Raw genomic sequence first — 144,179 nt, 5'->3', positions numbered from 1 at the left:
TCAATCTAATTATGTGACTTCAGACAAGTTATTTATCTCTTTGGGCCTCAGTTTCACACCTGGAAATTGGAGGTATGTTTTCTCAGAGATGAATACAACAGATAATAAATGTCAAGTTCTTAGTACAATATCTGAACAAGAGGTCAGTAAGTAGTTGCCATTGATATTGCAGCAGTTTCCTTCTTGATGCTGGTACAAAACACCTGGGTGGAAACAGCTTATGGGAGGAAAGGGTTCATTTTACCTTACAGATCTGAGGGGAAGTTTCATCTTGGCAGGCAAGCATCGCAGAGCAGGCAGCCAGGGCATCACATCTTGTCATATCTCAGCAGGAAAGAAGTACAATGGCAAAGGGGAAAGTCTATAAAATCCCATGTTCTGTCCTTAGAGACATATCATTTCCAGCAAGGCTTCATCTCCCAAAGGCTCCACCAACTGGGGACTAAATAGAAGGCTTAATCACAAATACTTGAGGCTATAAGGGGCATCTGACATTCAAACCAGAACATATTTTATCTTAACCATTTAGATTTAATATTTTTAATCTCTTACGTACCAAAGTAAAACTAATATCAAGATATTTTACAGATGTCTTATCTCTGTATTACTCTGTTATAATAATAAACACATTATATCAATTTATCCAGTAAATGTGTTTTTACATATGTAAAGCTCTAGGCATGATACAAGATTTCAAGAATAAGTCATAATTTTAAATGAACTTTTATTAAAGTGGCAGAGGCAAAAACTAAATATAGATATTATACATGGTCCCAAAACTCCATGTCACTGTGTCTGACTTTCTAATATGGTTAACTGTGTGTCCAAGGAGCCATTATGGAACAGATATGTTACTGCACTTTTTTAATAGTGAAAAAATACATATAACTATACAATAATGAGTGGTTTAACCAAACATAAATACAATATTTTAGTTGTATCAAATGGTCTATATATACTAACAAAAAATTGTTATATGTTCTAAAATACTATGGGGAGAAATGTAGAAAAATTTTTAGAATTATAGGTTTAATATGAAACTCTTAATGTTAAAATATATAAAATGTAATAGTTTATATATGTATTTATACATATTATATATGCATTCATAATACATATTCACACACATACACAAACTGATGGTAAAGCATCTATCTCAGGAGATCTCTACTATAGAACTGATTTAGATTGGGTAGTCATCAAAGAATACTATTTTCCTTTTACACAAGGATAATCTATTCATGTTATTTTTTTATTTTTTATTTTTAGGTAGAGCTGCACTGTAGTCCAGGCTGACCTGAGTTCACTACATAGTCTCTGGCTGGCCTTGAACTCACCATAATCCTCCTACCTCTGCTACCTGAGTTCTGGGATTAAAGTTGCACACCACCACACCCAACTATTCATGTTTAATTTATAACAGTGAAACTAATTTTGTAAGACAACTGTGGTGGTTTGATTCAGGTGTCCCCCATAAACTTAGGTGTTATGAATGCTAGGTTCCCAGCTGATGGATATTGGGGAATTAATGCCTCCTGGAGGGAGTATATTGTTGGGGGCGGGCTTATGGGCTTTATAGCCAGTTTCCCCATGCCAGTGTTTGGCACACCCTCCTGTTGCTGTGGTCCACCTTCTATTGGCCAGGGGGTGATGTCCACCCTCTGCTCATGCCATCATTTTCCCCTGCCATCGTGGAGCTTCCCTTCGAGCCTGTAAGCCAAAAATAAATCTCTTTTTCCCAGAAGCTGCTCTTGGTTGGGTGATTTCTAACAGCAATGCGAACTGGACTGCAACAACAACTAAAATGGGCTATCTTTAAAATGGCATTACTCACTATATTGCTCACTTTTCTCATGTCTGTGACAAAGTTCTGACAAAAGCAATTTAAAGAAGAAGGGTTTGTTTGGGCTGAAAGCTCCCTTTCTCATTCTTTTCTTCTTTCTTTCTTTTTTTTCTATCCTTTTCATTCAATCCAAGACCCCAACCCAAGAGATGGTATCATGTACATTCAGATCAGTGTTCCTTGCTGTTAAAACTTTCTGGAAACACTCCCATTGACACACTCAGAAGCTTGTTTCCATGCTGATTCTAAATCCCACCAATCTGACAATCAAGTTTAACCATCACAATTGACTAACCTTGTCAAACTGACATCCAAACACTTAACATTTCATATCAGCCCTTAAAGTCTCATTGATCTCAATGTAAAATGAATTTCATTCATCTCTAAATATCCTTCTAGTCTTGAACTGTCCCAACAGTGTTCAAAAGTCCAAAGTCTGTACTGAGACTAAAAAACTCTTAACTGTACGTCTCAACCCCTTCAGCTCCTTGTCCTACACCTAGGAACTGATATGAAGTCATCTGGGCTCCCAAGGTCTTGGGTAGCCATCCCCCTCAGCTTTACCACCTGCAGCACACATAGCCTCTCTCAGAGTGGCTCTATACTATGCTGTAGCTTCTTTGGCACACATCCCATGATCATGGCATCTCCAACATCCAAAGGTCTCCAATGCAGCTTAAGCTTCACCTTCATAGCTTCATGCAATGGACCCCCCATGACCATGCAGGAACTGTGACCCTGCCACACATTTCCCGGCCTTGATGGCCTTCAAAACCCTTCGTACAAGCCTCCCCTCAACCCTGCATCTTCCAAGCCTATGAAACCAGAGCCATATGAATGGTGTCGCCAAGTTCTGCTACCATCTCCAGATGTAACATAAACCTCTTGGACCACAGTTGCATCAGCCTTTGGAGAAAACCCTTCATCCAGACAGTTGTTTTCAAGAAGGGAACCCCTTCAGAGGCATTCTCACTTTAGTCTCTCTCCTTTCAAATCAATGTGCATTGTCACCAGACGGACTCTCCAGTGGGTGGGGCCTGCCTCTGGAGCACCTTCCCTGCTGTTCCAGAGCACTAGATTTTTCCTTAATGGTGCCAATCTCTAGATTTCTCTTGAATGGTGCTAATCTCTTTAACAATTAATACTGCTTAATTAGCACCTGCCTTGTGTACAAATTTAAACTTGCTCTTTCCAAGTACAACCTTGTCCTCCAATCTTACCAAATTTTGGGGTCCTAAATTACTCCCACATTACTCAGCTGCACCGAGAGTGTGAGGTCCCTGAACATGCATTAGCACTCTAGGGGACAGGGGTACAGTAGAGGTCAACTTTCAAAGTCTTTCTGAAAGGAGGACAGGCTGGAACTTGCTTAGGTTTGCTTCTGAGCTTCAGAATAAGGGTTTCCAAATCAGGTATTTCAGGACTATAAAGTTTAGTTGGAGAATGAAACCTAATAAAAATGTCACATATATGAGTGTCTAATTTTTAGCGATTAAAGACAGCAGATAAACGAAATAGTGTCTTTTTGATTCCAAAGACTGCACAGTTTTACAGGCATTAGGTTCACCAGTGGCAATTCCCCAGAGTGGCTTGGTTCAGTGAAGTACCTTCACACGCACTGTGAATGACAAGGGTGCTATCAGACAGCGGCTTCCCATAGATTACAAGTACTCAGAGCTAGGAAGAACAGTGATGTACTCACTATAGTGCTTTAGGTTGTGTGTTTGAAAGCCCTCACATCTCAGATCTATGGCTAAGGTACATGCTTAGGTGCATGGGTACATTATGCCCATTGTAAAGGGGCTCACTGAGAGAAGACTCACACCTTTCCTTGTGGTGGGTGGAAAGAAGTAGTGGCATGGTTGGTGTGCTGCCTGGAGCAGGTGCACGGAGCTGTTACTGTGTACACAACACCCCTCTTTTGTAGACTCTGCACTTTCCCTTCCTTGCAATTTGATTCTGTAATGACTACCAGCAAAGAACCCCCACTTCTTATGATTGCTTAATAAAAAATGAATTTGAACACTTTGTGGTTGTTGGCTGAGCTTGTTCCTAAAACTTGCTAATTCAGAATTAAAAAACAAAACTCTGATGTTTATACCAAAGGTTATACTCTGCAGGTGTTTATGACACATAGAGGGAGGACTGGAGTAGATACTGTTTGCAATGTTAACAGGGCACAGTACACAGTGAGACAGTATGGGATTTAACTGAAAACGTCAATCATGGGCCACATGAGTTGTCAGGTATTTGTCAGGTATTACAATATATGTTCAGTTGTTTTTCTAATTTAATCCTCTCACTCTGTTGTCTGATTGTGAACTGCTAATAGTGTTAACTTGATGTAAATAAATGATGCCCTTGAAAGGTAAAAATAAATAAATAAATAAGTAAATATGTTCTTTCCTCACCCGACTGCACATTATTTTTTAATTTCTTTTTTTCAAGGTAGGGTCTCACTCTATCCCAGGCTGACATGGAATGCACTATGTACTCTCACAGTGGCCTCAGACTCACAGCGATCCTCCTACCTGTGCCTCCCAAGTGTTGGGATTAAAGGTGTATACCACCACTCCCATCCCCAACTGCACATTTTTATATCTTTCTCTTCTACTTGCTCTCTTTTGCTATAGACCTGGATAATATTAGTAGGTAGCAACCTTGACACAGTTTAAATTCTATTCTGTCTTGAGATCCCTCTACCAAACCAAATGATCCATTATGTTTGAATTCAGTTCTCAGGACATAGGCAGAATGCAGTCAAATTCTTTGCAAGAGTGTAACATGTTGGGCTGGAGAGATGGCTTAGTGGTTAAACGCTTGCCTGTGAAGCCTAAGGACCCTGGTTCGAGGCTCAATTCCTCAGGACCCACGTTAGCCAGATGCACAAGCGGGCACACGTGTCAAGAGTTCGTTTGCAGTGGCTGGAAGCCCCGGCATGCCCATTCTCTCTCTCTCTCTCTGCCTCTTTCTCTCTCTGTGTCTGATGCTCTCAAATAAATAAATAAAATAAACAAAACTTTTTTTTAAAAAAAAGAGTATAACATGCATGGCCTCTATCCTAGTTCCCAATAGAGTCTTTGTTCCCCTCTAAAACCTCACTAGTCAAGCCTCCATGATCTGCATTTCTCTCAGCATTCTAGTCTTCCAAACTCCTCACAGCATTCTAGGATTCATCTAGCCCACATCTCCAAACTCTACTACCTTCCTCCTGCAACCCATGCCTTCCTTATTCTAGTAACCCTTTCTGGAAACACCCTCATGAGCATACCCAGAAGATCATGTCCAGGGTGATTGTGGATTCCATCAAGTTGGCAATCAAGATTAACTATCACTAAGGCCCATTTGTTGAAGACACCTCATGCTTTGACTGCAGGACACTGAAAATCAAGCTGGGACTGAGCTGCAAGCCTCCTCCATCCTAGCTGTCATAGTGCTGGGAAGTGCTATGCAAGTGGCGCCGGAAGCAGTTATCAATAGTCTTGCCCAGCAGTGCACCTTGCCAGCTACACAACCTGCCTGCCATGCTCTTTCTGTCTTATTTATCACTGTTTTTATCATTTAGCTCTAGGAGAAAATACCTGAGTGAACTGGCATAACCTCATTCCAGAAATCTACCTACTGCCAGAAGTAATATTAGTTAGATAAGAGAAGTAATGGTCCTGAATAGCTACCATAAGGAGAGATTCAGCAAAGCGCATAGCTTCCATGTCACCCCCGCCACCACACACACACACCTCACAACTATCAGGTTGTATGTAAATTTAGTCATATCATGAATCCTGATTTGTTTAATACAGTCACCACTATACCTGCTTTAATTGTCTATTATTTTAGACCCTCTTTCACTTTCTGAAACACCCCCAGCATGGATGCTTATTGTATGCACACACACCGCCCCACACACACACTCAAAACTGCTTTGAAATACAAAACTTGCCCATTCCTAGATTTCAGGGCTTTAGTTTTCTTTGGTTCTTCCTAGTTTATTCCGCCGTTAAAGACAAAAAACTGCTTTCATCTTTCCCAAACTGAAAATCATGATATTGAAGGGGCTCAGAGGAGTGTGGAGATATGAGGGGATGGAGGACTTGGGGCTTCATAGGTAGAAGATGATGGTGATGAGAAGAGGAAAAGAGAAAAAATGGAGAGAAGGAGAGAAGGAAGGAAGGAAGGAGGGGGGATAAAAGCCTCTTTGTCCCATCTAGTGACAGTGGGGAAAAATACCCACAGGTTCATCCCCTTGATATTCATCCCCCTCCCCCCAATCTCCCCAGCTTCAGGAAATAAATCACAGAGCTCCAATCCAAATCCAGCTGTAAGGGTTAGAGCTGTTTCCCTCCAGGCTAGAAGGGATTTAACCTCTTTAAGGCTAAATCAAGGCTCTGAATACTTTTCCCTGGGTGACAGCTGAGGCCAGGCTTAAACTATGGTGCTCTCCTCTAAATGTGCTGGGGGAGATGTTACTCTGAGGATTAAGAACACTAGTGGAGCTTGGACTGGTGGAGCATGCGTGTCTTCCAAGCTACCTTGGAGACTGAAGCAGGAGAATTGTAGATTCAAGGCCAGCCTTAAGCATAAAGTCCCTTTTGCAGTTTCTTAGTTTTATTGATAAAACAATCTAAAAACACTAGGAAGAAAGTTTCAGGATAATTTTATTTGAATTTGGGGGGGGGGAGAACAATAGGCATGTGAACTGAAAATCTTGGCAACTTCCGGGAGAGAGATGGATAAGAGGAAGAGAGAAAGTCATGCTTTCTGAGTCACATGTCTGGGAAGCTCAGCACAGAAAGTTTGCAAGCAGCTGCATGGAAGGGGAGGGAGACTATGTCTATAGTGACAGTGTGAGAATGCCCAGAGAGTCAGGGCAAGCAGGCTTAGGGTTTGAGCCAGTATCTGAAAAACGAAAGATAAAGAGAGGGTAAAGGAAAAGATATATCTTTTGAGTTAAAACTCAGGAAAGTGGGAAACTTAGCAGTAATGACCTGTAAGCAAATTTATCCTGGGAGGAGCTTCTGAGGGACTAAAGGTACTCACTAAGGAATTTGTTATTCCTCACGTTTTTAATGATGCATTCAGGTGTATCCTATCCAGGTGATTGACAAGTCTATTTTGGATTAACTCCCACGGGAGGAGACAAGAGTTTGGCTTGATAATCTTAGCACCTTTAGGGCAGTTTAGAATGCCATGTTTACACCCAGGGCCAGAGTAGAACTCAGATCCTATTTGTATCACATTCTTCTGACTAAAAAGGCATTTGGAAAAAATCGAGTAAGAAGAATTAAAGAAAACTAAATAACAAATGTCTAAAACATTAAAGGAAAAGCTTTTGCTTTTAATGGTTCTCAACAAAGCCCTGCTAGGCCCAGCTCTCTTCCCCTTAGATTATATTTTAAATCCAGGGAGGGGGGTCATTCTTCCTTGACTATGTAGAGTATATCAATTTTAAGATGAACAATTATGATAGCTTCCGTTTCTTAAAATTAATGTGTTTCCAGACAAACAGAAGGTGGTGTTCCAAACTGAAAGAGGAATCAATCTTCAACGACTTCCAAGCCTGCTAATTATCTACCTAGCATCCTGGGCAACTTAGTGAGGCCATGTCTAAAAATAAACCGAAAAGAGTGCTGGGGATATAGCTGTGAAGTCAATGCTCCCTCTGCCCCCTGTTACAAATTTGCAGTGTGGGGAATTTGGCTTCCCTTAAACTTGAGAATGAATGCAAGTTTCCCTAAGACCTTAGGATGCTATGCATCTCAGCCCCTCGCTGCTTACCATCTCTTCTCTGATTCCTCAGCTGTTCCAGAAAGGTGCCTTTCTAAACTCCACATTTACCCTAAAGTTTACTTTTCCAATCTGTGTTCTCCCCTCCCTTCCCCCCTCTCTCCCTGCTTCAGGCTCCAAGGGGATCACAATATTCCTCTCGGCCCCCCTCCCCACTGTGCCCTCCTCCCCTCCTTCCTTCCCCTTCTTCTAGTGCACATGTTCCTCAATTTGATTTACTTCTGTACATTGTGTGGCTTTGCAACGGCTGGGCCTCAGAGAGCCTCAAAGGGAGCACTCCATCTGTCAGCCTTTCAGCATCCCCTCTCTGGCCTGCAGCCATCCCCCCTCCTTTCACTCTTCCCTGCGGGTCGTCTCTAAGCAAGTTGTGGAAGATTTAGGTAGGTGTCCCCTTCCCCACTTTGTAACATCTCTGTCCTGCTCTCCCCCATGTCCTCTCACCCAGGTTTCTGCTCTCTCTGCAGAAAAAGCCATAGAAATCTGTGAACCCAAAGCCCAGGGGCACTACTTTTCCTCTTCTCCCCTTATGGGGTACTTGAAGCGCTACAATCAAGATGTACTGATGTAACAGTTCACTAGATCAAATCAGTAAACTCAGCATTAGCTATACTGCCAGTAGAATGCAATAGTGCAGAAAATCCCAAGCAGCAGATAATCCTAAATTATCTCCTACTTAACAAATACCTATTCTCTAAAATGCAGTGAGGTTCTAGGGACACAAATATTGATAAAGCAGGGAGCATGCTAAAGACTGAAAGCTCTCATAATTGGATGGTGGCTATACACACATGTGGATAACTTTAATCCAGGAGAATGGGGACAGGGAGAAAGCAGGTTCTAGGCCTGAGTAGATGTTTCATGGGTCAGAGAGTGGTTCCAGTAGTGGAATTTAGGCTGTACTTTGAGACAGTCACAGTCTTGGATTTTATCACATGAACTCTGTGCCAAATGTGCACTGGGCATGCATGTACAATTCTATTCATTGAATCTCCACAGTAACTTGTTCCATATACCATGTAAATGTGAATGAACATTCCTGGGAAAATCTTCACCAGCATTCAAAGCACTCTAGGCTGCCTGACTGATTGCATCCTAGGCAGACTGACCAATTATAAGTTTTAAAATTATGAAGACTTGGAATATAGCAGGCCAAAAGCCCAATTATCTTTAGCTATCTTAGGCCCCTCAACACTCATATAGTGCCCATTTCTGTGTGCAACCTAACATTTTTATGACTTTGGCAAATACTTTTGACAGGTTGAAAAAATAGACCTTCTGTAGCCAACAAAAAAAAAAAGCTAAAAATGTCATCTGAGGTCTATAGCAGAGATTTTGCCACTTTGCTAGAACCCACCCACATGATGATGCCACTAATGTATTTTAAAAAATGCCTTCATTGATAACCATTTTTGTTCTTACTATGTAAAATCTTCATGGAACATAGTAGTATATGGGGCAGCATGACTGTGTTCCATGGCCATGATCACTAATGTTTTGCTGTAGAACAGACTATCTCTTATTCCTTCTAAAGTGAGAGTTGATTTTCCTTTTCTTTTTCTTTTTCTTTTTCATCCAAACAAGTGAGTTCATCCAGTGAAACTTAGCCACTTTTGTCCCTAGTATTAGCAGCATAGAAAAATGGAATAAAGGAGCTGGAGGGATAGCTTAGCAGTTAAGACATTTGCCTGCAAAATCAAAGGTCTTCGGTTAGATTCCCCAGGACCCACATAAGCCAGATGCACAAAGTGGCACATGCATCAGGAGTTTCTTTGCAGTAGCCGGAGGCCCTGGCACAGCCATTCTCTCTGTCTCTCTGTCTCTCTCTTACTCTCTCAAATAAATAAATAAATAAAACTTTAAAATTTTGATTTTGTATCCTGCTACATTGCTGAAGGAGTTAATCACCTTTAAGAGTTATGAGATGGAGGCCCTCAGTTCTCTCATGTACAGAATCATGTCGTCTGCGTATAGCCTAACTTAACTTCTTCCTTTCCAAGTTGTATCGCTTTTGTTTCTTTCTCCCGACTTATTACTTGAGCTAGGACTTCCAGTACTATATAGAAGAGCAGAGGTCAGAGTGGACACCCCTGTCTTGTTCCTGATATCAAAGAGAATTCCTTCAGTCTCTTCATTAAGTATTATTTGGGCTTTAGGAGCTTTATATATAGCCTTTATTATGTTGAGATATAAACTGACCAAGCCAATTCTCTCCAGTGTTTTTTGTCATGAAGTGATGTTGTAGTTTGTAAAGGCCTTTGCTGCATCTATCAAAATGATCATGTGGTTTTCTGTTTAATCTTATTTATGTGATGTAGTACATTGACAGATTTCCACATGCTGAACCACCCCTGAATTCCTGGGATGAAGCCTACTTGGTCAACGTGGATAATGCTTTTGATGTGTTGTTGGATTCAGTTTGTGTGGATTTTGTTCAGGATCTTTGCATCTAAGTTCATCAGGGATATAGGCCTGTAGTTTTCTTTTCTTGTGGCATCTCTGCCTGGTTTTGGTATTAGGGTGATACTAGCTTCATAGAAGGAGTTGGGGAGCTTTCTCTGTTCTCTCATTGTATGGCATAGTTTGAGAAAGATTGGTTTCAATTCTTTCATGAAGGTTTGATAGAATTCAGCTGAGAAGCCATCTCGTCCTGGACTCTTCTTTTGGGAGAGGTTTTTGATTACCTTTTCAATCTTGATGTGTGATTGGTTTGTTTAAGAGATTAATCTGCTCTGAGTTTAGCTTTGGTAGATGGTATGTATCCAGGAATTCATCCATTTCCTCCATATTATACAGTTTTATGGAGTAGAGATTTTTGAAATGAGTTCTGATGATTCTCCCAATTTTACTGTTGTGATCTCTCCTTTTTCATTTCTAATTTTGTTAATTTGGAGTGGCTCTTTTCTTTGTTTTGTTTTGTTTTTTGGGTTTTTTGTTTGATCAAATTGGCCAGGGGTTTGTCAATCTTGTTTATTTTTTCAAAGAACTAGCTTTATGTTTCATCAATTTTCTTGTTTTCTTAGTTTCCAATTCATTAATTTTTACTGTGATCTTAATTATTTCTTTCTGTCTGGAGCTTTTGGGTTGGATTCTTCTTGCTTTGCCAGTGCCTTTAGGAGGATAGTTAAGTTATTGATTCAGGATCTCTCTGTCTTTGTTATGAAGGCATTTAGTGCTATGAATTTTCTACTGAGGAACACCTTCATTGGGTCCCATAAGTTTTGGTACAATATGTTCTCATTGTCATTCATTTCCAGAAATTTCACAATTTCATTTTTTATTTCATCCATTGTCCATTTATTGTTTTAAAACTGTGCTGTTCAGTTTCCAGGAGCCGATGGGATTCTTGGTGCATCTTTTGTTGTTAATTTCTAGGAATATAACATCAGTAACCTTTCTATAGCCAAATGATAAATATGCAGAGAAAGAAATAAGTGATGTTGTCCCATTTTCAATAGCAACAAAAAATAAAATACCTTGGAATAACATTAACCAAGGAAGTGAAAGATCTATACAATGAAAACAAAATCACTCAAAAAAGAAATCAGGAGGACTTGAGAAAATGGAAAGACCTCCCATACTCCTGGATAAGCAGAATTAACATTGTGTAAATGGCAATCCCACCACAGGCAATATACAGATTTAATGCAATACCAATCAAAATCCCAATATTGTTCTTCACAGAGATTAAAAAATTATCTCAAAATTCATATGGAAAGGCAGAAGGCTCAGATATCCAAACATATCCTCAGCAAAAGAAACACCTCTGGAGGCATCACCATACCTGATCTAAAGCTATATTACAAAGCCATAGCAATAAAAGCAGCATGGTACTGGCATAAAAACGGGAGTATAGGCCAATGGAACAGAATCAAGGACACAGACTTTGGGTCAAGTAACTACAGCTTTTTGATATTTGCCAAGGGCCCTAATAATATAGGCTGTAAAAAAAGACAGCATCTTCAACAAATGGTGCTGGACAAACTGTATAACCATATGCAGGAAAGTGAAACTTGATCCACACATCTTGCCATGCACAACAATCAAGTCCAAATGGATCAAAGACCTCAATATAAAACCAGAAACTCGGTTAATACTGGAAGAACAAATAAGAGGAACTTTCCATGATATAGGAATGGGAAAAGACTTTCTGAACAAAACCCCAGTAGCACAGGATCTTAAATAATCACTCAACCAATGGGATCACATGAAGCTGAAAAGTTTCTTTGCAGACAAACATACAATAAGCAGAAGCAATAGATTACCCACAAAATGGGAGAAAATATTTGCTGAATATCTAATTGACAGAGGCCTAATTTCTAGAATCTACAAAGAACTCAAAAATCTAAACAATAAAAAGTGAAACAACCCACTCACAAATGGGGCAAAGAACTGGACAGGCAGTTCTCAGAGGAAGAAATACAAATGACCAAAACACACTTAAGAAAATGTTCACCATACCTAATCCTCAGGGAAATTCAAATTAAAACAACTATGAGATTCCACCTTACCCCAGTAAGGATAGAAAACATTAAAAAATCAGATTATCTTTCTGTGATTGGGTGAGTTCACTGAGAATGATCTGTTCCAGGTTCACCCAAACACAGAAAGATAATCGCTATACAGTCTCATTCATCTATGGCTCCTAACCTGAATCTACCCAAGACCCAGAGGCTCCAAAACCTCATCACTGAAGCAAACCTAAAATGAACCCAACGTGGCTCAGGGAAATTTGCAGAAGAGGGGCAGGAAAAAATGTCAGAGCCACACATTGGGTAATGATACACAGAGACATTGCCTCCTACCCATAACTGATGGCTAACCCCACAATGCACGACCCATATTCCCCAATGAGGAAGGTGCCTGAGGAGGGGGGAGGACAGGGAGGAGGCTGACAATGGCACTAATTTGACTGTATACACTGAGTACAAGACTAATAAAAAATGGAATAAAAGATAACATACACAAAATTTTCACTACAAACTACAAACAATAAACAGCAAGAACTGAAAATTCTCTGGACCTATATAGCTTACCTAGCTTCCATGACTCAGAAAGCCCCCACGACAGGAAGAAAATATGTTGTAAATAATTTTGTTTCAGGAATTCACACACAAAAAAGAAAAGTGGTGTTTAAATGAGTAGCAAATAGTTGTTCACAATCTAAGACTCATCAAAAGTCTCTCCTCATCACTCTTATTGGCTCTGTCTTCCATTCCTAAACTATTACAATGTTATCCTCACTGAGTTGCATTCACTCCTCACAGCAAAAGATCATGCTAAAGCCAATCCTGCAAGTCTTATAAGTATTTTGACTCCCTCCCCCCACTCTCAAATAAATATTAAGGTAAGAAATTCAGCTTTATCTTATCAAAAGTTATTTTAGTAGAATTTGAGAGTGATTCCATCTAGGAAATGTTCAAAGAAAAAAGACAAGAAAGGACTAGAGAGGTGATTTAGCCACTAAGGCACTTGCCTGCAAAGCCTAAGGACTCAGGTTTGATTCCCCAGTACTCACATAAACCAGATGCACAAGGGGGCACAAGTGTCTGTAGTTTGTTTGCAGCAGCTGGAAGTCCTGATGCACACATTCTCTGTCTCTCTTTTCTTATCTCTCTATCTCTCTATCTTGTCTCAAATAAATAAATAAGTAAATAAATAATATATTTTTTTAAAGACAAGGAAAACACAACAGATGCTTTTGTTTTGTTTTGAAGAAGACTCTTGAATAGCCCAGGCTGACTTCAAACTTGCTGTGTAGATGAGATGTTATTGAATATCCTGCCTCAGCCTCCTCAGTGCTAGAGATTACAGGAATATGCCAAGGTACCCAGCATGTATTTTTATTGATTATCACTGAAGCAGTAAGCTATGTGTGGCATTTAAACTGGCATTATTATTACTTTTATGCTTTTTGAAATGGGTGCTAGAAATTGTTTTGTAGCTGAGGGTGATCTTGAACTTCTGTTCCTCCTCTGGTCACTTCCTGGCATAATAGGTATGAACCACCACACAGTTTATGTAGTGCTGGGAATCAAACTCAGGACCTCATGCATGCTAGCTGAATACTCTGCCAACTGCAAAACATCCTCATCCCCTAAACTGCCTTTTATTTTTATAATAAAAAGTATCTTTAACCAATTTGTTTTTTTAAATATTTATTTAAAATTGTATTAGTTGACATCCATAGTTTTAGATATCATTATGGCATTTTCAAACACAATTTGAGTTGATTCTGTTCCCATCCTGGTATTCTCCCCCTCTTTTATCTTTATTTATCATATGTGTCCTTTAGCCTCTCCCCATCTCCTCTTTGCCATCCCTTTTTATGCCATCTCGGCCAATATTCTTGCTTTCTAGGCTTTACCAACATTTGGCTCCTTTAAACACATACATATAATTACACACTAGAATCTGCAGTTGGGGGCTTTCTGGGTTTGAATTGCCTCACTCTATATAGTTCTTTCTAGATCAACCCATTTTCTTGCAAATTTAATTTCTTTTTTTCTGCTAAGTAAATTTGTTCAACCACATCTTTATTATCCATATATTAACCTGTTGATGAGGTGAAAACCAATTTAAGTTAGTAGTCAATATATAAATCCAATACATCTCTACAGATTTCTTTGTGTAACATTTATTTATTTACTTGCAAACACAGAGAGAAACATGGAGAGAGAGACAGTGAGAGAGGACAGACTTCTTAAAATACCTTCCACATCACTAGAACACAGAGAACATTAAAATTACTTCAAAAGCAACTCAGTATAGCAGTTCAAGCCCCAGACTCTGAAATCACAATTATGTCTTCTTCTATAATTTACAAATAGATCTCTATGCTAACTCTACCAAGATAACCTACCATATCTCTAAATTGCTGTGCTTTAAAGCCACTTTTAGATACACGAATACCATGTGTCTATAGCCCCGTCAGGCCCTAGGTTCCAGACCCACACATCCCACTGTCATCTTGCATCACCAAGGACTGTCCAAGTGCCTCAGACTTAGCATGCCTGTCACCTCACCATGCTTTTATTGTTGATGATGGTGATGGGGTTTGTTGTTGTTTTTTGTTTTTGTTTTTTTATTCTTGAAACGGTCACTATTTAGCCTTGCATAGCATGGAACGCACTATGGAGAGTAGGTTTGCCTCAGATTTGTAGCCGTCCTCCCACCTCTGCCTTCTGAGTGCTGGGATTACTGGTATGCACCACCACACTTGGCTTAAGCTTTGCATGTTTAAGCAGTTGTACTCTTCCTCCAAAATCTGCCCTCCTTTGAGCTTCCTCAATTCAGTTATGGCTGCAAATCCTTCACATGGCTCAGAGCAAGAACTCGAGGTCATTCCTGAACACTCTTTCTCTCACTCTTTCAACCCATCACATAGTTTGGTTTGTACTGCCTTCAGATACGTGGAACCACAGTGTTCTGGCTACTACTGTCATCTAAACCATTTTTATCTTTCGCCTAAAATGTTGTTGGTCTCCTGACTGCACTCCTTGCTAATGTTCTGGATATTTTCTGTTGTTCTTAATACATAAATGAGCATGATGATAGAAGTGTAGATGATGATAGATAGATAGATAGATAGATAGATAGATAGATAGATAGATAGATGAATAGATAAATAATCAATAGTTAGGTAGATAAATGATACATAGGTGGACAGATAGATGGATGGATAGATAGATAGATAGATAGATAGATAGATAGATAGATAGATAGATAGATAGAATGTATGGTCCCATAGACTGAGGTATTTTATTAAAATTGACTTAGCAGGTTCAGCCCCTAGCAGACAGACTCCTGCTACAGGGGGAGTCACTGGGGCTGGGGGTCTGAATTCCAGCCCAAAGGTATGCAGAGAGGTTTGAGCTCTGGCGGGTCCCTGTTTGGTGCTTTTTGGTGTTTGCTAGTTGTTTGGTTGTTTCCCTCTGCTTAGATCTGTGAAAGGGAGCCAGATTCTTCTGCCATTGATGGAAGTTCCCATGGATCTATATGCTTGAAAATAAACCCCCTCCTCCAATAAACTGCCTAGTATGGTTGTTCATCCCATATTGTGGTGCTATCTACAACAAATAGGTAAATGATAGGTATAGACAGATGATAGATAGATATTATAGATAAGTGATAAATAGATAGCTGATAGATAATAGAGATTGTATATATATATATATGTATATCATATATATATATATACATACATATATATACATACATATATATACATGATATACATATATATATATAGAGAGAGAGAGAGACAGATCTCTTTCACTGAAAACTTTCTAATGACTTCATATTTTACCCTTGTAAAAAGTAAGAGTCTTACCATGATATGTAAGACTATGCATTCTACCTCCCCATCTCTCTGATCTTATCTTAGACTCACCATAGCTTGCAACTCTACTTCAAGGTCACTAGCTCCTTTGCTACCCTTCAAAAACCCTGATCATGTCTCAGGACACTGGCACTAGCTGTTTTCCCAGCCAAACCTCTGCTCTTAAACTAGATTCTCACGTGTTCTACAATTTGCAAGATACTCATCACATTCACTTTCATTTCTGTCTAAATCATATCTCATTAAATTATTCTGTATCCCTAAGCAATTTTCACTATTCATTAAAATCCAACTTATTTTATCTGTGCATGCATGTGCACATGTGTGTGTGTGTGTCATATGTACAACTGGGTGTAGATACATGTGCTCATGTGCACACATGCAGAGACCAGATCACTTATCGGCTTCATTTCCCTGAGACAGAATCTCCCACCGAGCCTGGAGCAGCCCTTCTTTTCAGTCACACTTGCTGACCAGGGATCCCCAGATATTCTCCTGGCTTTGCTGCCCTCAGGGTTAGGGTAACAGGCATATATGGCCCTACGTGATTTTTTTCTGTGGGTGCTGGTGAACAGATTCAGGTCTTCACGCTTACACAGCAAGTGGTCGTACATACTGAGTCATCACCTCAGCCTCCAATTTATGATTTTAGTCCATGACATCACTTCAACAACTTTTCCTTCCAGGTTGAATCTGCCTTCTGTCCTAGAAAATGAAGCAATGTGTAGTCACTGCTTAAAATTTTCAGTAAGCACTCATAGTGGCTAAGCTCTGCTCAAGCACTGAGGAGCTATGGTAAACTGTCATCATAAGTCCCTTTCCAATTACATGATAATATTTAGATAGAAACTAGAAAATTAAATTTCCCAAGTATTTTTAAGCATCATAAAAATACTAATGCATAAAGTGGAAATTTTCTGTCTTGGCTTCAGCCTGTCCTAGATAAGAAAATATGATTTCTCTTCTAGTGAGCAGGTCTTATTGGGATGCACATCTTTTCCCTTATGGTTGCAAGTATCTTCATGACTCTTCATATGTCATTTCTTTCATAGTAACATATTCCCCTCTGCTGCCCCTTTAGTTAATGAATTTTTTATTATTTCTGGAATTGAAACTTAATCATTTCTACATCTAACAACTTTCCTGATACACCTAGAGTTAGTTACCTGCTATGAATTAAACTATCTTTCCATTAAAAAAAAAATGTTGAAGTCCTAACCGTTGGTACCTTAGATAGGATCTAATTGAAAAATAGGGTTAGTGCAGATATAATTGTAAAGATCAAATCATATTGTAGGGCTGGAGGGATGGATTAATGGTTAAGGTGCTTGCCTGCAAAGCCTAAGGGCTCATGTTTGGTCTCTCCTCAGATGGCACATGCCCACTAGCAGGCACAAGTGTCTAGAATTCAACTTCAGTGGCTGAGGCCCTGGCATGCCAATTCTCTCCCTCTCTCTCTCTCTCTCTCTTATAAAAAAAAATAATATTGTAGTAGAAACACCAATTTTATTTTTAAAAGATGCTGCATATATAATTGTTATGATGTAATTATATCAAATTTGGATGTCATTATAAGAGGACAATCATATGAAGACAGGCATACAAGTGTGAAGTTCCCAGGGGAAATAAAAGGCCACATCCTTATTAAAGATTCTACAGTGTCAGCTAAATGGTGAAAACCTCCATCATTATAGAAAGTTGAAAGATTACAGAATGAAACCAAATTATCTTGGACTACCTTTAACCCTCCCCCCACCTCCTTTTCTTTCTTTCTTTCTTTTTTTTTTTTTTTCTTTCTTTAGGCAGGGCCTAAAGTATCCAAACTAGGCTAAAACTCATGAAGCCAAGGGTGATCTCGACCTTCTGATATTTCTACCTCTAGTACCCAAATTCTGGGATTAAAAGTGTCCACTGCCATGACAAGTTTATGCAGTATTGTGGATCGAACCCAGGATTTTTTTGTGTGCTAGGCAAGTATTCTACCAACTGAGTGAGCTACAACCCCAAGCCCTCTTTACCCTCCATTAATAACCATTCTTTACCCACCTCTGTGTTTGATCTCACATCCTTGTGACTACCAGGCAAATCCCCTTGGAGTGTATTGACAGACTATTAGATTCATCAGACATCTTTTTTTTTTTTTTTAATTTTTTTGTTTGTTTTTATTTATTTATTTGAGAGAGACAGGCAGAGAGAGAGAGACAGAGAGAGAGAGAATGGGCATGCCAGGGCCTCCAGCCACTGCAAATGAACTCCAGACGCATGCGCCCCCTTGTGCATCTGGCTAACGTGGGACCTGGGGAACCGAGCCTCGAACCGGGGTCCTTAGGCTTCACAGGCAAGCGCTTAACCGCTAAGCCATCTCTCCAGCCCCAGACATCTTTTAAAATGTATCACAGAGATTTCTCTGCTTTGTTACAACTTTCCTATTGGGAAAGATATCAATACAAGCCTGCACACACCAAATTTCATCTTTTGATCTTTTTTGCTTCCACTGGGGTTTTACATGTGTGTGTGTGTGTGTGTGTGTGTGTGTGTGTGTGTGTACATATTACAAACCTTTTACTTAATTTTATTAGAAGTACATTCTTATTAAATATTATTGTGTCATGTGTATTCATGAGAAGATTTTTCACATAATTTTTTACAAGTCAGATGAGTCAAAAACAACTTGGGGGCTGGAGAGATGGCTTAGCGGTTAAGTGCTTGCCTGTGAAGCCTAAGGACCCCGGTTCGAGGCTCAGTTCCCCAGATCCCACGTTAGCCAGATGCACAAGGGGGCACACGCGTCTGGAGTTCGTTTGCAGAGGCTGGAAGCCCTGGTGCGCCCATTCTCTCTCTCTCCCTCTATCTGTCTTTCTCTCTGTGTCTGTCGCTCTCAAATAAATAAATAAAAAAAAATTAAAAACAACTTGGACAAAACTCAATCTGACTCTAAATTACTCAAAATAATTAGCAAAATCTGGGATCGCTTCATTTTATATTTTTTAACTTCTTGCATGCTAAAAACTATTTTGGGTATGACTAATTTAACACATGTATGTATGTGATTACATATAAACATTTTAAGGATGATTTTTTTGAACTTATAACTATGACTCAAGAGTATAGGAGCTCATGGCCTGTCTTACTGTTCTCCCTCTCCCCTAAACACTACTACCTTTTCTAATACCAATTTGGCTATAATTAAAAGTTATTAAAATTTCCAAAGTCAGCCAGGAGTGGTGGTGCAGACCTTTAGTTCCAGCACTTGGGAGACTGAGGTTGGAGGAACTCACTGTGAGTTCCAGGGCAGCCTAAGACTATAGACTGAGTTCCAGGGCAGCTTGTGCTAGAGTCAGACCCTGCCATGAAAAAGACAAGTTTTCCCCTGGTCAAAATACCCTGATATACAACAGATAGATGATTCTCTGTTTACAACAAGGATTTCATTTTCTTCTTTTTTTGTTTTTTTAGTTTTAAATATTTATTTTTGTTTTAGTTAGCATACAGAAATATAGGTATTCAGTCTGGAATTTTCAAATATAATTTGCATTTTTATTCTAATAATGGAATTATTAACTTTGAAGTTACCATTTTACACACACACACATACACACACTATTAATATGGTAGTAAATAATCAAAAGATTCTACAATACAGGCTGAGCAGCTTTGGAGTGGGTAGTGGGCTGAGTGAGTGTGGAATCAGAGGAAAAGACATCAGAAGAATCAAGCTGACCTAAGAATAACATGTCTGAAACACCTGCAGGCCTGCGTGGAGATTAAGTATCTATTATTGTGTGTGCATGTGTGTATGGGAGGCATATGTGAGCGCATATGAATGGAGACCAATCAGTACTGGCTGTCTTTCCTTCTTGCCTTCCACCGTGTCTTTTCTTATTAAGTAGAAAAAGCGTATGGACACATTATATGTTGGTGCCGTCATGTCCCTCCTCCTTGCCTCTGCTCCACTGAAGGCCCTCCTTAGTGGGATTGCTGGCCTTTACCATGTGGTTGTAGGTTAGGAGTTGTGAGAGCAGCAGACCGTCAGTGTGGAGAGGGCTATGTCTCAGTGTATTCCTTCCCAGCCTGGGGCTGGTACATTCTTTCCACCCCCACTTCCGCAAACTTCCCTGAGCCTTTTTTTTTTTTTTTTTTTTTTTTTGGTTTTTTGGAGGTAGAATCTCCTCACTCTAGCCCAGCCTGACCTGGAATTCACTATGAAGTCTCAGGGTGACCTTGAACTCACAGCAATCCTCCTACCTCTGCCTACTGAGTGCTAGGATCAAATGCGTGTACCACCACACCCAGATAAGGATTTTTTAAAGTATTCTTCTGTTCTTAGTAACATTTGCAGAAATAAAATGGCTTAAACAACAAGGATTTTATGTTTTATACTTTTAACTAAATTGGGCCATTCAAAACCTGGTGATTAGGTTTTATCCAACTAAGTTTACATGATTTTTCACTGGGTTTAAAACCTTCACTTACTAAATAGCCAGCACATTTGTAGTGAGAAAAATTCAGTTGAAAGGCATGATTCTTACTTTGGATACTCTTGCTAATTTACATAGTAATTTTGAACCTATTTTAGTGGACAGATATCTAAATTCATTTGTAAATTTGGGCCTATTGTACAGAATTTTCATTGTGCTTATGATCTTAAATCCTCTGGATTGGTGATTAAATTAACACATGATATTAATTATAAAAATTGGCTGCTGGGTGCGGTGGCACACACCTTTAATCCCAGCACTGAGGAAGCAGAGGTAGGAGGATCACTGTGAGTTTAAGGCTACCCTGAGACTACATAGTGTCAGCCTGAGCTAGAATAAGACCCTATCTCAAAAAATTTTTTAAAAAATGGCAAACAGGGCTGGAGATATGGTTCAGCAGTTACTTAAGGTGCTTGCTGGCAAAGCCTAACAACCCAGGTTAAATTCTCCAGTATCCATAAAACCATATGCACAAAGTGTACAATCTGGAATTGGTCTGCAGTGGCTAGAAGCTCTGGCAGATCTATTCTCTCTCTCTCGCTCTCTCTCTCTCTCTCTCTCACTCTGTGTGTGTGCATGTGTGTGTCTATCTTTCTTTCTGTTATGCAAATAACCATTTAAAAACTACAAATGATGATGATATTTGATCTCCTCATTAATCATGTTTTTGTTATGTTTGCTTGCTTGCCAGCCAGACCTCCTACCTTATTTGAACCAAAAATTTATATTTAGGGCTGGAGAGATGGTTTAGTGGTTAAGCACTTGCCCGTGAAGCCTAAGGACCCCGGTTCGAGGCTCGATTCCCCAGGACCCACGTTAGCCAGATGCACAAGGAGGCACACGCATCTGGAATTCGTCTGCAGTGGCTAGAGGCCCTGGCGCGCCCATTCTCTCTCTCTCTCTCTCTGCCTCTTTTTCTGTCTGTCGCTCTCAAATAAATAAATAAAAATAAACCAAAAAATTTTTTAAAAATTTATATTTAAAAAGACTCAAGTGTTTCACTACCATCATTATCACTCAATATGATTTGCATTTAAAATTCTGATTCTTAGCCAGACACGGTGGCACACGCCTTTAATCCCAGCACTTGGGAGGCAGAGGTAGGAAGATCACTGTTGAGTTCAAAGCCACCCTGAGACTCCATAGTGAATTCCAGGTCAGCCTGAACTAGAGTGAGACCCTACCTCGAAAAGAAAAAAAAAAATTCTGGGACTTGGGGCTGGAGAGATGGCTTGACACTTAAGGAATTTGCCTGCAAAACCAAAGAAACTTGGTTCAATTCACTAGGTTCCACATAAGCCAGATGCACAAGATGGCACATGCATCTGGAGTTCATTTGCAGTGGCTGGAAGCCCTGGAGCATCTGTCTTCTCCCTCTTTCTCAAATAAATACATAAAATTTTTAAAAATTCAGTTCTTAAATTGGAATGACTTATTTAAAATTTTCCAAAAGAAACTGCATTTGGGGGATACCTCCATTTTAAATACAAACACTTAGAGTCAAAAGCAAGCTTCTTCCTACTAGAAAAGAAAGTGAAGCCTATTAACTGGGTATAATCAAGTGGATTGCTGTTTTGTACCTAATAATAAAAAGATGCTACGCTACAACAAAATAAGTCTCTGCACAGACCTATGATGCAGTTCTAATTATCTTAAAATAATACTCCACTGACTCATGCTAAACACACCTCAAGATATTAGTTGGCTCTTCTTATCCAAATTATCAAAAAGCATCAGCCTCCAATGATAGCAATAACCAGGGTGGTTTATACTATCAGTCCACATTCCTTAATTAAAAGAATATTTGAAGTGCCCTATAATCATACATTTAGCTGGGATTTTAAAAAATCAAACAACATTTATATTTTGTTAAGAAGTAAATGCACAATATTTCCAAATGACTCCTATTAGAGTCCCTTTCCCCTTCCTGGTTATGAATATTTTTTTAAAAAAAGAGATATGGTAATACACATAAAACCTATTGAATTTCTCCTAAGTCTGACCTTTTGTTTATATCTATGTCAATAATATTCTGTACATAGGAAAAAAACAACTTTGTTAGAAATAAATTTAAAGTGCTAGCTTATTGTTACCTGGTTTCTTCTACAATGTAATGTTCCATTACTTGCCCAACTAAAATCTGATGTGATACTAAGATAATAGGATAAATCAAATTATTATACATAGTATCTAAATTATAATGTAGGTATTAAAGACCAATCTTCCCTAAAATTAGATGAAGCCACTCATCAGGAGATTATATAGTTATGAAATCAAACTGCCTAAAGGAAAAACTAAAGTTAAAGATTAAATTACTTCAAATACCCCCAAAATCAAATAAAGTATTTCAAAAAAGTATGATTAACTATTGACACAGGCAAAACCCTTTTAATAGTTCTACTTAAAATAGTTCTACTTAAAGAATATGATTTGGGGGCTGGAGAGATGACTTAGTGGTTAAGGCATTTGCCTGCAAAGCCAAAGGACCCCTGTTCCATTCCCCAGGACCCATGTAAGCCAGATATATAAAGTGTTGCATGCATCTAGAGTTTGTTTGCAGTAGCTGGAGGCCCTGGCATCATGCCATTCTCATTCTCTCTCTCTCTTTCTTTCCTTCAAGTATATATATATATTGGTTTTTTGAGGTAGGGTCTCACTCTAGCCCAGGCTGACATGGAATTCACTATGGAGTCTCAGGGTGGCCTTGAACTCAAGGCAATCCTCCTACCTCTGCCTTCTGAGTGCTGGGATTAAAGGCGTGCACCACTACACCTGGCAATAAAAATATTTTTAAAATACTATGATTTTTGTTTGATGACCAAAAAAGATGCTCCTCTTCCAACCTCTGCTATTCTTGCCATGATGGACTATACCCAAGAACCGTAGGCCTGAATAAGCCCTTCCCCCATCAAGTTGCTTCTGGGTATGTATTTGTCACCGCAACAACGGAAGTGACTGATGCAGTTTATGTCTGTAATAATGTCTGCTCTGATTCCATCCCAAATCTCTTGTGCCCACAGTGTATACTGTGCAGAAATTGGGAAGAGGCAAGCAAGGAGTTCTCGATAGGGGAAGTACAGCCATAGCCAACTGCTAGCCTAATATTTGCTTTAGCCTACAGTGCATCAATTAGACTCCAGCTCCTAGCGTTTTGATAGGCTCATACGAGGAAACCAATGGAGCATCCCTGCTCCGTGGTCATAATTATATCAACTTTCTAATTGCCTATGAATATGGACTGAGGTCCTTAAGTGAAAAGACTTTTCTGTTCATCTTCATTGGGTTATCCTAAAATAGTGAAAGTGGTACTTGAGACAATGCTGAGAAATGTACTAAATGAGTGAGAGAGGCCACAGAGAAGTTCATGGACCAGGCGAGATAACACCAGCAATCCAGAGAGCTTGGTTTGGTTTTTAGGAACTCTACTGCCAGAATTTTCTCTTCACTGCTTTAAAAATCTTTAGTTTTCCCTTAAACGCACTTCCAAAGGAAACAGTCATGCTACAATAGGACAATTGTTGTTTATTATTATTAATTATTATTACTATTATTACAGACAAATTTGAAAAAGGAAGTTGGTAGGAAAGGAAAGGGCCCTATGTGGCACAATTGAGAACTTTAAAGAACAGATCTGCTCTCCTTTGTCTTAAAAAAAACATGAATTTGGGGCCCAGAGAGCTCCAGAAATAATGCTTTCTTTTACTTCTCAAAGCAAATCTCTGGTGACTCGTCTTCTCCTCCATGCTTGCAGGTCAGAAAGCTGTTATGCCCTTCTTGCCTCTATCTTTGCTCTCCTGGCCCAAGATCCATGCCCTCCGTTGATTGGCCTTTTGAATGGTTTTCAAGATTTATTGAAGGGTCGCCTCTTCCATAATGCCTGTTCTGATTCCTTGTCGAAGTCACGTCCTCACAGACTGCCTGATTCAAGCGTATCTGCACATATTTAAACCCATCATGGATATAACTTCCATTTCTTTCTTTGCTTTTTTCTTTTCCTTTTGTTTCTTCTCCTTACCTTTCTTACTTCTTTTCTTTTCTCTTTCTTTTTGTCTTTCTTTTAGATAAGGTCTCATGTAGCCCAGTCAGGACAAGGTACGTAATGAAGGATTATCTTGAATTTTTAATCCTCCTGTTTCTGTCTCCTAAGTGCAAAGATTACATTCATGTGCCAACATGCCTGACATAGTTGACTTCCTTGAAAACAGAAATTATGACTTTACATTCTCTGTCTCTCATCATACTAAGTGTCATGGTGTAAGTACACAATATTTTCAGTCACGCAAACAATGCTTCCTTTATTTAAAATTATTTTTTATATTTTATTTATTTATTTGCAAGGGTATGTAAAGGAAACAAAGATGGAGAGAATGGACATTCTAGGACCTCCTACCACTGCAAACAAATTTCAGATCCATGTACCACTTTGTGCATCTGACTTTACATGGATACTTGGGAATTGAACCCTGGGCCCACAGGCTTTACAAGCAAACACCTTTAACCACTGAGCCATCTCTCCAGCCCAAGATTAATTTTAAAAACAAAGACAACTTGGTCTGTAGAAAAACTGGAACTTATGTTCCACCTATGAATAAGAGAAAGTATGACCTCAGTCTCTGAAACATGGCTCTGTAAGGGCAGTATCACTGACACATGAAACAGAAGTAAAAGATTTAGCCAAGTTTACTTGGCAGCAAGCACTTCTAAGTCACTTGGGAAGTTGAGGTAGGGAGACTGAAAGTTTAAGCCTACTTGGACTTGGAGTGATGAGCCTGAGCAACTCAGTAAGACCATGTCTCAAAATAAAAACCAAAAATTAAATTAAAAATAGCTTAAATATAATTCAGTGGTAGAACACCTGCCCACCAAGTTCAGCCCCTAGTACTCAAAAAACAAAAAAGTAAATAATTCAGCAAAAGTTTCTGCAAGAAAAGTGGTATGGAAGAGCATGGAAGATTTGGAGGGACTACGAGGACACGGGCCGTTGGGAAGAAGGCGGGATTGCAAAGGACACTGTAGAAGCTCCTCTTTGAGGAAGAGACCCCTGCCATTCTCTCCTCAGCCCTGCTAAACTGACCACTGGCCGGACAATGGATGGGACTGAGGCAATCCTTTGAGTAAAACTTTTCTCTCATTCTGTCCTGATCTAATTCAAGGGGCCCAGATTAGTGGGGGGGGGGGGGGGGAGGTCCAAACCACACAGGCAAAAAGCATCAAACACCCTCAGCAAATATTGGCCATGCTCATTTGCTCTTTATTGGCCCAGTACCCCAAAGGTAGGCGAAGACAATTCTAACCCAGAAAATATAATTAGTCGGCCTGCTGGTTTGAGCTCTAATCTAATCTGGGCAGCTGTGCCAGGAGCTTGTATTAGCATGACACTGGGAGGTGGAGAATATGATTACCAAGCAATAGAGAAGGGGAGGAGCAGCGGGACGGGACCAGTGTGAGCCTGTGCTGGGACGGGAGTGGGGGAAGTGGGTGGGGCTCCCTTGGGAGAAGGGGAAAGGAAAGGGGCTTTTGGCCACGGATCAACAGTAACTTTAATTTGGCTTTTGAGAATGTGTGTGTGTGTGTGTACGTGTTAGTGTTTGTGTGCCTGGTTTGGGAAGGGGCAGATTTGCATCTAAGGGCTGTTCATTCTACAAGATACAGGCAAGTTTGAGAGTTGATAGATGACCCTTATGAGTCACTGTAGAGTTGGACAGATTAGAGTTGAACTGGGAGAAAATATTCTCATATTCCCTCAGCGAATCAGTCTTGACAGAGAAAGCAGAATTTTAAGGATTTGTACTTTACACATCCATTGTTTCCTTTCTTATTAAGACAGAAGACCTGGAATTAAAGAACACTCCTTACATGATTTTATTAGTTCAGAGAAGTTGCCAGCTATTAGTTGCCTTTCATAGTACTTAATTGGTGCTGCAGTCTGGTTAAGCTGCTTATGTTGACCATCCTAAGTAGTTTTGACAAAGTTAAATAATTTATCAAGGACTATAATCCTCACTCAACAATGGATGAAACTGAGTCTCAGAAACAGTAAAGAAATACCCACAATCATTCAGATAGTAGGTGTTGAAGGTAGGATTCAAATCCAGGTCTACCAGATTCTAAACACTGTAGGTATTGTTTTGCCAAGGAAACTGGGCCTCAGAGTGACAAAAAAAAAAAAAAAAAAAAAAAAAAAGTATTCTCTCTAATAGGAGCTACTACAAAGTAATTCTGCCTCTTCATAGAAGACATAGGAGGGCAACTGAGAGGGTATTATTTGCCAGGGGAGAACTGGTTATTCAGAAAGAAACAAATGGAAACCAGTTTCCTTCACCCTATAGCCAGTTCTTCACTGTGAATGACAAGGTGATAACAGATGAATCCTTTGCTTTCTTCCTGTAGAGTAGCATTGCACACACTTGTTTCATTCTTGCATCCCTTTGAAATGGACAGAATTCTTGTCCTAGCTTATATGAGATGACAGGGTCTTCAAGGCTCTGCACTTTACCCAAACTCAAACAGCTGGTAAATCCCAGAGTCAGGATTCAAGCCCAGGCTTCAAAGCCTGCTCTGTTATCAGTACCTTCCTGGGAAGCACATTGCTTCTTGCTGTATAATGGCATCCAAATGGACCTACAAGGTTTATCTATCCAATGAAAGAACAAAACACCTTAAAGTTCCATAGAATTATTTGTTTAGGTCAAGCCTGAGTCAGCCTTACTGAGATATCTGCCTGTGGGTTTGAAGAGTTGGAAGACATAGAAATTACTTGGGATCACCTTCTTTACCCTGAAAGTTAGCTTTCTCTGCAAGGACCTGAGAAGTCATTCTCCACCCTCCCCTCCCCTGTCTCTTGGCTTGTAGGAGGGGAAGCCCAGTTTCTTCTTTTCCTCCATACTTTGAGATTCCTTCAGTTACACCTCTCCCTCACCCCCCACCTCTCTCTCTCTCTCTCTCTCTCTCTCTCTCTCTCTCTCTCTCTCTCTCTCTCCCCCTCTCTCTTGACAGCCTTGGGGAGTGAAAGAAGAGAGCAGCTTCCCCAATCTGAGGCAGGAAGGGTGGATGCTGCCCTCTCAGGGCACTGAGAGAGGAAACTAGGAGCCAGCTATGGTCCTGCTTGCTCAGCTGCAAGGCATCTGCCTTACCCCTGGGAGTGGGTCTCCTCTAGAGTCCTTGCCAACCTCCAGGGCTCTGGCAAGAGGACGCAAATGGGGCACAGATGTGTCCTGTCTCCTGAAGCCCATGAACACCACTGGGTGACTTCACAGCTCATGTGCAGGAAGCCAGAAGTGGCATTTATGGGATTTGTTTGTTTTTTGATTTTTAATTTCATTTTATTTTTTGTCATTCAGGCTGTGCCCTCTCCCTCCAGATCCTCCAGAAGAGAGCAGGACCAATCATCAATGGCAGGTGGCAGCTACAGCAAAGCAACCCCAAGACCAGCCTCATGCTCAGGAGAGAAAGCTATACCTCCTCCTCATGGCTTCCAGAACTCCACCCAGTCAGAGAAACTTCTCTAGTAGTGAACTACAGAAACGAGCCCTGGAAGTATAGTCTTCACGAGTGGCATCTTGCTTGTACAGGCCTCACTCCCAAAGTACCCCACTACCCCCACAGCTGCCATTTCCATCTCAATCCCCAAACCCTCCCTCTTCACCTCAACAGAGGACATATACTAAAATGGCAACTTTTAAAGGCTTGTTTTCCCACTAACCTTGTGGACACCTATGTTCATCTACAAAGGAGATAAATGCCGTCTGCTCTATGTGTCGTGTGGGTTGTGGTGAGACTGCGTGGGAAGTATACACTGCAAAGCTGCTTATGTCAGTTATGAGACGATTGTGATTAGAAATTCCCGCTCCTTTATGGCAGTAGACTTGTTGCCCATTTCAGTCAGAGCTCTGGGATGAAGTCCTGGATGTCCACTGAGGCTGCAGACCTTTGTTTGTTTGTTTTTTTAATCTGTATAGTGGGAATCATAATGCTTGCCTTGAAGGGTTGCTGTGCGATTTAAATGAGAGGATGTGCAGGGAAACATCTTGAAGAGAGGTTAGGGTTGGAGGTCAGAGCTTCCTAGATTTTTTTTTCCTCTCTTTCAGATTCAGCTGATCAACAAATCTAGTCCAGAGCTAAAGGCCTCTGTGCTCCGACTACACCGGCTGTGCCTTCAGGAAGAATCTGCCAAGAGAGCAAATACAAGATATCTGATCAGAGACTGGGCTGCATAAGCCCGGAAACAGAGCTTCTGTTCTCCTTCTGCCCTGCCAAGTTTGTTCTGTTAGATGCAAGGTTCAAAGATTTCCTGAACCCCAGGATCAGATCTACATGCAAGGGGAAGGTAGACAACATATAGAAGCTAGACAGCAAAATATCACTTTCTGGGGCTGGACAGATGGCTTAGCAGTTAAGCGCTTGCCTGTGAAGCCTAAGGACCCCAGTTCGAGCTCAGTTCCCCAGGTCCCACGTTAGCCAGATGCACAAGGGGGTGCACGCGTCTGGAGTTCGTTTGCAGAGGCTGGAAGCCCTGGCGCGCCCATTCTCTCTCTCTCCCTCTATCTGTCTTTCTCTCTGTGTCTGTCGCCCTCAAATAAATAAATAAATAAAAATAGTTTAAAAAAATCACTTTCTTTCTCTTCCCAGAGTGTTGGTTTGAAATGTGAATCTGATTTGATGCTTCTCAGCTCAATTTTCTGATGACTTTCCTTTCTTAGAAACATAAAATATCAGTCTGGAGGGATAGCTTTGCCTGAAAAGCCAAAAGACCCTGGTTCAATCTCCTAGGACCCACATAAGCCAGACACACAAGGTGGGGCATGCGTCTGGAGTTCATTTGCAGTGGCTAGAGGCCCGGGTGTGCCCATTCTCTCTTTCTCTCTCTAATAAATAAATAAATAAATAAAAATAAAATATTTTATATATATATATACATATATATATATATATATCCAAATTAGTAGATGCAAGTTGAAAACTTGATATAGTTTACATAGTTTTAAAATATTTTCAAGTACTTGATAGTTTCAAAAGGAAACTATAACTTAAAAGAAAGAAGAGAGAAGAATAGAAGAGAGAGAGAAAGGAGAACGTTCCTAGAATAGGAACCACGTTTCCACATTATTCTCAAGATAGGGCAGGGCACTGAGAGGGCAGAGCATCATACAGCAATCACCTGCCCAAGAAAACACACTAAGGGATGCTACAGAGATGCACAATACACTTTTTAAAAATAGAGGAATAATTCTTGATTTAAAAGACAAAAAAGAAACGAAAGCTCTATGTGGTACATGATCCTGTACATACTTGGGAAAGTAACCAAAGTTTAATTGCTTGTGAAGTAGATACCAATATTGTATCAATCTCCAGGCTATTCATAACTATGCTGCAGTTATATAAATCAGCCTACTTGTCTTTAGATGATAAAGGGACCTGGTATCTATCTACATTATCTTCTCAACAGGTTCAGGACAAAGCAAAGTATTGGTAACAATGAACTGTAGTGTGGATATAAATTTTTCTTTATTTTCTTTATTTGTTTATGAGAGAGAGAGTGTGTGTGCGTGTGTGGGTGGGGGACATGTCAGGGCCTCTAGCCACCGCAAACAAACTCAACACATGCACCATCATGTGCATCTGGCTTATGTGGGATCTGAGTAATTGAACCTGGGTCCTTAGGCTTCACAGGCAAGCATCTTAACCGCTAAGCCATCTTTCCAGCCCTTAGAAATTCTTCTTACTCATAACTTTTCCATAAGTTTGATTGTTTTTTTAATTTTGAAAATTAAAACCAAATTCAAATCCTAAAATATGGCTTTCATGTATTTCTTGTATCTAACCTCAACTTATGCTATGGTAGATTTGACTCCCCCGCCCCCAGCCCCACTGCACAACTTAAGCAGCGCCCCACTTGAATTTTTCCCAATCTTGGAATTCATGCTCACTTGGATTCTCTGCCAAGGCCCTTAACGCTCCTTCACCCTTGTTGGAAAGTGGAGGCAGAAAGATCAGGAGTTCAAGTCATGCTCCTTCACCTTTGAAGTCCTGTTCAACATTGAACATCCTGAGTTAAATATGCACAATTAAAAAAAATCTCAACTGTCCATTTAGCCTCAATCTGTCCTCTCTTGTGACTCAAAGTAGGTAAGCATGCTTGTCGCACGTTTCGCAGGGATTCTCTTTGGTTAGGTCAAGCTGGCAGCCGCCTGGTTTCAGATCGCCCTGCCTGGAAACCTGCGCGCTGGGAGAATGGGTGTCGGCTGCCACCTGGTGGTCTCCGCGAGTACAATAGTTTAGTGGTTCCCGTGTGAGCGCAGCGCTTTTGAGGATGGGAAGTCAGACAAATTTCATTTAATTACTCTGTTAATCATAGCACCCATTCCAGAGATTATTTCAACGATTCGAGTGAATAAATTTTAATTCTTTCCCAGAATATTCATCAGTAAATAACAGGTTTCATTATTAGAAGGGACGCATGTTGGGAAGAATGATGACTGCTTATTTTCATCATTGTACAATTAAGGAATCTAGATCCCGAAGAAAGCTGTCTTTTTCCTTACTCGCCTATCCTCCAATGTGAGTCACAGGAAACATGAGGGGGCATGGTGATCGAAAGCGGTAAGTAGTTTAAATCTCATGCACATCCACCTTCTCATGAGCCCTGTCTTCAAATGCCCGCAGGCGCATCAGGGAGGAGGCAGTTTGTGTCAGAACAGGTGCCTGAAAAGGGACAGTCATTTGCTTCTTGCCATTGGATTGTGGTTGCCATTCAGTCTCACTTTCTCCAGTTTGCAGATCACTTCCTTCCACATTCTTTCTGTTTCTCTCTGAGGCACTCTCTCTTCTTTCCTCTCCTCCTCCTCTTCCCCTTCTTTCTCCAAGCCCGACAAAGAACACTGTCCCTGGGCTGAGACTCCCGCACAGACGCCCTGCCCCACCCCACATGCACTACCGCACCTGATTTAAAGAATCCATATTAAATGTTCTTAAATCAGCAAGGTCACTAAGTCACTGGCATTTGTTCCATCATTTCCCATGGTTGCTGTGATCTGAACATTCATATATGAAAATTGTTTTGCTTGGGGGGGGTGTATTCTTTTTTGTTTTTGAAATAGGGACTCATTAGCTCAGGCTGGGCTGGATCTTACTATGTAATCAAAGATGGCCTTAAACTCTGATCTTTCTGCCTCTGCTTTCCAAGTGCTGAGATTATAAGCATGCACCACCACACCTGACTGTTGTTGAAATTTTAACCCCCAAGGTGATGGTATTAAGAGATGAGGCCTTTAACAAATGACTAGGTCATGAGCCTAGTCACTCTAGAAGCAGACGTAGGAGAATCACAGTGAGTTCGAGGCAAGTCTGAGACGACATAGTTAGTGAATTCCAGGTCAGCCTGAGCTAGAGTGAGACCCTGCCTCAAAAAAAAAAAAAAGAAAAAGAAAAGAAATGACTAGGTCATGATAACAGAGCACTTGTGAATGGAATTAGTAACCTTGTTAAAAGAGAATCCAGGGAGCAAGCTCTCCCCTGCTACCATGTGAGGACAGAGAACAGACAGCTCTGCATGAGTCAGGAAGCAGCTCCTCACCACACACAAAACTATCCCACAATTTGACTTTGGATTCCTAAGCCTTCAAATTGGAGAAATAAACTTTATAGCCAACTAGTTTATTTTGTTTTTGTTATAGTAGCCCATATAGACTAAGAAATTTTCAAACCACAGTACATGTTCTATGACCCCAAATTTTTGACTACTTCCAGTTTTCCAAAGCATGTTTACTTTATACCATGTACACGATATATAAAGGAGCCCCAGCCAGAAGCCTTCTTTTCTTCTAGGTAAGCACATCAGTTTAAGAACTATTCCCCAAGTCCATGGTCTCTCCTAGATAACTTTCTTCCTAACCCCCAAGTGTCCCTAACTCCCGACCTATTAAATTCCAAGCCTGATTCTTCTCCACTGGATTGGCAGCCCAGCGGGGCCTCAATTCAGTGCATGTTCCATACACTGAGCCCTCCCTATCCAAGTCCACGGAGGCCCTGCACTCAGTCAGAAAAGAGATGGAGCATGGCTCAAGAGGAAAGCAGCCCTGAACTCACAACCATGTGAGGTGAGGAAAGACACAAGTGTCACAGAGAAAACAGAGCTGACGTGGGCGTATCAGGGGACAACTTCCAAAACTAAGATGTGCCCAAAAGAAGAAAACACAAAAACAAATATCCAGTCACTTAGGAACACAGTGGTTCCTTTTCCTAGAAGACTTATAATTCTTATGAGCTTATGAAGAACTACAAGAAGTTATGCCTTTAAAGAAATGTTTGTCTTTTTTAATACTGCATTTCTCCAAAATTATTTGGGGAGTATAATGCCTAAGTGACTGTTTTTCTTTACACACACACACACACGCACGCACGCACGCACGCACGCACACTGACACTTGGGAGTTACGCAGTAAGAGTGTCAGTGGAATCATCCCAGGTTCTGAGAGAATACCCTGCTCTGGGCAGTTGGCCGTGATCTTCAGTCCTGCTGGACTTACAGATGGCATGATTCAACTGGACAGAAGAAAGAATGTTCCTGCATTGAGAAAAGGGGTTTGAGAGAAGGCATGCTAGAAGAGCAAGGGACTCCCGTTTCTTTGCATCTTAGAACACGCAGAACACAGAAGCAGGGAGAACAACCTACCTCGGCAGACTCTTCGGCCTGGTAAAAGTTCAGCAAACCCTAACTGAGTTTTACTTTAACTATAACTTTCTTCCCTTCTTTGGAGCATTCCCTGCCCCCCTCCATTAAGCAAAAAGTATTCTTGCACTGGAGAGAAGGCCCTTTCCTGAAAGGCCTAAAGACCCAGCTTTGATTTCCGAGTACCCACATAAGCCAGATGCACAAGGTGGCACATACATCTGGAGTTCGCTTGCAGTGGCTAGAAGCCCTGGAGCAACACCTATTCTCTTTCTTTATCTGCTTGTCTGTCTGTCTGTCTCTCTCTCTCTCTCCCTCTCTCTCTCTCTGTTTCTCTCTCAAATAGATAAAATGTTTTAAAAGTATTGTTATTTTTTCTTGGTTTACTTTTTGAGCCAGAGGATGGCTCCCACTGTAGCCTAGATTAGCCTGGAACTCACTATGTAGTTCAGGATGGCCTTGAATTCTCAGCAGTCCTCCTGTTTCAGCCTCCCAAGTGCTAGAAGGGTATATAAGCAAGAGCCCACGCTTATTTGTCTCCCCATCTTTGGTACAAGGAGGAAAGAAGTTCACTAAAAGTCTCAATCAAGGCCTTGAGAGATAGCTTAGTGTATAAGGTACTTGCCTGTGAAGCCTAAGGACCTGTGTTCAAGTCTCCAGATCCCACTTAAGCCAGACACAAGGTGGCACAAGCTCTCAAGGTTGCACATGCACACAAGGTGGCTCATGTGTCTGGAGTTCAATTGCAGTGGCTGGATGCCCTGGTGCTCCAATTCTCTCTCCTCGTTTGCTCTCTCACTCTCTTTCTCTCATTTAAAAAAAAAAAAAAGAAATTTTTAAAAAGTCTCAATCAGCAATTAGAAGGCATTGACTCTTTTTCATAGCAGGATCTGAGCTCTGAGTAGCAGCAGAAGATGCGCATCTGGACCTGGGTAGAGGGGCCCAGCTGCTCCTAACAGCGCCCTGAACAGCAGCTTCTCCGCCATGCCATGGGACAGCCTCTCTGGGCAGCTGTCCTGGCTCTGCCCCAGGTCTGGGCAACCTGCCAGATAAGACTTCAGCTCCAGAATTTCAGACTGTGGCCAAGCCCCACCCATCTGTCTGATGGGCACATCAGGGCTCAGAAATGATTCTCAAGTTACATGTCTGCAGGATAATAGTCAAAAACAATGCAAACTTGGTTGCCATGAATCTTCAAAACATTCTCTGTTATCTTTAAAATGATTTCTTACCAAATGTCTGTTACTTGGTATTTTTCATTTTACAAGGTAAACCACATGTTAGTTACTACAGCATAAAGAAAAAGTTTGTGTAGATGTTACAGATTTCTAAACCTAAGATAATCTAGAAAATACGTCTCCCCTTGTCAGAAGAAGGCAGTGATATGTAGTAGAATGAAGTAACTACTGTATGCTCAGGTTGAAACCAGATAGCTCTTACTCCATCTCAGTATTTTTGCCAAATTCCATCCACGACAAGGGAATGGAGGCACCTTGGTATGACAAACTAACCATATTATGAGACACAACCCCTTGAAGTACATAGATACTAAAGAGCTAACTCACTGCAATTAATATTAAATGTCTTTATCACTAACCAAGACCAAAAAGAGAATCTCATTAAAAAAATAAAAACTTCTGAAATCCTGAATGTCATCTAGTTCATCAAGGTCAGGTTGTTATGTTTCATGAACCAAATGAAAAATATGATAAGAGACATTCATTATATCAAATGTTTTTTAGAATTAAGGAAAAGCAGATGAGAGAGATACAGAGTGCTGAGCCAGACAACAGAGGAGCATCCTGGATCTCCTTTCAACAGTCTCCAGCCTTGTAATTCAGCAACTGCTGACAGAAGGAAACTTTCTTTTCAAAAAAAAATTATAAATATTGGGCTGGAGAGATGGCTTAGTGGTTAAGCACTTGCCTGTGAAGCCTGAGGACCCCGGTTTGAGGCTCAGCTCCCCAGGACCCATGTTAGCCAGATGCACAAGGGGGTGCATGTGTCTGTTAGTTCATTTGCAGTGGCTGGAAGCCCTGGCGTACCCATTCTCCCTCTCTCTCTCTCTCTCTCTCTCTCTCTATCTCACTCCCTACTTCTCTGTCTGTCATTCTCAAATAAATAAAAAAATAATAAAATATTTAAAAATTATAAATATCAATGTTCCTTTTAACAAAATCTCTCTAGAAATTATCTTTGAAATGGCCTCTTTAATGAGATACTGGTTGAATACATTAAAAACGTTTTGTTTAGATGTTTTTAAACAGCATTGACTGAGCATTGTTCCGAGATAAACGCAAGCTCTACATTCTAGACCCTTCATTCCATAGCTCTGCAACTGCTGCTTCCTTAGAACAACTGCTCCATTTTGCAACCAGGAACACTGAGACCTGTTAATATATCCAAAACTACAGAGCCACAGTATGTCCAAAGTCTGCTATTCTATCCATGAAATCACCAGTGTTTCATGTTTCAAAATATTGCAGTTGGCCAGGAAAATTCTCCCTGCTTGGAACAATTGCATGCTTGCAAAGACATCTGGCAACTTTGGCCTGCAGACACTAAGCACCCAGGACTGCATCCCTTCACTGTGAAAGTTAAAATTCCTTCGCAAATTTCTATATTAACCATGCAGGCAGGTACTGTTCATATCCAAAACATATCAGAAGCAACAGTAAAGGCAAATACTGAATTCTAGAAAAATCATTTAAAAGAATTTCACTAATTTTTAGTTAGATTGAATAGAAAAAAAATGTTTCAAAACTTAATTTTCTGAGTGGAAACTTTATTTAGGCTTTTCCCGCCATGTTATAGCTATGCTTATTATACTATATTGTACAGTGGAGTCCTATTGTGGTTGGAAACAGAATGTGGGAACAAAGAGAAAGAAAGCAAACTACAGTTGCAGCCACCAAATCTGAAGAAAAAAGAATGAACATCCAGCATGTTAAAGGAATGCCTTATACAATAACTGTTGTGATTAGTATTCTCAAGTAAGTAAAGTGGAAAGGAGAAAAATAAATTAGGAAGGGGAGATGGGAGATATATGGAATGAAGAAGCCAAGGGGAAATGGATCAGGTGACGTTGGAGGAGCGCAGGAGGCAGAGTCGATGATGCTGTACGCCACCTAGTGGTAAAACTGAAGGTCAAAATGCTACCGGTTTAATCAGGAAGTATGACACTAAAAGCCAGCACTTCTGAAGCCTCCAGGAATCACATATTTTTTAAAAAAATAATAATTTTATTCGTTTATTTGCAAGTAGAGAGAAAGGAAGAGAGAATGGGCACGCCAGGGCCTCTTACCACTACAAATGAACTCCAGACACATGCACTGCTTTATGCATCTGGTTTTACTTGGGTACTAGGGAATTGAACCCAGGCCTTCTGGCTTTGCAAGCAAGTGCCTTTAACCACTGAGCAATCTCTGCAGCCCAGAATTTTAAAGTCCATCTTAAAAACTTCCCTGGGAGAGACTAATATTGGGCTATAAGAGGGTCTATTCTCTGTAAATTCTTTCTAAATTAATTATGGTTATCCCATTTAACTGATGCTGACTTCACTCTCCGTTGGAGAATCTGCTTCTCTTTTTCAGATGGGAGCTGGACCTGAGGAGATAAACGACCCAGTGCACTCCACCCCAGCTGAAACCACAGAGTAATTGGAAAAATGAGCAAGAGTGCTACTTTCTTAGTGAATCTGATATCAGCACAAGGGTGAAGGAGATAGACACTGAAGACACTCAACACCTACCAAACCAGAGATCCAGAGGCTTCTAAGTGCCCATCACTGAAGTAGACTTAAAATGCTCCCAACATGGCTCAGGGAATTTTGCATAATAGGAGGCAGAAAGATTGGTTCAGCCACAAGTTGGGACTTTTTGCACAGAGGCACTGCCTCTCCCCCATAACTGACTGCTGCCCCGATAATGCATGACCCACAATCCCCATGGGATTGACCTGCATCCACAATGAGGAAGGTCTCATCAGAAAAAGGGCAGGGAGGAGGGAAAAGATAGTACCAACATGTGTTGTTTACATACTAAATATGTCCATATCTAACAAAATAATCTTTTAACCAATTGTCAAACTGTATGTTGTCACAGATGGGTGGCTCCCTGAATATAAAGAGGTGGCAAAAGGGTAAAGGCTCACAAGGAAAATTTCAGAAGTGATAGATATGTATGCATTCTTGATTAAATTGGTAATATCAGAGGGGTTTAACTAAGACAATAGTCATTATATTATACACATGTGGTTTGCTGTAAATCAACTAGACTTCAATAAAGCTATAAAATGAAAAACAAATTTCCTGGGAGGGACTGGGGATGCGGCTCAGTGGATAGAATGCTTGCCTAGCATGCACCAAATCCAGCACACTCGGCATGGTGGCCATGTCGACTATCTCAGCACTCAGGAGGCAGAGATAGAAGGATCAAAAGTTCAAGGTCATTCTCAGCTACAAAGCAAGTTTGAGCCCAGCCTGGGCTACATGAGACCATATTGCAAAACAAGAATGCTTAGGGAAAGTTGTTATTTTCAAAAATAAGGGAAACTGGGCTGGAGAAATAGCTTAGAGATTGAGGCATTTGCCTTAGAAGCCTAAGGACCTAGGTTTGATTCCCAAGGACCCAGATAAGCCAGATGTACAAGGGGGCACATACATCTGGAGTTCACTTGCAGTGGCTGGAGGCTCTGGGGCACCCATTCTCTCTTTCTCTCTGCCTCTTCCTCTCTCTCTTTCAAATAAATAAGTAAGGGAAACTTTGCAGTGGTTTCAACATAAAATATTAAGTTGAAAAATGAATAAATAAAGTTGTTTGCACTGTTTTGTAGTGTTTAAAAACAAGCTCCCGGGGGAAAGGGGAGGATGGTAGAAAGGGATTATGATCATTGTGTGTTGTCTACATGTTCAGAGGTTGTCAGTACAAATCTTAGGTAAAATAACTAAATGAGCTATTAAAAAAAAAAGCTTGAGGAGGAATTGACTGGAGAGTGAGAGTTGTCAGTGGCACGCAGAGGGCAGGAGGCATCTTCTCTGGGATAAGAGTGATGAGGTAACTTTTAAAGAAGGAGAGTTCTCTCTTTATAAGCACCTCTCTTGGAGGACAGCAATGGCTTCTAAACACAAGGGAAGAAGACTGCAAGACTCACCATCTTTCAGTGGGCTACATCTCTCCCTCAGTGGGAAAAGGTCTCAGGCAGCTTTGGGAAGAGCAGAGGAAAGGTTCTCTCCTTGTGAGCTCAGCAGCTACGGCGTTTTGTTCTTCAGCGTCCTGGTAGATCAAAGGATGTGGCTGGGCAGGGGGCGGGGACTGTGCAGATGCGAGTGTAGGGATGTGTGTGTGTGTGTGTGTTCTTATTTCCGTTTCCCCTTTCGAGTGGGCAACAGCAGTTAAATGAGAACAGACAGAAAGTCATGATCTACAACATGAGACTTTGTCAGGGTCCTCATCTCTGCTTCCACTCCTGGGGAAGGGCTGAGCCCAGCTTTGAGAACTGCCTTGCCTCATAGCTCCTGTCTACCAGTGGATAGGTAAGTACAGCTTTTACTCCGATTGGGGACTGTACTGATCTAGGGTTATACCAGGAGACTTAATGGCATAGGTCAGAGAAGTCAAGCTGTGGAGGAAATGGATGTCAGGAGGCAACCTCCCAGCCCTGACTTCAACCTGCCACCTCACCATCACGTCCACTGAACAGAGATCCTGTCACTTTTCCCTCTTCTTCATTATCAGGCAAGGTAATAAAACAGCTTCCTTTGATGACCTGAATTAATATTCAGGAATTTTCATCTTTCTCATGACAGAAATTCCTCTCTGCCTCTTTGCTCAACACACATTTGTGACCATTTAAACTGATGTCCAACTTTGAAACTTTCCCAAGGAGAAAAGTTTCCTGTTTTACTGCAAATCCTGTTCTAGTGCCCATAACTGACTATTGGGAATTCAAACCTGACTGGACTTGCTTTCTGTGAGTGAGATGGCTTTCTTTGGAAGCTGCATTTCTTTGGAAGAAATGGAGATAAAGTACAGACAGCATGTGTGTTAAGGAGGATTTCAGAGGGACAATGCCAGATTTACTGGAGGCTCAAGGATGCTGATATCTTATCATGACTAGATTTCCAGCTCTGGATCTCAGAGGTGCCAATGTTGACCTGTCAGTGGTCACTGGGACTAGGGTCTCAACAATGTTCATTTCACCAGGTAACCAGGCCAACTGTGCCACCGCCTCGATGACATCTGGGGAGGGAGGAGTGGAAAGATGCTTCACACCGGGGTTTTCCCACACCCTGCACAGTGCTGCGTTCATCCGTGGGTGGGAGAGAAGAGATGGGTTCTTAGAACACAGATAAGAGGATCCCATAGACGTGGTTTGAGAAGATAACAGGATTTGAAAGAGATGTTCAAGAAGCGCTTATGATTTTATCTTTCACAGATGTCCCTGAACAGAGGCAAGGGGATTTTCTAAACAGCACAGAACACTGCCTAGGACAGGAGGCTGGAGGCTTCAAGCTTCAGATTGAGCAGCCTGTTGCTTATGTGCTTAGGGCCACAGATCTGGATTCTCCTATAACATGAACCATTGGTGGAAAGATAGGAAACCAGGTATCTTTACTGAGAACATTATCAGAGCTATAACAGGAGGGACAAGAAGCAAGATCCAACATGTGGTTTCTTTTTAAAAGATATTATTTACTTATTTATTTGCAAGCAAAGAGAGATAGAGATAAGACAGACAGAAAGAATGGGCATGTCACAGCCTCCAGCTACTGCAAAATTCAGACACATGCACCTCTTTGTATATCTGACTTTACTTGGGTACTGAGGAATTGAAACCAAGTTGTTAGGCTTTGCAGGCAAGTGTCTTAACTACTGAGCCATCTCTCTAGCCCCCAACATGTGATTTCTTATTCATGGGCACCCCAGGCCATTTAGAGACTGTTTACACATATAATAATAACTGCTTTAATGCTCTGAAAGTTAAGATGGACTCCTGAAATTAAGAATTATACAGTAGCCATGGAGACCTAACACAGTCGTTTTCAGTTCAAGATTTGGTAGTCAGATTCCAATAGATCAAGGAGAGAAAGTTTGGTCTTGGTCCATGTCATGACACACAAGACCACTGTGAGCCACATCAGGGAAAAAAGCAAACATTTCTTTCCACCTGCAAAAACTGACAATTGTTCTGCTTTCCACAGAAGGGTCAAGGCCAAAGTGGCTAACCCAGTCTCCACAGCTCTCGGTGTCCTGCCCATACAGAGGCCTAATGCACAACTGAAATACAGACTTTGGCTGAGAAATAAAATTCATTCAATTCAAAGAATACATATAGCTACCACGAAGGAAGGCGGGGGAAGTTTGTGGGTAAAAGGGCTTCATTACCATGAAAATAGGATTGAAGAGTTTAAGATATGTATTCATAAAGCTAACTTCATTGCCAAGAAATCTTCTCAGTCTTCCTACCACCTCTAGACAAAATCTTTTGTAAACATGTCAGCATGAGCTGCGCTTCCTTGTTCCTGATGTCTTTGTCACCTATTCAGATGAAAAAAACTGAGAGCAGAGGATTATTTTCCCCAAATGCATGACTTTAATATTTTCTATAGCAATTTATAAACTTTACATGAGACTCGTCCACATCCTGAAAGTGGAAGAAGAAATTGAAAAAGAGTAAAACATCTTGGTTGGTCTTCTTTAAATATTCAGAGCTACTTATTTAAGTGAAGAAAGGCATGAAAAGGAAGACAAGGAAATTATACTAACTATCATTTTTCTTACGGCTGCTTACCAAGTAACACTGTCCTTTTTCTCTGAACCAGAAACTGAACTGCTTCCTTAGACCATAGACAGCTCACAATGCTCGAGCACTATACTCAGGGTGTTGTTTGATGACTTTCCACACTGGAGTGACATGACATGAGGATTAGAAATGAGAAATACAGTCTTCATCTACGAGGGAATGTAGCAGCTTGTTGAAGGTAGGGGGCCCATAGAATGGGAGATAGCCAACCTGGCTTAAGATCAAGTTTGCTCTTTCCACAGAGAAATGCTCTCTGCTCTGGAGTTATACCCAGCTCTCTGCAATGTTAGGACAGGATCCTGAGCTATGGCTGTGGATGCGGAGGAAGGTCTGATGGGCCACATCACAGAAACGATTTTCTTTTTCTCTCTTCCTATGCTTGCTGTCACTCAGTCTTGACTCCTTTGCTACTTGGGGATAGGTTCAGTACAAATAAAGGAGAAGAGAGGCCAGTGTGATGCATATCTTCTGGAGACACATGTAAGACTGGGCCATAGAAAACAAGAAGAAGGGAGAAAGACAACATTGTGATATAAATGAAGAAAGCACGCATCTGAGACACAGATTGTAAATCCAAATTCTATTTTTATGACTGCAGATCCCTCTCTCTCTCTCTCTCTCTCTTCCTCTATCTCACTGTCTCTTCTCTTTCTCTCTCCAGTTTTTCCTACTGCAATATGAGTGGCCAGGATTAAATTCTCTCTTATCGCTGTCCATTGTTCATCTCTGCCTAATAGCAGCATCCCTCCTTAACCATCTAAATGTCACACACCCCACCCTACTCTGATGCTCGCTCCTTTTTCTCCCTTCTGTCCTGACTCCTAAAATCCTACAAGTTTACCTGATTTTAAGCTCCTGTAACCCAACATGTTTGATGCATCATCTGCTTACATATTGAAAATATCTAAGTAATCATGTAGGAGATGAGAACTTTTACCAAGGACATGTATTTATAAGTGGAGAGAACTATGATTCCAAAAAAAAGAGTTATTCTGATACCAAGTCCCAAAGACTGCTTACAGTTTTTCTTCTTAGGAGTTTCTAAATAAAATTCTTGGCATTGAAGAAAAACACACTTTGACTATCCTTGGTGGGCCAGTAAAACATCCCCACATGGAAACACCTACAAGCAGAGCTCATGTTTGGCAGCTAGAAATTCGTAGGCCCGTATTTTATGTTGAAATGCTAAAATATGTCCATAGAAAATTGTTGTAGTTTTCTCCTATTGCTCTGAGTCCATTGAGTGCAACCCAGTCACCAATCAGCTATCCCAGCTCTTCCCACTCCAGCCAGGCCCTCGGAGACCCCAGCCACAAAGCTGTCACCCATCAACTCTGATTGTTCAGTGCTCCCCTATCACTGCTGTGAAATATTCTGAATGCCATAACCATCTGGAAGCAATGTGGGATTTCCTCAAGTAGAACCTAGTCCAGCCCTGTCTGGGTAACTGCTCTGTAAGCCCGAGCTTCATAATTACCCAGTCAGAGTCAAGAGGAAAATGGTGATAGCAACACAAACAAAGCAACACTTCCTTTGCTAAAATTATCGCCCGGCTGAGTATGAAATGCGTTGGATGCATGCTCCTCTCCTGTTTTACGCTATAAGGTAGAGTTTGCACAGCAAGTAAAGCGGAAAACTTACTAAGAAAATTATCCTTCCCTTCATCTCAGATTGCATTCACTGCTGACACTTGGACGACGATAGTCTATGTTCTTATTCTGTTATCAGTGGAAAGCCGGCAAGATGGAGTCAGACCAACTTGAGCTTCAACTCCTGTATTACACAGTTCTAAAAACATACCCCTGGTCAAGACACATTTCTCTCTGAGTTTCAGGTTTTATTAGCTCAATTTTTGCAAGGATTAAGCAAACTAGCATATAGGATGCATGCATGGATAAATATCAGGTACCCTACACAGACCAGTCATTAAGAGTCCATGTTGCCTTGAATAACCCTGTCAGTGTATGAGGAAACTCAGGCGGCATCCTGCAGAAAGCAGACTGAAGGAGGCGATGTTCCCAGGGTGGTAGTGACGATGCTACAGTTACTACTTTTGATGATAATCTCACATTGGAAGATGCTCATTCCCCTCTGTTAAACAATTCTCTGATCTTAAATCACCAGAGGTAATTTCTCTTGTTTATCCACCTGCAAAGTCCTCTTTTTCTATACTAAGCACAGAACAAGGAACACCCTCTCTCTTTGGTTGTAGTTAGATTTCAGACACTAGCATGGCATGGTGAAGAACGCAAGGAACAGCATCTGAAGACATACAGAACAGCAGGAAACACAAAGGGCTGGAGTGATGGCAGGAGGAAAAAGGCTTTGGGAAATTCGAGCACAAAGCAGTAGGACTGCTGCGAGCTTGCCTTGGGTTAGTGTGGAAATGGGAGAAAAGATATGTACAGGTTGCAGACTCCTTTCCCCACGGAGGTAAGAGTACATATGATTATATAATATAAACAGCATCCAGAAAGGGGTTAGGCAGATTCCAGAAGGAACTTTTGGCTAAGAAATGAGTAAACACGGTATAGAAAATTGTTTTCTAAATATAAAAGAGTTGTTAGTTTCAGTTGTATACATTTTATCATGTTTTGGCCATCCATATGCTATACCAATAAAGGCCTAGAAGACTATGTACCAAGCCCTCTTTCTCTTCCTTACGTGGAAGTAACATGCATCTATAAGCTGAGTCTACAAGGAAAGGCAAGTGTGCACCTCTCCTATCACAAATACTGAGGATAATCTGCCAGCACAGTATGATTATTGCTCTTTTGTAAGCACATCATCTGCTGAGCCAGTTCCAATGAAAAGCTCTGCACTGTGCCCTGAGAGAGGGCTTGGGGAAGACCTTGCAAGGAGTGGCACCTAGTAACCAGACAAGGGTCATACATGCTGCTGGATATGACATGGGCATGTGTTCTACTTGCCAGAGGCCAACCAAAGAAGTGACATGACATAAATGAGACTTTAGAAAACAGATTGGGGCTGGAGAGATTTCTCAGTGGTTATGGCCCTTGCCTGTGAAGCCTCCAAATGATCATATTTGATTCTCCAGGGCCCACATAAGCCAGATGCACAAAGTGGTGAATGTGTCTGGAGTTTGTTTGCAGTAGCTAGAGGCCCTGTAGCAACCATTTTTTTTCTCTCTATCTCAAATAAAAATAAATAAATAAAAATTTTAACAAGCATGTGGGATTTGTTTGAGAAGAAAGGAAGTAGATGAAAATGTATACTAAAGCAAAGAAGCAGAAAATTGAAGAAGAGTCAGTGAACAATCACAGTCATGTGGGTCCCACCCCAGTTTCTTCTGCTCAGGATCACCACTTTCCTGGGGCAGTGATAACTCCAAGTCTGGAACCCCACAACTAAGTGTTAAGTTGAAAGGGAATTTATTAAATGGGAAGTAACTCTGGTCACCAGTTTACCATTTCGTATTTCTTATGAAAGTACCTAGGAATGAATTGTATTTAATGGATACTTTTACTGTAACTATATGACTCAATTAGAATGTATGAAAATAAATTCATAAAATTATTAGTGGTAGGGATGGCGGGATGGCTTAGCGGTTAAGGCACATACCTGTAAAGCCTAAGGATCCAGGTTCCAGGTTTGATTCTCCAGGTTCCATGTAAGCAAGATGCACATGGTGGCGCCTGTGTCTGGAGTTCGTTTACAATGGCTGGAAGCCCTGGCTCACCCATTCTCATTCTCTCTCTCTCTCTCTAATAAATAAATAAAAATAAGCTTTAAAAAAATTAGCCAGGCATGGTGGCACATGCCTTTAATCCCAGCACTCGGGAGGCAGAAGCAGCAGGATCGCCATGAGTTAGAGACCACCCTGAGACCCCATAGTGAATCCCAGGTCAGCCTGGGCTAGAGTGAGACCCTACCTCAAAAAACCAAAACACAAAATTATTAGTGGCAAATTTATATAACATTGGGTCCTATAAGTTAGTTTTCTAGATAATGAAATTGATACCCAAAGAGAAAATCCAGTAGACTGGCCAGAAGACAACTAATTAGACAAAAAATGTTGGGAAAGTAATACCTGAGTGTCCTTATTCTAGCCAATGCTCTTTTCACTGTACCACAATCCTTCATTTCATCTGAATGTGCTTTTGCATGGTGTTGTTGCCAAAACATTTGGAGGAAACATGTCCACATCCTCCCCTCTATCACAAAGTGCTCCAACACCTTCAAAGCCATTACCTTGCTACCAGGGCATACCCATCCTCTACAGCACACACACAGCCGCTGTTTATCTGTCAACCTTTTGCTATTTCCTCCACATTTCTACAAAGAATGCCCAGGTTGTCATCACCTCACATTGCAGCTTCCTCCTGTTACCAGGAAGTAAATCCTTCTATTTCTCCTTGCTTCCCATAATTGTTATGTTTATAGCATTTCTGTAAATGCTCCAATAACAGTTCTCTACAACCCAAGTGTATCAGAGATTGTGGAAAATCAATTTATTCGGTTTCCAATCCCATGTCTAATGCCCTATGGTTGGGGAGATTGACTGCCTTTCATTTTTTTCTCTCAGATGTGAGACCAATTGTTCTCTTTTAAAGAGAGCAAATTATTCCATTTTCACTCAAATTGTCTAGAAAATGACTGTTCTTTGCAATGGACAGTAGAGCATTCTCCCTGTCTAGTCATTTTGTTGCCATTAACTATAGCCATTATTCTCATAAACCTTTATTTAGAATCCTTTAAGCATTACAGCTTCCATTTCCACAACCACCAGCACTTTCCTGTGGGTATTTACATTAAGTAAAACTTTTGCATATAGGAAATACAGATAAATAGCAAATAGAAGTTGTCATTTGAGTTCTATTCTCAATTATAGGAACTTCCAGGGTGGTTGGAACAAGTCACAGAATAATCTCCTTTTTCTCCAACTTTCAGTCCCAAATATTTTAACGTGCTTAATAAGCACATAGTTAAATCTTGCTATAGTTTTGAAAGCTGAGCTCCCTGCATGTGTCTATGGTGGCTCTGTAAGGCCCTGGGTCCATGAGGAACTTTCAGCCATGGAATTTTTGTTTAGGCAAGAAATATTTGTTAAGCTGATACAATGTGTTAGATTCTGTTTTAAGTATTGTAAACACAATAGTGATTAATCCAGACAAAACTTTCTGTCACTTTGAAACTTATATTTTATCAGAAAAGTAAACAGTAAATGAAATTAATGAATAAACCCATTAAAAATATTAGTGAAAATAACCAAGAAAAAAAGTCAAGCAGGCCAGGTGTGGTGGCACATTCCTGTATTCCCAGCACTTGGAAAGTAGAGGTAGAGATAGAGGTAGAGGTAGGAGGCTCGCCATAAGTTTGAGGCTAGCCTGAGACTACATAGTAAATTCCAGGTCATCCAGGGCTAGGGTGAGACATTCAGGAACGGGGTAAGGCCACCCACAGAAACCAGGCCTGACTTCCTGAAGGAAACTGGTTGAGCGCTGTGTTTTGTGGCTTTATTAATAATGGTACTCTAAGAGAGAAAAGGGAGAAAAAAAATATATGAGAAAAATTGGAGACTAAAAAAGGGTACAGAGGAAGTTAGCTATATGATTAAGAGATGTTTTGAGAGAGGTAAAGAATGTAAGATCGATTCATATCAAAAGGATGTTGAAACTCTCTAGGTGTTATCACAATTCGTGAGATAGAGTTTTAAAACGACGCAGCCGCAGGTTTGCAGTGCTCAGAGCAGTGTAAAAGCCAGGATGGCAGTCACCTCTTCCCCACTCCCTGCCTCTCTTCTTTCCTTCATTGTGCTTTTCTGTCTTGTTGCCTTCTTTTACATTTACCAAAAATTCCCCTGTTGGGGCTGGGCTCATCACTTGTCTGCAAGGCCTGCCAGCCTGGTTCAATGCCCCAGTTGCCATGTCAAGCCACATGCATAGTGTGGCAAATTCACTTGGAGTTTGTTTGCAATGGCAAGAAGCCTTGCTACACCCATTCTCATTCTTCCTTCCTCCCTGTTTCCCTCTCTCTCTCATATAAATAAAAAGTATCCTGTTTACTTATTTTAGAGAGGGAAAGCGACAGAGAGAGAATGGGCACATCAGGGTCTTCAACCACTGCAGATGTGCTCCAGATGCATGCTTCACCCTGTGTATCTGGCTTACGTGGGTCCTGGGGAATTGAACCAAAGCCCTTTGGCTTCATAGGCAAGCACCTTAACCTCTAAACCATCTCTGCAGCCCTAAAAAGTATCTTTTGAAAACTGTCCTTGTGCACTGCAGATTCCCTGTGATTAGAGCGATGGAATTAGCTCTTAAGTTCTTTCTGGATGCAGTTTCACCCTGAGAAGGAGTACAGTTAGAGTGACTGGACCCCTGGAAGTAAGAAAAAGGCAGGAAAGCCTGCACTTGCTAGAAATCAAAGATGATCTGACTTCTTCCTTCTTGCCTAGTTCCCTCAACCTGTTTTTCCACAAACAACCATGACCCCTCCTGAGAAGGAGGTCTTTCATAGGATTTAAACATTGTGGTTGGTCAAGTTTAGCCCCTGGAACTTGGTGTCAGGGGTAGCCTCTTCCTGAGACAGCCCCTAGCCCTAAAAAACCAGCTGTTCCTCTGGTTCACCTGAACCAGAAGATAGCCCGCCAGTCTAAGTTGTGAGGGCAGGCTCTCTGACCAGATGGGAACTTCCAGCCGTGGGTGAGTCTCTCATCTGGGCCTGGGCTGGCTCAGCTGAGCACCCAGGCCCAGCTGGGGAGACCCTCCCACCCTAGCCCTTACTCTCCACATGAGCTCTTTTACCCCCTCCAGTTCCCCACATGGCAGGAGCTCCTTGAACTTTCTTTTCTCTCTTTTCTTTCCATGGTCTTTCCAGGCCCTCCATGTGGGATCTCTAGCCATGTGGGTGCCTTTCCTTGGCTCTGTACTTCCCTCAATAAATATAATAATTTAATGATCATCCTTCTCAGTCTTTTTTATTCAATTCTTTGATTAAAATTAGATACAAACCTAAGGTTTGGGGCTAAAGAACTTTTCTGAACCCTGAACACCTTGTTACAACCTCTCTCTTTATCACTTGAGAATACCAAGTCAACACTGCTGCCCCCCTTTGTGGCTTCCCTATGACACATGCTTAATTCAGTGGTTCAGTTTTCCCTAAAAGACACACACAAAAAAATAATTGTCCAGAGAGAACAGAAGCCCTCACCATGCTAACAGCTGCCTCTTCTAAGAGACAAGCCTTGCACCGGACCTGAGGCAAAGGACTGTGGGTCAGACCACAGTGAGCATGCCTTGCTCTTCTCCGGACACATTTTGTCTGTCGCAAGGAGAAGCTTGTAAGACAACTTTATTGCACTAGGAGAAGATTTTATGTTCAGGATGTTCTTTTCAAAAATAGCTCCCTTAGTACCTAAGTCATTAAATGCCTTACTTAGTAATGATTTTGTTTTAACGACTTGGAGGAACAGAAGTCTCTGGAAACTGGCACTCTTCTCATTTTCCTTCCCTTTTTTTTCTCCCTGACTGCAACAATTAAAAGTAACTCTGGATATGGCTCTGTGTAAGGCAGCTGCAAGGAACGGAGTAGTCAGACCTGAGACCCCTGGCCCCAGGTCCGCCTACTCACTGGGGGAGGTGTGGGGTCAGCAACCTTTCAAAGTTCTATATGGACAGGCAAATGCTTCTTTCTTTCCCTTTGAATCTGTGCCTAAAGCCATTGTTACCTACTCTTGGGAAGAATATAAAGTTGTTGATTGGATGGTGTTAAATGAAATACAAATACATCCCTATCAGTCACTGCAGTGGTAAACTGGATAAGTAAGTAACTCATAGCTATGTGGAAATACAAGTCGACAAATGAAAGTGACCGTCCTGAAGGTGCCATCAGCTAATTGCTTAAGGCAGTGAGGGCAGGGTCTCCTTGTTTACATTACAGTTTATTCTTCTCTTAAGAAGAACTCCATGTGGAGTCCTATAATATCAGAAAGCAACAAATTAAGAAAAACAAGCCCTAGAAAATCCATTCCAGCTGTGAAATTTTAAACATTACACACACACACACACAAATGAGGATAAAATAATAAATTTTTTCTTTTATTTATTTGTAGAGAGAGAGAGAGAGAGAGAGAGAGAGGAGATAGGCACACCAGGGCTTCTAGCTGCTGCAAATGAACTCCAGATTCATGAGCCACTTTATGCATCTGGTTTTAGTAGGTGCTAAAGAATTGAACCTGGGTTGTTAGGCTTTGTGGGCAAGCACTTAACCACTGAGCCATCTCTCCAGCCCCCAAATAAAAAATTTCATAAGTTGTAAACTTAAAGATATTTTGGTTTTGATGGAAAATTCTGGAAGTCAAAATCCTTAAAGATTAAAGAAAACTGGGGCTAGGGAGATGGTCCAGAGGTTAAAAGTGCTTGCTTGCAAAGCCTGCCAACTAGAGTTCAGTGCCCCAGACCCAAAGTGGGTCATGCCTCTGTGAGAGATGGAGCCAGGAGAATTTGAAGCTGGCAGGACAACTAGATTGGCATCCCTTTGCAGTGGCAAGAGACTCTGCCTCAAAGAAGGTGAGAAAACAGCACAAATAATGCACACACACTGCCACACATGTACCCATACACACACACAGAGAGAGAGAGGAATAAACTTTTAGGAAGATTAAAGAAAACTGTTACACTGTTTGGGTTTTTTTTGTTTGTTTGTTTGAATGTTCGTTTAGTTTAGTTTATAGTTTTAGTTTAGTTTAGTTTAGTTTCCAGATCGTGTCTCACACTATAGCTCAAGCATGTCTGTAATTTATGACAATCTTCCTGCCTCATCCTCCTGAGTACTGGGATTCCAGACATGGGTCACCACACCTGCCTTAAGAAAATCATTTTCTAATATAGCACGTCAGCTACCATGAGAAGTAGAAATAAAGTTAGAACAGTTTTCTCAATGTTCCTTAAACCCTGTGATGTTTAAAGCCTAACAGGCTGATGTGAAAGACTTGACCTCGAGCTTAGATATTTTTAAAGCATTCCTTTAATCAAGCGGGGAGGGTTGAGGCAGAAAACAGCTATTTCTCATTCCCTCTCTCTCCCTCTCACTCCCTCTCTCTCTCTCTCTCTCTCTCCCCCGGTTGGGCAGGGAGCCACCTTGAGAGCAGTGCTTTCCAAATAGAGAGCAGAAGGAGCATCACTGTGTTTCAACATTGAGCATCAGCATTGAGCAAGGCCCTGAAGTGAACCAGGGCCATGGCGGCCTCTGTGCTCAGCCCCACGTCCTGGGAGAAACGGAGGGCCTGGCTCCAACACAGCCGCAACTGGCAGACCCAGGTCCTGGAGGAGGAGGCTGCGGCCGCCCTACAGGATGTCCCCGATCATGGGCCTTCCAGCCTGGATGAAGTTTTCCAGGAAGGTAAGAGGCTGTTTGTTAGTTGCCACGCGCATGCCCATTATGTCTTGCACAGCAGGCAGAGGTCTGCACAAGGTGGAACAGTGTGCTTTCCTTAGAGTAGGGTGTCAGGGAGACATATTTGATTTGTTTAAAGGAGTGTAAGAAAAGAGGCAGAGTATTATGGTATATGAATTGTGTGAGAAAGATGCAGGGATAAGATTAGGAAAAGAGTTATTTTGCATTGTTGTGAGAAATATCTGTAAGAACCCAAGGCCAGAGCTTTTCTATATAACAAGACAACAACACTCAAGCTTTGCCAAATGTTAGGCTGCAGGCTGGTCACTAACAAGCGTTGTGACACTTGGGAAGTCCATCACCGAAGTAGTTGCCCTTACCTAGTGGAGCAGTGGCTCCCTTCCCACATAACTATCAGAGCTTTTCTGAGATTCAAATGTCACCACAGACATAAAGTAGGACAAAAGTTCTGATAGAAATAAACTTGTTCTTGCTTATAAAGCACCAAGTTACCAGGCTGGAGAGATGAGTTGGCAGTTAAAGTGCTTGTCTGCAAAGCCTCAGGACCCATGTTCGACTCTCCAGATCCCACATAAGCCAGATACACAAAGGTGAGGCAGGCACAAGATAGCACATGCCCACTAGGTGGAGCAAATGTCTGGAGTTCAAGTGCAGTGGCTATAGGCCCAGGCATGCCAGTTCTTTCTCTCAGAAAAGAAAAAGGTTAGTCTGGTGGGCTTGCCTCAAAAACTTAAAAAAATAAAATAAAGCACCACGTTGTACTTTCTTCTTCTTCTTCTTTTTTTTTGGCAGTCTCACATAGACCAGGCTGGCCTCAGATGTGCTGTGCATGTAGCACTCTGAACTCCTGATCCTGCTCCCTTCCACGTCTAGGTTTGTAACCCTGTACCCCCATACCCAAGTTTAGGAAGTACCCAGGATTGAACTCAGGCAAGCACTCTACCACCTGAACTACAGCCCCGGTTCCAAATTTGTGTTTTCTTCTTTTTTTATTATGTATATGTCTCTCTCTCTCTCTCTCTCTCTCTCTCTCTCTCTCTCTGTGTGTGTGTGTGTGTGTGTGTGTGTGTGTGTGTGTACATGTGCGCATGCATTTGTGAGCATGTGCATATGTGCGTATCTGTACATGGAGACCAGAGCACAACCTCAGGTGTCGCCCTCACAGATTCCATCTGCCTTTTCAGAGACAAGGTCTCTCAGTGGCCTGGAGTTCACCAATGAGGCTAGACTGGCTGGCCAGTGAGCCGCAGGGATCCCCCTGACTCATCTCCCCAGTGCCTGAATTAAAGGCACATTCCATTATGCCAGACATTTTCATTTGGGCCCTGGGGCTCAAACTTAGAGCCTCACACTTGGGAAACAAGCACTTTGTCAATTGAGCTATCTCTACAGCCCCTTGTTATTCTTCATTTCTTTTTGGAAAAGGAACAATCCCTGTTCCCAAATTTTAGGGAGAGAAAACTGTGGGCCTGACTCCTTGGGCATTTTCTAGGTTCTAAGGTAGAAGAGAAAAGATAACCAGAAAGAGAAAGCATATCCACTATCTTTACACACAGAGGAATTTCTCTCACATCATATTTATTTTTATTTATTTAAGAGAGAGAGAAAGAGGCAGATAGAGAGAGAGAATGGACATGTCAGGGTTCCTAGCCATTGCAAATGAACTCCATATACATGTGCCACCTTATGCATCTGGCTTACATGGATACTGGGGAATCAAACCTGGGTCCTTAGGCTTCACAGACAAGCACCTTAATCACTAAGCCATCTCTCCAGCCCCTTCTCTTACATCTTAAAGAAAAACTAGGGCCTGGGGAGATAGCTTAGCAGTTAAGGCACTTGCCAGCAAAGCCAGAGGACCCAGGTTCAACCAGTACCCACATAAAGCCACATGCACAAGGTGGCCAGTGTTTCCGGAGTCCCTTTGCAGTCTGCATGTGTATTCTCTCTCTCCATCTCTATCTCCTTCTCTCTATCTACCTCTTTCCCTCTCAAGTAAATAAATGAGTAACCTTTTAAAAATGAAAAAGGAAAGCTTCATGGGAAAAAAGGAGGCATGATGTAGCTTGCATACAGACAGATTGTGGAGTGTGGTGAGCTTCAGGGGGAGGTCTGCTTTTCATCAGATCTCACAGTGATCAGCATCTGATTGTTCTAGGCAATCCAATCAGTAAGATTGAAGACTGGCTTCAGGACTGTAGGTAAGTTCTCAACAAGCAATGTGCTGAATGTGGGTCACCAAAGGCTATACTAACAGGTGTGGGCCTTGGGAACTGGAGACAAGAAAGTGGGCTTGAACTGACCCTGAAGAAAGAAGGTTCAGACCATGATTTGGAGGAGTGTTGAAGAGATTTGGACAGTTGGTGATCCAGACCATGGATCAAATGCAACTCTGGGTTGAAATGAAGTTCAGCAGAAGTCTGAATATTCAGGGTGGATCTGGACTGGAGCTGAGAAGATGGAAGTCTGAGTCTATGAGGAATGGCAGGATTGGGTGTCAGAACCCCTTCCTCTTCTACACTGCCCCTCTCCCATGTGGAGTCTTACGTTGAATGAGAAGCAGTGCACAGCATGTTTGTTTCGATTACAGAACGTGGGAGGGGGGCTGGGGGCTAGCATGGTCATTCAAAGCAATGAGATCAGGCACTTCAAAGCATGTCACATCTTTGCTTAGAAACACTTTCGAATACGAGACCCCAGACCCTTCAGCCTGCACCACTGTGTACTCAACTTTGTCACACTACATAGAATGCTTTTATTTAAGCCTGATTGTTCTCATAAGAATAGATTCTCAATCTATATAAGCCCTGCGTGCTTCTCATTTACCCTCTAGGAATGTCTTGAGTTTTATATAACCCTTAATCTAAACATCTATTAACTAACATAAATAAATCTACCCTTGTTTAACTTGATTGAGCAATTTGGAAGGCAATGCCTAGAAAGATTTATCCTGTTTGTTTTTGCTGTTTACAAAATATATGACAATACATTGTCCTAATCGCATTTATAATTAACTGATTTATAGCCAGCTAGGGAGACCTCAAATGTTGGGGGAGATGACAGTATAAGTGTTTTCAGATTTGAAATGTGCCCACTGGCGTGAGTATTATGGCATGAATGTTATGAGAGTGTCCAACAGCTTTCTGAATGGATTTGAGGCCAGGTTGCATAGGAAGAAACTCAAGCCTGGTACTACAGACCTGGCCAAAAACCCATGGCTAGGAACATAGGCCGTAGTGGGGAACCTACTACTATTCTTATGCTAAATGCACAACATGTCTAACTGCCTTTAAACATATCTGTGCTTGTTGCCATAGGTTAATGCTGTCCATAGCCTTGGTCATAGAATTTTCTTACTACAATGGGAAAAGGTGAATGCAGAGATGCATAGCTGGCAAAATTGTTGAGAATACATAACTACTATGTGCTCAGCCTCAAACAGGATATCTTATCTCCTCTTCAGGACTCAAGGAACTGTGTGGGATGGGGGAAGGAGAAAAGACTACAAGAGCAGGAAAATATGAGGGGCTGTGGAATTTTGTCTTTTGAATATAACATGGCTGACATCACCAATATGCTCATAACTTTAAAAGCTGCACAAGATTGATCCTGTCACTATTTCACTATGGAAAGGGGAAGGGCTCATAAGACTTCATACCTCCCAGAATAGCTAATGGCAACAAGTCATTGCTGAGGAGGACAAGTCATGTTTTTTAGCAGTGCAGCCACTGGTAAGTTGCCCATAAGTTGTGAATAACCTCATATCCAAAATCATGCAAACAGCCCTAATGGGTCAAGAAAAAAAAATGGCAAAAAGCAGGATGGGGATAAATTGGCAAGAAAAGTTTTAGTGCAAGGAAATGGGGGATAAAAATCAAATACATTATATACATGTATGAAAGTGTAAAAATTGCTATGCAATATAAATACATAGGTGAGAGATTCAGTTCTGCCAATGTCTTTATTAACTTCTTGCAATTCATGTTAGTCACTTAGTTGTGTATGTGCTGAGTGTCTGATTGCCTGAATGGCTTAAAAGGATGCCAAGTATTATTGAACATGCTCCTTGACTTCAAATACACTGCATTCTAGATGAAATGAATGCTTAGAAATACAAGATCATAAGCTCGAGAAACCACCCTTCCCCACCCACAGTCTACAAAAAGATAAATCCTGAACTTTAACTTGGATTAAAAATTCAGTTAGGAAACATGGTTGGTTTGTTTCACTGTTGAAAAGAAGGTACTACCAAAAATACTAACATATGTAATGATGATTTATATTGTAAAACTGAAGGATAACTTGTTCTACTGGTATTCAAGTAATTAACCCACTGTTATGGTTAAACATTCTATGAAGTAATTCTCTAGCAGCCGTAGACTTATCTGAACTGCTGGAGACAGATGAATAGACATTTCCCTTAGTTCCAGCTCAGGGGATGCTCCTGGTCTTATTTCTCGGCTAACTCCCTTTACCAGCACACCGCACTCTCTTCCTCCACCAGAGATTGCATTCCAAGCTTTGTGCACAGCTTCCACTTTAAATGTTTTTAGGAGACTGAAAGCTGAAAAACTCAAAATAGAGCAGTGCTTGAAGACTTAAGCAATGATACACATCTGGGGATCTACGGCCCCTTATGTAACATTTGAGAACATTCAGAGCAGCAAGCAGACAAGACTGAAACCTAGGTGTGCTACTCCCAACTGAAAGTCTCACAGGTTACTACCCCCACCTGTCGAAATGTCTTCCTTGTTTGTAAAACTGAGTTGTTTCTTGTAACCAAATGATAATTTCCATGTGTTCTTTTGGTACTGATAGAAAATGTCTGATAAGACATTCTTGCAAAATCTAAAAATATCTAACCATCTCATCTGTTTCCTGAAAGACATGATGCTCAGCAAGAACACGGTTATGAGAAACGTAAGGAGATGGAGCTAGATAAGGTGAACTCCCAAAAGCTTTTAAAAAGTGGCTGTTGATTTATGTTATTTGGAAATTATGGCACCAAAACCTCTACTTCATGAATATATTTCCCTAGTTTTGCTCCTGCATTTTTCCTTGCCTATTTCATCTCAAGACAAAATTGGTTTTTGGCAAGGTGGCCAAGACAACAGCAGCACAATCTGAAATACAGTGAACTCCATTCCCAGCTCCTCACTGCACCTCTGTGAAGACAGTCAAGAAATAGCATAGCCTTGTTTCCTGCAACATGAAGGCAGATATCTGAGGAAAGCCAACTGAAAATACATATATATGATTTTTTTGTTTTATTTTGTTTTTGTTTTTAGAGACTCTGAAGAGAGTCTTCCTGAAGAAGCAGGACAATCCACCGACAATGGTGAGCTGTGTTCTACCTGGATAGTGATAAACCTGTGTAAGGTAGTTTGCATGTACACACTCATATTCACATGAGAACGCCCGAGTGTCTTTAGTGTCTGCAAAACACCTGTGGTTGTCACATGGCAGTCCAAAAGAAAGTGTTGCCTGAAAGCCACACGCTCTCTAACATTCAAAGTTTGCCCGTTAGCGGTTGCTCTGCGAGCCATTGTCATGACATAGTAACTTTATAATATGTGTGTCTTTGAGTGTGGCTGTACACCCTCACGTGTTAACTGTTTGACAGGGAATTATGCACATGACTATGTAATAAATGGCACGGGTTTTAACATAAGGAAGGTATGTGATTCTGAATCAAAACTGTGAATGTGAGGTCTACTGAATTATATATAAAGCTGGGGCACTTTTACAAACATGCGACTATCTAGTATGATTGTGCAGTTAGGCAGATCTGAGGATGTTTAGATGTTCACATGAGCAGGTGTGTGTGTGTGTCTGTGTGTGTGTGTGTTCTGATTTGATTTTATATGACATTCACCTTAAATTTTCAGAATGTTCTAACTATGGGAGCAGCTTTGAAGATGACTTGAGCCTCGGAGCAGAGGGTAAGTGAAACAGCTGTCCAATAGAGCCCGCTGAGGTTGCGATCAGAGAGTGGCACCACGTGGGATGAAACAAAGACAGAAGGGGTAAACTTCAGAAAGAAGTCAGATTTGCCTGGAGTCTTATCTGAAGGCAAAGAACACTCTATTATAAACACAGAAAACACCACAGGCTCAGAAATACTTCCTCACCAACCTGTCTTTTTTTAAATTTTTTTTAAATTTATTTATTTATTTATTTGAGAGTGACAGACACAGAAAGACAGATAGAGGGAGAGAGAGAATGGGCGCACCAGAGCTTCCAGCCTCTGCAAACGAACTCCAGATGCGTGCGCCCCCTTGTGCATCTGGCTAACGTGGGACCTGGGGAACTGAGCCTCGAACCGGGGTCCTTAGGCTTCACAGGCAAGCGCTTAACCACTAAGCCATCTCTCCAGCTCCTAACAGGTGTCTCTCACTTGGCCCCTGGGAAGATAACAGACAATCACCATAACATGTGCTGCTTAGACATCTTACTTAACTATTTTCTCTATTGAAAATAGAGAAAGTCTGACATCTGAGTTTTTTTTAATTTTATTTTATTTGTTTATTTGAAAGATAGAGAGAATGGGCATGCCAAGGCCTCCAGCCACTGCAAACGAACTCCAGATGCATGTCCCCTTTGTGCATCTGGCTTACGTGGGTCCTGGGTAATCAAACCTGGGTCCTTTGGCTTTGCAGGCAAGCACATTAACCACCAAGCAATCTCTCCAGCCCTGAGAATATTTTTCTTTTTGTACTGAATATTGAACCTAGGGCATTCCCAGCTAGGCAAGTGCTCTACCACTGAGCTCTATCTTAGTGCAATAAACTGAACTTAAAGAGGTAGATGTCACTGCAAGAAGAAAAGAGCTTAAATAGGAAATGGAGGCACCTTCAGTCCTCTGTGTCTCCAGACTCACGTGAGAGCAGAACACGATCCTAGAGTGCTGAGTGACTCTACCCCTCAGCACAGAAGGGTTATTGAGTAGACCTGAAGAGTGTTCTCTGCCTTCTCTGTCTCCCTTCCCAGATTATGCTAGATAATCTTGGGGACCCAGGAAGAGCAAATCCCTAGGGTTCAGGTAGCCTGTAGCAATGGTTAGGTAATCAGGGGCTATTTGAAGTTCAGAGAAGCATCACAGATGCTTTTCATTTTCCCTTCTAACTTGCTTTTTGCCTTTCTGTCCCTGTCTAGCCACACTACTGTCTACCAATGGCAAACTCTTCTCCAGGTGAGAATTAGGTTCAACCAGGCTGAAAGAGGTCTCCTTGAGGAGCCAGTGAGGAGGACTTTCTAGCCAGCAAGGAAGGCATAGACTGGGTTTCCTGAGAAGCATCAGTGGGGGATGCTCGGGGCCAGAGTGCAGACAGAGTACAAGACCTGCATGACATCAGCTTTGATCTCTGCAGGCGTTTCCTCCAGACAACCAGACCTTGCCAACTGCTTGATCTTGGCTGTAGTTTGGCTTCCAGCAACATCACTTGTGGAACCAACAAGACTAGTTCAAGGTAGGTGCTAAGTTTGGGAGGGTTAAGAAGCTGGGGAAGTGGCTGAAGAGATGTCTCAGTGGTTAAGGCCATTGTCTGCAAAGCCTAACTCCTCAAGTTCGATTCTCCAGTACCCATGTAAAGGCAGATGCACAAAGTGACACATGCATTTGCAGTGGCTGGAGACCCTGGCATATCCATTCTCTTTGTCTGTCTCTGTTATCTTTATCTCTCTCTGCTTGCAAATAAGTAAATAAAAAATATTTTTTAAAAAGAAGCTGGAGAAGATGGGAAGGAGAGAAGAACAAAACTAAGAACTATTGCTCATTTTTTTCTGGGATATCCGAAGCTTTTATACACTTTCTGTTTATACATGGGAATGTGAAAGTATTTGCATCCAGGAGAGTGAGAGAGACAGAGGAATCTTCCTTTCAAAGCTGGATGCTGTGCTAGCTTTGGGCATCTCCTTCCATAGGACTTCATTCTCTAGGAGGTGCTTAGACTCACAGTAGGTGCTCATTAGACAATATATATTCAGAAATCATTTACTTTGTTGGTTGAGTAAAGCAATAGAATATTTAGTTCTGGCCAGCCAATAACTGTGTGCAGTGTGAAAACCTGAAGCAGAAAAAGGACTTGCTCTGGGGAATCAACCTTTTCATAATATGAGCAAGATATGCACACAAATGAATTCAAATCAGGATATACTGAAAACATGTTGAAAGCTAGTGTGATATAATGAACAGTATAAGGACTTTGGAATCAAAGTGTGAATTTGAGACTTTAAGTTTTTCATGTGACTTTTCCTCTACCCAGTTCAACTAAATGAGAATACATGAAGGTAAGATTCAGATGTCAATAATTTTTTGAAACCCTCATAAGGTGACACTAACATGCAGCCATGATTGTGAACATCTGACCCAAGTTAACCTTACATCAGCAATTCACAGAAAGGGAAATTTAAGATTGTGGAACTAAAATGAGCATGTTGTTGTCAACCCAAGAGATGATTCATGGATTACAATTGTTCATCTACTAATCAATAAGACGGTCTCCATTGGGATTTTTAAAAAATCTCATATCCTTTCTGCGAGAATGGCAGTGATTATCTAAATCCTCACATAATCCATACCTCCCTGTTTCCACTGATAAAAAAGTACTTATTGGACACAGAGTAGAACTCAGATTTGGATGCAGATACAGGTTGATGCCAGAAAGTGGGGGGGCATGTTTGCTGGGGGGAGGGGGAGCTATCTTCTATGACACAGTACTTATCTTTTGCAAATAGTGATAAACAGAGGCATACCTCACAAAACCAGGTTTTAAATGCATCTATGGACTAACTTTTACCTTAAAAGTGGGAATAAAATCAGATCTGATCTTTGCACACTCACTGTTTAGTTGTGTCACAAAAGTAGAACAAGTGGAGTGACAAGTTGCAAAGCTCCTATAAGAACCAAATTTATAACAGCATGGATTTTGGAATGCTGACTAGCACCATTTTTTAACATTTGTACTACTTTTCATTTCCAAGGCTGGAGAGACTGCTTAGTGGTTAAAGCACTTGCCTGTGAAACTTAAGGGCCCATGTTTGACTTTCCAGGTCGCACATAAACCAGACACACAGTGATACAAACAAGCAATGTCACACATGCACACAAGACAACACACGCACCTGGAGTTCATTTGCAGTGGTTGAAGGTCCTGGCATGCCCATTCCCTCTCACTTTCTCTCTCTCAATTTCTCTCTCTGCCCCCCCTCTCATATAAAACTTTTTTTAATGCAATAAATAAATAGAAATGTTTCTACATTTGTTTAAATATTTTTTGACAATAATGAGTTGTTCAAAGTAAAGTGCTAATATTTTATCCAATTTTACAACCAGGTCTGGGATATACTTCCCCATACTTTAGACAGAGTAATTAGGTTTAAGGTAGTGAAACTTCTTTTCAAAAATAACAATAGTAGATAGGGAAATATCCAAAAAGAAATATGTCTCAAAATTGTCCTCCCTCACCCCATCCTCCTCCTTCAGCATCTCAGAGATTCTGGACCAGGTACAAGAAGATGCAGAAGATGTCCTCTTCAACCTAGGTTTTGGCCATGAAGACCACAAAGATGCATCTCGTATCCCTGCAAGATTTTTCACCAACCCCTCTCAGGCCAAGGGCATTGATTTCCAACTCTTTCTGAAGGCCCAGGTGCGGAGAATTGAGATGGAGGACCCCTGCCTGATGCTGGCCAGTAAGTGACACTCCAGATTCCTGATATATAATTTTGTTTTGCTTTTTGAGGTGGGGTCTCACTCTAGTCCAGGCTGACCTGGAATTCACAATGCAATGTCAGGGTGGCCTCGAACTCTTGGCAATCCACCTACTTCTGCTTCCCGAGAGCTGGGATTAAAGGTGTGCACCACCATATCTGGCAGATTCTTGATATATAGTTCCCCACCTTTCCGTCATTGACAGTAGGGCTCAGTGGCTCCCAACCCTACTTTCTCCAAGTTAGCTTCATTTTACCCTTTGCCTGGTCTGTTCCTCATTCTATATCCTCACTCAGTAAAATTGGAGCACTTTGGATTCAGCTTCTTTCACTTGAAAAAGCAGTCTCCAGTAGATCTAGGACCACTATAACTTCCAGTAGGCCTTTTGTCCTTCAGAGGAATCCAAAAAGCACACAATATCTTTAAGTGTTAGCCCACATTTTATTCCCTAGTTGGTCTACTGGACAAAGAGAATCAGGAAGTCAAGAAAGGATTCCCTAAATATATGAAATAAAAGGGGAGAAACACTGGTGGAAAGATTAGCAGCTCCCTCTGAAGTGTGAGCTTTGGAAAGACATTTGAATGAACATGTTCAAAAGGTAATTTGCTGATGAACTGCTGGAGTCACCATCTTCATCTCTTGTATCCAGGCAGGTTTAAGCAGGTGCAAACGCTGGCTGTCACTGCCGATGCTTTCTTCTGTCTCTATTCCTACGTGTCTAAGACACCTGTCCAAAAGTTCACACCATCCCACATGTTCTGGAATTATAACCCAACTGATGTGCCGCCATCCATCAGGATTCTGGCCCCAGAGCCTGAACCCCACTCACCTAGAGAACGCCTCCGGAAAGCAGTCTCCAAAATGTGCCTGTATATAGGTTCCCGAGGTCGGCTGTCACCACCTCACTACACCCCCAAAAGGAACAGTATGGATCAAGTGGTGTGGGAAGTGATGGACAGAGTGAGAGAAGAGAAACTCATTCTCCAGCAAAGCTCTGGGTTTGGGCAAGAGCCACAGGAAGAAGCTGTGACCCCCATGGAAGATACAAAGCTGACCACACCATTCCCATGTGTCCTCTGCCCTAAAGAGGGCACAGAGAGATGTGATGCACTTTCTCTAGCCAGAGCACATCCTCAGTGGAGCACAAACTCTGCACATGTAAAGAGGGAGCTGTGGGATCTGCAGGCCATCAGCAGGAAAGCACATTCCTCCACGAATGAGATTTTGTGGGAAAGGAAGAGCAAAGCAAGAAAGAGCCTATTTCAGAAGAGTCCCTTGGAGAAGAAGGCTAAGTCATTGGACTTGTCCATCATCCAGCAGAAATGGAAGCAGAGCACACAGAGACCAGAACTGTGTCTGTCTCTGACTCAGCAGCCACAGGTTGCTTCTGATTTAGAGGAGGTGAGTACTTGAGAATAAGGAAATGAGAGAGAGAGAGAGAGAGAGAGACAGAGACAGAGACAGAGACAGAGACAGAGACAGACAGAGAGAGAGAGCACTCTGGATTTTTATCCAGAAAATGAAGGAGTAGTGCTCTTAAAAAAACAGATCCAGTGTCTTATCCTTACTGGATACACTACATCTTGAATTAAATTAAGAAGCTTCTAAAAGTAGCTTAAGGTAGAGGCAGAAAGATAAATAGCACTGATTTCTTGAGCTGTTCTGGTTTTGAAGCTGCTTTTGTCATTCTTATCTGATCTGATCTCCTTTGAAGGTTCTTATAAAATACACCTGCACTTATCATTTTAGAGGTCTTCATAGAAGTACAAATGGACATTAACAATACACAAAAACTTTAAAATGTCTTTCCTACCTAGATACATATATAAACCATCAAGACCTAAAAATCCAGGTTCCAAATCTAGAAAGTCTTACATATTTAGATTTTCTGTGCTAGAAGATGGCACTGTGGAAGGAAATTTCCCCAGCCCCCGAATCTACTCACTTCTCTTTCTATGTCCAGATATGCTTGGAATTATAGAGGACTTGGCACACACCTAAGGGTGAGCACTGCAGCGCGCATTCCCAAACACCACAATTCCCTGCCACATAAACAGTCATCCATTGTCCTAACTGGGACCTATGGATGCACACCCCAGTGAAGAGTTTGGTTCTTGCAATATCACACACCAGGCAAAATCCAGTGTGGCTTTGCACAAGCAGCTTAGCCATTTGACCATAACAGTCTGTGATTCTGGATAACCAGAACATGTGAGAAGGGACAGTCCAGGATCCAGATGGTTACCTCATCTAAAGCCATGATTTTTTTTTTTTTTTTTTTTTTTTGGTAAGGTAGGGTTTCACTCTAGTCCAGGCTGGCCTGGAATTCACTATATAGTCTCGGGGTGGCCTCAGACTCATGGCAATCCTCCTACCTCTGCCTCCCAAGTGCTAAGTTTAAAGGCGTACACCATCATGCCTAGCTAAATTCACGAATTCTTAACATTCTAAAATTTAAAGCATCCTCTAAGGAGAGATGGCTTAGCAGTTAAGGTACTTGCCTACGAAGCCAAAGGACTCAGGCTCAATTCCCCTTGTGAGTCTGGAGTTCGTTTGTAGTGGATGGAGGCCCTGGTACATCCATTCTCTCTCTCTACCTGCCTCTCTCTCTCTCTCTCTTTCTCTCTCATCTAAATATATATATAATATATTTTATATGTCATATAATATATATTATATATTATATACATACACATATCACCTCTTGCCTTGGTAATCAGAAAACGGTCCTCAGGCATTGGGGTACCTTGAAAACTCTCAAATCCTTGCCACAAACAGAAACTAATTGTTTGCAGTATAATTCATATATGTGTCACCTTTCATGGAATGTAGAACTGAACCTCAACTCATACCTCATTACTGAGTGCCTGACACAGCAGAAGAGGGTGAGCCTTTAGCACAGTTACCTGCCACCCCGCACCTCCCCCTACCCCTATCTCTCATTAGCTCTCATATGTCATTTTTGTTTATTTTTATTCAATGCTTTACTTTGAGAAGTTTGCATTGTGAAGTACTGGGCTTGGGTTAACTTGTCAGTTCTGCTGGGATCTTGGTCGCAGGCACAAAGCAACAATGAGCAAGAAGACAACCGCTTTCCCAGTAAACCCAGACAGCCCCACTTCTACAAGACGGTCCCTGGAGGAGTGTCAAGAAGTAAGTAGGTCTGCATCTCAGGCAGTGGGTCTGATTTATTATCACACTGTTATCTCCTGAGAGGTTTATAAGAGCCATGATGAAAAGTCCCATGTTTTTGTTGGTAGGGCATGGAACCCATTCCTAGTATTTTTAAGTCCTTCAGTTGAGACAGGAAAATACTTCTCTAGAGGAGTGGCACTCCAACTTTGGCAGATATTAGAATTACCAAAAGGGCTTGTTAAAATGCAAATGACTGGACTCCTGAGTCAGTCTTCAATTAAGTAGTTGGACAGGGACAGAGTATGTACATTTCTAACCAGGGAAGGCTCTCAGGTGATGTTGATGTTGCTGGTTTGGTGATCAGCATTCAAACCCCGAGGTACTGGAGGAAACTGCAGAATCTTAGCCTTCAAAGTGCCGCTACAGCCAGCAGAAGTAACTCAGGAGATTTCTGTTGGACATGAAGAATCTCGGCCCCCACCCCAGACCTGATGAATCATAATTTTATCAGGATCCTTACATAAGGAAATTTGTTTGCACATCGAAGTTTGAAAACATTGCTACAGAAATTTTATGCCACAAAGATGCCCATGAAGAGCTATATCCCAGCTACCGTGTCTTACATTCTAATCAACCCATGTTGAAGTAACCACAGAGCAACTGCTGATGTATCCCACGTCTATGTTCATTGTGGCCCTGAGTTCCTTCCTTCAACTAGGATTGAAGGCATGTAGTTTCCCTTCTTAGAACAGGAAAATCGAGTTTAGCATACATTGTAATTGCAGCTAAAATGTCTTGCTTCCTGAAACACATTTTGTTTCAGTATTAATTTTTTCAGAGGTATCTATTTTGCCTTTGAAAAGTTTGACCAGAAAATTATTATTTAAACTAAGTTGAAATTAGTCTCACAGTTTTCCTCACCTCTTTTACAGGATCACAAAGGAAATGGCATCAGGAATAATCACTTTTTTTCCAGAATATTAAGAAATTGAAATCTTTTTTAACAGAGTAAATAAATTTAATGTAGAGATGCTTTCATTTTGTGTAGCTTGGTTCTACTGCACTTCCTAGATCAATCGTTTTTTGTTTGTTTGTTTTTGTTTTTTTTTTTTTTTGGTTACTACTCTAAAATGTTGCTGCTACTTTCACCAACACACATTTAATACTAATTCTCTGTAGTTTTAGAATCCTAAATGCTTTTGTTCCCTTTTTAAAAAATATTTTATTTTTATTTTATTTGAGAGAGAGAGAGGAAGAGGCAGACACAGAGAGAGAGACAGAATGGGCACACCAGGTTCTCCAGCCACTGCAAATGAACTCCAGACGTATGTACCATCTTGTGCGTCTGGCTTCTGTGGGTCCTGGGAAATTGAGCCTGGGTCCTTTGGTTTGGCAGGCAAATGCCTTAAGTGCTAAGCCATCTTTCCAACCTCTCCTTTTCCCTTTTCAGCCATTAATTGCACCTGTAGATCTGAGGATGGCCTGTGTAACCTTAGTAACTCACAGAAGAGGTATATATCAGAAGGTAATAAGATATTACATGTAATTATTTTTTAAATGTTGAGCCAGACATGGTGGCTCATGTCCATAACCCTAGCACTGAGGAGGCTTAGGCAGAAAGATAGTAACTATGAGGCCAGCCTGGGCTACCTAGTGAGACCCTGTCTCAAAAAGGGTAGGGAGGGGCTTTCCTACATGCCAGGACTTTGGTTGCTCTCCCCATGACTTGTTTATCCTTCACCCTCAGCCTGTCTTTCTCACATGGAAATTCAACAAAAGCCAACATAAATTCAAAAAGACTGAATAGCAGAATACCTTTGAATGGAAAAGCAAAGTCATGCTGTATGAGGTCATATGGGATAGGAGGGCCATCTTCATCAATAGCCCATCACAGACAATTTTTAAAAAATCAATGTAATTAAAAGCAGTCTTTTCATTTTAAAGACTCATGAGAATAAGCTCTATTTCAAAAGCTCACTAAAATGTAGCTATAGTACACAGAATTTGGAAAGTAAATTAATTCCTAGACTCATCAAATTCAAATAGAATATGTGTAATATAATCCACAGGGAGGTTACCTTGCAAAAGATTGAATTCCATCTAAAACATAAACCTTTACTTAAGGGTCATTTGTCCAGCAGATGGCAGCCTCACACAGGACACTGTCGACATGCTCAGCAAAGGATCTAGCTTTTGTTCAGGCTGATCGGTGCAGCTCCCAGATCACCAGTCCGCTTGCAAACCTTGCAGCACTCAGAATCAACTTCTGAATCTAAAAATATTAGAATTGACTAAGTATCAGACATTTTAAGTAGATTACTGGATTTTATTTTCTGTCAAGACAATAGGATTTCATTTTAGCAGGAGAGATTATGACTCCAAAGTCTGTATTCCATGATTCTGACACACACACTTCCAAAGCATTAACATATCTATAATTAAAATTAGTCTTATAATTGATAGTATCATCTAAAACCATTGCCTCATTTTTACCTTCTTACATGGAATATAAAGTAATTATGATTCTTATAAAAGATAATATGTCAGGCTGGAGAGATGGCTTAGCAGTTAAGCACTTGCCTGTGAAGCCTAAGGACCCCAGTTTGAGGCTCAGTTCCCCAGGTCCCACGTTAGCCAGATGCACAAGGGGGTGCACGCGTCTGGAGTTCTTTTGCAGAGGCTGGAAGCCCTGGAGCGCCCATTCTCTCTCTCTCTCCCTCTATCTGTCTTTCTCTCTGTGTCTGTCGCTCTCAAATAAATAAATAAAAAATTTAAAAGATAATATGTCTGAGTCAATGAAATACAGTAACTAGAAAAATAAAATACACTTATGATCTCAAGTAAATGAAAAAAAAATGACTTTGTAGATTTCTTTCTAGAATTACCTAGGAGAATGATATCTCTTCTCTGACAGTCTTTGGTTGAGTCTTTAGGTCACAGTGTTTCCAGAATATTTTCAAAAATCTGGGCATTGGTTTAATTATCTTTTTGAAAAGTTACAATGTACCCCTCTCCATCTAGAACCTATCATTCTCTAAAAGATCACAAATGGTGGATGGCCATGAACTCAATGTTGCCAAGAATAATACCCGTAATAACTGTGGAGGGGCATACACTCACCATGAAGGGCTAGGAAACCCTTCTTCAGGTGTACTGAGAAAGTCCCACCTCTGCCTCTTCAAGGATCTGTACTTCTCTCCTATGAACTAACAATTTCCTATTCTTGCACTGCACCAAGTCTTAGGTGTTAATCTACAATGTGTTATCAGTGTGGGAAGGGCATAAGCGTGGGTAGAAAGTGGTAGCAACATTTAATGGGCCACACTGTTCAACTAGACAATCTGCATTGCCCAAAGACACCCAACTACATTAGCTGATAGAACTTGGTACCCAGCCCTACCAAGTTTACCACACTAAACCTTAAGGGATTTCATCTTCTGAAAGGGAGTTCCTTTTTTTTTTTCTTGTAATTCATCTACATAAGGTACATGTCCTACTGAAATTAGCATAAGGGATCTCTGTGTGTTCACGAGGGCCTACTCCTCACTTCATTGTCACTGGCAGTACTTCTTTTCTCCCCATTTCTCCTCTGCCAAGGAAGAGATCTTATTCTCTCCACGTGGGCAGTAAATGAGCTTCATCATTCTTGAGAGCTTTCACCATGCGCAAGAACTTCAAATTCTCAGCCCTTGCTGCTGATGCCTTCTTACTAAAATGTAAGCACTTGGCTTTCATTACATTACTAAAAGGCAGAGCCAAGGAAAAGGGCTAATGTTTTGTTGTTCTGATTGTATCTTTTACCAGATCCCAGATATCATAAGCTCCGAGATATATATAAAATGAATATAAGTATTATATATAATATATATCATTTCACTCTGAATATGGGAGTCCCATGTGACCATAGGAACATGTGGATACGTGTGTGTGTGTGTGTGTGTGTGTGTGTGTGTGTGTGTGTAGAGAGAGAGAGAAAGGGGGAAAGAGGCTGGAGGGAATAGCTGAGAAGGCTAGTTCAGAGCACTGGACAACTAAGAAAACTGATGTTTATTGTCTTTTCAAGGCAGGGCTTCACTCTAGCCCAGGCTGACCTGAAATTCACTGTGTAGTCTCAAGCTGGTCATAAACTGACAGCAATCCTCTTACCTCTGCCTCCTGAGTGCTGGGATTAAAAGTGTACACCACCATGCCCAACAGATTTATTTTTATTGTTATTATTTTTTATTTTAGAGAGAAAGGAGGGGAGGGAGGGAGAGAGAGAATTGGCATGCCAGGGCCTTAGCCACTGCGGTCAAACTTCAGGTGCTCACGCCACCTAGTGGGCATATGTGACCTTGCACTTTGTCTCACCTTTGTGCCTCTGGCTAAGGTGGAATCTGGAGAGCCCAACATAGGTCCTTAGGCTTCACAAGCAAGTGCCTTAACTGCTATCTCTTCAACCCCAGATTTATTTTTTAATTAAGCACCAGATTAGGATATTATGTATGTTACAAAAAAAAAACTCACCTTTTTATATAACTAAGCAGATGCATCCTATTACAGACATCTTGTCTAAATAAACAATAAGCAGTCTTCAAGTATAGGCCTGACAGTGCCGGTTTACACTCATGATTTACCCCTGATTAACTTAGTAACTAGGGTGATCATCTGCAATAACTATCTGGCTTATTCCAAAGGAAAAATAAGCCTTTCATATCTTTAAGATGGGAAATACTGTTGCAAATAGGAAGGAGGTAGATTCCCATAACAGACAGAGTGCTATCTTCATTTATAATTATATGTCAAAGACATAGGTCTTGTAAGATTCAGGTTCAAAAGTTAGAGGACTGAGACATTTTCTTGATCCAAAGATATTTGTTTTCAAGGCAAGCTTTCGCTCTAGCCCAGGTTGACCAGGAATTCACTATGTAGTCTCAGGGTGGCATCAAACTCATGGCAATCCTCCTACCTTTGCCTCCTTAATGCTGGGATTAAAGGGGTGTGCCATCACACTCGGCTTGATCCCAAGACTTTTATTTAATGCCAAGAGGAAATAGCAGGATCTAAAGTGAATGGGAGAGAAGCTGTGGAAACCTAGGTAAAGGGAGAAGGCAGATTTTAAGGGTGTTCAGAGAGGGTTGGGGTAACATTATACTGTGAGGAAGGGGGCTTGCATGGGAAGTATAGGACTCAAGGTGGGTAGGTTGAGTGCCCCTGACTCAAGCCTACATTACTCAAGCCTACATGATCAGGTTACCTGGACCACCTATTGAACTCATTTGTACATAGGACTTAACATGTCATCTCCACTCAGGACCACAGTTAGGGAAGTAGGGCTTCACCAATATCCCTAATAGTAGGTAGGTCCTGAGCACAGATATTGGATAGCTAAAAGCCTCCTGTGTGGATGGGACAACATGATAGTCTTCTTCTTGCTAGATTGGGACATCTGGGGTCAGAATGCTCCCCCATATTAAAGTGTCCATGTACTTCCACTTTAGAAGAATGAAGATATCCACATGACATGCTGGGGATAAGCTGAATGAATTCAGATAGCAGACTAAAGTGGGTCCTATGCATACAACAATAAAAATGTTTATTGAGGAAGTAACAGCAAATATGAGTCCCAGGAGGAATTCTGAAACAATTTGGAATTGGATGTTGAAGTTTGGAAGGAATGAACTATACAAATTAAGTGCACAAGTTAAAGACAGAACTACCATTGTCCACATTCATAATGCTGGAATGCAGGAAAAGTTCAGTAAAGGTGAGTCCTGGCATACAAAAGATCAATTTTTACCTCAGAGGAGTAAACAAGGCATCATGTATAGGTCTAGCTTAAAAGGAATCTATATAGAACTATAATTAAAATGTCAAAGGCTATCACAATGAAGTTAAGTTATAAACAGAGACGGTAGATTGGCTATTTTTAAGGATAAAATTGTCCAGGATAATTTTGGCTCTGGATCCTTAAACACTGAACTCTCCATAATCACTACATTCAGTAGCTGGAATTCTAATCACACAGGTATGGCTTCTTCTGAGAGTTTCAGCTTTGATTCCCTTTTGGCCACACATCACAATTTGTTCATTTGGTAGATACTGTCACTGTCCTATCCTTCTAGGAAGCTTACCTCTAGAGTCTGCTACAGATGAAGCTGAAGAGGCAGGAAGGCAGTGCCTGGGGAAAGAGAGGGGATTAGCAGAGATGTTAGGAAAGAAACTCCTGGATCACATTGATCTATTAGCCATTGTGAGATGGGTCTTATATATCGATATTTTTTTCTCTGTATGTGACATTAAATTTACATGTAATTCATAATAGGAGTGTTATATCTAAGACTGGAAATTATAGGGAGTAGATGATGAAACAAGAAGTATTGTCTAAAGAAGTAAGGGAAGCAGGCATAATTTTTACTGGCAACTTAATTAAAATTAAGGTTAGAATTTATCCAGTGATGGGCTGGAAAAATGGCTTAGCGGTTAAGGCACTTGTCTACAAAGCCAAAGGACCCAGGTTTATTTCCCTAGGACACATAGGCCAGATGTACAAGGTGGCTCATGTGTCTGGAGTTGGTTCACGATGGCTGCAGGCCCTGGTTTTCTCTCTCTCTCTCTCTCTCTCTCTCTCTCTCTCTCTCTCTGTGTGTGTGTGTGTGTGTGTGTGTGTGTGTGTGTGTGTATCCCTCTCTCTCAGATAAGTTTAAAAAAAAATTAAAAGAATTTATCAGGTGACATTTGAAATGTCTTGGTCCATTTGTAATTATGGAAACATGAGTTTAAGAAATTAACCAATTCTGAAATGTTTATCTATCAAGCTTAAAAACAATTCTTATAGTACATTTAGTACTTATTTATTATAGCAATGATGAAATGTTTTCCAAAAGGGAGAGTATCTTAAATTTAGAACTAATGAAAATATGGCAGGCTGAAAAAGCTGAAAGCTTTAGTTAATTTTGAAAATTTGTTAATGCCAGTTGCTTATTTAGTCATCCACCTAGAGGATTAAAGACCATAGACAAAATTAAAGAACATCTTTTTCAGGTGCCTTGAAATTTTTACTAGCATACAAAGAATTAGGTTTCATTTCACTGTTTTTCAAAAAATTTTTCTTTTCCTCATCTGCTTGTCTTTTTATGCCCTCTCCCTACCATAATCTCCTCTATGATGCTGTCACACTGTTTTATTCTCTACCCACCCTTTCTCATCGCCTTCTGTATGCCTACCTTGATTCACAGCCTATACTCACCTTCAGGTCCCCTTATTTACATGTATACGAATATTAAAAGTTTGGAGTTGCATATGTGGGAGAGCATGCAATTTTTGCCTTTCTAGGCCTGCATACTTCACTTCATATTGTTTTTTCAATTCCATTAGTTTTCCTGAACATTTTTGTGATTTCACTTTTTAAAGCCAAGTAAAATCCCACTGTGGAGCCGGGCGTGGTGGCGCACGCCTTTAATCCCAGCACTCGGGAGGCAGAGGTAGGAGGATTGCCATAAGTTCAAGGCCACCCTGAGATGACAGAGTTAATTCCAGGTCAGCCTGGACCAGAGTGAGACCCTACCTTGAAAAACCAAAAAAAAAAAAAAAAAAAAAAATCCCACTGTGTATACACATTTTAATTTTCTGGCCATCAGTTTATGGACACCTAAGCTGATTCCATTTCCTAGCTATTGTGCATACAGCAGCAGTAAACTTGGGTGAGCAAGTATCTCTGTGGTATGACAGAGTCCTTTGGGGATATGCCCAGAATAGTTGGGTGATAGGATTTTCCTGTTTCTAGCCACTTACAGATATTATTTAAAGACAATGTTAAAATAATATGTATCAGTAAAAGCTTCAGGAAAGGAAAATGGCATAGCAAGAATATGCAAGCAATTAGTTCTGGAGCCAAGACTGTCTGTCTCCTGACTCCCAAGCAGAGTACTACTGTCTCTCAGAGTACATGGCCCTGGTTCTTCAGGCGTCCACACTGTTGCAGAACACCAAAATATCCTTCACTGCCTATGTGCCCTTACCCTCTGAGCTAAGAGCAAAGCTCTCACTACATTTTTCACCACAGGAAACTTAAACTTACTGTATTGTGCAGAGAGGGCAGAAATTTTCATGAGATATTTTGAACTTATTTAATGACAGACATGACAGTAAAATCAATAATTATAGTTCATTAAATAACAAGGGATGCAAAGAGGTTGGCTTTCCAAAAGATAACATGCCCAGGTGAGTCTGGACAGTTAAATAGAAGTTGATTAATGATGGACTGAGGTCACTGGAGAACTGAGATGAGTTTGGGAATATTTACCCATGAAATGGTACTACAGGTCTCTGTGTGGATTTAGAGTAAAAGAAGAAGGAGAGGAACAATGGGAAGAGGCTTTCAAGGGTCATCCACAGAGGAAGTCAAAGAAATGTCTGCCCGTTGGTCTCTCTCACCACTGGAAAGTGGGAGGCAGAGAAATTGAAGAGGATTTTAAAGATTTGAGAGTGTCCTTATGGGGAATGGCAGGGGAAATATTTATTAATAGAACCATATGTTGGTAGTTGAATAAGTGAATACTATTAGGCTCAGCTCATGCAGATTGTAGGGAGTTTATGATTTTCTCCATCACTGCTTAGTTGTTCACACAAAACAATACAAAGAATTGGAAGTATTAATACATGCTTTTGTAAGAAAAAGAGATATATTTTAATGTATAAAATACCTATAAAAGTCTTAATGAATGAGTGGGTAACTATTCCAGGAATTTCACCTCATGGTGAAAATAATAGAAACCTTAAGTCACATGACTCTGTCATTGCTACTAATAACTTTAAAAAGTATTTATGATGGTGAGAAGCATTTCTACAGATGAGATACAAACACTCCTACCAAGCTTCAATACCTAACATTACCTAAAAGGAAATTCATCATGTGTTTCTTTCAACAAAAATCTGTATGGATGTGCATTTCTGTGTGTGGAGGGGTATGCATGCATGTACATGTGACCAACTTGGGTATCATTCTTCAGGTGTTATCCACTTTTTTTTTTTTTAAGATAATGTCTCCCATTGGCTTGGGACTCACCAATTAGGCTAGACTTCCTGGCCAAGGAGCTCAGCCACCTGTTTCTCCCTCTCTTGCTCTGGAATTATAAGCTTAAGTCACCAGGCCTAACTTTTTCATTTATTTATGTATGGATCCATTCACTCATCTATTTTTTCATTTACTTATTTAAGGAACGTGAAATTTTGGGTGTGGGGGGGAGAGGAACGATGAAAATCTCCAGTGTCAGGGCAAGCACACTTAAGACTTCAGCCAGCATCTGAAGAAGAAAGTGAAAAGGGAATGGTGTAGGAAAAGTCTTGCTTTTTGAGTTAGAACTCAGAAAAGTGAGCAGGCTCAGCAGTGAGTGTGTGAGCCACTAACTGCTCATGTGTTTCTGTTAAATCCCATCAGGCTTTTTCCACCACCAGCACAGCATGTGTTCTGACAGCAGTGGCTTCACAGAAGAGCCCAAGGGCCACCTCTTCCCACAGGAAGTCTCCCTGTCTTCAACTTCCTGCCACTGTTCCTCGCTGTTGCCCCAAGCCCCTGACCATGGCAGGAGAAAGGCAACATGGGAGTCTGAGAAAAAAAATAGACTGAGCGATGTGGACTCTGTATCCTGATGTTGGCATAAACTATGTGCCCAGAGAAAGGCCTCAGATATATAGCTTCATTTCTCTGCACATTGGTTTCTTGTCTAGGTGGATATTACCTACAATGGTATGGACCTGAGCAAACTGGATAAGGAATTTTCTCCAAACTTTCACATTGTCAAAGGTAGTTAGAAGACTAAAGAATCACCAAGTTCGGAGGACAAAGGATGTTTCTGGAATGATGTCAAAGGGTTCAAGCTAAAAGAGAAAGGAACAATCCTACCTTCAGGCTCAAAACCTTCAGAACAGCCACTAGGGAATTCCCTCTGCTTCTCTCTGTATCCCTATGTACTCATGAAATTCCAGATTTTCTATGACACCAGAGTCCTACTTTTCTTTTCTTTTTTAAAATGTTTTAATTTATTTAAGAAAGAAAGAGACAGAATATGGGTACAGCAAAACTTCATGCCACTACAAACATACCAGTTTGTGTATCTGGCTTTATGTGGATACTGGGGAATCAAACCCCAACTTTTAAGCAAGCACCTTTAACGTGGAGCCACTCTCCGGCTGCCTACTTTTCTTCTTAAGGAGGTCTTCTTATAGCACCTTCCTCAATTACAGTTCCTCTGTTTCCAAAATCTTGGATCTAAGAGTAAACAGATGAGTCAGATTCAGCCCCCTCCTTCTTTTCTGCTGCCATAAAACAATTTAAAAATATCACATAAATTGTGTTCATTTGTTATTGCTTAAATTTATAGATAAGTAGAACTCACAATTCTCCTGCAGCAGCTTCCTGTGTATTGAGAATTTGCCACCACATCTGGTTTATGTCCTGTTTTCTGATGATAATTAAAAACTATGGATTGCTTTGGAGGGAAATTATTTTGTCTACAAACAAGACTTGACCACATAGGGTGCTTTGGCTAGGTAGTATATTGTCCACAGCATCTTAGTCACATCTTTTACCAAGAAATTTTAGTAGAATAAGAAAGGCAAGATACACATCTAAGGATTTATTACTTCATGGCCTAAGAAATTGTTCACGCCTTTAATCCCAGCACTCAGGAGGCAGAAGTAGGAGGATTGCCGTGAGTTCAAGGTCAGCCTGAGAATACAGAGTGGATTCCAGGTCAGCCTGGGCTAGAGCGAGACCCTACCTCGAAAAACCAAAAAAAGAAAAAAGAAAGGAAAAATAACAAGAGAAGAATTGAAGAGAATTTGAGTAAATCATAATCATGATAATTAAAGAAAATAATCACACCAGACAAGATGAGCATAAAGAAGTCAATTTTATTCTAACACTGCTGCCAATAGGGTGAAGTTCGTATACAAAGTCTGGAACCTAGTGATAGAGAAACTGTTATGTCCTAAATGTAATTATAATAGGAAGTATAGAGGAAGCCGGGGTGCGGGGGAGTTAATTAGTTAATCTCTGTGGGTCAGACCAATTTTTCAAAATAAGTTCCCACATTTTTTATTGTTAAAATCTTTACTAACCCCCCAGGTAACAAGTCCCTGAGCGCAACAACTTGCTAATCCTTAAGCAACAAGTACTTCTTGCAGACCGTCTTCTACCCTCTGATCTTCCCAGTTTTGTACAATCCCATTCCTCTTACCTCTAGGTAATGTAAAGAACTTTGCTTTGCCTCCCAGACTTTCCTTATAAAAATGTCCTTAGCCCAAAATCCAGCAGATATAGTTCCAACTTGCTATCTCGTCTTGCTTCTGGCATTTACATAACTCAGTCAGTACCCAGTTCTTTCCTAGGCAACACCTGTAATGATGCAATAAACTGCTTTGAGAGACCCCTCAGCTGGGGAATTTTGAGTGTAGCACTAGGAGCCAGAGTCAGCACTTAAGGGGCAGAGAGTGCTCAAGTGCTGAACTCAGGGGCGATTTTAAATCATCTGTATGACAGGAGATAATTTTACAATTTGGAGTGACCCCGACTCACCCCTACCACAAGGCCTCTCTGTCTGACTTTGTTTCCCTTCCAGAGAACCTGGAACATGAGGACACTACCTTCCTTCATGCTTCCCTTCAAAGAGATGGTTCTCGATCCTAGAAAAAAGACACTTTCTGGCTGAAAGGCCTGCAAAGAGGCTGGGAGACGACTTGCAAATACAAAGGACAAAGAAAGGATTTACAATAAGCTTTTTTAAGTAGATGTTCTGAGAGGTCAGACTATACACATCCCACGAAAAGTAACTGATGGGTCCACATCAGGCATGCCAGAAAGGAAGAGAGAAGCGATGTGGTGTGCCGCCCTCACCCCCCAAACTCCTACAGCCAAGCAGACTGCGGAACTGAGGGGGCGAGGCGGAATCTTTTGCAGAAGGTTCTATTATTAGCCCCAGAAACAAAAGCCTCCCCAGCTCCTCCCTCACCACTGCTCTTTTCTTCCTTTTTACTACCAAGGAGGACTGTACCAGAAGCAATGGCTTCACCCCTTGGAGATTGCAAGGCCAGCAAGCACAGGGAGGAAATAGATGAGTATCGAGAAATTTATTACTTGTAGTTAATGCGATATCTACTGAAGGTACTCAAAGCAGCCCCTGCCCAGGCAAAGAAAGCAAAGGATTTTTCTTGAGGACACTCGTGTGAATTCATATAGGAAAGACTCATCGCTCAATGGGTGGGCATGTTCCTCCGCATGTTGAGTCATTCTTATGCTCAAAAATGGAAGAAAAGATTTCTTGGTAGGTGGAAAATTCAGTGTTATAATGTGCAAAGTTTATTCTAGGTCATCCAAAAAGAGTGAGTCAGAGTGAAGCAGTGATTTTGGCTGGTTACTTCTAAGCTTCTCTGGAACGACTTACCTTAAACTAAGATCATTCAAGGAATTTTAACTGTTAATTAAAGAGACAGCAGCTCCCCGACCCCTGACTGACCTCAAAGTCACACCTCCTCGGCAAGCCCCCAGGACAGGACAGGGTTAGCCTCTCCATTCCCAGGGAGAAAGGTGAAGCCCAGGAATCATGGATTGTCATACCACCACACGCTTCAGTCACAGGGGGAGCTTAGATCTCTGAGCCCCAGCTGGACACTTTTTCCATGGCTCCATGTGATGGTTTGATTCAGGTGTACCCCATAAACTTAGGTTTTCTGAATGCCAAGTTCCCAGCCAATGGAGATTTGGGGATTAACGCCTCCTGGAGGCAGTGTATTGTTGGGCTCGGGCTTATGGGTATTATGACCAGTTTCCCCTTGGCAGTGTTTGGCACAACTTCCTGCTGCTATTGTCCACCTTATGCTGGCCAGGGGGTGATGGCTACCCTCTGCTCATGCCATCATTTTCCCCTGCCATCATGGAGCTGCCTCTCAAGCCTGAAAACCAAAATAAACCCCTTTCCCCACAAGCTGCTCTTGGTCAAGTGTTTTCTGGCAGCAATGCAAACCTGACTGCAACACATCCCTTCTCCATATTGTTCAAACAGTTCACCAGTTCCCTCTCAGCACTAGATTCTCTACTATGACACTCTTCCTTCCCTCCCCATCACCATCCTGTGTTATTGGAAAGCCCTATATAAAAGAAACTAATCTGAAAAATAGGTCACCTACAGAAAACTAGCCAGCACTCATACTAGCAGCCAAAAAGCTAAAGTGGCAAGTGGACATATACAAATTAGAGTTCAACATGAGTGCTCATGGGAGGCCAGGGAAAGCCAGGGCCCAAAGGAAGGCAACTTTGCCTGAAAGGGCTTTAGCAGAGCCTTGATTAAACTATACAAGGGCTCTGAAGGCTGCTAGGTGGACAATGTGGTAGGGGGAATGGTGGGAAAGGAACTTAACATTGGCAAGAGGCAGAGAGGAGCTTCACATTTCAAAGTGGTAGAGAATGAATTCATAATTCTTGTGCAAAATGGGATATCAGAGGTCTTGAATCAGAAATCTATTCAAAGTTTGATCAATTCAGAGACTGTCACAACTATTTTATTTAGCAATACTACTACTCACATCATAAGATTGATGTGAGCATTAAATGTTTTACATTATGCAAAATGCAGAGAAGGCTACAAGTCAACAAGGTAGACATCTTTGGGGCCAAACTCCTGTTACTTTTAAGTAGGAGAGAGCAAACACTCTTCTGGAAGACTATTAATATACCTTCAAAATGGGTCTTTCTTTTTGTTTTGGCTAAGTTTCCTCAGACAACATTACAAGGAATTTTTTTGTCATCTTCCTGTGAGAAGATGTGATAAATGACCTTCAATTAAACATTCTTGGGAATGTGTCCACTACCTTTCCTTTTTTACTTTCCATTTACTTGTCTGAGAGACAAATAGAGAGAAAAAGGCAGAGAGAATGAATATGGACGCACCAGGACCCCCTGCCATTGCAAACAAACAAATGCATGAGCCATGTTGTGCTACATGCGTACCGGGGAATCGAATTTAGGCCATCAGGATTTGTAAGCAAGCACCTTTAACCACTGAGCCATCTATCCACTCCTTCATTTTCTTTTTAAACATGTGATTTAAGACCTTAAACTGAGTTTGCTTAGTAGTGTACCCATCCATGCGCATGCTTTCCTATAAGAACATGCATAGGCTCCCTAGTTAAATACCCTCACTTTCTTTGATATTTGCCTTACAAATAACCCTAGTGTTGCCCTTTGTTGAGGTAAGCAAAAAAGTTCATTTCCTTAAGATTGAGGCTGACCTCAAAACTTGTGGCAATGTCCTGCCAAAATCTCCCACAAATGCTGAGATTACAGGCCTGAGCCACCATGTCTGGCTCACTTTTTTCACTCTTGACTTACATGAGGTATTTTATCATTTGCTATCATCACATCTTGTATCATGTTTCCCCAAGTGAACTACAATAAATTTTTCCACATCCCATTCAACCATGGCAAGAATGGTCAAGCCAAATCCAAATACTTTCCCACACACTGAAATAAAGTCCATGTTGGCTCCTAAAACAGACATAGCTCACAATTAGTTATTCTTGAATAAAATTTATTTCACATTGTGTAATAAAGCTACTAGAAGACAAACATTGGAGCTTTCTACAAAACAAACAATTTGCAGGTGGGGTCTTAGTGACTACTCAAAGGAACAGCATTATACAAAGCCTGCAATGCAATTGCTATCCTTAAGGATCATAGTGCTTCTTGAAAAAGACAGAATTCCTACCTGTCTGACAGGAAATGATTCTATCTGGATTTAAATAGATAGGTAAGATGAACCTCAAGAGGCAAGTTTGACGGTCAAGTGTCTTTTATTTAAGACATGAACTGCATATTAGTAGGTGTTGATGATTAATAGGGAAGATAGTAGCAAGTTAGAAAGCAAAACCTCACCTAGTTTCTGTCTGAACTTATATTCAGACTCCTCAGCTGTCCATATATATCCAGAACCTAAAGACAAAAACGATGATGGTCATTGTGTGCAGTATCATTCTCCCCTTGCTGCATATAATGATGACCTATCACTACTAATTCAAAAAAATTTAAGGCAAATATAACCATCAAATTTCAGGTACTGATTTATTTTTCAATGCTGGGATTAAAATTCTAGGATTCCAAACAAACTAGGAAAGTATTCTGCCACGGAGCTGCATCTACAGACTCTTTTGAGTTGCTATTACATGTGCTGAATAGAAATTGTTAAATGCTTTAAATCTGTGCAATATCTTTCTCGTAAAAATATTTTAAATGTATATACAGAAAAATATTAAACCATCTAAAATAATAATGGAAATTTAGTGTTTCTTGTACCTAAAAATGGAGTAGAAACACAGCTGTCTTCAGGTGACACTTCAGATTATAGCTATAATGATGAGACCAAACTGACTTTTTCTTGCCATTTTTTGCTACTTAGACAATAGTTCTATTTTCAGCATGATTTCTCTTTTATAGCCCAAAGATGACTGTCCTTCACTCCTGAGGATAAATGATCTCTATTCCATCGTTTTACTTTCAGCCTATGTATGTCTTTGCCAGTAAGATGTGTTTCTTGCTGACAACAAAACATTGGATCTTCCCTCATGAATCTTATAAATTAGTCTGTATTTTCAATTGGAAAGTTAAAATTACTTCATCTAGGTTTCTTGTTGAGAAGTATTTGCTGACATCTCTAATTTTACCTGTTGTTTTCTTGGTTGGTTTGACTACCATTTGTTCTTTGTTTATCCTTTATTTGTATTTGGAGTATGCTGGTTTACTGAGTTGAACATGAATATTTCACTCTCAATCTCATTTGATCATTTATTCTTCTCATGAAATTCATTCATTCTAGATCTTTTATATATGTGACTATCTTTTCTTCACTTTTGTAAGTAGGACTCCTCTAAATACAAGGCAATGCTGGCTGACTGGACATAAATTGCCTTAGTTTGTGCTAATCTTGATTTATCAATCTAAAAAGATTACCTTGTTGGATTTGATAATCTTAGTTTGCAGTTATTTCTCAGTGGTTGGAAATGTGTCATTTTATACTTTTCTGGATTTTATGGTTTCTGCTGAGAGCTCTGTTGTTAGACAAATGACTTCTTTGTAAATTGGAGTATAAATACTGCAGCTGTATTGATTCTTTGTTATTTAGTATTAGTGTCTTATCTGTAATCTAACATGGAGAGGCTCTTCTCTGGCCTTGTCTTTTCAGGGATTCCTAAATGTCTCTTGTACTTAGGTGTCTATACCTTTCCATTATTTGAAGAAATTTCCTGCTATAATTATGTTATGACTTTAGGTTTCCCTTCTTTACATTTTTAAAAATTTTGTTTGCAAATACCAAGAGAGAATAGACACCCCAGGGCCTCTAGCAACTGCAAAGTAATTCAGATGCATGTATCACTTTGTGTATCTGGCTTTAAACATCTACTGGGGAATCAAACTTAGATTGTTTGTTTTGTGGGCAAGCACCTTAACCATTGAGTCATCTCTCCAACCCCAGTTTAGTTTGTATCTCAGCTTCTTATTCTAACTGATTGATTCTTAGGTTTGGTCTTTTATTCATACTTCAGATTTCTTGAAAATTATACTTACATGCTACTTTAAAAATATTTATTAAGGGCTGGAGAGATGGCTTAGCTGTTAAGTGCTTGCCTGTGAAGCCTAAGAACCCCAGTTCAAGGCTCGATTCCCCAGGACCCACGTTAGCCAGATGTACAAGGGGGCTCACGCGTCTGGAGTTTGTTTGCAGTGGCTGGAGGCCCTGGTGCGCCCATTCTTTCTCTTCCTCCCTTTTTCTTTCTCTGTCTATCACTCTTAAATAAATAAATAAAAATAAGCAAAAATTTTAAAATATATTTATTAATATATGAATATAGTATTCCTTCAACTCAGTCATGCAATTCAATTTTTTTTTTCTGTTTGACCTCTTTTATTGGTAATATTGTACAGTGAAATTTCTATTTGATATGTTGAGTTTTTAACTTTGAACCTTTGTATTTGTTCATGTGTTTGAAAACATCAGTTTTTTTTTTTTTTTAATTTGAGAGTGACAGACACAGAGAGAAAGACAGATAGAAGGAGAGAGAGAGAATGGGCGCGCCAGGGCTTCCAGCCTCTGCAAACGTACTCCAGATGCGTGCGCCCCCTTGTGCATCTGGCTAACGTGGGACCTGGGGAATTGAGCCTCGAACCAGGGTCCTTAGGCTTCACAGGCAAGCGCTTAACCGCTAAGCCATCTCTCCAGCCTGAAAACATCACTTTTCCTACTGAAACCTCATCCATGATTTGGACACTGTCATAGACCCTGAATTTATTGCCTTACTGTTTTATTGTATCTGCTTATCTGTACTGCCTTAAAGTCACTCAGCACTTTTACAGGAAGACTGGGAGTTCTTTGGCATTTCAATTGTTCTGGTGTGTTTGGATTGAGTAGTTATACAGTGATGACCTTTTGGAAGTATCAAGCTACCTTGTTTTTTTATGTTTCTTTAGTTTTTGGGTTGTGATTTGAACATCAATTAGAGTGGATGTGCCTTCCAGTTTCACTTTAGGGTCTTTTAGTGAACATTCTTCTCCTGAACATCATTTCTCAATACCTCTATGAGGAAAAAACAAAATTTTGCCATAGCAACAACACCAAACCAAACCAGATGTAGAAATACATTTAAAATTAATAAAAGCAAACTATCATATCATCAATAACCATAGAAAAGAGAATAAGTAATATAAAGTAAGGTTAGAATAATTTAGGGTAAGTCTGTAGAGATGGCTTAGTAGTTAAGGCACTCACCTACAAAGCCAAAGGATCATGGTTCAATTCCCAGGACCCATGTAAGCCTGGTGCACAAAGTGGTACATGCATCTGGAGTTTGTTTGCAGCAGCTGGAGATCCTGGCATGCCCATTCTCTCATTCTCTCTCTCTTTCTCTCTCTCTCTATCTCTCAAATAAATAAAAATAAAATGTTTTCTAAAATATTTAGGGTAAAATTATAATAAATTATAAATTAATGAGATAAAGGACTGGGGCAGAAAACATGAAAGTAAAAAAAGAAGCAAGGTTAAAGAAAAGAAAAAGAAAAATGTTAGGAAGGGCAGAGAAAAGAAAAAGACATAAAAGTTTAATTTTGTAATAAAAATGGATAAACAATGTTAAATACAAGAATAACAGTCAGGTTGGAGAGATGACTCAGCAGTTAAAGTGCTTACCTGTGAAGCCTAAGGACTTATGTATGACTCTCCAAGTTCCACAAAAGCCAGACACACAAAGTGATGAAAGCTCACAAAGTCTCACATGTGCATGCATACGGAGTTTGGTTGCAGTGGCTAAAGCTCTGACATGCAAATTCTTTCTCTCATTCTCTCTCTCACTCACTCTCTCACCTAAAAAAGGCCAGTCTGTTGGGCTGGTCTCAAAAAAAAAAAAGAATAGTGATAAGTAAAAATGTAAAATCTTTTTCATAAATGAAGTACACCAGGCATACCAATGCCAAGAGTGACATTCACTTTTCTCACAACAAAGCAAACATGTTACTTGTGCCTCAGTGACTGCTAGAGACATCTTAGTACCTTCTTGTTTAAACCAATTAAGAGGCATCTCCAAACAGATTAAGGAAAATGCCCGATTATTCTTATCTTCTCAGTCCATTTGAAGACTCTTTGTTATATAGATATATTGTTTTCCTGGATTTTTTTTCTTTTTAAAAATCTCTCTTTTAAAAATTTATTTATTATTTATCTACAAGGGGAAGAATGAATGAGAATGGGTGCAGCAGGACCTATATCCATTGCAAATGAACTCCAGATGCATGTGCCACTATGTGCATTAGGTTTACCTAAGTTCTGAGGAATCAAACCTGGGGCCTCAGACTTTGCAGGCAAGTGCTTAAACCTCTAAGCCATCTCTCCAGCCTGGTTGCCTGGATTTTTGAAGGGAGACACTCAATGGCAAAGAGAATAAACATTTCAGAACCAATAAATAATTTGACAAGGAATTTCAAAATTAGAGGAATCTGCCAACAAGTTAGAATCTATTTTAGAATAAGGAAATGATAAAAATACACAAAAATTTATAATAGTATTATTCATAATTGTCTAGATTATCTTACCTCAGTCCTTTTTTTTTGGGGGGGGGGGTTTCAAGGTAAGGTCTCACTCTAGTTCAAGCTGACCTGGAATTCATTTACTATGTAGTCTCAGGCTGGCCTCAGACTCACAGCGATCCTCTTACCTCTGACTCCCAAGTGCTGGGATTAAAGGTGTGTGCCACCATGCCAGGGCCTCCTCAGTTCTTCCTTTTGAGGAGATAATTGAAATGTTACAACAAGGTCATTCAGCCATAGCATGTGAGAAACAAAATTTAAAAAGTTAGATTGAACTAGAATTCAAAGGAAGTCATTTCAAGGATACTCGTGGAGGAAATATTTTGAACAGAAACATAAAGTATTAAATGTGAGACTAGACAGAATGAGAAGAGCTCAGTGTAAAGTGTTTCACTTTTATGAAAAGAAATGAAGATTAATGATTTTTATATCAATAATATCAAGTTTTATAGCTTGAATTGAAAGGTATACAACTGTCTATTAAAACCATGAAGAGGGGCTGGAGAGATGGCTTAGCAGTTAAGTGCTTGCCTGTGAAGCCTGAGGACCCCGGTCCAAGGCTCAATTCTCCAGGACCCACATTAGCCAGATGCACAAGGGGCGCATGCATCTGGAGTTCGGTTTGCAGTGGCTGAAGGCCCTGGCGCGCCCATTCTCTCTATATATCTGCCTCTTTCTCTCTCTCTCTGTCTCTTTCAAATAAGTAAAAATAAACAAAAAAAAGTTAAAAAATGGGCTGGAGAGATGGCTTAGCGGTTAAGCGCTTGCCTGTGAAGCCTAAGGACCCCGGTTCGAGGCTCGGTTCCCCAGGTCCCACGTTAGCCAGATGCACAAGGGGGCGCACGCGTCTGGAGTTCGTTTGCAGTGGCTGGTAGCCCTGGCGCGCCCATTCTCTCTCTCTCTCCCTCTATCTGTCTTTCTCTCTCTCTCTCTCTCTCTCTCTCTCTCTCTCTCTCTCTCTGTCTGCCTCGTTCTCTGTCTGTTGCTCTCAAATAAATAAATAAATAAAAATAAAACCCCCCCAAAAAAAGTTAAAAAATAAAAAACATGAAGAGGCCTGGAGAGATGGCTTAGTGGTTAAGGTGTCTGCCTGCAAAGCCAAAGGATTCCAGTTTGATTCTCCAGGACACATGTAAGCCAGATGCACAAGAGAGTGCATGCATACCCATTCTCTCTCTCCCTCCCTCTCTCTCTCTCTCTCTCTCTTTCTCTCTCTCTCTCTCTCTGCCTTTTTCTCTCTCTAAAATAAATAAATAAATAAAATACTAAAAAAATAAAGACAAATGCTTTAAAAACAACGAAGAGTCATATATATAAACAATTTTTTACCTGCATAAAACTATATGACCTTTTCTTAAGAATCAGGACATATAACAGTATAACAAAAAACAAGAAGAAAGAGCACCAAATTAAGTTGATTCAATTGACTCAAAGTGGAGAATCTCTCTAACACAGGAAACAGGTAAGGACTCAGAGTGGAATAATTTGGTAATGCAAGCATTGTTCTGAACCAGACTCACGACCTTTCTCAGTGTTCTTGGGCAGTCACTGGAAATAAATTTGATGTGCTGACTTCCTGTTGTTTCTTTTGATTAGCAGTTGTGGTTTGCTCCCAGTGACCTTGGAAGAGACAAGTCTTGATCAGGTTGCTAATCATGGACCTCAAATACAAAGTTTGACTTCGTGAACTAGTTCAATGTTCTATGTTCAGCTCTGTAGAATGATAATCATTTGCTTTTTAAATTTTACTTATACCACAACTATGCTGATTAATTTTCATTGTTTTGCCAAATGATTTTTAAAATTTTATTAATATGTATATGTTTTGGTATGCTCATGTATGTAGTATGTGTGGTATGGTATGTATGGGGCCATATGTATATTTGGTGCATGCACATGTGTGTGCAGGTGTGTGGGCCTCTCATGTACATGTTCATCTGCCAGAACAGAATGTGAGGTGTCCCCTCTCTATTGCTCATCCATGTGATTCCTTGAGATGAAGTCTTTCACTGATTCCAGAGTTGGTCATTTGTAGGAAATCCAGTGATTCTTCATTCTCTGCTCCTCACAAGCGTAGGGTTGCTGATGTGCATGGTTACACATAGCTGTGTATGTGGATGTTAGATAATTAAATTTAGGCCATCTTTTCTCTTTTTCTTTTGTGGCAAATGCTCCTACCCTCTTAGTCATCTCTCTGTGCTCTGTTTTGCAAAATCATTTTTAATATTTTATTCATTTATTTAATTGAAAGAGAGAGAAAAAGAAGCAGAAAGAGAGAGACTGAGCACATCAGAGCTTTTAACCACTGCAAATAAACTCCAGACACATGAACCACCATGTGAATCTGGCTTACATGGGTACTGGGAAATTGAACCTTTGTCCTTGGGCTTCACAGGCAAGCTAACAACTAAGCCATCTCTCCAGACCCTGCCAAATCATTTGTTTGGTCAAATTCCTTTAACTGATGGTAAGTTTAAGCCTCTCCATCATCAAGACTTGTAGTATAAATTGGATGAGATTCCTAGCTATCTTTCTGACAGTTCCTCCATTCTCAAAAACAATTCCAACACACTATTATAATTTCAAGTGATACAATCATCTCAAGTAGGAAAACACAAGGTTACACATTTCCAGATTATTTAGAGGGAAAGTCATAGAAAAACAACATATTCATGTCATTCTAGGACAGGATGGGATAGTGTAAGATTGTTATAATATATTGCCCATGGGTAAGCTACCCTCTATCCCCATCTAAGAAAATCACAAGGAAAGGCCATCAGGGTTTAAATAGCAATCCCTGCACATTTTGGGGTTACTATGTCTGGTAATTCTTTAAAAAGTAACCTTTCCAATATTAACAAATAACTATCAAAATAAATAACTACAGAGCTATGGTGTGATACAGATTTTATGACAAATCATAGAGTCTGATGTTGAGGAAAAACTGAATGCACCACCTTATGCCTCCTACTTACGTAGGTACTATGGAATTGAAGCTGGTTCCTTAGGCTTCACAGGCAAGCACCTTAACTGCTAAGCCATCTCTACAGCCCTACATGCTACAGAACTGTGTTATCCAGTGACTCTTAAACTTCAGGGCAAAACATAATCTCATAATCACTAACATAGAACCTTGAGACCAAGCTCTTTAAGTAGTACATGTGGACACTTTATTTTTACCAGCTTCTTCAGATTCTTCCCTTACATGATAAAATCATTGAATGTTGTGTTGTCCTGTAGATTCTAGTATCTGGAGCCCTTGATATCTGTTAGGAGAATTTGTGTAATTGTAAGGAAAATATAGGAGAAAAACAAGAAAGAACACTGGACTTGATCTCTACAGACAGACTGTTTATTGAGAGGTACAGTGAGGGGAAGCAGCCTTCCCGCCGGATGAAGGCTGAAGCACCAAGTCAGGCTGGGGTTCAAACTGATGAGGATCCTAAGGCAAACAGACTGAATTAGCTGCAGGTCCAATGGAGGTAGACAAGGCATCAAAGTTATTTGTTCAGAATAGTCTCTTTAGCAGAGTTGACTGGAGAGGACTGGATATCTTTATTCCTTATGGCCTTCTTATCTTAAGGTTAGTTATTAACTCTTTAGTTCCCTCTAGTTTTCAGGGAAGGCTATAAACCCTTCAGTCCAGACTCTGGAAGGATAAAAAAATATTGGGGAGAATTGGAGATGAGTGGGGCATTTAGGGGAGGCCTGTGTGGGCTGGAATTGGGGTAAAGAGCTCTCTTAGACTACTTCTTATTAGAGTGGGGCAGTAGATAACTTGGGGTGTCCTGCACAGTCCTTTGGAGGTTGGATGCCCAGGGACTGATATTCAGTGGCCTTGAAGAATTCAGTGACTCACTGTGAAGGCATGTATTCTGTCTTGAAGGAATTCAGGGATGTATCTGAATCTGCAAAGACCAAAAGAAAGGGTGAACATTTAAAGGCTAATGCAGGGCTGGAGAGATGGCTCAGTGGTTAAGCGCTTGCCTGTGAAGCCTAAGGACCCCGGTTAGAGGCTCGATTCTCCAGGACCCACATTAGCCAGATGCACAAGTGGCACATGCGTCTGGAGTTAGTTTGCAGTGGCTGGAATCCCTGGCATGCCCATTCTCCCTCTCTGTATCTGCCTCTTTCTCTCTGTCTGTCACTCTCAAATAAATAAATAAAAATAAACAAAAATAAAAGGCTAATGCAGCCCAAAATATTATTGGCTCTGGATTGGTACCATTTATTTCTCCACAATTGCTGCAGTCAGTCCAATGTTGAAGTTCTAGTCATAAGGTGTGGTTTTTTAGAGTCTCAGCTTTTGGTGTTTGATTTGATTTTGTACTTTGTGTGCATAGCAGGCTGTGGTTTCACGCAGTTTTTATGAGCAGGCAAGGTGGCAGCTCTTCAGGAGACTGATACTTATCCAAGCCATTAGGAAAGAAACCCCTAGATCATATTAAATCTATTAGTCATTACCATCTGGTTAATATCTATGTATGAATTTTCTTGTATGTGACATGAAATTTATAGGTGACATGAATATTATATCTAAGGTTGAAAAATAATATCATGGGTGGTAGGTAAGAAGATAGGGGTGCTGTCTGTAAGAAAAACAGAATTGTTAACTTGGATGGGGAGTTAAATGGAATTTTTGGAAATATAAAGATTTGGCTTAGGTAAGGTAGGAAGTATAAGAGACTAGTATTGAAGCAATATTTGAAACATCTTAAACAATTTCAGATTTAAATATGGTAGATATTAAGAAATTAACTAATTTTGATGCTTAGTTACCAGGTTTAAAAGTTTTTGTAAGTTCTTAATATAGAAGGCTTATGGTTTTTACTTATGTAATTCAGACATCAAAAGGTCTGACTTAGCTTTAAAGGAACAATAAATTTTATATAATTAGGCCCAGTTTTGCAGGGTTTCTTTTTTTGGGAGGGGGGAAATAAGTTCATAGCAAACTGCCGCAGACCGGCAAAGCCGGGACCACCAGTCTGAGGGAAAACAGGGCCTTGGGAGGTGGGCAAGGAGTCGGTGAAGTGACAGACACACACACAAGGTTAATGTATCTGAGTGTGTTTTACTGAAGTAGAGCATCAGGTTATATACAATTCCAGCAGCATAAGCTTAGCCTTTGTTTATTCATGTGGTACAATTTCTATGAACAGCCTGCTTCAACCATCAAGTATTTTTAAAAAACGTTCCAATAGGGTGACATCATAACTCTAATATATTGTCTTTCTTGAACCATGTCATAAAAATGTAGGTGTATCAAAGCCTGCCTTCTCATAATCGGATCCCAGTTGTTTCCTAATGCTTTCTCTTTGTGCTTTCATAAGCAAGCACCAAGGTGGCCTCAACCTAGCAAGTCTGTCCACAAAAGTTAAAGATTACCAAGAAACATGCTTCCCACCTTTGTTTACTAGTGTATCCCCATTCCTATACACTCCTGTATAAGGTAATGGTTCTGGTCCTTGGAATTCTGACTATGGCTTGAAACAACAGCGGGGTCTTGGGAGGAAGAGTCCCACCATCAGGTGACTCAATGTTTGGAAACTGTTCCATATCTATTTTTTACTAAATTGTGAGAGAACATCATGCTGCTGTCATGTGTCAGGAACAGAACAGTAGTAATGCAGAAAACAGTTATTAGAGAGAGCAAAAGGCACTACAAGCCTGGAGAATGCACGTCCTTCCAGGAGGCTTTCTTCCTTGAAGCTTTTGCCTCAGCCTGGTGAACAGGTCACACAGACTCCACTGGAGTTGGCGTGGCAACAAACAACTAAAAGTGTCACTTAATAGGAAAACATGTAAGAGTAGAACACTTAAGAAACCTATTGTTGTAAACAGGTGTTTATGAAACAAAATACAGGCTTTATTAGATGAAAAACATACAAAGCTAAGCATTTGGATATAACTTAGTTATCTTAATCAGAGATACTTTTACAACCTTTTAAATCTACCAGCACATATTATATATTTAGTGCCTTTATTTAAGAGAAATTTTATCAGGAGGATTTTTTTGTTGTTGTTGTTGTTTTTTGTTCTTTGAGGTAGGGTCTCACTCTAGCTCAGGCTGACCTGGAATTCACTATGTAGTCCCAGGGTGGCCTCGAACTCATGGCAATCCTCCTACCTCTGCCTCCTAAGTGTTGGGATTAAAGGTATGTGCCACCATCTCCAGTTTAGGAGGAATTTTTTTTAATGTTACCAAGGCCAAAGGAAATTGGGTCTGTTTTCTAATGACCACCAAGTCTAGTGACAGTAGAGAGAAGTTTTTGGAAGATGGATGGCAGGTTCAAGTATTTCAAGCTGAAATCAAATGGTAAAAGGGGGACTCTCTACTCCTTTTGACTTTTAGGTCTTGGAAAGCCATCAAAAGGGGCCCAGATAGATGGAGTTAGTCTGTTATAGGGCCCTCTGAGGTGAACTGGTGGAACTACAAAAGTTCAGAAGGTCATTTATATCAATCTTATAAGAAGAAACACAAGATGACTTTTAGTTCAGGTCAGAAGCTGTAAAAAAATTGTGGTCATGAAACAGTACAAAAACTACAGTATCAGTACAAAAGACTGTGCAGTATGGAACAGTACCAATACAAACGTCTATTACAATATAGGACATAACTTAGGGTCAGGGACTTTTATATTTTTTAACTCCAATTTTTATCTCAATATAAGGCATGCCACTATAAATAAATTTGCCAACTGATTACAGAGAGTTAAATTTGAATTAGATAAATAATTAAGGTGAGAGAAGTTTAAAGAAACTTTTTATGTTAACCCATTAACTGAAAACGCTTTAACTGAAGTCACACTTTTACACAGAATTTACTTTAGAAAGAGGGACAGCGTTTTCACTGAAGCTTTATGTACAGAGTTCTAAACGCTAATTTTGTCGGAGTTTACATACTTGACAATGCTTTGAATATTTTTGTGTTTATAGAGGAAAGAGATTTATGGTCTATGAGGGTTAAGACATTACTTTCTGTCAAATAAGATAGGCTGTTGTCTCTTTAGACAAGATAGTTATATCTTTTCTAAAAGGGCCAGACCCAGAGTCATTTCCTATTTGCTTAACTTTAGTTGTAAATTGTTACAGAATTTTTTGTTATTTATTAGCCATCATAAAGGAATCTTCCTTGTAGCAGTTTCAGAAGAGGGATGTGTAATATCTATTGCCTCAATGGAAGTCTTAGGTGTATCTACACATTTTCATAAATACATTGATTATACTCCTTCCATAATGATATAGCCTAGGAACATTGGAAATATAATAACATTTTTCAATAATTTCATTTAACAGAAAGCACGTATACAATATCTTCATATTGATAAATATAGGTGAAACATATCAATATGTTTGTGTTTTGTCAATAAATTCAAATTAATCATTTCTCTAAAGATCTAAGTCATAAACATTCAGAAGGCATTGTTAGAGGCAGGAACAAACCTTGGAATATAAACACGTAGTAAGCACAAAGTCAGAAACATATCATAATCCAGGTTTTAGTAATTTAACATTATATTAAAATATATCTATAAGTGTCAGAATGCTTAATGACTGTAAGCATTGAAACAATTAATGACCATGAATTTAGTTGCACATAAAGACAGATGACATAAAGCAGAACACATGACATGACATGGCTGGACAGCATTACACATGACAATGAGCATGAAACATGAACAGATGTCTTTTTCTGAAGATTATAGCTTTTGGGGAAGGGGGTGGGGGAGATTCTAACATATGGGAGAGGCCTGCATGCCCTCTGGGAAGGCATGAAGCTGATGAGCAGGTCCGATAGTTCTACCTGGAGACGTGAAAGAACAATCTGTGTAGCCACTGTTCATGATGGGTAAAGGAAGGCCCGCAAGGGAGAAAACGGAGCTTCCATCTTACCACATGGCTGTTGGTCATAGGCGGATTTCTCTAGGAAAACAAATTATGTTAGAAAACTTCGAGGTAGAACAAGAGGTGCAAGGAAACTATTTGAATCTGGAGAATGGGCTGGAGGCCATCTTCAAAGGCCAGTTTTATAGTTGTACTTTGAACAGTAACAGGTTAAGCAAACAACTAAAGTTTAGGATTAGAGAGAGAGAGAGAAACTGTCATTTGTAGTGGCACAGAAAAGAAGGGCTTGTGGTTGTCTTCTTGGACTAAGGAAGGGAGGGTCAAATAGTAACTGTTTAATTGGGTGGAAGGAAGATTGTTGCTTCAGGAGGGTCAGAGAGCAGATCTAACAGAAGGGGTCAGGGGTAGAAGAATACAGCCAGTTGCCAATCCAGTTTATGAAGTTATTAAAATCTTTAAGAATTTGGAATCCTAACATGTTATTTTCATCCAAAGGGAATCATTGTCCAATTTCTCTCCCTCTCTCTCTCTCTCTCTCTCTCTCTCTCTCTCTCTCTCTCTCTCTCTCCGTGTATGTGTGTGTGTGTTCAAACAATATTGTAGTAAAAATGAGGCACTTGGACTTTATGTCTCCTATTAGGCAAGGAATATTAAGTTTGGTCAGGAGACAACCCAGCAGGGAAGCCAGTAGCGTTTTGGAAATTTGGGAACCCACAGAGAGGTGAGAAGTGCCAGGGCATCTGTCTGAGGATCAGGAGTCCCTGATCTGAAAACAGAGGTCAGAGACCTCCTGGAGAAGAACAGGGAGTTCAGAAGGCAAGCAGGCATTTTGACTGGAGGCTTTCAGGGCAGTCCTCTGAGCACAGGATAAGGAAGCCAAGTCTGTCTTCATAAGCACCTTGGGAAGACAGACTCATCCCTTTATAGGGCTAAAATGAAGTGGATATGGCAAATGGCCTCTCTATGGTTGGAGGTAGGGCAGATGAACTGTTTTCTCCAGCTATTGGAGATCTTTTGCAATCATCTGGGAGTTTTGAAAGCCCAGGGGAGTTGGAATTTTCAAGCAATTTATCATAGTGAAAGGAGAGAGAGATAGGGTACATACCAGAAACAGTATGGGGTTTATGTTTGGGCCTGGGACAGGCAGCCACCATAATAACAGGGCAATAGCTGTCCTTAGTTTGAATTTTTAAGTTGGCTTTTTTCATATTCTAGCCATTAGCCACAGGCAAGGACCTCCCCAGGTGTCTGTGTTTATTTGTTTTTTATCTATCTGTGATGCAGTTGTTGGTTTACTGTGATTGTCCCATCTCCCCTGCAGGTAGGTTGGTTTGTTTGTTTGTTTGTTTTTCTTGGAGAGGGGCTTGGGTTTTTTGGAAGGAAAGGGGAAAATTAAGGAGAGAGAAATTAGGTATCCATATTGAGAAGGAATTAAGGAAGTCCAATAAAGATAGGAGGTTTTGTTGTTGTTGTTGTTGTTGTTGTTGTTTGTTTGTTTTTAATAAGGCAGGGTTTGTATGGATTTAGTGAGATGGTTTGAATTTGGTGTGAAAGAGAAAGACCCTGGAAAGTCACGGCCAGCTAACAGAACTGTGTGTGAGAGACAGAGCTTTTGGAGGGGCAGGAGCAGGGAAGAGAACCTCAAGTATCTTTTGCCGTGGAATCGGAAAAAGTTATCAGGACCAATGGAAATATTGAAATCCAAAATATCAAATTCAGGCCAGCATTGGCCTTTGTTTAGAGAATATTGTAGCCAAATTTGGATAGAGAGTTGGAGTAATTTGGCAAGAAGGAGCTCAGAAAGTTTGAGCTCCTTTAAATTAGTCAGAGACATGACAATGGAGTGTTTTCTGGAACAGATAATTTAGAGTCCATTTTGGAGGAAAAGGTCTAGAGTAGCCAATCCCACCACCAGGGACATCTCCCAGGCTTAGGGAGGGCAAAGGAAACCCAAGTATTAGGAGGGAGTGTCCCTGCAGTCCTAATGCTTGGGGTGTCCAGTGGAAGGACACTTGTGAGGCTCCAGAGTCTCCAGACAGAAAAGTGAGAAACTCCTGGAGCTTCCAAGGTGTGGGAAGGGGTGCCTCAGCCATTGAGAATGAACACCTTGTCCTGAAGCTGTAATCTGATGAGGGTGTGGATTCAGTGGATCACACGGTAAGAGACCACTTATCTAGGGTTCAAAAGTTTGGTGGGAAAAGGGAGGGAGAAGAAGAGAAAGATATGACCCGGTGGATTACCCAAAGGCCTGTCAGAGACTCAGCTGAGCTCAGAGAGGGATTTTGGACATTTGCCAGGGAGTGTCCCTGACCAGAACTCCTCAGTCTCTACAGACAAGCTACTGAGGCCATGCAATCTGAGGGTCAGAGTGAGAGAGAGAGAGAAGAGAAGGAGAAAAGTTGCCAGGTGTCAAGCTGGGTTTACACGGAACACCTGTAAAGCTCCCTGAGCCATGAGGCCGAATGGAACTGTGCACTGCTCACATAGACAAATGACCAGTTGTCTCAGGTCAGACTGGTGACCATTTAGTCCAAACAGTGAGCTCAGCGAGTATCCGTGCTGCTTGAAGGAGTAAAACACTGGCAGGGAGGTGGGAAGAGGAGAAGGAAGGAAAAGGGGAGGATGAAAGCCTGAAAGCCCCGGAGGGATCTGAGTCACGGCACCAAAATGTACGGAAAGTGTAGGAGAAAAGCAAGAAAGAACACCAGACTTGATCTCTTCAGACGTACTGTTTATTGAGAGGTACAGCAGGGGGCAGCAGCCTTCCTGCGGGATGAAGACTGAAGCACCGAGTCCGGCTGGGGTTCAAACTTATAAGGAGGATCCTAAGGCAAACAGACTGAATTAGCCACAGGTCCAAGGGAAGTAGACAAGGCATCAAAGTTATTTGCTCGGAATAGGCTCTTTAGCAGAGTTGACTAGGGAGGACTGGATGTCTCTATTCTTTGTGGCGTTCTTATCTTAAGGATAGTTATTAACTCTTTTGTTCCTTCTAGTTTTTAGTGAAGGCTATTAAACTTTCCTTAACCATGTGGCAAGGAAGGAACAGAGAACATTTATGTTTGAGCAATCAAGAATATACCAGAAACTCACTTTTGACATGTGCCAAGTCCACAAAATAGAGAAGTTAACTGTAGCTTCCCATGAGCCTGGATCCATAGGATGCCACTAGAGAGTGAAGCATGACAAGAAAGTTCAAGCATCACTTGCACCAGCACCAGTTCTGCCTTATGAAAATTATGGAGTACAAAAGACATGAACAAGTTGCAAAAGGGAGTAGGTAGTCAAGGGTTAAGTGCATAAGTAAAAGTTCCAGGTGATACAGGCAGAGGTAAGAATCAAGGAAAAGGTAAGTTTCATATACATATATGCAAACTCACCATAGGATATGAAAAATACAGCAGAAGTCAAGTTAGAAGATTTGCCATCCAGGGTTTTAAAATGAGTCAGCAGTGTCTGAGAAAGAATATTTGCAACATTTCATGTGGGAAAAAATCTAGATGTGTAGATAGATATATAGATGATATTTAGACAGATGGATGTATAGATAGACAGATTTGCCTTTGCAGCCTTCTTGTAATTGAAGTCAATAAGTCAAGTAGCCCTGTGATAAGGACAAATAATCTACATTTGAACTTCAGCCAAAGTATTTGTCAAGAGACCACTTCCACAGGTTTGCCTGTAGCTCTATAACACCTTATCCTGTAAAAACTATGGTTCTAATCTTCTAAGGAAAATAAAGGAAATTATTTGTTTATTATTAAATTTAACTAGTGAAAATAAGAAATCAGTATTCAATCATTTTAGAACTATTTATGGAAAATTCGGCATGTATGGTTGGAACAGAACTCAATGTCATAGACCATGGGAATTGTAAGAAGTAATCACAGAGGCATTCTGAGGTAAGTATGCACAGTAGAAGGTTCCTTTGAGTGGTGTGATGAATGAGACAAGTTAGGATAACATCAGTACTTGATTTCAAAGAGAGACAGACTGGCAGAGCAATGGCCATTATAATGTTGGTGACAGTATAGCTGAAGACCGTGAATAAGCAGAAAAGCTTCCTCAGAGAAAATGAGTGTGTGGCATTTGGCACCAGATGCGGCTCTCCAGTGTGTCTCTGGGAGGGAGGAGCATAAGTTTCATCCAAAAGATAAGCCAGGTGGCTCTGGTGAGAAACTCATAAGTCTCACAGACCTCAAACCTAAATGGGTGGATTTGGTATGTAGTGACTCCTTCACCCCATATTATAGGTTGGCATTTGAAAAGAAGAGCCTTTTTTTTTTCACTCAACATGTCTCAGAGGGCTATGGTCAAGTGACACTGTACGAGAGAATAATTGCTTGAGTCTGAATTATTCTAGAAGACTGAAAACAAAGAACAATTATCACCAGAAAGCCTGAAGACACAGCTACAGCCTTTGGTTTGGAGACAGTTGTGAGGAGGAGGGTCAGACTTGGACATACTGAGAATTTCGGGGGACAGGAGGCTTTGACAGTGAAGGCCATGGTGCTTAATAAGTCCTGTTTCTGATATGAGGCACAGATCCCATCACCAGAGGATAACTGTACACTGTTGGCCCTGATCTGAGGCCAGTAAGTGCTAAGTGAGACTGAGAACAATGAAGCTCAGGTGCAGTGGGGCATTTAATTCCCCTGGCTCCCTTGCTGCTGCAAGATCTTTACTGTTGGGCAGAAACTGCAATCTGTCTTCCAGTACAGATCTCAGTGAGTATTTTGTCCACTTTCCAGCCCCCTGGAGAAATCTCTTGACTTAGCCACCATGAGGCTATAAACTGGGAAGTCTCTAGAGTGAGAACTGGCCCTGTTCACAGGCTATAAAGCCACATGTGGGCAGCAGAAACCTCTGGTTTGCAAAGCAAGGAAGATCCTGAAACCTTTCTACTGGATATCTTGTTCTCGGCTGGTCCCAGCCCATTCGCACCTAAATGACAGGGAAGTCAAGATTCCAACTGCCACTGGTATCTTCTTTCACTTAGCAGGCTCCAGTGCTTGAGAACCCAGGAAGCAGCTACCTCAGTAAATTTATTTCATTTCCCCCTTTCTTCTATGTTTCCCATTTTTCAATGCGAATTATACTTTTAGTTTTTCTTGTACTTTGTTGTTGTTTTTTAAAGGTAAGGTCTTGCTCTAAACCAGGCTGACCTGGAATTTACTATGTAGTCACAAGTTGACCTCAAACTCACAGTAATTCTCCTACCTCTGCCTCCCAAGTGCTGGGATTAAAGGCATGGGATATGTGAGGAAATTAGAGGACTTACTGTGTAACAAATTGGACTGGGCAGGGAAGCCACTCCGTGCATTAAGAAACTAAAAGATTATCTTGTGACATCCAGTATAGTGGATTGCTTTCCATAATGGGTGTGTGTTAGGACTGTCACATTACCTGAATCCCTGTGGCTTGGCTGACAAAGACCAACCACAAAATCAGGGGAATTGTCATACTGGGATTTGTGGGAACAAGGGTATTCCTACCTGTACTACTTCTGAATTGGACAGTGAACTTGGGACCAACCTATATCTTCCAAAATGAGCTGTTCCAGTCCCACATCATTGGAATGTGGTGAAAAACCACAGTATAGGGCTGGAGGGATGGCTTAGTGGTTAAGGCATTTGCCTGCAAAGCCAAAGGACGCAGGTTCAACTCTCCAAGACCTACGTTAGCCAGATGCACAAGGGGGCACATGCATCTGGAGTTCATTTGCAGTGGCTGGAGGCCATGGCGCACCCATTCATTCTCTCTCTCTCTCCCTCTTTCTCTGTCAAATAAATAAATATAAAATATTAAGAAAGAAAAACCACAGTATAAGGACAGCAAATATTATATTTGTCCTACATTCTGTCTCTAGAGATGGGGAATACAGGTTGACACTCGAACAAAACATATGATATATGCTTCTAATCAAACCAAACATGCCATCACTCTCTTTAATTAATAGTCCACACAAAGCAGACTTCATCCAAAATGGGACAGTCTTACACACACTTACTGAAGCCCCAAGGGGTACACATGCTCACGTTAAAACATAATACTGTATATATACCTCCAATTTATTTTCCTAATTCATACCTGGCTTTCAGGTTCTTGAGAGCAGAAATAGTTCTGATGCAAACTAGAGCTCATGTGAGCATGGAATTTGGCTCATATTTTGGAAATTAAAGGTGAAATTGTATGTTTTCATGAGGAAAATGAAAATAATAAAATCTGATTTCTCTCTCAAAACTCTTCTTGAGCCAAAGATGTTTGAATGTTACATGTAAATTAGAAGTGAGTCACATGCTGCTAAAAGAATGGTTGCAATTTGTCTTTCTGGAGAGTGATAAATTTTTGAAGCTTTTTTATGGAAATTTTTCATTCATGCACAAAATCTATTTTAATCACAATTCCCTGAGCACTCAAAAGTGAAGGAGACAGACTCTGAGGACACTCAACACTTACCAAATCAGAGATCCAGAGGCTCCTAAGAGCTCAGCACTGAAGTAGACTTAAAACATACGTGCCATGGCTCAGGGAATTTTGTGGAAAGGGGGCACAGAAAGAATGTAAGACCCAGAGACAGGGATTCAGAGAGGCATCTCTTGTCACTCCCTCAAGATAGGGTTTTGTCTCCTGTGCTAGAGCTGTGTAAGTGCAGCCACGTGCTAGCTGCCAGTCCTACACAGAAGTCAGACACATGCACTAGGCCCATGCCATGAAGTCAGGCCCCTGTGATACTTAAGCCTAGAAAAGGCTTCTTCTAATCTTTATTATCCCACCATTTAAATAACTTAGTAATTGTAAGAGACTAACCATTCTTCTATGTCCTCGTCAAATGCCTCCATATTTAGCATCCTAAGATGCTCAGTTCTCTGTTCTGTCTTTTATTCTTGTTCTTGATTACAATTGGTAGATTGTCAGCTTAAAAATGGCTATGAGTTCAAGGTTAAGCACTTCCCTGTCTCAGGACCAAACAAATTCTAAATCAATACATGTTTCTTAATGACTCCTCATAGACCAAAATGGTCCTCTTATAAATGAGGACAACAAGGAAAAACAAAGCACCAGGAAAATTACAATATATACTTTTTCTCTTGCCCTTAGTCACCTAAGTTTACTTCTATCAGATTGAATCTTTGCTAGTCAGAAAGATAAAATTGGTAAGATGAATATTAAAATGCTTAGTCACATTATAAACCCACCAAATTATATAAGACAACCACTAGGCTTGTCTAGGCCTTCTTAAAAACAGGTATTTCTAACTCACTATAAGATAATGTGTCATTCAGGTCATAAATTTACATCACCATATCTCAAAAATGTCTAGGTTAAACCTATAACTAGCCAGGTGTGGTGATGCATGCCTTTAATCCCAGCAATTGGGAGGCAGACATAGGAGGATCACCATGAGTTCAAGGCCACCCTGAGACATAGTGAATTTCAGGTCAGCCTGGGCTAGAACAAGACCCTACCTTGAAAAACAAACAAACAAAAACCTTTAACTCACTGATGCTAACTTTGTTCATGTTAACAGTTTTAAAACTGTCGTTAAGGTGCTAAACCACGTTAGCTATGTTCCTCTATCTTTCTAACTACTGGGTAAACTGAGTCTCAAGGTTTACTCATTAGTACTTTTTAGCTATAATTAATATTTCATAACACTGCCTAGGTAGGTTGCCTCTGAGGTCTGCCCTTCAAATATGCACACCAATAAGGTCTTCCCCTTACACAGATGAATCAACTATAGAGGCCTGTGGTATTTTCAGCCCTCTCTCTGCCTCTCCTCATTCTTGCCACTGGAAAACAGGTCCCCTACCTGGCCTGGCTGAGTGGAGAGAGAGAAGAGTACTGTTTCTTGGTCTGAGTAATTTTCTGTTTGCCTCTGCTCTATACTTTCAGGTAACTTCTCGCTTCAACTACTTGTATGATATTCCTCTGGTCTCTGAATCTACCATGTGTGTGTTTCCCTTACACTGTAGATCTACCACATGGGTGCCTTCTGTAAACTCTGGGCCTACAACCTTTGTAATTTCTCTAAACTCGGGGTAATCATGAGTGTAACTTTTTAAAAATTATTTTTGTACTCAGTGGATACAGTCAAGTTGGATGAGTGTAACTCTTTACTACTCATTTTTCATCTGAATTTCTTGGTGTCTGCTGTCATAGTTTCCCTCTACTATTCTTTCTGTAGGCCGCCACCATTTGTCCTCTTGACTTTCTTCCATGGAGAAACTCAGGTAGGTGTGTGTTTCTTCTAAACTTCCATACATAAGCACCTAAGTTCTACCTTCCATGTGCTCGTGGTTCCCCCCAGGCTCTTTCCCTAAAGAAGTCCATGATGAGGGATGGTTTGGACCTAGCTCCATGGTGGTACTGCTTTTCACTTTTTCTGAAGATCTTCTTTATATTTATCCCCAAATATTTGTTCGGAAGATGAATCTTTCCTACCTCTAGTAACGTGAAGCTGAAATCATCCACCAGGTCAAGGACAAGACTACTGTGGTAAATGGGAGAACACATCTACAGAAAACAAGGATGTCAAGCAGAAAAGAGAAATTGTGCTAGGCTATGGTAGGAGGTCATCTAAGCAATTATATATCTCTCCTGTTAGGCATAAAGATATCCTAAAGAGACACTTGTGCCCATTCTCTTGGCTATCAGCCTGTTGAAAGAGGGCACCCCAAAGAATGGAATCTCTCCCCAGAAATACTATGCCTTGAGAAGGAAAACAGTGGAGCCTGGTGCCAACAACAGTGGGGGGAGAGATTTCACACAGGGCTGACAACTTGTAAGACCACCTTGGAGGAGAGACCATGAGACTACACCTGGGAATGCTTAGCAATGGATAACTTGGCCCTCTACTTAAGTTCAGCCTTACTTCAGGACCCTGAAGATAGACTGGGAAAGGAGGGCCACTCTATCTCTTTGTTATTGTCCTCAGTGTGGGCCAGGATCTGACCCTTAATAACTCTTGTAGCACAACCTGTTTTCATGTTAAACTTTGAGTGATTTGAAATAACACAATGGGAAAGATCACTAAAACTAAATAAACAGAGCCTGACTCCCAATGACAAGGATGTTTACCTTCTAAAGCCATTGGCATTTAAATCCTCCAGGAACATAATCCCTTTGTCAGAGTCAGCTTCATGCTGCTGGGATGAACCTCCAAACCAGATACAGCTTATGGGCAGAATGGGATATATTGAAGCTAACAGATTCGGGAGTCTTCTATAACGTAGAAGAAGCTGACACCCTTTCACAGGTCCACACAGAGAGAAATACCATCACTAGTACCACAGAAAAGCACAGTCCAGAACTCCAGGCAGAGCTCAAGACTTCTGTATAGCTTGAGCCTTCCATAGCTCAATCTCAGGGCATCATTTCCATTGGCCCATGCAAACAGTTGTCCCACCCTTGATGGTGGTAATCTGTTTTACAGTTGCAACTTTAGTAACCTAAAACCAGTCTCTACGCCAGGAACTTCAAACTTGCTTGAATTTTTTTTTCCTATGATGAACTATGCATCTGCATATTTTTCTGCTCTATACCTTCCAGTCTACACACCAATCCATTACTTTTAAATTCAACCTTGATCAAACACTCAGGGCATGGGCAAAAGAATGCCACCAGCCTTTCTGCCAGTAGCACAGTTCCAACACAATTCTCTTTCCCTTTGAAAGTTAATAAGCCAAGCCTTCACAGTTCACAATTCCCTCTGCATTTAGCATTTTCAGACTTCCACTTAGAATAGCCAATCAAGCTGTGCTTACATCACAGCAAGGTTCTACCAAAGTACAAAGTCCTTCTGCATTTCTCACACAAACACATTCCAAAAGATGAAAAGTCACATGGTCAGATTCATTACAGCAATGACCATACTTCTCAGTGCCAATTTTTCTATTGCAGTTACCTTTTTGTTTCTGGGACAAACACACAACCAGAAACAACTTATGGGGTGGGGGGGGGAATTATTTATTTCAAACTTACAGAATCCAGAGGAAGCATCATCATGCCATAAGTTTCTGGCTCACTTCCACAGAGGCATAGCAGAGACACTACCGACAGCCAGCAAACACAAACAACCAGAGCCCAAACTGGATCTTTATACACATCAGGATTAGAATAAAAGATCTGCCCCAGTGACATTTCCTCCAGCAGGCTACTGGAGACTTAAGTAGGAAGCTTAACCTTAATCAAATATTCCTGGAGCTATGGGAAACATTCATTCACATTCAAACCACCACACCACCACAGAGCTGTTGGTTAGAGAGGTCCATGAGGTCCCCAAAACCATGCAAGCCATTGCCAAAGCACTGGCTATGTACCGGAGCTGAATGGTAAGACTCTATTGCTGAAGACCACAGGCTGTGGTCACAGGATAGTGAGAAGTCACTCTGGAACTGAGAGAGAAGCCCACTCCCTGTCATCTAGACCTAATAGTACTAGAAAGCGCTATGCAAGCTTCCTGGGGATAGTGAGCATCATCTCTTGGCTGCAGCCCTGGCCCACACCCTGACACCACACATAATAAAGCTCTACTTAGTGGGGTAGCCAGTTGAGTCTAAGGGAACTAACCCAACCCTAGGTCAAGGAACCCTTTCCTATCATCACTGCAGACAAGTGGGGCATTTCAGCTAGGAGTGCCAAAAGCCACAGAGTCATAAAACTTTCTGGAGCCATGTCCAGTCTGCAAAGTGGGAGCCAAGAGGAAGCAAAAAGATACCTCTCACCCTCCTGAGGGAAGGCCAATAGCCATCCAAGGACTGGATACTTAGGCCAAACTAGGAGAAGGGCAAGTTCTCTTGGCTTTGTTCCTGCAGTATGAGCCAAGATAAAGACAGCACTCCCCTGTAATCATGGATGATGTCCTGGGTCTGTACAGTGGATGTGCTTTGGGTAACCCTAAATATGGCAGAGATCAAAGCGGCATTACTTATTTACAGGAAGCAAGCTGTTCTCTTCTGACCACCTTATCTGGCTCAACTTTCCAGTCCTTAGTCCTCCTCATAGATATTGATGTCAGGCGCCAGCCAGCTAACTACATATCCCTCTCAACGTGTATAATAATCCAACATCTTTTAACCTACTCCCTTCTGGTCCTACCTAGCTACATCTAACTGAATTCAGGTGGATATCAACCTGGTTCCTCTTTCAAAAGCCCAAATTTCTCTACAAAAGATCTAATTCCTAAGACTCATACTGTCCCCAAGCATGAGGAGTCTTTCCATTTATTATAAGAATCTCCTGTGACTCACAGAGAACCAAGCAGAAGAGGACAACTTCTTGGGCCTGAGAAGATTTTGAAAACTGGACTGCCCAGTTTTGTCTCATAGTGTTGCCATTTCTGAAGTCTTGAAGGTTCCAGAGGAAGAGCTTCTGGATGAGGTTTCTGAATAGGGCCTGGATCTTCTAAAACACACACTTACTTCTGTCCCAGAAGCACCTGCCCCTGACCTTAGTAAACTCTTTCCCTATAAAGTTTATTAGCAAGAGGCAATAGTGCTGGGAACTTTAACTCTAAACTGGCACCCTCCTGACCCAGTTACTTATCTGTTCAAGTGATTAGACCTTGTAGGACAAAGTCCCTCCACCTTGCCTATGAGTACAGGAATTTGCGTAGGACTTACTCAAGAAGGACCCTAAGTTAACCTGAGGGCACTGTTTTGCGGCTTGTGTGTTTCAGCAGTTCCTTAATTTTCAAGGGAGTTACTGAGTCTCAGCAGGATCAACAAGTACCAGAAAGTTCACTTACAAACTCCAAAGGTTACTACAAAACCTTGCCAAACTTAAATCCTGCTGCCTTACTGCCAGGTAACCCTGAGGCCCTCCTTCAACCTTCCTGTACAGAACAATTGGCCTTACTGAAGCACTGAGCCAGATACACAAGACTCCACTTTCTCTTCATGGGGTTCCACAACTATCAGTGGTACAGTGATGCAGGCATGACATAGACTTTCAAGGTAGCAATTGTAAGCATGACAGAGGTCCTAGAATCTGGGCTCCTTCCAGGTAATTCCATGTCAGCCCAAAAGACAGAACTAATTGCACTTACAAGCTCTTCCCAACTAGAGGCAGGAATGACACTTGACTTCAAACAGACCTAATCCATGCATCCATCCTTTGTGACCCACGCTCATGCAGCCATGGAGAGAGAAAGGTCTCTGCACTCCCTGCTATGATTTGTACCTTCTAGATTGCAGGCCACATCCAGATGATATTTTCCCAGAGATATCAGCCATTGCAATCAACATCTCCCACTACCAAGGTCCTCTTGATCTTTAAGCCTGGCCTTTGACCTTCTGTCTTTCCCTCATTCTCCAAAATGCCTCTCAAGCCTTCTGTGCTTACTGTCCTACAACCCTATGACAGACCCCTTCCCCAGAGTGACCTTGTTCAGATGTAAAGAAACTCCAGAGGGTGATCATTTCTTTTGGCAATTATTTGACCTTGACAAACTGTCAAAAGTGAAATATCAACACAACAAGGCCAAAAAATAAAGCAAAAGTCCTCATACTTACTAATCATACTCTAACTGCTTGAATTAGATCCACTGTCGTGTTATGCTTTTTAGAAACAATCAGAACCTAACTCCTAATGACCAAGAGGACAAATGGTTTATATATATATAAATATATGATATATATACATATATATATATATATATATATATATATATATATATATATATGTTACTACTTAACAATATAGCAAGATGCCCATTTCTTATCTATTCAGATCAGACTGTACACAAATGGCCCACAAAATATGACCAACCAACTTCACTTATAAAAGTACCCCTTGGGTGATGGTTTTCTTTCTCCCTGATAAAACTCTGTTTCTATCTTTCCCTATAGCATATATCATTTATTAAAACTTTTATATTAATTCAGATCTTATGACCACTTTATCCCTCACAAATTGGACTCTTCAACCAAAAAACTAACACAAAGATAAATAAAAAGTTCCAAAATACACAGATCCTAAACAATGCATTTTTCAATAACACATGTACAAACAAAATAAATAGCAACAGAATTTTTAAGATATTTTAAAATAGATGAAAAGAAAAATAACTTAATATTAAAAGACAAGAAAAAATATATTTATCTAAAATAGTTTTGAATGTTAGTGATTTTTCTTTATGTTTTTTTTTTTTTTTGTTTGGGGTGGGGAGGTTCAGGATAGGACCTCACTCTAGCCCAGGCTGATCTAGAATTCACTACATAGTCACAGGGTGGCCTCGAACTCACAGTGATTCCCCTGCCTCTGCCTTACCAGTGCTGGGATTAAAGGCATGTGCAACCACACCTAGCTATTGTTAGTGATTTTAATTGATAAGAATGAAACATAATCTAAAGGTTAGCTCAGGAATAGAAGTTTTGTTGAGATAGTCTCTTATTTAAAATTTCTTGCCTGTAGAAAACATTTAAAGCTGAAGGTTGATTGACTCAAACATCCTAACCATTGAGTCCCAGACTCTGTTGTTTTCTTAGTTTCACTAATCTGTTTCCCCATTGTCCTTGTTTCAAATAAGTCAAACTGTGACATGAAAAACATGTTTTCATAGATCACCCTCTACTAAAGGACAATCAAATGGTGTCCAAGCATGTACTGTCTCCTTAGCACTGCTTCTTTCCCACAGTCTATGTACTTCAATTACCACATGATCTTGATTGTCTTTATTCCACTGTGTCTAATCACATGGCTTCTTATGCCTGTTGAGAAAAAGGTGTCATCTCAGTTGACTTGTAACAGATTAATATTAAGTGGATCTTTTGTTTGTTTGTTTGTTTTTTGAGGTATTGTCTCACTCTAGCCCAGGCTGATCTGGAATTCACTATGTAATCTCCAGGTGGCCTCAAACTCACAGAAATCCTCCTACCTTTGCCTCCTGGGTGCTGGGATTAAAGATGTGTGCCATAAGTGGATCTTCATAAGCAAGTTAAGAACATGATTACTGTTGGTCAAGATCCACATCATTCTTACTCAAGATTGAGACAAAAACACATAGATTTTGTTATTGAGAAGACACCATGTTCCATATTGTTAACCATTGTACACCCAGGGAAAGAAGATCTTATAATAATTTTTTTTATGGTTCTTGTTCGGTTGGATTAAAACTTTGTTTTAAAAACAATTGGCTAGGCTGGAAAAATGGATGAGTAGTTAAAGGCACTTTTCTGCAAAGGTTGGCAGCCCATATTCAATTCCCCAGAGCCCAGGTAAAGCCCAATGCACAAACTGGTACATGCATCTGGAGTTCATTTGCAACAGCAGGAGGCCCTGGATTGCCCATTATCTTTCTGTTTCTCTCCCCTACCCTCATATGCATGCACACACACAAATAAACAAATTATAAAAAACAAGTAGCTAGGTGGGGTCAGGTAGGAGGATAGGCAGAGGAGAGATATGGGAGGTTTAATCCAAACTAAAGACATGAAAAATCCATTTGGAAATCTACTTCTTTGCAACTAAGAGTCCTGACAATATTCTGTATTGTTTCGGACCTCATGGACATCCTTGACCAACAACTCACTGGGAGGTAACCCATCACTGACACAGGAGCTTTTACTCAATACCTTATGGCTCCTGGGATCAGCACTGTTCACCCATTCAGGGTACCTTTGTCTTTAATTTTATTTTTAATTATCTTACAAAGTAGTAGGTTTCCATGTGGCTTTTTCATTCATATTTAGTTTTGGTTAGCCCTCTTCCTGTCCCCTTATCTCTCACATCTCCTGTCCCCACTTAAAACTTACCACCTTCAATATTCCCCCCCCTCTACTTACATGTTGCATGTGATTTTGACAATCTATCATGCTGGTAAGTTCATTTCATACCTTTTAACAATAAATTATTTTTTAACATTCTACATACAGAATCTCCTAATCTTAAAATAAACAATAATTTCATTTATTTTCTTTCTTTTTTTTTAAATTTTTATTTATTTATTTATTTGAGAGCAACAGACCCAGAGAGAAAGACAGATAGAGGGAGAGAGAGAGAATGGGCGTGCCAGGGCTTCAAGCCTCTGCAAACGAACTCCAGACGCGTGCGCCCCCTTGTACATCTGGCTAACGTGGGACCTGGGGAACCGAGCCTCGAACCGGGGTCCTTAGGCTTCACAGGCAAGCGCTCAACCACTAAGCCATCTCTCCAGCCAAATTTTATTTTTTATTTACATGAAATATTACTTTTGGTAGGTATGTATTATGCATAGTTATATATTTCATAAAGATATTTTCATCCAAGTACATTATCTACTTCAATTATATTTACTCCATATTTCTATTCCTTTTCTCTGGATCCTTTCCAGATAGATATCTTTCCTTTTCACAGATAGTTTCAATTCTATTTTTATATCATGCATATACAAACTATATGAAGTACATAAATATAAAATCTGGGATCCACATAAGAAAGAAAGCATGTGATGTGTACCTCACTGAAATCTGGCTTATTTTTCTTAATATGACAGCCTTCAGTTGCATCCATTTTCCTTCAAATTTCATAATTTCAATACTGTTTTGGCTGAAAAAATAAATAGGAACTAATAAAATTTAAAATCCCCTGTCACTAAAATGGTAAGCCAGGAAAATAACCTGTTAAAAAGAAGAAAAATGGTCACACTTGAGATTCAACCAGTCATCACACTAGAGGACAATTAGTATGTATTTGTCTATAGTTCCTGAAGTGTTTATCGCGAGGAAAATTTTTATCTATATCTTCTAAGGAGATAATAAAGACAAATAGTGGTTAACATATATTAGAAGAATCCAGTGGGAAATGTGGCTTTGTGTATATTTTTTCTTGATGCTGTCAGTAAATTGTTATTCCAAACTTCCTGAAAAAGAAAATAAAGAAGCTGGGTATGGGACCTCACATCTTCAATCCCAGCACTTGGATTGCCAAAAGTTCGAGGCCACCCTGAAACTACATAGTGAATTCCAGGTCAACCTGGGCTACAGTGAGACCCTACCTTGAAAAACCAAAAATAAATAAGTAAATAAATAAATTTTAAAAAGGAAGAAAAATAACAAAATGGTTAACAAGTAATACAAGTAGTAAGTAATTTTTATGAATAGAATTTCAGTGGAAATGATCAAGGCAAGGATATTATTTGTCTGTCTGTTTGTTTGTTTGTTTGTTTGTTTGTTTGTTTGTTTGTTTGTTTTGAGGCTATGTATCATTCTAGCCCAAACAGACCTGGAACTCACACTGTACCCCAATCTGGTCTTTCCAGTGATGAATTTACAGGCATAAGCCACCAGGCTTAACTAAAGCAATGACATTTAACCAAAAGTTCAATGTTATTCTTAAGACCTGGAAGCCCACATTCATGTTTCCAAAGACACAATTCTGTAGACTTACTCTATAGAATTTTAGCTGAATACCAGCCATGAATGTTATCATTTTCAGATGTAAACACACATCAACATTGTCAGGAATTTTTTAAATAAATCATATTGGTTCAAACAAACACAAATATGTCCTTCTAATGATCAACCAAGTTAGATGGAACATTCTAGAAGATACTGAACAAGGTTACTGCTATAGTTTTCATAACTTTTTACATTTAGGTCTACAATTGAAAAGTATGGGAAAAGCCAGAGAGAAAAGAGGAGTTAGATAAGTAGAAATTCTCACCCTTCCAAATAATACGTCATGAGTTTGGCCTGCCCTCCCTAGAAAGCATGCGCTTAACTCATGAAGGTAAGGTTAGGCTTGGGCTGTACTTATGATGGCATTCAACAGGAGCTTTGATGACCTGCCACAGTGATACAACATACTAAGACAAATAATGAGCCTCTGGATTCAGCAAAAAGTCTGCCTGGAGGAAGAATCTTTTGTAAAGGACATCCACAGAGCTGAAGTGGGTTTTAGACTTGGAAGTAATGCGAGATCTTAAAAGTGTGATTTGGAGAAGAGTAATCCTGTGGTGTAGAGTCTCAAATGAAAGCTTCATGAGAGTTCTGTTAAGGGCTAGATTAGCCCTCTCAACCTTCGTGGGATATTGACAATACCTAACAGGATGGAGGTAAATGAGTGACATTGAAAATGAAAACCAGGCCATCATCAAAAGGGAAGAGCCAGGAATAATGTGATCAATGAAGACAGTGGCTACATTTGAGGCCCTTTCTATTTTAGTGAGTGTGATGATTAATCTTGGCAAATCAATGAGATTTAGAATCATAGAAATAAACTATTAGGCATAACTGTGAAGGAGTTTCTAGATCAGGCTAATTGAGATAGCAGCATCTCAAGGGATGGGAATTCTGGATTACAAAAAAAGAAGAAAGTGAGTGGACCACAGATATTCATCATACTCTGCTTCCTGATTATGAATGCAATGTGAATAGCTACTTTATACTCCTACTTCTCTGCTTTCCCCACCAAGATGACTGTATCTTCTGTGACTATAAGCCAAACTAATCTTTTCTTGCCTCTTATCAAGTATTGGGTCATAGAACAGGAATTCCTGGATGCCTCCAGTGAAGATGGCTACAGGAATTAGTAGATGCTTTGTCTATGTACTTGATTTTAACAACCCAGCACAAGACTGTAACCAGAGAGCAAAGTATGCCTTAACAGCTTTGGGTGACACAACATAGGAAATTTCCCTTACATTCTGAAGTTCAGATGATAAGAGGTGCAATTGTACAAAACAGTATGGCTTTAGATGTGTTCATAGCAACTTAGAGTAATACCTGAGCCTTTTTTTTTTAGTTTTGGTTTTTCAAAGTATGGTCTCTTCCAGGTTGGTTTGAAAATCACTATGTATTCTCAAGATGGCTTTGAACTCACAGAAATCCTCCAACTTCTGCCTCCCAAGTGCTGGAATTAAAGGTGTGAGTCACTATGCCTGACATAATAGTGTATATATATTCCCATAAGGGAACAAAATGAACACTCACACTGCTATAGATGGTATTGGGCATAGCAAAGAAATATTCAACCAATGCAAGATGTAAAACAGGGAAAACATCAAACTCTGAAGCTCCTTTAATGTTTATTTATACTTCCCACCTATGTATGGGGCCTAGCATGCTGTAACTATTAAAGAAATATTTTTGAAAAGTAGAAATAAATCCCATAGATCCCACCAACATGAAAGCTAAGATTATCTTCAGAGAGTATCTGAAGCTCAAGGCAGAGATATCCTGCTTTGCTATAGCTTGCCTACCTGATGTTCCCACAAATATGTTTGAAGGGTTTCTTAGTTTATACCCTTGTTTTTATCTGTAACAATAAAAATGTCATGAAATTGTTGCATCGGCACATGGAATTTGGAGTAACTTAAATCTGTGTTCACAAGCCATGTTCACTCATATTTAGCTCCAGAATAAACTTTCATTCCCTTTGAGGTCAGAGCTTATATTTGCTATTAGTTTGTTTGTTTGTTAAATTTAGTTTAGACACAGATAGTTGTCTCTAATTTTACATTAGTACATAAATTTTTTTAATATTTTATTATTTACTTGAGAGACAGTGAGAGAGAGAAAGAGGCAGATATAAAAAGAGAGAGATTTTGCACACAAGGGCCTTTAGCCATTGCAAACAAACTCCAGACACATGCACCATTCTGTGCAGCTGACTATATCTGGGTACTACAGAATCAAACTCAGATCCTTGGGCTTTGGAGGCCTTAACCACTGAGATATCTCTCCAGCCTAGGTGCTTTAATTTTTTTTAATATTTTATTTTTCTTTTTTTATTTCAGAGAAAGAAAAATGGGCAGGTAGAGAAAGAGAGAGAAAATGGGTGTGCCAGGGACTCTAGCTACTGCAAACAAACTCCAGATATGTGTGCCCCTTGTGCATCTGGCATACATGGATGCTGGGGAATCAAATCTGAGTCCTTTGGCTTTGCAGGCAAGTGCCTTAACCACTAAGGCATCTCTCTAGCTCTAGGTGCATTAAATTTTGACCTTAGAAAATTACAGACAAATTTACAAAATTCTTAAATATCTTTTATAAAATGTTTCAAAAGTAACCATTACCATAAACAAACTTGACCTGGTACACAAATGTATTTCAAATATTCTAGACCTTTTATTTTCTCTCCAATTTGTCAAAACACTTGCTGTGAGAGGTTGACAACCAAAATGTGTCTTCTTCTCATGTCTAGGTTAGCCATAATTATCTGAGTTTTAAAGATCAATACCTCTGTATTGGCAGCCTTAGCAAGGTAAACTAAGCCTCCTGTCCTTAATATGTCAATGAAAAAGAAGAAGAAAAAGCAGAGAAAGGAGACCTGTTCAATGTGGCCACACTGGGAAAGGGAAGAAATGAAGGCATCCAGTGGAGCCTCCCTCTCCTCAGTACATCTCCCAAGGGCTGATGTGAGGTTTATGCTTAAACAAAGGACAAGAAGTATGTGTAGCTAAGCAGTTAATCGTGGTCAAGTTGTGGTCCCACCCATCACTGACTCATCATTGTCTGGTTGTACTCCAAGATGGTCTGACAAGTTGCCAGAGTTGAGAGAAATACCTTTCTGGGAGACAAGTTCTTTCTCTATGTCATATCAGAGCTAAAGCCTTTCCTTTCTTCCAGCATGAGATTCCTGAGGAAATCCAATCCCTTGTGGGCTTTTGTTTCAATAGTCAGAGAGACAAAGAGAGAGCCACATATGTCTCTTTTTAGAACATCTTTGCTTCTGCCAAGAGAATTACACACTGAAGAACTGGTAAATTAAAAAAGCTTTAGAACTTGATCTATCCTTTTTTTTTTTTCAGGAGTTTGCCAATAGTGATACCGAAATTTTGGGGTTCCTCAGCAATTTGCCAATATGATATGCCAATACACTGATAATTTTGGCATGTCTCCAGATTGTTGTCTAATGAATTCAAAGGATGAAATCCACATGCCAAGGCTAAGGTCCAGAAAGATTTTATTACAGCTTAGAGCTTTAGGAGAGGGAGCTTTAAGAGAAGGGGAGCTTAAGGTAAGAAAGGGAGACATTGAGAAGCCCGGAATTGAAGAGAAGGAGGGAAGAGCTCTTTCTTGTTCAGGGGAAAGGAGGGGCTTTGAGACGCCCCTCAAGACGCAGGTTGCGGATTCCATTAGCCCGGTGCGGGTTGGGCAGCTAGTTTATCCCATCTAGCCCTGACATCAGGTGTCTGGGGTCAGGATTTCTGAAAAAGGGTGATCTTCCCAGAAATCTTAATTCTTTATAAGGGTCTTCTTGGAAGGGAGTAGAAGGACTTCTGGAGAACACAGATAATGAAGGCTCAGGCCTCCCGACTGTTCTGACCTGTAGTCAAGTGACCTAGCTTTTCTTCTACACAGTTTGGAGCTGAGCTCACTTTGATTTCATTTTTGTATAGACTTGCATGGCACTCATCCCTCTAGAATTTTGTTCAGTACTGAGCTCCACATGTGACATTTAACAGTCATGTGGACTCACATGGGTCACTTGCACTACTTGCTGATTGCAGTAAGGAACTGCTACTGTCTGAAGGCTTCAATAGTTATTTTAGTCAACTTTGGGTAGCTCCATAGCGGGATAATGATTCAGTGATATGAAATTCCTAAGGAACTTGTCTGCTCAGATTTGAAATTTTTATTATAAGTTTTGCACCCTGAGTCTTTGCTGCCTTGGTGCAGTCTAGGAAGAATTCTAGCTATTTAGTCTTTTACAATTCAAGAGTGCACTCTTAATTGATAAAATAGTTTCATGTGCCATTTTGTGTTAGTTTTCATTATTCCTTGTTGTGGAACATACAATATTATGTGTTAAAATTGTTACCCTTGGCAGTTTCACTTGAAATACATGTGTGCGCATACATATGTTTGTATGTTTGTATGTGCACAAGCACCTTTGAGATAGGTATCAAAGTTATCTATTGTTCTGCTACCAATCTAAAAAACTGGCTGGTCAAGATCTTTATCTTAGCCAGGCCTAAATGAAATGCAAGTACTCAAAGATTCACTTTGAGAAGGAAAAGAGAAAAATGGTCCCTTAAATAAACCTAAGTTCTTGCTGTCAAGACACAGGATTACAAAACCGGTAACAGGGCTGGGGAAAACAGCTCAGTGGTTAAAGACGCTTGCAAAACAGGTAGCAATATGATTGATTTACAACAATCATGAAATTAAAACAGGTGATCTTAATTTGTTTTACTCTGTCATAAATATAATTTGAATTGAACTGCTATAGACCTGGTAAACTTATGCTACCTAACATTATAAACAGAGATACTCTCAACTTCCTACGCGCCACTGAGAATGGTACCGCGAGGTGGTGTCTGTGTGTGCGCACGCGGGTGTGCTCCGGTTTCCCAGCGCCCCTGCGCATTGTCAGGACGCTGCGCTGGCGGGCTTTCAGCTTTTCCCAGGGCAGCACGCCCACCCTGCGGGCCAAGACGCAGCTCCCGGCAGATGACAGCGGTCAGAGTGGAGAGTACCAGGGGCCCCAGGCTGTGGTGGGGGGCAGCCTGAGGGGGAGCCAGGACGCCCGAAGGCGGCAGCGGTTGGGTAAGCCCCGTGGTGGTTGCGGTGCATGGGTGCCGGTGGCGGCAGCCTTGGAAGGCCCCACGGCAGAGGTTGTGGACCAGGAAGCCTTGGTTGCCCGCATGGCAGTGGTCATGGAAAACCTCTTCAGGTGGGCAATGCCCTGGCCCGGCTGATCGGCCTCTCTGCTCCCTGTACATCCAGCGTCCTGCAGAACCTCCACCACTGCTCCAGAATTACACGCTGTCCCCTGGGCAGGGTCTAAGCCTGGACAAGTCCACTGGGCTCCATGCTCAGTACCAGAGCTATCCACAGAGGGTAGATAGAGCTTGACAGTTTAACCTCCACCATTGCAACGACTGCATCGGAAGTCATCAAGCCTCTCACAGGAGAACTTGGTTGTGATCAGTTCATCCAGAGAGAGTAGTTCAGTGATGTGCATCCCTCACCACTTAAGTCCACACAGACCTGCATGTTCAATTTGTGAAAAAAGTAAGTGGGTGAAAAAGCATCCAAAATGGGAGGGAAAAAATGTCCAAAGCATTGTTGACTACTGGTTAGTTCTTTGAGTCTGGCCTATTCTGATTCTTTTCTCTACTTTAAGGAAACTATGAGTCCATGTGGCTTCATTTACTAAGTAAAGGATGACTTTATAAACTGAGACTTTATGAAAGAAATGATCAGATAAGACAAAGGGTTAAAGCTGAATGGAATTTCAAAGGGGAAAGTGGGGGGAGGAGGAAGGTTATTACCATGGGATATTTTTTATAATCATGGAAAATGTTAATAAAAATTGAGAAAAATACATAAATAAATGAACCAAACAAACAAAAGAAAAGGCTGAATTTAGGCCTGAAAGTCATTGGAAAGAATTTGTCAGACAATATACACACTTCATGTCAGAATCAACAGAAGTTTGTAGGGTACGATGGGTTTGTGTTTTCTGATATGTTTCAAATTGTCAGGCAAACCAAATATTGTACATGTTGGATGATAAGTCACTTTTTTAAAAATTAAATTTCTGGAATTTACCCATCCAAAATTAAAATGGTACTGTGAATCTATTAGAAGTAAATTGCTTTGAGTGAAACATGAAGGAATAGCTGATCTAACACAAGTATTTTACAAGACAATGACATCTAAAACAAAGAGTTTATTAAGGTACAACTTGCATTTATAAAAAACAGTACTCAGGGGACTTTTGGTCAAGATGGTGTCCGCCTGCCATGCCGCACCTCCTGGGGAAGGAAAGGCAAGGCATTAATGGCTCACTGGGTCTTTTAGGGGAGAGCAATCTCTAATATATTGCCAGTGAGAGGGTACAGAGGGGAAATAAAAGGGAATCAGCTCTCACGTAGCCCACCAGTCCCCCACCACCACCCCCCAAGCAATCATCCTAGCCTAGTCCCACCCTCAGCATATTGCCGCACTTACTACAGAAGAGGGGACCCAAGCCAGCATAGTTCCACTTGTCTCACTGTGCAGGGGCAATTGCTGGGCTACCCCTGCCCACATGCGGTTTTGGGCCAGCTCTGCCTGCCCACTCACCTGCCCAGACAAACTCAGGACTGCTGCACCCATCCACCTGCCCACACATGAGCTCAGGCCCGCTCCCCCAAAGAGGCACCATTTCCCCACCCACTCTCCCTGCCCAAACACTGTGGTGGGCAGACCACAGCACAAAAGGAATAACATGAAAAATCAAATGCAAGTAAATCCAATAAGATCGCCCAGTGCTACAATGGATATCTCTAATCAAAACATAGAAGGGACATTAGGTTCAGAACCCCGAAATGAAGTTATGAGCAATGCAACCCTGAGCAAACTATTGGTAGAATATGCAGAAAAGCAAAAAAGGACTGATAATCATGTGGATGCTACCATCACTAGAATAGACCTAATAGATAAGAAAATGGAAGGGGTTCAAAGATAGTTAAAGGATGTGAAGGAGAGTTCAAGAAAAAAAGAAAGAAAGAAAGAAAGAAAGAAAGAAAGAAAGAAAGAAAGAAAGAAAGAAAGAGAGGGGACCTCAAAAATCAGCTGGCTATTCTAAATGAAGACATAAAGAAATGCAAGGATGACTTATAAGAAGCATCAAGAAAATCAGAAAATGAAGTGAAAAGGGAGCTTGACAGAGGAATGGAAACTATACATAGAAAAGTAGTAGAAAGTGCAAACCTAATTGAACAAGCCCAAAGCTCTTTAGAAGCTCTCAAGAATACAGTCAGCCATGTGGAGAATAGAAACTCATATCTGGAAGACAAGATTGAAGAAACAGTTTGCGAGTTCAAAAGTTTCTGTGAACAGAACATGAGGAAATTGTGGGATACCCTTAAATGTCCTAATATTCAGATGGTGGGAATATCAGAAGGGGAAGAAATTCAGACCAAATGCATGGAAAACTTACTTAACAAAATTATCAAAGAAAGCTTTCCTACTCTCTCAAAAGGAAGGCCCATCAAGATACAAGAAGCTAAAAGAACTCCAAAAAGACTGGACCAAAGGAGAAACTCTCCAAGACATAGTGTCATTAATACTCTAGATATTGACAAGAAAGAGAAAATCCTAAAAGCAGCTAGGGAAAAACAGCACATCACATTTAAAGGTAATCCCATCAGAATTACTTCAGACTTCTCAAAGGAAACCCTGAAAGACAGAAGGGCCTAGAATGGAACACTGCAAAGTCTAAGAACTTTTGGCTTCCAACCCAAACTACCCAGCAAAAGTATCCCTCATAATAGATGGTGAAAGAAAAACTTCCCATGACAAAACACAGCTTTATAATTATATGAACACAAAACCAAACTTACAGAGAGTATTTCAGGAAATTCTCCACACAGAAGAATCAAATAATCAACCTCAAATGCCCACAAGAAGTAGATAATAATAACCAAACTCAGAGAAGGCACAAAAACCTTTAAAGTCCATGAAAACACCAAACCACATATGCCAACACAATATGGCAGGGTTCAAATCAAACCTCACAGTCATTACCCTAAATATTAATGGCCTTGATTCACCCATCACAAGACACAAGCTAACAGAGTGGATCAGAAAATTAGACCCCTCAATCTGTTGTCTTCAAGAAACCCACCACTAAAGTCAGACACCTCCTCAGGGTAAAAGGGTGGAAAATGATACTCCATGCAAATGGGAATAAGAAATAAGCAGGCATAGCTATACAAATATCACATAAAATAAACTTCAAACCAAAAATAATCAAAAAAGACAAAGAAGGCCACTTCCTACGTAACAAGGGAATGATCTATCAAGAGGATATCACAATCATAAATCTTTATGCACCAAACACAAGGGCACCACAGTTAATAAAATAAAACCTACTCAACAATAAAATAGAAATAACCACCAAATAATCATAGTTGGGGACTTCAATATACCATTATCAGTAATAGATAGATCATCCAAACAGAAACTCAACAGGGAAGTAAAAGACCTCAACAAAACCATAGGACATTTAGACCTAACGGACTTCTACAGAACATTCCACCCCAAATCCACATTCTTCTCAGCAGCCCATGGAACATTCTCTAAAATAGATCATATACTGGGTCACAAAGCCTGCATCCATATGTTTAGGAAGATTGGCTTAATTCCCTGCATGATATCAGATCACAATGCTATAATGCTAGAAATCAATAACAAAAGACCCACCAAGAATTCCATCAGCTCCTGGAAACTGAAGAGCACACTTTTAAACAATAATTGGGTAGAAATGGGTAGTTGACAAAATAAAAAATGGAATTATGAAAATTCTAGAAATGAATGACAATGAGAGCACATTATACGAAAACATGGGACACAATGAATACAGTTCTCAGGGGAAAAATCATAGCACTAAATGTCTTCATAACACAGATAGAGAGATCCCAATCAATAACCTAACCATCTACCTAAAGACACTGGAAAAGCAAGAAGAATCAAACCCAAAAAGTTTCAGTTGGAAAGAAATAATTAAGACCAGAGCAGAAATTAATGAATTGGAATCTAAGAAACAATTAAGAAAATTGACAAAACAAAGAGCTAGTTCTTTGAAAAAATAAGCAAGATTGACAAACCCGTGGCCAGTTTGATCAAGCAAAAGGAAAAAAAAAAAGGAGATGCTTCAAATTAACAAAATTAGAAATGAAAAAGGAAAGAACACAAAGACATAAGTGAAATTGGGAGAATCATTACGGCTTATTTCAAAAACATCTACTCCTCAAAACTGGATAATATGGAGGAAAAGGATAAATTCCTGGACGCATACCATCTACCAAAGCTAAACTCAGAGCAGATTAATCTCCCAAGCAAACCCATCACACTCATTGATATTGAAAAGTAATAAAAAAAAAAACCTCCCCCCAAAGAAGAGTCCAGGACCAGATGGCTTCTCAGCTGAATTCGATCAAATCTTCATGGAATATCTCAAACCAATCTTTCTCAAACTGTCCCACACAATTGGAGAACATGGAAAGCTCCCCAACTCCTTCTATGAAGCTATGATACCATGATACCAAAACCAGGCAGAAATGCCACAGGAAAAGAAAACTACAGGCCTATCACCTGATGAACTTAGACACAAAAATTCTGAACAAAATGCTCACAAATTGAATCCAACAACACATCAAAAGCATTATCCACGTTGATCAAGTGGGATTCATCCCAGGAATGCAGGGGTGGTTCAACATAAGGAAATCTGTCAATGAAATACACCATATAAACAAGGTTAAACACAAAAACCACATGATCTTTTCGATAGCTGCAGAGAAAGCCTTTGACAAAATACAAAGCACTTCATGATCAAAACATTGGAGAGAATTGGCATGGTTGGCTTATATCTTAACATAATAAAGGCTATATATAAAGTTCCTAAAGCCCAAATAATACTTAATAGAGAGAGACTAGAGGAATTCCCATTGATATTAGGAACAAGACAGGGGTGTCCACTCTCACCTCTGCTCTTCAATATAGTACTGGAAGTCCTACCTCAAGAAATAAGAAAGAAGAAAGAAATTAAAAGGATACAATTTGGAAAGGAAGAAGTTAAGTTAGCTCTATTTGCAGATAGCATGATTCTATACTTAAAAGACCAGAGAGCATCCATTCCAAAACTCTTGAAAGTGATTAACTGCTTTAGCAAAGTAGCAGGATACAAAATCACCCTAGGGAAATACACTAAATATTAGCTGTCCTTTTATTCCCCATAACATCTTTGCCTGTGTCTTTAACATATGTTTATTAATCCCCCAGAAGGACCATTACACCAGTTTTGAAGAAAAGTGGAGATACAGAACTTATCTAATAATCTTTAGCTAAACAGGCCTAAGTAAAGGATGGCACATAAGCTTAAAGTTATTTTTATCATACATGTAATTTAAGTTGCCTAGTGATATTATAAGCCATATTTGAAAAAATAGAAAGCATATCTATCTTATCTTTAAACACATAACAGTTTTAAGTATATGAAAAACATGTTACCAAGCCTGGAGACAATTATCCCAAAAAATTTTAAATTACCTGATTTGATAAAGGCTTAATAAGCACCCTGAAATTATTTAAAAAAAAAATTATGGGAACTGGAAAGATGGCTCAACAGTTAAAGTTACTTGCTATAAAGCTGCCTGAGATCGATTCCCCAGTACCCATATAAAGACAGCTGCACAAGGTGGTGCATGCATCTGGAGTTTATTTACAGTAACAAGAGGCCCTGGTGTACCCATTCATTCTCATTCTCATTCCCTTTCTCTCTCTCTCTCTCTTTCTCTCTCATTGTATCAAATAAATCAATCAATAAATATTTTTAAAAATCTAAAGCAGAATCAAATCCTGAGAACTGTTTCAAGAATTTTCTATTGATTATCCTCAGATAAGAACAACTTCCTTTTCTCTGTCTGGAGCCACCCTGTGGGTCATAAGACATGCCCCTGTGGTAGGGCTCAGTCTTTCTCTTCTTGGGATATTGAGACATATTCCTTCTACAACACCATCTCCAACTACAAATACCTTCATTAGCTCTGAAGGAAGGAGACCCTTGATAATGACTTTGGTAGCCTGGTCAGCCATTTTTCCTCTCCAAGGTTTCTTCTAGCCCCTTTGATGTCCTTTGCAGTACACGACTATGACTTCAGAAGGAAGATAGAGAGCAATGTCACCCTTTTTAAATACTGGCATGAGCAGGAAGGACGAATGAGGCATATTTAGAATTGGTGTAAATTTTGATCCTCTGAGCCTTGCTTAGTTCTTGTGACCTCGTAAGAGCCACCAATTTTGCTGGGTTAGTAGGAGTACCTGGAGGGAGGGATGCCTTTCAGTTGTCTTACCGAGGATGACTACTGTATTGCCATCCTTATGGACTCCTATCCATAAAGGGCCTTCCGTCTGTAAAAAGGAGTCTGGTGTTTAAAAATTACATACTTACATTATGTGAATGGTGGGGGTGATGTGTACATGTGCCTACTCCAGAGTCTTTTGCCACTGCAATTGAATGCCTATTTGGACTTACATTGGTTGATAGGGAATTGAACTTGCACCTATAGGCTTTGCAAGAAAGCACCTTGAACCACTGAGCCATCTCCCCAGGCTTTTAAGAGTATCCCTTTAAGATTCCTTCAGGACCCTTAATACTGAGAGATTATTTCTTTACAGCTATGTTCTTGGCCTCTTCCTTCTTCTGAGAGGAAGGTGGCCAAATTTAGTGAGGAAATAGTTCGTAGGTGAATAGCAGGTCACTCCAGGAGGACTGCCCACTAACTTCAGCTCAAAGTCAGTGAACTGAAATTTAACCTTAAAATCGTGAGACATAAACAAATTTACCAGCTTATTTAAAAGAGTTGAATCTAAACAACATTTATGACATTATATCATATTTTTAAAATCTTTTATAAACAGCCTTCTTTTACATACCTTTTCTATCTTACATTTTCTAGCAAGAGATAACAGAGCTTTAGTGACGTGGGACAGTTGTTTTGTAAGCAATTAAAGCAACAGAGAAAATACAAATAAAAACTGTTTATATATTAACCCTTTCTCCCATAGATATCTGTAGTATTTCCATGTCATGGAAAACAGTATTGATCTTTCTCATCAGATAGCAAACATTTTTCAACTCAACTCTCATAAATTTTTTATATCAGTTCTCATAACCTTTCTACACCATATTTTTTAGTCTTTTCTTTTTCTTTTTTTTTTTTTTTTTTTTTTTTTGGTTTTTTGAGGTAGGGTCTCACTCTAGCCCAGGCTGACCTGGAATTCACTATGGAGTCTCAGGGTGGCCTTGAACTCATGGCAATCCTCCTACCTCTACCTCCTGAGTGCTGGGATTAAAGCCCGGCTTTTTATATCTATTTTTATGTTTAATGATTTTCTACCTTACATATGCTTTTCTCTTAAACTTATTTTTTATTTTGTTTTTATTTATTTATTTGAGATTGAGAGAGAGAGAGAGAATATGGACATGCCCAGGCTTTCAGCCACTGCAAATGAACTCCAGATGTGTAATAAATCTGCTTTGGTCTGAAACCAGTAAGCTTACCCTGTATCAGAATCAAATTCTGAAGAAGTTTAAACTGCATATAAAAAGTATTAGTTATAATTTACATTATAGTGAGGAAGAAAAGGAAGAGAAATATACAAGGAGCCCAAAGTCTCAATACCTTAAACCTGATTTGAAGTCTAAATAGTTTTGTGTGGTACTTTTATTTAGTTAGAAAATCAAGCCCCTAAGGACCTTGGGATCATGTGACTAGTGGGAGATCAGCACATGGCAGTCAAGAGAACTGAGGTAATAAAGCACTTCCTGCATAAGTCTGTGTTTGCCCTTAAAGAAAACCTGCACTTAAGGAACTTTGGACCTAGACCACTTAACTTTTTTAAAATATTTTTTTCATTTATTTATTTGAGAAAGAAAGTGAAAATGGCAGATATAATGGGCACACCAGGGCCTCTAGCCACTGCAAATGAACTCCAGACACATGTGCCACCTTGTGCATCTAGCTTTACATGGGTTCTAGGGAATTGAACCTGGGTAAGTGCCTTAAATGCTAAGATATCTCTCCAGACCCCCATTTATCTTTTTTTAATTTTATTTTAGAGAGAGAGAGAATGGAAGAGAATATTGGCACATCAGGGCCTCAGCCACTGAATCAAACTCCAGACACTTACACTACCTAGTGGACATGTGTGACCTTGTGCTTGTTTCACCTTTGTGTGTCTGCCTTATGTAGGATCTGGGGAGTTGAACATGGGTCCTTAGGCTTTGCAGGCAAGTGCCTTAATCACTAAGCCACCTCTCCAACCCCCACTTATCTTTAAAAAAAAAAACTAATTGTGAAATAATATTAAAATCAGCACTTCACTCTAGAAGCATTTTAATCTATCTTCCAGTTTATATTTAAGCTAGAATAACATGCATAATATTAAGCATTTTTAAGGTCTTTTGGATCTACAAGGTCCAAATAAGTAATGATACATTCTATGATAGCCTGTGCTGAAGATATATGTTTATGGGAGGTCACAAAGAAAAAGCCCAAGACCTTCCTGGACTATCTGTTCTAACCAGTGTGGTCTGGGATACCTGTATCCTGCCCCTCTCCCTCACTAGTGACGAGTATGAGTAGAGCCCAAATGGAATAGTTGCTCTTATTATCGTGACCCCCACATACCTTTTACTATCCTTTGACCTAAACATGACCTCCAGAATTGTTCCTGGATTTTGCCTGGTTGATCTCAACCTAGATGTATAGGGCTCATCATTTCTATTCTCAGAGTGATCCTGGGATTGATCCCTTTGAGAGCTGCTCAAACCCCTAAACTAGAGGTGTCTTTTTGTATCCCTTTTAGAGTCATGCCTGTGGCATGTTTCAGGTACATACTCAGCCTCAGGTAGTACTGGAAAAAACAATCTGGAGTAGATATTGAGCTTTATGTATCAAGGAAGTCAAGTAACTCAATAACTACTTGAGTCAGGGAGGGCTTAGATATCCTATGGGTTGGGCATCTAATATTCTCTTAAAATATCTTCTGAGTATTTTCTTCAGAGTCATAGTCTGTTTATACCATATTCCTTAATCTAGGTAGAATACAAGTATAATTAGCACTCAGGCTGATTTCTCATTTAAAGAGGGCTGTCAGGCTGCCTACATTAAGAGAGTTATAGCATAAGTTTCCATCACAAAAGTCTGAAAGAATGTTCTATTTCAGCCAAGAGAAAAGGCAGACCAAAAGACACAAGGCAGAGGAAAGCCATTAGGATCCAGAAGAGTCTGAGTCTTCAGCTTCCTGCCTGGGTATGCTCAGCTGACTTAGCAATCCCAGACAGGACCTGTGTTTCCCTCAGGTTCAGTCTCAGACTGCCATGTGAGTCTACATGAGTGTGGTAGTTTGAATGTATGTCCCCATTGACTCACATGTTAAAATTAAACTTCTAACTTGCAGCTTTAACAGCCTGGCTGGAGTGTGTGTCACTGGGGGCAAATCCTGGAGTCCAGCCCTAAGGCATCACTGGGGGTGGATCTGATTTCCAGCCCAAAGGTGTAGGAGAGGGGTTTGAGCTCTGGAGGTCCTGCTTGCTGCATGTTTGTGCTTGCTGCTTTGGTTTTTTGCTGGCTGTTTGGCTGTTTCTTTCTACCTGGATGTATGGAAGTAGCTTCTTCCACCATTGATAGAACTTCCCCTGGATCTGTAAACTTGAAATAAACCCTTCCTCCCATAAACTTTGTGTCTTTTTTGGATGTTCATCCCAGCACTGTGACGCTATCTACAACAATGGGTCTCTCAGATCTAGTCATTGCAAAACACTAAGTTCTCTTGGCACCAACTAGTGCACAGCACTTTTTAACTGACCACAAACTCAGTCAACGTTCCACAGAGCACATACATCCTGCTTTGGGCCTTACAACTGGGAAGAAAGGGAATAAAAAGGTGTAAAAAATGTGTCCCACAGAAAATAATCAAAATATATCATCTAATTTCAATATGCTCAGTTCCCAAGTGGAAGAGAGTTGTAAAGAAGAAAAGGAAACATGGGAAGATAGAGCAGATCATACCTCCTGCTGGTAGCTGAGGAAGGCAGAAAGGTAGGCATAGATAAAGTTAAAGTAGTGAAAATAAATAAAATGGCCCATGTGTCCATATATTCACAAACCTTTAATTCCCAGCCAGCACACCAGGAATTATTCAGGAACTGGGGTGTCATCTCTGACCGTGACAGAGCTTTCTTTGTTCTTAGTTGAGCTATCACCCAGAACTTATGGAACCTGATGGTCATGGTCACACAAAACCTCCACTGATGCAGTGGTCTTTATATTCTTGTCTTATGAATGCAAACAATGACATCAACAGACCATAGAGAGTGAAGATTTTATTACAGAGTCTTAGAGAAGAAAAAAGGCAGAGCTCCTTCAAAGCAAGAGGGGGACCCTGGAAAAGGAAAACCCTGCCTGGGGACTCTGGAGAATATAATGGGAAGGAGATGAGTTGTTCAAGCATTTTGTAATCATATTCACATCTTCCCATCAGGTTTCTAGGGAAGAGGAAATCCTTCAGAGAAGAAGAAATAAGGAAAATCCAGATTCCTGTGCCATGTGTTCAGGTACCTAGTAATCTTATTTACATCTTCCTGTCATATTTTAGGGGAGAAAAATAAGGGGAAAAAAAAACCCTATCCATTACTTGTTTCATGATCTTGCTCACTTATAGCCAAGAAAAAAAAAAACTGCTCACTTGGAGGAGAAAGGCTGTTATTTTTGGCTTCCTAGCCAATGATTATGTCCTCATTCTCTAAAGAGGTCACTCAAACTACATTAGTGGAAATATTTATGGTTAAGGGCTAGAGAGATGGGTCATTGGTTAATGGTACTTATTTACAATGCCTGACAGCCCAGGTTTGATTCCACAGTAGGCACATGTTTTGTTGTTGTTGTTGTTGGGGAAGGGTTGTTTTATTTTGAGTTAGGGAGGTCTCACTCTAGCCCAGGGTAACCTGGAACTCACTCTGTAGTCCCAGGAAGGCCTTGAATTCACAGTGATCCTCCTACCTCTGCCTCTTGAGTACTGAGATTAAGGGTGAATTACCACCAAGCCTGGCTCCATTTTATTCTTAGGTCAGAGTCTCTCACTGAACCTAGAGCTCACCAAGTCATCTAGACTAGCTAGCCAGCAACTTCTAGGTATTCACCTGCCTCCACCTCACCAGTCTGGGATTACAAGTATGTACCCCCCTACCCGGCATCTTTTGTGGGTACTGGGGGTCCAAACTCAAGTCCTCAGTCTTGTAGTGCTTTACCCAGTGATCCATTTCCCCAGTCCACAAGTTTGATCCTTCTCTAAAGTACTGATAATGAAACTCATGGAAATACTCTAACAAGTAAATTGTTCTGTAAATATTTGCTGTTGTAAGTATGTTTTGTTTATTCCTTTTAAATTTTTATAATTGTTGCTGTTGACATTCTATAAAAGTTAAACTTCTAAAATAATAACCTGAGTAATGTTTTGAAAATAATATTAGGGTCTTGGAGTTCAGGAAGAGCTTATAAAATCCCAACTTTTAAACTCATATATTTCTAACAAAGAATTGAAATAAGTGAATTGAGAAGGATTAATTATTAAATTTATTTATGGGAGATTTTAAATCCAGAAAGAAAGGTGAAATGGGTACATATGTCCATATAAAGGCAGAACCTGAGAGCCCGTATGGGAAGCAGAGCATGGGATTGGAGGGAAAATGTGAAGGGAACTTAAAATGTGAAGGATAATTTCCAGGAAAATTTTAAAAAAGAGGGGGCATAACTTAGAAAGAAAACTAAGAATAACACAATGAGGAAAAAAAAATACCTCCTTACCCCATTCTAGCAGCAAGGCTGCTAGAATCATGGGAGGCATTACCAGTGCTGGGACCCCACAGTTCAGAGAAGAAGAAATGAATAGCCAAGAAACCTTGCTCACACAGTAAGCCCCTCTTATAGCTTACTGGGGAGAAGGGACTTTGTCATCAGGCTCAGGTGAGTCTGAGAGAGAGCTAATTGGTTTAGACTCAGGAGTCTGGACCAAAAGAAGCCAGCATACCTACGTAAAGGGTACTATCACTGACAGATAAAACTGAACTGAATCAGTCTCTGAATTCTCTTTAGACCCTTCCTTAGCTGCTACCTAAAAAAAAAAAAATTACCTGGCTGGTATTTCTCCCTCAGAAGTTCTAAAAAGCCACCCAAAGGGCAGATAGAATTAAGAATGGACCCCAGGTAATCTCAAAGAGCTCATCTTAAACATCTCAAATGATTAAAATTGGCCCCCAAATGGGTCTTTTAGGCACTGGCTCACTAATTGCCTGGCATGCATTCCCCTAAGATGGGATTAGAACAATCAGGAAAAAGCCTTGGCCTCATGATGAGGGTCAATAAAGACCAGGTCACAAGGTGATAAATCAGAAATATTGTCACAGAAAATGTTCAGAGATAAAAAGGAAGTTTTGTCATAAAACAGTCATTGTCAGTGATAGTGCAGCAGACTTTCCCCAGAACTGTCCCAGTGGCTAGAAAGTCCCCTTAATCTTGGGCATTCCTTGCTGGTAAGGCAGCATCCTTGACTTTGCTTCAGAAATTTCAGGAGGCTACAGCAGGAAGCAGAGTGAGAGCTTATTAAGAATAGAAAGAAAGGTGCTGGGAGAGGGAGGAACATTTTAGAGAGGGAAGTGGGCTTCTTAAAAAAAAGGCATTCTTAAGTCAATAACTCTATCTGGGATTTGGGAAGCTGTAGGAATTTCATTGTTTAATGGTGTTCTAAGGAGCCTCTCCTCCAACATCCTTATTCCTCTTTTTGATAGGCTGGTTATGGAGGTATAAGATTACAATCTGAACAAGAGAAAACTAAAGGCTACAAAGGTTGGTATATAAAACAGTTCCAAGATGCTGGGATGAACTTCCAAACAGACACAGATTATGTGAGGAATGAGATTTATTTCAGTTTACAGATCCAAAGGGAAGTTTAAACAATGGCTGAAGAAGCTGGATCCCATTCATAAATCTAAGCATAGAAAAAATCACCACCAGGCAGTAAAAACCAAAAGGCAGTCAGCACAAAATCTGGCAGCAAGCAGTACCTTAGAGCTCACACTGCTTTCTACACCTTTGGGCTGGAATTTATATCTGCCCCCAAACATACCTTTAGGCTAGACCCCAAGGATCCAGGCCCAGTTAAACCTCCTCTAGCCAGACAGCAGGAGATCCAAGTTACAAACTATAATAAAACACCTGAGTCTATGGGGGACATACATTCAAATTACCACATTTCATTACTGGCCCCCAATAGACTCATGACCTTTTCACATTACACATTGCACTCAGTCCAACTTCCAAGGTCCCCATGTGATCTTTACCAACTTTAAGATTGCTCCAAAATCCCAAGTCTCATCTGAGAGTCAAGACTGTCTCTTAACTGTGAGCCTGTCAAATCAAAACAAGTTACAGGGCTGGAGAGATGGCTTAGTAGTTAAGTTAGCTATCTGAAAAACCTAATGACCAGAGTTTATTTCCCCAGTACCCACATAAAGCCAAATGCACAATATGGTGCATGCATCTGTAATTAGTTTGCAGTGGTTATAGGCCCTGGTATGTCCATTCTATCTGTCTCTTTCTCCTTCTCTCTCTCTTGCAAATAAATTTGCTTGCAAATAAATAGTAACAAAATTTTTAAAAAGCAAGTATACTTCTGATATATAATGGCACAGAGCAAACATTTCCATTGCTATTAGGCATAACAAGGAGAAATTGGAACAATGCAAAATCTATAACTATCAGGTAACCATCAAATATCTACAGTTGAAGTCCAACATCCATAACCAGAGAAAACAGCCTCCAGATTTTTAGTTTCCATCCCTGGGCTGAGTAGCCAGGAGGAAAAAACAACCTCCATCCTGAGCAAACAGTACTCCATAGTATCCCTGGCACAGTCCTGGTATATCCAAAACATCTTTGGGTCTCCACTCCTCATTGTATCTTTCAGGGATAGTCATAGTACAGAAATTTACATAGCAGCCCAACAATAGATGTCACAATGTTCCAAATCCCTCAAGATTAAGGAATAGATGAAGAAATAGGGAAATGGTTACAATTGTATTAACTTGTGAAAACATATGAGGATGGAGGCAGTATCAAAAGGTAGCCTGCTGAGAATGATGGTGACCACTGAGAAATCCTTACGAACTGAAAAGAAGAGTTTGGTAGATATAGAAGGTACAGTATAAAAGAAGTAAGTACTTTAAGAGTTGAAAGATCTGAGCATGCATATGTAGAAAATATGGAAACTAGGGTAGTTAAAAGACATAATTTATACTTGCTAAAGATAAGAACAGAGAACGAATTTAGAAGAGAAATGATAGGAAGAATGATTTTACGTAATTCTTAGAGATTTTTAAATTATTTATTTGTAAGCAGAGCTAAATGTCAATATGGGTGTGCCAGGGCCTCTTGGCACTGAAAACAAACTCCAGTCGCATGCACCACTCTGTGCATTTGGCTTTACATGTATACTGGGGAGTTGTCCACAGACCAGCAGGCTCTGTAAGCAAGTACCTTTAGCCACTGAGCTATCTCCCCAGCACTATTTCATGTAATTCTTTCATTTCAAGCATTCTGGTGTGTCAGATAGTGGTGGCCACTAAGGTTGAAGGGAGACTACCAGGTGACGCATAAAGCGAGACTCTGGAAGCTTTGCCCTGATAAGCCTTCCTGGATTATAGATCTAAGTTCCTGTGTTCCATTTCTTCAGCTCTATGGTTGAGTTATTGGTTATTCAAGCAATTGTTGGTCTGAAATCAATTCTTACTGAGTTGACTATGCTATTGAACTAAAGACTTAAGGTTCCAGGCTAGCAGCTGTGTTTCTCTCATGTCATCAAATCTGTGAGCTGCTTCTTGAGCCTATCCTCTCCCTCAAGAGTTAAAGAAAGTGTCCTGCCTCACATCACCATGAAGCTCTTACCAATCTTGATGTTGACTGCCACAAATATTCTAGTCACTAAGGGTATGTTCAGATATTATTCCAACAATAAAAAATTTAAAGAAGCATAGTAGGGAAACCTAATTTGCTAATGTAGAAATGATTGTTATAAATTATGGGTATTTTTTAGCTATGTGTATCAAAAATTTTCTTATATCCTACACTGTACTGAGCCCAATTTCTACCAAAATACAAACTTTTCATTTAAAAATTTTGGGATTATAAGGAATCAATACCAGTCCAAAGAAGGAGGCTAACTGAGGGATTATCTGGTACAATTGAGCATTTGGATGGTTTAAGTGCTATCTAATATAAATAGTACAAGAAAAACTTAGATTAAATAATTATCTGCAGAGCTGAGACAGTTCATACTAAAGATAATGATTCTACTTCAGTCATAACATTTTAAAAACTAATTTTGGGGTTGGAGCTATTGTCTCATGATATGGTTGAAAATTTTCATGTGTGAAGGAATATTCACTCAGTAACAGACCATATACTACTACTCTTTCCATAAATATTTCTGACATGTATATCACAGAAGACACATTCTTCACTTTTTTTCTTTAGAGGACCATCCTTGTAACATCTTTGAAAATGACATTGCTTTGCTGAGTCTTTGAATCTTTTCAACATGCAAAATTTTATAGTCACGAGTCATTATTTTACTAAGCCAACCTTTTACACTTTTGACTAAGTAGCACTCTAGGCTAAAATATGTACATTATGATAGCTTGACAATAAGAAATTTACACAAGAGGGCTGGAGAGATGGCTTAGCGGTTAAGCGCTTGCCTGTGAAGCCTAAGGACCCCGGTTCGAGGCTCGGTTCCCCAGGTCCCACGTTAGCCAGATGCACAAGGGGGTGCACGCATCTGGAGTTCGTTTGCAGAGGCTGGAAGCCCTGACGCGCCCATTCTCTCTCTCTCCCTCTATCTGTCTTTCTCTCTGTGTCTGTCGCTCTCAAATAAATAAATAAAATTTTTTTTAAAAAAAGAAATTTACACAAGAATCTTCTTCATTGCTGATCTCCTCTTCAAAAACTGAAATGGAAACAAAGATGTCATTGTATCAGGAAATACTACATGATAAGAACTTCCTACATGCAGCCAAATTAAGATTATTGTTTTGTCCATTTTCAGTTTTAATAGCTGAGTTGTCAATCTCTGACTTGTCAAATAGTGCAAGGTGAAAGCTAAAAGTGCAACTCAGATGGCAGATAGTAAATGCAAGCCCTGCGTGGTGTGGACACCTCATCCTAGCAGTCAGGAGGATGAAGTAAGAGGATCACAAGTCTGAAGTCAGCCTAGGCTACATGATGAGATTATGTCTCAAAAACAATAAACAGGGCTGGAGAGGTGGCCTAACACTTAAGGCACATGCCTGCGAAGCCTAAGGACCCAGGTTCAATTCTTCAGGTCCCATGTAAGCCAGATGCACATGGTGGAGTAAACATCTGAAGTTCATTTGCAGTGACTAGAGGCCCTGGCACACCCATTCTCTCTCTCTCTCTCTGCCTCTCTCTCTCTCTGATAAATAAATAATAAATAAATAAAACAATAAACAAACAAAAACCCAGTATGAAAGTAAAAGCAAGATGATAATTTCTATGCAGTTCCACAGCTCATCCACAAATTTGCCTGTCAAAGTAAGTGGTTCAATACAATATTTTTAGTGAGGAAGATTCACAAAGTTTTATTTCCTATAATTACTCAATATTGATTTTAATCTTTCTGTCTTCCATGGTCCTCAATAGAACCTGTCTTCAGCTATAATTTTTTTGACCATCACCAGTAATTGTATCTGTAAGTTTGTCTTTGGACTTTTTTGATTGCACATAATACTGTTTAATTTTTAGTTTCCCCATAATGCAGTATGAAGAAAATGTGGAAAACAATATATGTCTATGTTTGCTACATATTTTCACTGGGTTTATTTGAAAATTACTCATACTAAGGGAGTGACAGGAAAAATACATGAAGTAACTACCTGGTGCTTGGGCATAAGTGATGTCTTTGTGCTGGTACCACAAGGTACCTGAGGAGTGGTGAGAAATTTTGTAAGCCACTGGAAACTGTTAGCATTTGAAGGATAAATGCATTGGAGTTGAAGTAGGGGGGCAGAAAACAATCCTTATAGAGCATCTCTTTTTTTCCAAATTTTTATTAACAACTTCCATGATTATAAAAAATATCCCATGGGCTGGAGAGATGGCTTAGTGGTTAAGCGCTTGCCTGTGAGGCCTAAGGACCCCGGTTCGTGGCTCGATTCCCCAGGACCCACATTAGTCAGATGCACAAGGGGGCGCATTCTTCTGGAGTTTGTTTTCAGTGGCCAAAGGCCCTGGCGCGCCCATTCTTTCTCTCTCTCTCCCTCTCTGCCTCTTTCTCTCTCTGTCTGTCACTCTCAAATAAATAAATAAACAAAATTTTAAAAAAAACTATTACTAAAAAAAAAAATCCCATGGTAATACCTTCCCTCCGCCCACTTTCCCCTTTGAAACTCCATTCTCTATCATATCCCCTCCCCTTCTCAGTCTCTCTTTTATTTTGATGTCATGATCTTTTCCTCCTCTTATGATGGTCTTGTGTAGGTAGTGTCAGGAACTGTAAGATCATGGATATCCAGGCCATTTTGTGTCTGGGGGGAGCACGTTGTAAGGAGTCCTGCCCTTCCTTTGGCTCTTACATTCTTTCCGCCACCTCTTCCGCATTAGACCCTGAGCCTTGGAAGGTGTGATAGAGATATTACAGTACTGAGCACTGCAGTCACTTCTTTCCAGCACCATGATGCCTTTTGAGTCATCCCAAGGTCACTGCCATCTGAAAAGAGAAGATTCTCTACCAAAAGTGAGATTAGCACTAATATGAACACTAAGAGAAGTGCTTACTGGGCAGTTGGATAAGCATAGTATATATATTTATCCAGACAGCAGCAGATGTTACACCCCTACTGCTCATGACTACCCCTGTTTTGAGTTTTCAGTACCAGGGCTGTATTCCCTCCCATGGAGTGGGCCTCCAGTCCAATTAGAGGGCAGTTGGTTTCCACCATGACAGACATGCCACTATTGCACCTGTTGGCTCATTTGGCCTGGCTGGCCAATTATAAGGCTTGCAGTGTCCACTGTTGAGCATCTTCTCTGGTGATTTCTCTTTCTCCCATTGAACTGCATGCAGAATGGCTTCTTCCAGCTTTCTGGCAGATGGTCTACATGGAGGTGATTATCAGCTCAGTTCCAGCAGAATTTTTCAGTGGCCTTGCAGCCCAAGTATGTGCAGTCTTCAGCAATAGGGTCTTACCATCTATTCCTGGTGGAAACCAAGGGTCTCGGCAATGGCCTATAATGTTTTGGGGGCATCAGGGACCTCCCTGGCCAACAACTCACTGGAAGGTATCCCATTCCTGACACTGAAAATTTTCTAGCAATAATCTATAGTTCCTGAGTGTTCCATTGCCCAAAAAAGTAGGATTCCATATGATTTATTTATATCCTCTTAGATTTTGATTAGCCCTCCCTCCACCTTTCCTTTATTCAACTTTAAAGCTTTTTGTTGTGCATCCCTAAAACAAATCTTTCTTAAATTGCCCTTCTGTGTGTCTGCACTTACCAATCCTTGGAATTATAAGACAAGAAGCTCAAGAGCCACTGGCTTGGGAGTCAGAGTGACCATTGAGTGTCTGGTGCTCTAACCCCTAAACTTCTTCCATCCAGAGCCAGGAGGGGCTCCATTGCTCTCAAAAACTGGAAACAGTATAATTGGGTAGTTCTGACAGAGTGCATGTGTCATAAATTCTATTTGCCCACATCAAAAGCTATTTACTGACCCCTGGTCAGTTTAAAGTAGAGGAATTCTTGATCTATAAATAGACATTTAGATTTATAAAAATTCCAAGAAATCTTTAAGATACACATACTGTAGGTAGGATATCTACTAGTTTTCTCTCTTACAAAGAGAATAATTCATGAATGCTGGAGATAGACTGAGGAAACACAGACTGCAAAAGAATTTACCAAAAAGACCAAAACAAGGCAGATATAAAGAGTTTATTCAATCCACTTTGACAGGGCCACAGTAGGCAAGTTCCTGGAGAAAGGCTTGTGTACCTGAGAGAGGCTGCACACTTTTTATAGCAGTTAAGGGGAAATTATTTCATTACATTATAGATTATTCCTGAGGAGAAAAATTGACTTCTCAAAATCTTGTTAAGTAGTAAATTTTATAGCACCACTTGTCTTTCTTGAGACTGTCCATTTGGGACCATGATTCCTTAGGCCATTGGGAGTTAGACTCTAAACGTGTGTAAGACAGTGTGGAACCAGGGGAATTGGCTGCAAATACTCACTGTCTAATTGTTGAAGTGTCAAATTTTCTAGATTTATTTTTGGACTTTGGTGGCTTCATCTATTTCAGGGAGTGTGTGTTTGTGTGTGTGTGTGTGTGTGTGTGTGTGTGTGTGTGTGTGTATGCACGTGTCAGCTAATGTCCATGACAAAGCCAAGGAGGAAATGAACATGATGATGGTCGCTCATGGTTGGAGCCTACAATTTGAAACAATACAATGCACACAGTCTAGTTTCATTTTTATACTGTTTACATACAAGTGACTCTTATTTTTATTGACTCAATGTGGCAATCCGGGCACTGATGGTTCATTCATGTGGAATTCTGACAGGAGTCAGACTGGATCAAGCTTCACACAGTGTTCTTATATACATAGACCTATGCTGCTATTTCAGGGGTTTCTATTAAAGTTCTCACAAATGGGTGATGAGACAGGCTCTCACAAGGGTTAGCTTCAGATAGAAGACTGAGACAAGGCTTTCTTGGGGTTAGTAAGGTTTATTTGGGAAAGTTTAGAGCAGGCAGTTTGGAAGGGGAGGGAGAGAGGAAACACTGGATTGGGAATGTAAGGTAAAGAGGCCTATCAGCATCAGCAGGAGCATGGCAGGCTCTGGACACAGTGGCAACAGCAGCAGCTAGCATCATTGGCCTAACTATCTGGCACGACATGGCCAATGTGGCTATAAGGGAACTTCAAAATCCCCAGCTAAGAATCAATGGGGTGATTGAAAAGGAGATGAAGACAGAGTTGAAATGAGAGAGATGGGGAAGGAAGCCCTAACGTGGTGATGTGGAGGGTGGAAGAAAGAACTCTGAACAAAAACAGTGGGAAAGGGACAGAGAGGCAAAAAAAAAAAAAATAGAAGGGAAAGCTAGAGAAAGAAAGAAAAGATAAAGAGAATGAGAGAGAGAAACAGGCAGAAAGAAAGAGACAGGTACTCACCTTAGATCAGGAACAAGCCCAGGAATCAAAGACTGAAGCATGACAGGAAGGCTTTATATGCCCCCATGGGGGACTGAGTGGGGGGCATGGACAACTCTGTAAGATCCTCCAGGGGGAGGATTCCACAGAAACTCACCAGGCTGGCTGGAGACTGGACCACCTGTCACTCATCAAGCTTATTTAGGGGAATGAGACCTCTGAAGTCTTGATTTCTACAGCAGGTAGACCCAGAGCCCCACGGCTAGCTTTGCCAGGTAGTCAGGAGAAAGGAGGATGGATACAGAGTTCTGAGGTTGAGAAGCACCTTTTTGTTTTTGTTAAGGTGACAGACTCCTCATTTGGGCCCTTAAGAGTCCCAGAACTCACTTCTTCCAAGCCCTTTCTCTGTCCCACCTGGCCATGTCCTCAGACAGGGGTTGTGGAGCCATGTCCTGTTATGGTAACTGAGATTTCAAAAACAGTTGTTTCCCACTTGCCCTCCCTATATATCTAGACTAAGGTCTGGGATCTTAGAATCTCTGCCTACTATTATTGACTAAATACATGGGCAGAGATGAAAAACTACTTTCTCCCAGATATGACCTGTTGTCTATAGAGAGAAAACGCAAAGTTCCCCTTAGACAAAAAAAGTTCAACAGGAAGTCCAGCCAACCTGGCTACTGCACGCTTGGGTCAATCTTCCCGACTTGATAATATCAAAGCACCCCACACAGCACAGTACAGGATCATTCCCTCTTCTCCCCAACAAAGACCTAGAACCACTCTTTCCTCCCAGAAGATGGTTCAGAAACCCCTTGCTCCAGACCCTGCCACTCTCTTTCAAAGCATTAAAATAACACCTTCGGCCCATGAAACTGTCTCAGAAACCTCCATTTCTGATTCTGAAATGATGTAGGAGTTGGTGTCCTGAGGAAGGGAGGATTAGATCTTTATAAGGATGCAGAAACCCCAGGCCAGTGAATTCCCAACTTTGGGTCCTTGTCCAAGTTATCGAATAGTTGAAAATGAAAGCTCAGAGAGGGTAAATTATGAACTATGAGATGTCTTTTAGGAAGAGAGGAAGAGTTGGGATCAAGAGGGCAGGCAAGACCATCACACCTCGGGAGGAGCCCAGCCGGCCTCAGTCACCATCACTGCGACCATGAGCAGCCAGGCCGAGACCCAGCAGCCGCCCGCCACCCCGCCCTCAGCGCCGCGGGCACCGAGCCCGGCACCACGGGCAGCGGCGCAGGGAGCGGAGGCCCGGGCGGCCTCACATCGGCGCCTGCCGGAGGGGACAAGGAGGTCATCACAAGGAAGGTTTGGGGAACAGTAAAATGGTTCAATGTAAGGAATGGATATGGTTTCATCCACAGGAATGACACCAAGGAAGATGTGTGCCTACACCAGACTGCCACAAAGAAGAGTAACCCAGGAAGCACCTTCGCAGTGTAGGGGATGGAGAGACTGTGCAGTCTGATGTGGAAGGAGAAAAGGTGCGGAGGCGGCAAATGTTACAGGCCTTGGTGGAGGTCCAGGTCACGGCAGTAGATATGCAGCAGACCATAACCATTATAGACTATCCACATCGCAGGGGTCCTCCACGCAATTACCAGCAGAATTACCAGAATAGTGAGAGTGGGGAAAGAATGAAGGATGGAGAGCGCTCCTGAAGGTCAGGCCCATCGACGCCGGCCCTACCGCAGCGAAGGCGCCCACCTGACCACCTGCGGAGGCCCTCTGTGCGCGGACCACAGTCTTCCAACCTCCTGTGCGGGGAGAAGTGATGGAGGGTGTGACAACCGGGGTGCAGGAGAGCAAGGCAGACCCGTGAGACAGAATATGTATCGGGGTTATAGACCACGATTCCGCAGGGGTCCTCCTCGCCAAAGACAGCCCAGAGAGGATGGCAATGAAGAGGACAAGGACAATCGAGGAGATGACACCCAAGGTCAGCAGCCACCTCAACGTCGGTACCGCCGCAACTTCAATTACCGATGCAGACGCCCAGAGAACCCTAAACCACAAGACGGCAAAGAGACAAAAGCAGCCGATCCACCAGCTGAAAATTCGTCCGCTCCGGAGGCTGAGCAGGGCGGGGCTGAGTAAATGCCGGCTGACCATCTTTACCATCATCCGGTTTCGTCATCCAACAAGAAGAAATGAATATGAAATTCCAGCAATAAGAAATGAACAAAAGATTGGAGCTGAAGACCATAAGTGATTGCTTTTTGCCCATTGACCAGATAAACTAGAACTATCTGCATTGACTATGCAGCATGGGGTATTTATTATTTTTACCCAAAGATGTCTCTTTTTGGTAATGACAAACGTGCTTTTAAAAAAGCCTGGTTTTTCTCAATATACCTTTAAAGGTTTTTAAATTGTTTCATATCTGGTCAAGTTGAGATTTTTTTAAGAACTTCATTTTTAATTTGTAATAAAAAGTTTACAACTTGATTTTTTCAAAAAAAAAAAAAGTCAACAAACTGCAAGCACCTGTTAATAAAGGTCTTAAATTAAAAAAAAAAAAAAAAAAAAAAAGAGGGTGGGCAAGCCAAAAGCAATTCTCCCCCTTTCCAACCATGCTTCCAAGAAAATCTCCTTCACCTTCATAAGGGCCACACACAGGTGGAAGCAGAGCAGGAGAGATCCAAGCCCTCTGGCGTGGGGAGGAAGTGGCTCACAGTTTGGACATCACACACATAACAAATCAAAAAAGCACCTCCCCCTTGGCTGGGAAGGGGAGAAGAGACCAGTAAGTTCCCCCTCACATAGGGGCTAAGAGCAAGCTGAGAGAGTGGCAAGGGGCCAAGAGAGTCAGAGGAGCCAAGATCTTACAAAAGGGGCCAAGAGTCAAGGGGCCAACAGCCAAAAGGGACCAAGAGAGAGTCGTGCAGGTGGTTAAGCCCATTTATATAAATCAGGCATTCAGTTAGAAAGAGCCTCATCATCAAACTCAGGTGTGTAAGGGAGAGACTTGCTCAGTTGTTGGACTCAAGAAGCTGATTCAGGAAGTGCCAGACCACAGGTGTGCTAAGCTGAGGAAGAATCAGGAAGCTGCTGCTGGGGAGTGCTGCTTGCTGGGGAGTGCTGCTTGCAGCCGACTTGGATGAGGCTGGATCAGATGCAGATTCTAGTCCTTTCAGGGCAGGCAAGGGGGCATCCATGTGTTTTTGTGAGTCAGTCCCTAATTAACTATCTACCAGAAAGGAAAAAAAATTAACTTACTCTTAGCCTGTACCACTGACAGACAAGCCCAAAATTCAACTGGGATTCAGGAAGAACAAAATAGACACAACAGACTCCTCCTCAGATGAGAGCGATTATCCACACTGGTAAGGTTGAAGGCTGGAGCGCTGGTGGTCATCTTGTAGGAACCAGCTTGACCTCTTCAATTAATGAAAGTGATAATGATTTCTTTGGGCCATTAGCAAACCCAAAGCAGAGACTATGATCAAATATACCACATTCAAGCCTGGCATGGTGGCACATGCCTTTAATCCCAGCACTTGAGAGGCAGAAGTAGGAGGATCACTGTAGTTCAAGGCCACCTTGAGACTACATAGTTAATTCCAGGTCAGCCTGGGCCAGAGTGAGACTCTACCTTGAAAAATTTATATATATATATATATATATATATATATATATATATATATATATACACATACATATACATATATATATACACACACACATACATACACACACACACACATATATACCACATTCTAACCAGGACTACTTTATTATGCATATCTCTTGATCTCTTGCCTCTTGCACTAATTCTTCCACTATTTATTTATTTTTCTTTTTGTAAGAAAGAGAGAAAGAATTGGCACACAAGGGCCTCCAGCCGCTGCAGTAAGCTCCAGGCACATGCGTCACCTTGTATGCATGTGTCACCTTGTACATATGGCTTATGTGGGTTTTGGGGAGTCATACCTGGATCCTTAGGCTTCATGGGCAAGTGCCTTAACTGCTAAGCCATCTTCTGCTATTTAAATTGAAGCTCATATCTGTATCCTGAAGACAGACTTGGGATCCAAAGTGGCCACATTGAACAAATCTCCTTCCTCTGCTTTTCATAATTACTTATCTCCTTAATTGGCCTTTTGGGGATAGGTAGCTAAGCCTAGCCTATTGGGACTGTAGGAGCTCAGGCTATTGCTCTAAAAACTCCACCAACAATGAGACTGCAGACTTACTGATGTAGATAAAGCTATTAGTATATCAAGATACTTAGATTCATAAGCCTACTAACTTGTGCCCTGGTATTATAAATTAAGGAACTAAACTCAGTTAAAGAAAACAGATTTGTTTCCAATTTGGTCAAGCAAAAGAGAAAGTCTCCTAGGTTCTTTCCTGTGGTAGCATTACAATTTTATAGAAAAGATAAAACAAAATCCAGGAAACACATATATGTCAACTATGAGATACACTGTGAGAGATACGTAAAATCTTTGGGAAAGCACATTCCTCATTTAGGAATTTGAGAGGAAGAGAGGGGAAAGGCACTTCATGGAACTGCATAGGGTGCTTTGGAGGAAAGGGGATTGTCTCAAGCCTTCAGTAGCCAGGTTGATTGGCTTTTCTGTGGAAGAAGTTTTTTTTCCTCTCAGCTCTTCTGCAGAAAGGTTTAATTAATCACCATAGTAGTAGGTACAAATTCTAAGATCCCAGACCTAATCTGGGCATACATAAAGGGGGCAAGGAAATCTCCCTTTGAAATCTCAATTACCATAACATGAGACGGCTCCAGAATTCCTATCCTACTCTGAGCATGGCTGGCTGGAAGGGGAAGAAAAGAAGATAAGTGGAGAGCTCTTCAGACTTTTACAGGAAAGAATTTATTTATTTGTGTTAGGGAATAAATAAACCAGGACCTTGTTCAATAGAGTTAAGTACCCTACCATTGGATTGAACCCCACACTAGAAATTGTTTTTAAGGGAAGATTAATATAAGCATACTTACATGTTACAATGTAAAAAACACAACTATCAAAAAAAAACCACAACTATCACCTCAAAGGGATTAAGAGATAGTTTATTCTGGAGGCAAATATAGTGACCATGTTCTAGTAATACAGATTTAAATTAACCTAAATTCCATGTAAAACATGATATCAATGCCATAATGGTTTTTATAGTTATATAACTAAAGAAGATTATAAACTAACTCGCAGGATATTAGGCCACACACAGGGAGGGTCAATCAACATGGTAAAGGGGCTAAGACACATTGGTTCTAGACATGTAACATTCCACTCTCCATAGTCATTGAAGCTCTAATCAGCCTTGAATTGAAGTTGAGGCTTCTTTCTGACACTTTAATTTAGAGTTTCCCCTGCTAGCCAGGCACCACATTTTTAATTTTTTTTTAATTTATTTAATAGGCAGAGAGACAGAGAGAAAAACAGAGTATGGGCACAGCAGGGCCTCTTGCCACTGCAAACAAACTCTAGACACATGTGCTACATTATGTATCTGGCTTTGCATGGGTACTGGGGAATTGAACCCAGACTGGCCAGGCTTTGTAAGCAAGTACCTTTAACTCCCTGGCCCTAAGCAACACAATTTGTTCATGTGGAGTTTATTGCAGTACCGTTTGTGTTCATATAAAATAGCATTCAATAAGTCATAAGGTAAATGTATTGTTACATTACAAAATCTTTTGTTAGGTATATAAATTTGGGATAGAATTTCCTTCTACAACAGATTGTAAGAAGAACTTAAATTCTTACCCTTGAGAACATAAAAATATATAAAAGTACATTCACATACACTTGAAAACGACTATAAAAATTTCCAAATATACTTGTCTGAGAGCATTTTCTTTATATATGGAGGGTGAAAAGGATGATATTTTAAAATATATGAATATGTTACTATATAGTTATAGAAATAAAATCAAAATACCTCTAAATAATATACATTAAAATTCTTGTATTAAATGATTGCGATGGGCTGGGGAGATGGCTTAGTGATTAAGGCACTTTCCAGCAAAGGACCCAGGTTCAATTCCCCAGTGCCCACATAAAGCCAGATGCACAAGGTGGCACATGTGTCTGGAGTTCATTGGCAGTGGCTAGAGGCCCTGGCATACACATTCTCTATATATATCGCTCTTTCTCTCTCTCAAATAAATAAAATATTTTTAATATTTCTTTCCAGGAATACTTTTAAATTATAGTTATTAATTTTTATACTTTTTAAATGTTTTTAGTATTCATTTGAGAGAGAATGTAAAAAAGAGTGAGTATGGGCATGTCAGGTCCTCTTGATGCTTCAAGCAAATTCCAGACCCATGCACCACTTTATGCATCTGGTTTTATGTGGGTACTTGGGAATTGAACCTGGGCCATCAGGCCATCAGGACTTTGAAAGCAAGCACCTTTAACTGCTGAGCCAGCTCTTCAGCCCAAATATTAAACTTTATTAAGTCTCTGATAAATATAGAGTCATGAATATTTATATATGTTAGATCTTTACATTAAATTTATTAAAAAACTTGCTACATGTGATGTAATTTCAAAAGATGCCAAAGATACATGAATGTGGGGTGTCTTTGAGAAGGTTATAAATTAATTCACAGGATATTAGGTCACATAGAAGGAGAGTCAATCAACATGGTAAAGGGGCTAAGGCACATTGGTTCTAGACATGTAACATTCCACTCTCCACAGTCAGTAAGTGACAGAGCCCTTCTTTGTTCTTGGGTGAGCTTTTAACCTAGGAATTAGGGTGCTGGGCAATCATAATCACACAAAACTTCCACTGAGATAGTGACCACCAGGTTCTTGTCTTGGGAATTCCAAGAATGAAATACATACACCATAAAGGGTGAGTTTTAGAAAAAATTTATTAAAGAGCTTAAGAGAAGGCAGCAAGCACTACTGTAGGGCAGGAGAGATCCTCAGTGGGTGATCCACATGGTGACTCAGACCAGACATTCTTATAGAAATAACACTTTCCTGGGTGGTTGTATGAGCTGGTCAGTCCAGTTCCCATGCCAGATGCCTAGGAGCCTTACAGTCCTAATACCTTCTTTCTAGGGAAAAGAAACTACTTTAGAGGGGAAAAGAGATAAGGAGAAAAAATAGATCCTATTTTTGTCATTTCTGGCCTCAGCAAAGTGGAAGCTGCCTAGGATTCCTTTATGGGGAAAAAAAAGAAATAATGGGGCTGAAGGGATTGCTTAGCAGTTAAGGCATTTGCCTGCAAAGTCAAGGGACCCAGGTTCAAGTCCCCAGGGCCCACATATATTAGATGCACAAGGTGGCACATGCATCTGGAGTTCATTTGGAAGGGCTGGAGTTCCTGGTACTCCCATTCTCTCTCTCTCTCTCTCTCTCTCTCTCTCTCTCTCTCTCTCTCTCTCTCTCTCTCTTCTTCCCTCCCTCTCTCTTTGTCTCTGTCAAATAAATAAAAATAAATTTTTTAAAAAAGAGAGATAATGGGGCTGGAGAGATTGCTTAGTGGTAAGGCATTTGCCTGTGAAGCCAAAGGACCCAGGTTTGATTCCCCAGGACCCACGCAAGCCAGATACACAAGGGGTGCATGCGTCTGGAGTTCATTTGCAGTGGCTACAGGCCCTGGTGTGCCCATTCTTTCTGTCTCTCTTCTCTCGATCTCTCTTGCTGTCTGCTTGCAAATAAATTTAAAAAATAAAAAATAAAATTTACAAAAAGAGATAATGAAAAACTGGGTCCCTCAACCCTTACAAGCTCAAGAACATTTCCTACTTTTAGCCAATAGAAAAAAAAAAAAAAAAAAAAAAAAAACTTTTGGGACCCTGTAAACCCTAAACTGCCTAGCCAATATTGAACTCTTCTTCATGGTGAAAGAGAACTCTGTCTTTCATTTCTGGCAATACTTATTCAATTAACTTTTAGACCCTGTGTTCTCTTATGCTGTTTTAACTTTCTATCCTCCTGTTTCGCGTTAATCCACACTCAGATGGTCCTGCAACAATTGAAGTCCACCTACCCAAGTCCCTTCTGTCCCCCTCTGAGGTCTGAAAGTCTACAAGAATGGGAAAACTAAGGAGCCTGAAGTGACTCAGTGATGACTTCACCTTGACTCCTTGCTTTGATTCTTTCTCCCTAACATCTTTACCTGGCAATTTCTTCCCTCACTATACCGATGCATTTTCAGAGCCCATTAAATATGTCCACTGGAGGAGTATCACAACTGTCATACCTGACAATCTCATTCAACTAAAAAAAAAAAAAAACAAAAAACAGATTGATCATTGTCCCAATTCCCTAATTTGTTAAGGTTACGTCTTCAGGGGGAGAAGTAGTTTAGGAGTAGCAGGCCTCCTTGAGGTAATAGAGGGGCATGTCCTTGAGTAAGGGGTTTCTTCCTCATCTCTTTTTCCCTAAAGGACTCTTGACAGCCTCCACCTTGCTGAAGGGCAGAAGCAGAATCTACTTTTATCTTATCACTTTCTTTTCTAGAAAACTAGCCCCTTCCAAGCAGTGTCTGGATACCTGGCATTGGCATTGGCTGAATTGACCAGCTCAGCTTCCATATGGTAAATCCTCATAAAAGACCCCAATCCGAGGCAGCAGATGGGCTCTTCCATTTCTAGGATGCTCTCCTTACAGCAGGAGCTCTGCCTTCTTTTCTTCTCTTAAGTCTATAATTAAATCTTCCTAAACTTTACCCTCTATGTCTGTGTATTTCATTCATCAAGTTCATAAGACGAGAACCTGGATGACACCAAAATATTTATTTATTTATTTATTTGCAAGGAGAGAGGAAAAATAAGTCCTCTTTCTCTTCTACTCTCTCCCCCTCTCTCTCCTTCTTTCTGCCACTTTATCTCTCTATCTCTCTTTCAAATAAATAAATAAATAAATAAATAAATAAATAAATAAATAAATAAAAGATAGATCAACAATAATACTAGTTGTTAGAGTTGTTAGTTCATAAAATCGAAAGTAAAAGCACACCATTTCATTCATGCTATAGAGCCAGCATTACCCAGATATCAAAACTGAAAAAAGACATAACCAAAAAAGAAAATTACAGGTCAATTTCCCTGATGAACATAGATGCAACAATTTTCAACAAAATACCTATAATCCAAATTTAAGAACACATTAGGAAAATCAAAAATCATGACCAAATACTTTCATTCCAAGGATGTAAGGTTGGTTCAACATGCACAAATCAACAAACATAATATACCACATAAGTATATTTATAGACAGAAATCACATGATCATCTCAATTGATGCAGAAAAGGGTTTAGACAAAGTTCATGAACTTCATAATACAATCTCTGAAGAAATCAAAAATATGTGGAACTTAACATAACATTATAAATGCTATATATAACAATCTCTCTTATTTTTGCATGTATAGATGTATGGTGTGCATTTTTGTATGTACATTATGTGTGTGTGTGTGTGCATGTGTGTGTGGATACACATTCATGGATATACATGTGGGTATGGAGGTCAGAGATTCTGGGGGTCTTCCTCAAAAACTATCCATGTTCTTTTTGAGATGAGGTCTCTGAGCTAGGAGGTTCTATGATTTGGCTGGACTAACTGACCAGCAAGCTCAGGTATCCTTTTGCCTGGGCCTCCTCAGCACTGGGATTACAGGCACATGATGAACCGAGATCCTCAGGCTTGTATGGCAAGTCCTTTACTGACAGTTTACTGACAGAGCCATCTCTCCAGTCCCTACATGCAACATTCTCATTCAATGTAGTGCTTCAAGTCTTAGTTACAATAGTAAGAGAAAGAAATAAAAGGGATATAAATAGGAAATGTAGAAGTCATTATTCCTGTTTGCAGATGATATTATCCTAAACTTAAAAGACCCTATGAAGCCAGGCATGGTGGCACACACCTTTAATCCCAGCACTCGGGAGGAAGAGGTAGAAGGATTATGGTGAGTTTGAGGCCACCCTGAGACTATACAGTGAATTTGAGATCAGCCTGGACTAGAGTGAAACCCTACCTTGAAAAAATAAAAAACAGAACAAAAGCCCTATGAACTCTGCCAGAAAACTCTAATCTAATAGTTTCAATACAATTACAGGATACAAAACCAACATACCAAGAAAAAAAAAACAACTTTTCTATATGCCAATAATAAACTTTATAAGAAAGAATTTAGGAAAAAATATTCTATTCACATTAGCTTCAAAAATACTTCAGAATAGGGCTGGAGAGATGGCTTAGTGGTTAAGTGCTTGCCTATGAAGCCTAAGGACCCTGATTCAAGGCTCGCTTCCCCAGGGCCCACATAAGCCAGATGCACAAGGTGGCACATGCAGCTGGAGTTCATTGGCAGTGGCTGGAGGCCCTGGAGCACCCATTCTCTCTCTCTTCCTCTCTCTATCTGCCTCTTTCTCTGTCTCTCTCAAGTAAATAAAAATAAAATTTAAAAAATACTTAGGAATATATTTAAGTGAGATCCTGATGGAGAAAGTCTGTTGGCCTCTTTGAGTTTGGATCCTCTGACAAGTTCTTGGCAGGGAATTGATGACCCAGTAGTTGCAGCCTTATTGAAGATCCTGGGTTCACTAGAATTATTTGTCCAGTGGGTGGCAATGTTGCCAACTGTTTTAGTTCTTCAATTTATCAGGAGGAAATTCTAAGATGGGGGCATCCCTTAAATGAGGAGGCTTCAACCTTATTTATGAGGGCAATTATTCCTTCATCTAGCTGACATTGCTTGTAGATCTAGATCTTAAAGCAAAAGTTTTACATTAGTATTATAGTTGATAATTCCATTTTCAGGACATGTTCACACATACCTGTAACTATGGGCTTAAGAGGGAGAAAGAACCTTTTTATTCCAAGGCTTGGGGTTCAAATTTGTCCCAAATATGAGCAATTTTGAAAGTCAACTTAACAAGAATAAACATGCATGCCGGGCGTGGTGGCGCACGCCTTTAATCCCAGCACTCAGGAGGCAGAGGTAGGAGGATCGCTGTGAGTTCAAGGCCACCCTGAGACTACAGAGTTAATTCCAGGTCAGCCTGGACCAGAGTGAGACCCTACCTCGAAAAACCAAAAAAAAAAAAAAAAAAAAAAAGAATAAACATGCAGTTACCCATATGGAAGCAAATGAATTTATGGAGAAGACTTCCATTCCTCTGGAGACTTATTTTAACACCAGTGAATTGGGCACCCTTTTGTTCTGGAACCTAAGAATCAGGTGTGGCGTACCTCATCTGATTCTAGATTGCCCTGGATAATGGCAGCCAAGTTTCACCCATATCTTTCAAATTTGCCTCTTGTTCCTGGTATGGGTATGATTGCCCCTCTTAGAACATGAATTTCCTTCCTACAATAAAGTGGGGAGATCATACTGAAGACTGAGCTGGATTTGAGAGGAAATTCAAGAAAAATAGCTGCGAATCCTGTGTATATTGGAAGTGAATGGACAGAGTGGAATCTCTAGATTCCCATTTAAAGATAAAGGTAGTAAACCATTCAGGAAAAAAAAAATTCCTCAAGGCCATGAGTTATAGGCCACCCTGGGCTATGCAGCGAGAACCTGTCTCAAAAATAAAAGGAGTTATAGATGTAGAATTAGTCTTTATCACCCTTAATTTCCTCAGTTTACTTGTTCCCATCTTATCCAACTTTGCTCAAAAAATGTAGTGACTTCCAAAAAGGATACCTTGTGTTTTAGCTATGATCAGAAGGACATGTGTATTATATGCACATTAACACACATAATGCACATAAGTTGGCTTAGATATAAAAAATGTAGTTTAAAAAGTTGGGGAAAGTCCCATTATATTAAAATGCTTAAATACTGACAACATTCTTAAGTATATTTTCATCAGCTAAAAAGCTGCAGGCAAGCATAGGTAATTTCAGTGCCCTTAACATAGCTGAACTCAAATTCATGTGGATATATGTTAGGGAAGATTGCTTTTTCAATAAACTGGGAGTTATAATTTTTTTAATGCCTCAAAACAGAGGTACTCATTGTTTGGGGGTCCAGTATCACTTCCCATTCCAACATAGAAAATGTAGTGGCCTCACCACATGGCAATAGGGGTACCCTGTAACCAGCCACATAAGCATTTCAAATGTTAGTAGCAATGATATCACTTAATTGGACTTGTAAGAATTCAAATGAGCAGGATGAAGAAGAAATTCCTGCAGACGTGCGCACTGAACGACATCATGCCTGTTGCAAAAGAGGAATGACTTTCTGACTAATGCTGCCCTCCACACAGAACAAGAAGTGGACCTATTGGGTGTTGAGCGCCTGGCTTTTATCTTATTTGTTCTCCTCATCTAAGATGTTCATAAAGAAAACAGATATATAATATATATTTATATTATAGAAAAAAAAAAAAGAATTCAAATGAAGCTGAGCATGGTGGTGCATTCCTTTAAT

The 144,179-nt window shown here is 40.5% G+C and overlaps 1 protein-coding gene, 1 non-coding gene and 1 pseudogene across 2 annotated transcripts; 2 read left to right on the top strand and 1 right to left on the bottom strand.

Annotated features, from left to right (window-relative positions):
* Positions 1-27,774: 27,774 nt before the first annotated feature.
* Positions 27,775-27,989, bottom strand: LOC123461760. The gene has a single exon (XR_006637832.1). It is a non-coding gene; the product is annotated as a small nucleolar RNA U3 (small nucleolar RNA).
* Positions 27,990-50,113: 22,124 nt separating this feature from the next.
* Positions 50,114-127,823, top strand: Tespa1 (thymocyte expressed, positive selection associated 1). The gene is made up of 15 exons (XM_012948327.2): positions 50,114-50,276; positions 52,450-52,492; positions 55,580-55,629; positions 56,180-56,233; positions 57,447-57,483; positions 57,662-57,760; positions 59,776-59,984; positions 60,654-61,405; positions 63,064-63,157; positions 72,558-72,760; positions 72,848-72,923; positions 111,368-111,686; positions 122,051-122,123; positions 124,353-124,469; positions 127,707-127,823. The coding sequence occupies exons 1-15, from the start codon at positions 50,114-50,116 to the stop codon at positions 127,821-127,823; spliced, it is 2,406 nt and encodes an 801-aa protein (XP_012803781.2).
* Positions 127,824-132,954: 5,131 nt separating this feature from the next.
* Positions 132,955-134,181, top strand: LOC123461659 (annotated as a pseudogene).
* Positions 134,182-144,179: the final 9,998 nt, after the last annotated feature.

The sequence above is a fragment of the Jaculus jaculus genome, chromosome 6 (assembly GCF_020740685.1).
Source record: "Jaculus jaculus isolate mJacJac1 chromosome 6, mJacJac1.mat.Y.cur, whole genome shotgun sequence".
Taxonomy (NCBI): Eukaryota; Metazoa; Chordata; class Mammalia; order Rodentia; family Dipodidae; genus Jaculus; species Jaculus jaculus.
This window is presented reverse-complemented; position numbering and strand designations above follow the sequence as displayed.

Bases quoted from the DNA above. Each gene is read 5' to 3' on its own strand.
- Tespa1 (XM_012948327.2), top strand. From the start codon at position 50,114: ATGGCGGCCTCTGTGCTCAGCCCCACGTCCTGGGAGAAACGGAGGGCC. The intron at 57,484-57,661 runs GTGAGAATTAGG...TGATCTCTGCAG, and splicing joins AATGGCAAACTCTTCTCCAG to GCGTTTCCTCCAGACAACCA. The intron at 57,761-59,775 runs GTAGGTGCTAAG...CTCCTCCTTCAG, and splicing joins ACCAACAAGACTAGTTCAAG to CATCTCAGAGATTCTGGACC.